The following is a 116,046-nucleotide window of genomic DNA, read 5'->3' as shown; positions in this document are numbered from 1 at the left end:
ATGCACATGCTTAATACCTATATGATTAATAAATAAGAAGCCTTTTTAAGCCAGGACACTTCAAATGTTGCTTTTGTAATCATTATTTACCATAAAGATTCATTGTCAGTTCCATGATTGATACAATTACATGACAGGACAAGCACAGGGTAAAGCCGAATGGCTTAGGGTTGCCAACCTCCCCACACAACTATGAATAACAAATCTAAGGAATAGATGTCAGTAGGAAAGTTGAAAAGAAAAGTTTGCTCTAGAAAAAATTGAGGAAAAACAACAGACTGAGGAGAGATGAGCGATAACAATTGTTTTTCTTTTTTTTTTGGCAACAAACATTTAAAGTATCTATAAAGAGAACTAAAAGAGAGACTTTAACTGCGATAAGAATTCTGAAGTACAAGGAGATGACAATAACTGATCAAAACAGTTATCATTCTATCCCACAACCATAGCAAACAGGACACACATTAAATGGTTGAAGTTCCTGGTATTGAACAGTAGGGGGAGGAGCAGGATAGCAGATATGATGGAGTGGACATCTCAGGGAAGCAGCCAAACAAACATCATAGAGGCACTTTATGTGTAAGAATTTTAACTTTACGATGAGATCAATTTATGCTTCTAAGTTTACAGGTATAAAAAACAGGTAAAAAAAACATTAACTATTTTCTTTCCCTGTAAAATGTGTACAATATAAATATAAAACGTTGAAAGAGAAATTACAATTTAAGGTGAAATTAAGGCCGAAAAACACTTCCAACTCATGCTTTATTGCCTCCTTTATAGAGGACACTTAAAACACTCAACAGCCCATTGTAAACTGTTGAAATCTGACATTTGATCCCTTAAATGCTAGGATGTCCCCTCCTATCTGTTTTAAGGCACCAAACACAAGAAATTTTGAATAAAAAAATACAAACAAAGCGTCTTGGACAAATAACATGAACTGTTAGTTTAGGCATGATTAAGCAGCTCAGGCTTTCTTCATGCTTACGGTCTGAGAAGTGTTCTTTTGACATCCACTCATCAACACAGAAGGTAGATCCTTTATGAGGGTGCAGAAAGGATTTTAGGAGGGGCTCAGTGAACACTCATCCTTACCTGCTACATACAGACACCCACCCACCCTCTTTTCTTTAAACACCTTAAAGCCCCCATACATGACAGGACTTGCCCAGGGGTCAGTCATATTTCAACGTGTAAGCTTGAGAGAGGTTGTCATCAGTTCACAAAGACCAAGATTTCACCTTTAGTTTGAATCCACATGTGGTTTTTATTAGAATGGGCCGGACTGCCTCAGTATTGCAAGCTTCTCCGCTGACTCAAATCCCAGTTTGTTTTATCATGTGACTAATTGACCAGAAATGAGCCATAAGTGGTTTTAATCAGCACTGATCACAGCAACATCACAAGCTAGCTGATGGTTAAAAATAAATAAAGGAAAGCATAATCAGAAATTGCATGTCGGATCCAGTAAAAATGATGTAAAAGGGCAAAGTAAATATAATTCAGTAAAAGAGTGAGACTGTGGTGTCAACCTGACACAGGCATCCTCAGGAGAAATCTTTTTGTACCTCCACATTAGGATTACAGTGATTGGAAGAGTTCAGTTCATGGCAGTCTTTCTGAGAAACATGAGAATGCAGATTTTTCTAAAGTTACTTTAAAGCTTTTGATTGTCTTAAAGCTTTAGTAAAACAAATAGTCAAAAATTTAAGAAGGTTACTCCTGGAACATTGATTATAAAGGATTTACAAGTGTGGGAGAGTCATTTATGATAATGGTGATGTAAGAAACCTGATGAGCTGCAGAGGAGAAGATTTGACAACCCTGCAGGTGTGCAAAGAGGAGCAATGATCTCCAGTTTGTGCAATATGTGTCCTAATGTTCAGGGTCTCAGGTGCCTACTGCTATCAAGATGTAAGGGAATAGTCTAACACTAGGCAGATGTAAAAGACTGTTTTGGTGCAAGCAGCCAATCAACAAAAGAGATACAACTCAGGGCAATAAAAAGCAAATATTAAAAAATCACTATTCTTGCTTTCAGTACGTCTTCTTATAGTGGGTTAGATGTGCTGCACAGATGAACATACTGACATTAGCAAATCAAAGAGCTGCAATCAGACCAAAGCAATGCTTGGGGACATTAGTTTCATACACATGCTCTGCAGTGTATTATTCACAAACCCATACCTTCATTCCAGCGCTGCAGCCATGGTGAGAGATCCAGGATTTGCTGATTTTAGGTAAGCTTTTCTGCAGGACATAGAACCTGTAAACAATTATTCAGCTGTACCGTAGCGGCATGAGGCCATCACTGCTCAATTACTGTCTGGGACATCTATGTAAACAGAATTTGACCACAATGCAAACAGCTCTACAAACAGCTGTATTTTTTCAATGTGCATCAAGTAGGAAGACCTGGAGGGAGCAAAAAATGTCTTGATGGAGACACTGGTGCAGTTGGTGTCTCCTTGTTTTGGGGCAACAAGTCTCATTAGATCTAAAATTTTGAATTTTGAATTTTTATATATTGTAAAGTATATTTAAGTAATTTAAAAGAATGGCCTCATGTGTTGCTGTCTTTTTTTATCTACTCTGGAGAGCATTAAATGCACTTGACTGCTGGGTTATCCGAACAGGTTATTTTTAAACTAATAAATAGAGATTAAAACTGCAGAAATTCACAAAATTAGAAGTTGCAGGGAAAAACTTACCTTTATTCAATAACTTAATTGCTTCTTTTTCATTATTTGTTTTCATATAACAATTATGGCTATCTAAGAATCACTAATTGTAATTTACAGTGCTTAAATGGAAAACATTGACAATCATTTTACTGTTTGAGTGTCTGGGAAAACCCAGAGATAATCCATATCTTCTGCTTCTAACAGCAACACCAATTTTTGACTTGGGTAAGAAAGTTAAACTGCCTTTTTTGATAAGAAAAAGAAATTAAAGATTGATAAAAGTCTCACGGTGTCGGAGATTACTCACCACTAAAAAAAGCAAACATTCATTCATTGTGTTGTTCATTACACAGATGAAGAGCTTAAACCAGATGTAGTCATTATTTTTGCTTTGCTGTGACTCATGAGCTCTGGTCATGGTTTTCCACTCCGGGAGTTTTGCATGAAACAATGCACAAGCTGGGAAAAAAAGAGAGGCAAAATGGTAGATAACATACACAAGCCACTAGGAAGTAAAGGTGAGTTATGAAATATAACAAGCACAATATTTGTGTGGTTCCTGTCTCCCATGTCTGCCTCTCACCTTGATGGACATGGGACCTGGAAACTATGGAAGAAACTTTTCCATTAGAGTTTTTTTTTTTTTCTTCTCATGAACGAGGAATGATGGCTGCAGCTGTGTGAGACTTTACAGCAAAAGTCTCAGTCCAAGGTGAGGGAATGTAAGAATTTTCAAGTCCAAAGTTCTCATAGGCATTATGTCAGTATCTTCTGGAGAAATTCACATTTATAGTTGTGCAGAAGTGAAGAAACTGCAAATTACTCTTGTTTTGTTCTTGTTTAAACATTTAGGCCATAAAGAGGCACTAAAACTAAATTCAGCTCATTTCACTACATTCTCCTCACACAAACTTTAGATATATAACTGGTACTGGTACTGTAACTTTCTTAAAATCAGATTACTAAATAGAAAAACAAAGATGCCCCTAATGTAAATTGTAATAGTATTTTGGCTTTCTGTGAAAGAGTAATATAAATAAAAAAAATCTTGAGAACAGATTACTGTTGGTAGAACTGACTAACTATTCATATCTGGCAGTTCCCCAAGCATCAAGCCTTTATTCATTGTGTGTCAACCATTAGGTCTATGTATAATCATATCAAATTCTCAAACTGACAAAGGCTTGGTTAAAAGAACTAAGCATTTCATTCGCATTACGCATGTGGGAAAAGCACACCACTTTGTGTAGCTGAGAGCTGCTGCTGACTAGTTTTATAGGGTCCAGTTGTGCTCCTGAGGGGATCATGGCTGCACATTTAGACTCTGCAAACTCTGAGCTGTGACTTACTGTTACTCCAAACAATGAGCTGCTCTGTTGTTTTGTATTGGGATTACAGCGCAGAAGAAAAATCTCATGATTTCACGTGAGAGAGGAGTAGAAGACCAACAGAGAGTTGGCCGGTAGCTGCTGTATGACAAATGGCTTTCGCTTCATGTTGATGAAACCTGCATTTAATCATTTGCTAATGCTTAGAAAACTAAAACAGAACTTTTTTTTGTTTTCACTGTGTTTCTTCCTCTGAAATGCAGTATTTAAATATGTTTTAAATTTTGCCTTCAGGCTGAGTTGTTGAGTTGTTTTAAGGTAAGATAATAATGAAGCACATGATAACACAATGTACAGCTGATCTGCAGCTCAAAGCCCTCAGAGACAATCTTCAAACACACATAGAAATGAATTTAGTTATCATGTTGTTCTTCCCCAGCAGCAGTGGCATTTCTGTCTGTGAAAATGACCTCATCCATCCCTCACAGGAGACTGTGAAGACATAAAGACACAAGTTCAGAGAGAGAAATTATCTGCCAATTTGCTCAAGTTTAGTCCAGCACTTCCCAAAAGGCTCATGAGTATATAAAGTGGCTCCTATTCCTTTGTTTGCTCAAGCCAGGGTACAATTTGGAGATGTTGGAGGAGACACCTGGTTGCAGTCAGTTTTACTCCTGCTGAGATCACAGTTGGACCTGTGTGAACTGAATTTCCCATGTCTTTAACCCTTAACACGAGTAAAAAGCTAATGTGAACTCGACATCATCACGTATCACAACTATGTCCTGTGACACTATTACACTTTATTTCTCACTTACACTGATCCAACAAGTGACAAACTTCTACAACCACTTATGTGCTTACTTTGTTAATTGAACATAAATGGGAAAGTTTCGTGCTATCTTAAATAGTTTTGAACTCACTCATCGCAAAGTTTTGGAAATGTGGTGTAACAAGGGAAAATGCCCAAAAAAATGTATTTGACATATCATAAGTGTGTACAAAAGTTGGAATTAATGATTTCAAACATTTAAAATGCTAAAAGTAACTGCCTGTTTTCCAAATGACAATGTAAATGTTTACAGGTATCTTACACGTTTCAACTAACAATCAAAATCACTTGTGAGTACCTTCTAGTTTCTGTCATTTTTCATTCCATTGGACATAGTGGTATTAAGTTACTATCCTATCCTTTTTTTCTGTATATATATATATATATATATATATATATATATATATATATATATATATATATATATATATATATATATGTGGATATATTTTTAAAAAGTATATCATTAATTAACCTTTTCTGTGGAAGTTAACAGGTTGTTTTTGTATGGAGTCAGATCAGTTTCAAAATGTACAAATGTCAAAATTTGCGTGTGTGTAAATGCATCCACAAATGCCTGAACGGATCTACAAATGTATGAGTCAATCCAAAAATGTGTGAGTCAATCTACAAATGTGAGTCAACTCACAAATGCGTAAACAGATAACCTTGGAGAGCAGATGGACCTGCCTGATTCAGTTTCTGAAATCCTGCAGATCCATCTTGTCAGGCTGCAATGACCAACGATTTCACTCGGCTAAATTCTGAGCGGCCCAATCAGGGAAGAGAGGCAGGAGCTGTGGGAGAAGACTTGACGTCAGCAGACTTGCGTACTTGCCAGTGTTCTATTGATTCTTAAGTTGACTTTACAAAAACAGCAGCAGTCGTCTCACGCCATTATCACAACTGTTTCTCATGTTTCTGTAGTTGTTCGTCTATTGTTGCTCAGCAGCTGCAAACATAAGCTACATCATACCGTGGCTTGATGCAGATTGGTCTGTGGTGAGTATGTCAATCAGAACAACTGTCCAATCACCAGCTGCTGTTTTTTTTTTGAAGGTCTCGCCTTTAAAAACAAATCTGAAGAGCTGCTACCCAGATGGACGAGTGAAATATTTCCGTGGTGGATATATGAAACTGTCTGTATGGCGTGTCAGGTTAGTAAACAGATTCACAAATGTTGAAACAGATTTGCAAATGTGTAAAATATTTACAAAAGTGTGCCCAAATCCATAAATGCACACAGGAGGATTTACAAATGTGTAAATGTATGTATGAATCATTTGTCATTTGTAAACCTCATATGAGACTGTGATTGGCTGAGAGAAGAGAGACATCTGGTTGACTACATATCATATTTTGTGGATCTAAGCATGCCAGGAGAGTCTCAAACATCCACAAATGCAACAAGTGTAACAGAGATTATATCATTTGTTATTGTACTTGCATGATACAGGATTTATTCTATTTCTGCATTTGGTTCAATGGCGCCCTCCCACAGGCAAAGTACATGTACTCCACGGGCAAGGGTGATTTTTTACCAGTCTCTAAGAAGATATGCTGTGGTGAGTTGTTGTACATGGCACTGCAGACAATATTGGTGTATTGATGTTCATATTTATTACATGCGATGTTTTCAAGGACACTGTGATTTGTGTGTGAACCCTTTCAACATTAGAGTGTCATTCATATGAGTTATCATGGCAATACTGCAAAGTATTGTGAACCAACAAGCTAGCTAATTAGCTTCCCCTGTCTGTAGTGCTTTCGAGACGAGCAAACCGTGACTGACCCGAACTTATTCTGTTCCTGTCCAGACAATAAACGGCGGCAGATAAATACAGACAGAAAAGTCGTTCATTTGTCTTTTTTTGGAAACACAACGCAGAGTTGAAGGGGCTATTGAACTGTCCAGATGCTGTGAAAGGTAACAAATACGAATAAGATCTGCTTTTTCCGCCGTTTCTAAAAAGGCTCTTTATTGTCATTTAGAAATTTGCTGCATACAGCCTGTTGTGAAAACCGTTAATGTAGTAGATCAGTTTTTTGGGGGGGCTCTGCTTTTCTCCACTTGTCATATAGAAAGAGGTTTCCTTGCGTGCCTGTATGACACATGAAGGGTGTGACTGAGTGTGGGTATTCAACAAAGTGGGATGAGAAGGATATGAAAATACTTGATTGAAAGGTTGGCTTGTCCCTGCTTCTGATCATTCAATTTTCTTGACTCATTGGTTTTGGTTGCAAGAACATAGCTGTGTGCTGTGATCTATGCCAATGTGGTGACTTCAGTGTGTTTTCTGAACCCATGGAAACACAGGCAAAAACTTCAGGTTGTAACAGAGAGTGGAATATTCTCTCATGCAGTTATGTTAATGGTATGTTTTTGTTTGGCTGTTGTACTTTTGTTTCTGTGCAGCAGGAGTTCACGACTTCCAGACTGATTTCAGGGAACGATTGGAGCACTAAGTTACAAAGAATTTAAAAGTAGTAGAAGAAGAAAACTCTTGTTTAAATGTTTGACCTTCGGCTCTGGCGGCTGCTCCTCTTGACTTCTCTCGACTTTGTAACAGACTTCATTTTAATAAGGTGACCTTCTGTTACTCTTTGGCATTCCCTGACTTTAATGCAGCTAAGTGTGCCAAAGTCCGGCTGTTTCTGTGCCAAGATGGAGCTGCGCACTGACACAGGATGGACACAAATGCTGGATGATTGAGAGCGAACGTCACTGTTGGACACTGCGCTGAAATAGAAGGAGAAATCAGGGGAGGTGCTGGGTGGGAGATGAGGGAGTACAGGGTAAGTGAGGGATGCAGTCCAAAACAACAAAAACAGTTAAATTTCACCCGGATAGAACAGTATGGTTATTAATCTTTGATGTATCCCCCCTGTGGACACATAATAAACAGCAGAATTGACTGATATACAGCCTAATGAGCTACTCTCTGGCTGAAAGAGTCAGCATTTATTTTACCCTTGTTTATTTTACTTTCTGTGCAATGAAAAGAAATACACTCTCCCCTTACAGCACCATTCATCATCCTGATGGTTTTAAATTCTTACAGAGTTTTTTGACTTCCTAATCTGTGACTAAAGAGACTCAACAGTTCAGAGTGCCAGGAGGCATTAGAAATACTAATCGTTCACACACATGGTGATGAAGAAAGAGAGAAAGAACAGGAAACATTTAGCATCAAACTTCCAACCTGGCCTCTTTCTACACTTCTACCCACACGTATGTCTTCCAGTAATTCAATTATCACATCAGCAAGCTTAAATTACTCCTTTATGGAGGCTGCTCCTCTTCTTCAGTTTGAACATGAGCCCACTGGAAGTGAGAAAACCTCCAGAGAAAACAGAGGGCCTGGAAAGAGATTTGCAGTAAACTGTCAGGAAACATTTTTCTTTTTACTTTGTTACTGCGGCTAACACAGAACTCTGGCATTAGTTATCTTCATACGTGGATATCTGAGGTTTAGTAATTTAAAGTCAACAGCTGAAAATCGTACAAGGGGTCTTGTCTGGCTTTAACAGAAAACCTGCTGTGTACATCATAGACTGTACAAAACAGGGACGTAGTCTTCCTGACATCATTGTCTGTTTCTGAAACAAAAAATGAAGCACATTGGCTATTGCCGCCATATTGGCAGTGGCAAGGGCCTTGCGTACAGCTATAGGGCGTCTGTCAGTCACGTGACCAATGCTGAAGTGCTAAAATCTGCTGTTTCTCGAGTGTTCACTTGAGGCTGGCTCCAGAAGTACCAGAAGCCACATACACACCAAGCCAAATTCAAAGCAGAAATTAACCTATGTACAGCCTGGTTCAAAAAAAACTCCTGTCTGCGTCGCTAATTTTACTATTGGCTCACTGTACTAGGGGTAAATTTTTTTCTAACTCTGCGGTTCAGAGGATATTAAGATCGCGAGCTCACCCAATCAGAGGCACAGCTCAGGGTCACGGGATGGCCCCATGTACGCGAAGCCCTTGCCACTACCAATATGGCTGCGATGGCCAAAGTACTTCATTGTCCGTCTCAGAAAAAAAATCGGGAGACATCAGGGAGACTGCGTCCATGTTTGATACAGTCTATGGAGCCGATAGTAAAATTAGCAACTCAGACAAGAGACGTTTTTTGAACCAGGCTGTAAATAGGTTATTTTCTGCTTTGAAAACAGCTTTTTTTGGCTTGGTGTGTATGTGACTTCTGGTACTCCCAGAGCCAGCCTCAAGCAAGCACTCGAGAAACAGCAGATTTTAGCACTTCTGCATTGTCTCTTATTCTCAGACCAGAGGTTGCTGCTTGTTCTACACACGCACAGAAGTGTTAATGCACAGTGGCGTTTTCTCCCGGAGGCCAAGGGAAGCCATGCTTCCTCACTTTTTTCAGACTGTAGCTGTGTTTTAATGAAAATACTCCTTTATAACAGTTTCGATGATTCTTCCGTGTTTCGTCACTGCCATCTCCTCCTTATTTCTCTCCTCTATTTATTGAGCATTTTACGATGTGTAAAACAGCGCCCTCATAAATGTTCTGTGGCGAATGCGTGGTGAAAATACGATACTGCACGCTGTTGTCCGCAAGGAAGCCAAGCTGAGTTGGCGTCCCTTGGTGAAAAAAAAAAAGAATCATTAACCAATCAGATGAGGCCGTGGTCATGACACTGCTCACCTGTGATTGGCCAAGACCGTGTCAAGGGAAGCCACCCCGTCTTTGGCCTCAAACCAATCAAATGACAGAATCATCATCATCAAGCCACTGAATGAAATCAGCGGGATTAGCACATTAGCAGTGTGCATGAAGCGGCCGGTTGTGCGTTTGAGTGGGCGGTTGAGTAAATAAATAAGACATTTAAGCTAAGTCAAGAGGACAATGTACGCGTGTGAATGAGTGACTGAGGGTGGGAGAGTGAAAGGGTGTGTGTAGGTGTTCAAAGTAAGTAAAATGAGCGCTCTCTGGGCACTCTAACAGGTCATTCCATTACATGAAAAAGCGATATACAAGCTGAGCAAAGTCTTTTATGTACCCCACTCCCTAAAAATCATACAGATTAGAGGCTTTGTCTCACTTGGCTTCCTCAAAAAAAATCCCCACGCCACGCCACTGTTAATGCAGCGTGCACATTTCTCTCCCCATGAAATTAATACACACACACACACACACACACACACACACACACAAACACACAAACACACAAACACACACACACACACACACACACACACACACACACACACACACACACACACACACACACACACACAAACAAACAGCTGGTCTGCTGTCTTGCTTAGGACAAAAATAAGCCGACCTTTTACCCCCTCCTCCTCTCAAAGCAGATTTTGTTTATAAAAGTTAAGACAACAAAGAAAAAAGGGACTTTTTGGCTTAGTTTTTGTTTTAGAGAATATTAAGTGAGAAATCAGAGTTAAGTCTGATTCTGTTATCTTTCCATTCTGAGAAAGTCCAATAACATGACTCTGTGAACATAAGTGACAACCCAACAAGCAAAACCAGATGTGCATGCAAAAAGAAACTGCTTTAACACTTTGTTTTCTCTCGGTTACCATAAAGAAATAAACACAGACGCTGATGTTTGCTTCTAATAAATCCCATGAACGAACTGAAGTATTTGCCTGAGTGTCATGGACACAAAAATAACACAGTGCATGCAATTAATTAATGGAATGGAAGTGTTGAGTCTGCAAGAGATGAGCAAAAACAATTACTCATCCTCGTATCGTTTTAGAAGGATGTTCTCATTGAAACCACTCCCTGGGGAATTACTGAAGCTATATTCACACCAACTCCTGAAAATTTCCGAAAATACTCAAGGGAGTCTTCATGAGTAAATGCAAGCAGCTACATACCTGGCAGCCTCCAGGTAAAATTTGATGATGAAGACAAAGTAACACACCGCAGTACAGAGGAACAATGTTCTGATAAAATCTCCTTAATAAATTTATCCTGGAGCCATTTATACAACAAATAACATCCATTAAAATTAGAAAGAAAGAAACAAAACTGGAAGTTCAAGTCAGGGCAAACTATGACTTTGTTTGCCTTAGGAAAGAGAAGTAATCCAGTAATCCTCAATACTTCAAACTCAGATGACTGAAAGCTTCAAACTCTATCACAGAACAAAGAGTTTGACACGGGTCTTTAAGGGTTCAGCCAGTGATAACTTGAATTATTATGATTGATTGCAGTTAAACAGGTGTGCAAGCTTTGAACCTTGAATATACATCTGGTTATACCCGACCAGGCAAGTTGTCAGTGAGTCAGGGATAACTCAGGGTTTTTTTCTTAGTTTCCCTTTAGGTCAGCGTTTGATAAAGTGCTTCATTTCCTGAATGTAAATCAGAGATCGATGTGTGATGACTTTAATTAATATTTCCCAATAAATGGCTCTATCTCTCTGTGGGTAAACCCTCTGACATTGTGTCAACATATTGCAACATTTCACACACATGCTGACGCTGGAAGCCAGCTGAGAGAGCCAGAAATAATTTCAGACAGGAATGGCCTGATGGGACAACACAGCACGAGGTCCTGGCCAAGGGAAATAGGGAGTGAGCCAATGAGTGAGCACATGTCCTCTGTTTCCCAACGCAGTGACAGGTTTACTCCATTACTACTCTGCCTGCTTCCCTGCAATGATTGTCCGAATCAATTAGCTGGATAGTCAGGAAACAACTGCAGCAGATTCATTAAATAGAAAACTTGCATGTAACTTAAATGGCAATGAGTACTAGTCAGTAAGAGTCTTGTTAAACACACATCATTGGCAGCATATTTAAAAGCATGTACAGATCCTTTTCAAAGGCACCCATAACAGCTCTGGAGTTTTATATTTCAGTTTTCATTTTAAGATATAAAAAATAATGGCTGACTCAAGCAATTTATATAGAGGGATTATTTGTTTATCAACAACGACAGATGCGTGCGCAACTTGAGTGCAGAGGCACTGGGGAGTATAATGGTTTGTCAACTGACGTGGGGGAGTTAATCTCCAAAAAAAAAACACATTTTTATATATATTTTTTTAATATTATCACTTTGACAGATGGTTAACGGTTGCCAGGTTTGTGAAATAGCAGTTAGTGGATAGTAGAGATCAGAAAGTGTACAGATGTTTTTAGTGGAGAAATTCAGTGTGCACAACTGTCACACTATGCTTATGATTGCACAAAAGGGGTTGTTCTGGGTGACATATTAGAATTTTCAACTTCTGAGATCAGAAGGAACGCACCATGATAGCAAGTAGCTTTTGTAACTGAAATATTTGTATGTATCGTTGTTGCAGGCTCTGACATATGACCTACGAGGTAAATGGAATGCACAACTAGCATGGCAACTTAGCAAGCTATTTGTAGACCAGCCTGGTCCCTTGCTTCCCCTTGCACTCTCACTATGCCACATTTCACCCAACAATAATACTGTCCTATGCCAGTTGAAAAGCAGCAGCATGTAGAGTATACTCTGTGTATCTCAAGGAAGGGTATCCGGCTCTACAGATGGAATTCATTGACAACTGGCTCGGCACGATAAACAATACAAATAAATACACACCCGGACATGATGAAATGTGCATCCAGAGAGGTCTACTTTATCATCCTTTCTGTATCACTGATTGCATGTGGTAGCCCACCTGCTCTAGTGCTCCTGATTTACATTCTGGTCCTGTCCCCACCAATTCTACACCTGACCTTATGGACCTTTAATAACCTGTTCTGAACATGCCCATGTCTATTGTTTGAACAAAAGAAGTTGACAGAGTCTTAAAGTGAATGACTCACAGTGACATCAGCTTTTTAATATCCTGTTTCAGCATGTTGGATACCAAATTGAAACATGCTTTGAACTTTCTTCTCCAGTTTTTCTACCCCACAGAATAAAGAATGGAAAAAATAACAGACAAAATTGGAGTGTATTATGTAAGCACTAAAGTTATTCTTTACAGGACTTTCCCCTACACTCCATTTATGTATCAGTTGCCTTGCAGTAATCCTCCCCTCAAAAAGGACAAAAACAAAACAAAAATAGAACTTTTGATACAGATTTCCTTTCTGTACAATGTATTATGAATATTAAACCAGTAATGGAACAGTAATACCACTTTTTCTGTGTATGACAAAACTCAGTCAAGTCTCACGATATTATTTGAGAGTAATGTGACAGCTGTTCCTTGTGTCGATTCCTATCACTGCCTGAGCAGAAATACTCAGCTCTGCAGTTCCCTGGCTTAACAGGGCTTCATAATCATAAGCCTAGTTTGAGCTCACTTTCACATCTCTCAAAGTATTTTAAGCCGCAACAACCACATTTTTCAAGAAAAAGGGCTGTAAAAAAATCACTGAAGTAGCCTCACTGCTCAGCACAACAAAAACACACTAACCAGCAAAAAGCTAGCAGCAGCTACAGAAGTAGGGCTGAGACAATTCACACAGGGGCTGACAGAAATGAAAAACAGCTCAGAGGAGGTGAATATTGAATATTACACTTATCCCAAAGTGACTATCAGCCTTCTATAATAACCCACTGACAGTGTGGCTCCTATTCTGCCCCATGTGTAAATAAGCAACTGTTAGCTACTTGTTCAGCTGTGTTGACTTTGTCTCATGATGAATTCGCAACAGCTCCAGACATCCACAGCTTGTTTCATTGAAAAATACATGCATTTAATGCTAAAAGTTATTTTTTTCCTGCCTTGGTAAGTTTCACAGACACATGCAGAAGAACCAGATACCCTCAGCTTTAGTAGATTGTGAGGATAGCAGAGATTAAGAATTCATGCATTTTTCTTCACCTACATTTTACAGAAAAATGCATGAACTAAGAATCTTTGTTCACAAGATTGTGAACCACTGTCTGTTACAAGAATCAGGACTGAACCTGGGAAAAAAAAAAATTGCTGCTCCCTCTAGCTTTAAAGACCTACAAAAAGACTTAAAAGACTGTTGGATGCTTTTGAATGGATCCTGGATGATTTAGGGATCTGTCTGCCGATGTTTTATCTGATGTATGATGTTTGGAATCCTGGAGTTAGTTTGTATACTTCTTGTTTTGAGTATGGTATTTGTTTTTGTGTTTGTTGTTATTATGTAACTTCTGCCTGTCTTGGCTCTGACAGTCCTGGAATAGAGACTCTTTATCTAAACGAGTCTCTTCCAGATTAAATATAGGTTGAATGAAAATAAAATTGGAAAAAAAGGAAGAAAAAAAGGGGATTGGAAAGCAGAAATAAGAATTGGGCATTTTCATGCCCCACAAAGGAAAGCGCCAAAAACAGTCAGCAGAAACTGCGTCTAGAAAAACTCATGTAATATCAGTTGTGCCCTTGGCTTTGTGTTTGTACCCAGGTTAAGGCTGAAGGTCAAATGAGGACAACCCCACAATCACAAAAGATGAACTTAAATTCCTGTCAAACATCCAGACGGCTAGTTTCAGTGTTTCCTCCTCTGTCTGTCAACCTCTGACACCTCCATCATATTTCATAGTAAGACTGACATACAGCTGCCTGTGGGCCCAGGTTAACCTGCCTTTACTCCCAGCCAAACTTCAGAGCTCTCCTTTCGTGTTAGATCATCGTACTGACTCAGAGCAATACCTGATGCTTTAATGTCACATCCAAAACCGCTGTCAAGCTGTTGCTTGTATCACTCTGTGATAGTGTGAGTTACAGTTATTGTGCTTTCTTGTGACCAGATATTACAGATTTGTTTAGAAGAAAATAAGCTTTAAGCTATTACAGTCAAGGCAAGTGTAATCAGCCAGTGAAGATTTACTTGTACAAAATAAAGAAGAGAGTCCTTATTTCATCTTTGTATATGCTGTTGGCTCCAACTGTCATATACAAACGCTTACCCTAACACCGCTAATCAATACTTGGCCAAAATCATGCCATAAATACCACGCAAGTTGATATCTGTAACCGAGCAGCAAACCACAACGTCAAAACCCGATGAGCCAAGCATTACGTTTCCATAAATGAATGATTCTTTCTCTTTGTCTCATAGTTTGATGTTATTTTCTTCTCTGGTAGTTTTGGCTGTGCTTTCCTCTGTGCAAGGTGATGGCAGAGTAGCAGCCAAACCACTGGAGTGGGATTTTAAAGTCCTTGGCATCAGAGTCAGATTTCTCTATGTCTCCTTTCATCACGTGTGAATTTCCCCTCAGAGAAAAGTGTTAAAAAGATTGGATAAGTTCATGCATGAAGAAGTGCCCTGGTTTAACACACTGGCAGAGTTATTGATTGTATGCCACCCTGAATGGAAAGAGTGCTCTGTTATTTGGATATTGAGGGATTTACTGAAGTAGACAATGAATTACCTTAAATCACATGTTGGAAACAGAGAAAATGACAAATGGAAAGAGCTAAGAGTTAGATCTCTTGGATTATGACTGAACTGTGATGGCAAAAGAGACAGTGACAGCATTACCTATGACAACAAGAATGATATATTGCTGTAATGACCTTAAGATATGTCTTTTTTTTCAAGAAAGCAATTTATCAAACAAAGTCAGTTTTCTGTATGATGAGAAGTTAAAAGAAAAAAGTGTCTTTTACCTTAAAAACAAATCACAAACATGTAACTGAGTAAATATGAGCAAAAGGAACCGACTTAAAAAGAGCACTGAAAAACATGGATTGGTTGCATCATCGTGATTGTGACATTGCACACAAGAGGACCAAAAAATGACTGATGGTTCTCTAATTTCAATTTCTTTCCAAGAAGTATGAGGGGGACTCAAAAAAAAAGATTATTTGGCCTCCTCTGCCCTGGCCTGGTTCTCACAGGCTGACATGTTTATATCTCTCATGAGTTGTATAATCTTGTACAGTGGGATCCAGTGGGATAAGTGCCATAGGGAGGAAACAAGAGACAGCTGGGATGCAAGAAGTCACGGTACCCTGGAGAAAGAGGGACATTAAAAAAAAAGTCTTATTTAAATTGTAAAACAGGATGCTTCAGCTCTGTTTGTTGTGTAAGCTTAGTTTTAGTTCCACTTATCAACCCTCAGAAGAGATTCATACCTTTTAGATGCTCTTACCATAGAAATCAAGACTCACTTGGGCTAAATATGGATCCAGGGAGTACCAGAAGCTCAAAACAAAAGCTGAATTGGCTGTTTAGCATTGGCAGAAGAGATTGGCAATTTTTAATAGGTGCAACTTACATATTCATCTCTGCTGTTCATTCCACTAATGTGTGTTCCTTTCAAATATGGCACCACCTGAAAGAGAAATCAACAGGCTTTCCAAAAGTACAAGAATTTTTTTTAGAGAAGCAACAAAAATTCTACCAAACATGAACTGCTTTACTCTTTGAGGTATGTTTGAATGATAGTAGGGCTGTGCCATATGAGAAAAAATATTCTCAGCTTCATTTTTTTTAGTTTGGGAATCGATATTAATCACAGTATGAATCAAATAACTGTTTTGATTGATAAGCCCAAATGATCCGTTACTCATAAGTGAGTTGTGAAGACGTCAGAGGTTAAACACGACAGATGTACTGAATAACACTATGCAATAACTTTTAGATAAATGAAACAGGTACATCTACTTATCTTTTGTTATTAGTGAGCCTGTTGCAGGTGATCTACAAAGACTGCGCACGCAACTGATGACAGGTGCAAACCGCCTTCTTTAAATGAAACTGTCACCATGGAGAGTTTGGAAGAGCAGAGTGTCTGTTAAAAAAAAAATAAAGATGGAAGCCATGGAATTGGACAACTCATGTATGGGTCACAGGCTGCTGCACAGGAGGTTAAAGCGTGCCCCTTCCACCATAACACCATTGCTGCACGAAGCAGCTCTGTGTCTGGGCTGACATTGATCATGAATGCCCTGGCAACAGCCTAGACATCATTCAGTGGCAGTAGTCCTTCAACTGAGCCGGCGGTGGATGAAGAGGGAGGTTCATCTCCTGTGCTCTCCAGTGCCTAGTCTCTCCAGAGATTTCAGGAGATTAATGTTCATTACTCACGGGTGGAGACCAGTGCAGCCAACGAAAACACGAAGCCCCAGTTAAAAAAAATCAGAACTCAGAAACGGCATTGTTGGATAGAGGATATGCCTCCGCTATTTTTTATGGAAGATTCCCTCCCTCTCCATTGTCTTTCATTGCACCTTGGCACCACAACAACCGCAGTTTGTGTCTTACACGTTATGAGCTTGCACCTGCCTTTGTAATGTGCTAAATATAGACACAAAAACAGTGACTGCTAACAGTTTCAGGTTTGATAAATCACTCTGGGAAAGCTAAATGATTATATTTGCATCTCCTCCTCCCAGATACGACAGGCTAATCTTATGTCCGTCAAAACATGTATTCTATCGACTATTGACCATGTCTCATATTTTTATGGAGGAAAACTTATCTTGCATTATATATTTATCGTTTTATCGCCCAGGCCTAAATGATAGTGATGATAATCCATCTCAAAAAAATACAGCCCATGCTGATGTCCTATTGTTTAATTTCCTCCAGAGCAGTCGGACAGCAGCTTCTAAGTCAGGGTGTTTCAGGTCACTATACTATGCACCTCACACTGTTTTCTTCACAGCTGGATGCTTTGTAGTTTGTCATCTGGGATGCCATGTATGATAGATTACACAGGGTGTGGTCAGTAAGTCATGGCTCTAAGCGTCTACCTGATGTTGATTGATGCCTGGGTGCTGAATTTAATTGAGAAGAGTGATGATGCTTCCTATAGCCCTGTTGATGGATAAAAAAAATATTGTAAGGCCTAAAAATGAGAAATGTGTGTGAAAAAGATCATATATCCCAAGCAGACACTGACACTTGCAAACACTGGGATGGGGAAAGTCCCAACAGTTCTCAGCGATGATGGAAACACTCAGGTTCCCATTACTGTCTTTCACTTCTTGCACTTTGTCATTTGAACTCTGTGACACTCCATTATCATTCCAGCTCTGTCTCTCACTCACTTCTCTGAGCATAAATCCTCCCAGCTTTGTGTTTGAGAGGTTTGCTGGCTCAGACATGAACGTATCCTGCAGGCGTCTGTGTGTTCAGGTTTATGGCACAGAGCGATCCCTGTGTTTCAAAGTCACGCTTGGATAGCTTTGGTTGGCTGGTGAAACAGCCTGGGTTAGCTTTAGACAAAGTGATCATACTGTAACCCAGTTGTTACATAACAACTTTCATAAGAGAGCAGCAGGTTTGATCCAATGAAACTGTTCATGGGCACAAAGTAGACAGGAAAAGAGTCAGCCTCAAGCGATTAACAACCAAACAGTAACAAAATAAAGTACTAAGCAAAGTGAAACAGCTCAGTGTTTGTGAAAGCAAAAACAGAAGTGTGTGTGTGTGTGTGTGTGTGTGTGTGTGTGTGTGTGTGTGTGTGTGTGTGTGTGTGTGTGTGTGTGTGTGCGTGTGTGTGTGTGTGTGTGTGTCTGACACACATGTGTTTACGTTGAGTGTGGTGTAGTGCTTGCTACATCAAACCATGCTGGAGTAATGAGAAAGCCCTGTTTACATAGTAAACAAACCCTGAACCCTTCATATTTCCTTCACCTCTGCTGTCACATGACCTCACAGGCCAAACATGCCAGGTAATAGTAGCCACACAACCTGAAACAACAACTCATGTGACATGGATGGAGTAGGACTTCAGGCATGTACTTATTGACATGTAAGGTTTATAAATGAGCTCAGTGTTTGGTGAGGGGAAATAGCGTAAACAGGGATTATATAACTTTGCATTGTTCAGGTTAAAGGTTATGAGATGTTACAGATGCAATGAGGAGGGTCTGTTTTTAATTGAACTGCCTCGCCCCCTTCTGGCCTGGAGTCGCTCACACACGCTGTCACATAGATGTGACTTTTAACAGGCCGTGTGATTGTTTTTTGAACTAATTTCCATTGTTCAAGACAATTTTTGCAAAATGCAACGCGAAAAGGAAGGGTATTAGGCAGTAAAGTTAATTAGCGCTGTTGTTTGAAACGTGACAACAAGCAAACATAAGTTTGTACAGTATGTGGCTATATGCAGCTCAACTAGCAGCCTGGTGCTGCGAGGTTTCAGTAGACTAAAGTGAGAACAAGCAAACACTCAGTTCATACAGTAGTTTAATGGCAGTCTATACATAGCGCGTCTGACAGCCAGGTGGTGTGAGATATGACAGTAATGTGTAACTTTGGTATGTCCTGCCAGTCATCTACCAAGCAGAGCTAATGTCACCTCACTCTTCATTTTATTGATAGACTCTCAAGTTTGAACAGACCACTGCAGAATAACTGCTGACTGTAAGTTGGAATGAACATTATCACTAACAGCTTAGCCTGTGTGTTAGCCTTTAGCTTAAGCTGTATCACTCTCTATCACTCGTTTAGTTTTCTTCTTCTCTTCTGTCCTTTTTCTGTCTGATTGTTAGACTCCTGTGTCCACCATCACTACAAAATTAATCACAGAAATTGTTTTCAGCAGAGAAAATCAAAGATCCCAAAGTTCGTCAGCCAGTGTGGTCTTGTCATAGAGACTTAGATGGGCCAATCAATCTGGTCCTTCAGGACTCAAGCAAGAAGCTACTCAGTAGCATTTTGAAATAACCCTCACTGGCGCTGAAGATCTCATTTTAAATTGTGGGTGACGATCAGGCATATATCTAGAAGAGAGGATTTTTCAAGACCACTTAGAAAGTCCTCACAGCCACTTTAAAGAGGGTTAACATATTGAAAGAATTGTGCTTTACCAATATTATTTATTAGTACTAGAACAGAAAAACCTCAGTCACCTCATCAACATGGGTTACACAAACTCTTACTTCTAACAATGTTTATCCTGGCCTGCTCTTTGAAGGACCGCTTGGTAAAAAACAACACCTTTCCACAAACAGTGCCGTCATTGGTTTGGACACTATCCAGGCCTTGGTACTGACAGGGGTTGAACATAGAGCTCCTGTCTCTTTCACTCTCTGTTCAAACTTTCTTTCTGGGTAAAGCTTGCAGAAAAGAATTCTCCCTGATAAAACTTTGCTTTCCCTACAGTTTGTCTCAAGTGCTTGCATATGGTGGATAAATGTTGGGACTTTTTGGAAGTCATTTGTCAGAATTGTCAGAATATCTGAGCTGGTGTTTTTGTAGAAAATGTGCCTCTGTAAGAGTTTACACTGAGAAACAGTAGCTTTCACCACATCACTCATATGGTAAAGCTTAAGATGAGGGTCATTTAAAAGCGCTTTGTCACTTTCTCCACAAAGATAATCTAACCACCATCACTCTGAGTAACCATGCTTTTAACTGCAGATTTAAATCAGTAACGTGAGCTGTGAGAATACAACATCAGATCTGACTGCAGGCTCTGGTTGTTGTCCAGATGCACTCTTATGGTTCCCTGTTCTTCTTCATCATCCAGAGTCTGAGTAATGATGCTGAGCGAGCCCAACAATTGAAGTCTGGGCCTGGCTAGTCCGACCAACCCCCCTCCTGCTTTATGTAACCACCGATAACTGCATCCAATGTGAGCTTCAGACATCAGGCTGCAGTCCTATTGTCACTGGAAACAAGAAATGATGAGAGAGGCAACACAAAGTTGCACAACAGTCTGTGAAAGAAGAAACTACTTATATGGATGGTTTTTCATTTAGAGTAAAACTTGATTCTGGACCTGCTCATGTCATGGGGTTATTTAGCAAAGAGACGCAATCAACTCTCTTACCACAGTTGAAACCACAAGTTTCATGAATTGTTGATGTATTGCTTATTGTTACTCCAATTTAAGCCTCATTTGAAAGAATGATTTATGAGCTTCACATACAAAGACTGTTCGACATTCAACAGTAGAGAGGAAAGTCTCCCTGTGTTCACCTAAAACCTCAGAGTAATGGGCCGGTCTGATATTACAAAGGATTGTCAATAAACTGCATCCAATGTCCATGAGGGCAGAGGATTTAATTCCCCCCACAAGCCTTGTCTAAACACCCTATTTTAGACAGAGTCCAGTGAGCCCAGCTGAGAAACTTTAGACCAAAAAAACATTGGTTGAGACTAAGAATGAAAACAGGTTACGTAGAATAAGGTAAGAACATGCAGATTGACAACAGCTTGAGTCCCATCCCTGGCAGCTTGATATTATTGACATCAGAACCTGAAATGTAGGAACAAACATAGTTTGGATTCAATACCAAGAACTATAAGGTCATCATATTTTATTGGTGACTTTATCAAAACCAAAGTTATTCTTTAAACAGAGTATTTAGTGCAAGCAAAACTGCTGTAAGGAAGAAATCATTTTCAATATAAGGTCAATTTATCATAAGTTCACAGACCTATATTTTTCTGTATTTGAACTGGGATGAAATGAAAGACAACCGTAATGGCTTAATGTGTTATGAGTCTTTTGAAACAGGAGCCAGTTTATATAATCTTTGAAAGAAATGTTGGAGAAAACGCATCTCACTGTATGTTTTTCTAATGGACTTGTTTTTCAGGACAGACACACAGTGGTTTATCCAGGCCTGAAAAAAAGCCTGCTGCCTGCCTGATGGAATCCATGACTCAATCCTAAACATAAGAACATTACATGCTGTTTTTATAGTTGTTTCTGGAGAGAGAAGGACTTCATCTGTCAATCATCTGTCAGCAGAAATTTTGCAACTCCTTCCATTAAAATACCTTAAGACACGCTATAAGTTTCAACTTCAACTAAGTTTCAACAATTTTAATTTTGTGGTGCATAAGTAGTATATGTTCTAACAAGAAACTGACAATTTTATAGTTTTTTTTTTAAACACATTATGTTCATATTGGTGTGAGATTGTTTTAGTATTATCTGTATTCCTAACAAATTAAACCACAGCAATGGTTAAGTTTTAAGTTGTGAGACATCTCAACATTTAAACTACAGTGAAATACATACACAAAAAGCATCAAAAACATAAAAAATATACAGTATCAGCACCAAAATTATACCTTCATTGACTGCTTAAAAAACATCACTTCTGTGATGTGAATATAAAGCAACAAGCTATGACGTGCTATACGTATAGATGGCTTTCTTTTTGTCATACTAGAAAATGAGGTAGAGCAAATGACATGGGTGGGTGGTGAGATACTGGAGTTTTAAATTACTGTTTGGAAAATTGAATAATTCTATCTTACCTTATTTGTCTTTAACAAGTCTCAATTGTTTTTGCTTATACCTGAGGTTGATCTGTAAAAATGGGATTTGTTGTAATGTTGATCTGTAATAATGTAATTTGCAGGGCACTGCCCTGTTGGCTATGGCTGCCTTTTGCAGCAGCTCTCTCTTTGTCCGTTTCTTGTAATTTTTTCATCTCTTTTTCGTAATCTTTGTATTTGGAGTGGATCATTACTTTGTATGGCTCATTTGTTGGTCATGGACACCAAACTTTTTGTGGCTTCAGTGATATTTTTACTACTTTTTCTCCTGTATTTGTCTGGAGATCCTACATGTAACCATGGCTGCATTGTTTACATGTAAAACCAGTTGTTAGCAGCCTGTAGCATGTCAATGCTAACTGGTGTAAGGCCTGATGTTTCCCACAAGATAAGGAGAAGGAGGTGAGGACAACATGCGCGTTCTTAGGGGTGAGCTGTGAGGTGACGACGTGGACCTGTCCTTCCAACCATCGTTGTTGGGAACGTGGGATCTATCTCCGGTGGGATGGACGAGCTAGCTGTGCTAGTCCAGCGGCAGAGGGGGTGCCGGAGGGCAGAGTAGCATCATGCTATTCACAGATGTGGCTGACGGAGCTGACATCGGATGCCGGCACCACATTGGAAGAGCTTCGCCTGCTGTGGGCAGACAGGATCCAGGAGACGGAGACTGCTGAAGAAGCTCAGTCCTGGACCCTGTGGAGGTGGAGACTGGCTGAACTGGACAATGATGGACAAGCTGTCATCATCTATTTTCTTATGAACCTTTTTTCACTTTCTATACACTTTCTTACTTTTGTTTTTCTTGATTGCTGCTGTGACTTCAATTTCATTGTACTTGTTACAACGGCAATAAAATTCTATTCTATTCTATTCTATTCTATTCTATTCTATTCTATTCTATTCTATTCTATTCTAAAAGAAAACCTGTGTGACTTGCATGCGTTAGATTATCGTGGTCACTGATATTACCCTGCTTTAGTAAAACAATTCATAAGTTTCTCATCCTCTAATCTGTAAAAACAGTCAGAAAAAGATAAGAAAAGATAAGAAAAACCCTGGGGACATCTGTAACTGGATGTACTACATGTCTTCAACCATTGTTTTGATTCATGCTGCATCACTGTCATCCACTTTCCAATGGACAGGTAAGAAAATAAAAAACAAAAAACATCTGTCAGGGCCTCTTCAGAAGATGTCTTTCAACACAGAAGCAGGAGCAGGGAATGAGCAGCGTGTTGGAATGCATCCAGCTGGCACCTCACCGGAGGTGGAGTGACAGTTTGAAGGTTTAGTGAAGAAAAGCTGAAGGTGTAGCGTTGTAGAGGAACATGTGCGCTGCTTTACTTATACATCCAAGCACAAGGAAAAGGCACATCTGTCAAACGGATATGGATATGTTGAGAGCGACACACGCTCTTGTTGCTTTTTGGATTATCTCAGAGGATGGCACTGAGTGTGGGTGGAGTTGGATTATGTAGACTGTATATACTCCAGATTTTTGAGCCGTTTTGGACGTTCAGCAAGTGTCAGATGTTTCAATCCAGCACTCTGGAGAAATATGAAGAGCTGTCAATTCAGCTCTTCTGAGCTGATGAGGGGGGATTAATGGTGAATTCCTTAACCTTTATACCACTCAGCAAAACTGTCAGGTACACCGGGTGCTGGAAAAACTGAGGCAGAGGATAAGTCACACAAGAGAGAACAAAAGAAGGGTTGTCTATAATCATGTGTGTGCATCTGTTCAGTGACATCACTGGCAGTGTCTACTTGAATAGAGAGTCTATGTCTGGTTGTGCTGTCTGCAGATGGAATAATAATCCAGAAACATGAGGGCAATTTCATGCAAGTTTGAGTCTTTTGGCTACAAGTTCAGTCTGATCAACCACATAAACCTGTCTTGGAAATTCCAGATCATGTCCTCTGGATGCCACAGAATTTAGACAATGGACCTGTCTACTTTCTGTTTAAAAGTAGTTAATGTAGAAGATATTACAAGTGTTTGGCATGAGTGTTCCCACTAAAAGACGTGTTAATTTGTTTGTAGGAAAGTAACGCCCATTGGAAACAAAGACAGATTAATGTTCCCTGAAGAGGAAAAATCTCCTCCTGTTCTAGTGATGTTGTTGCAAGTTGTTTTCAAGTTGAGTAAGAGAGGTTAAACTGACTGTGGATAAGATAAGTGGACAGTTCCTCTGGTCTATGTCAAGGAAAAAGTCACTTCCTAGAACAGAACTTCCACTGTGTAAACAGAGACAGCTGATGTCTCTGCAGGTAGGAGTTAGTTGTTGTACATACACATGATCTGCCATTTTATCATGAGCACTCAGGGATGAACTCTTTATAAAGGCACATGTCAGTGGATGGGATTTGTTGGGCAGCAAGACAATATTTGGACCTCAGAGCTAATGGAAGCGGGCAAAATGTCAGTCATGCAGCTTGTCGGACTGAACATGCAGCGGTGTAAGTTGACAAACGCAGTCAATACGCAGCGCGTATTGACTGCGTTGACGGAGTCACACTGCAGATGTATCCGGTGCATTTTAGGCGGAACTTTGACATAGGCCAGAATTTAGTTGAGTTAGACCTCCAAAATCCTCAGATCTCAATCCAAAAGAGCATCTGGGTGGAATGCTGGACAAAAAAAGTTCAGTCCAAGAAGACAAAGGATCTGACGTCTTGGTACCATACAACAGCACACCTTCAGAGGTCTAGAGGAGTTCATGTTTTTCAGGTCAGGACTGTTTTGTGTAAAAACAGGTGATCTAGACTTTTTTGTAGCCATGTGTCACTAACTTTCATTCTTTTTACTGTGTGTTAACTTATGAAAAGGGAAAAAAAACCTGGAAACGAAGCATCCTGATGGATATCCGAGCTCACTGTGACATACACAAAAAGAAGCCCTTCATAACTCTGAATCAGTGCAACTAGACTTAGTTTTGTACCTTTTTCTGACTCATCTCTGTCCCTGGACTTTTAGCAAAATAACAGTCACACATTAAACCATGTGTTCTTCAGAAAAACAATGTCATGAATGAATGCACCAGTGCTTGGACAAACTCACAAAGAAAGGTGGGAAGAGGCAGAAAAGTTTCACTGGCACTTCTGACCGTTCTTTTCCATTGCAAAGATCACACAACAGCAGAAACTGTCTGTGGCACAGCAGCAGCAGCTTGACCTCTCTCTGTCTTCAGGATAGAAACCACTTGTTTATATGAGAGGCAGAGCAGCAGTCACTGATGCTTTGATGTAGAAAAACTGTTTTTTAAGTGTGCCACCTGAAGTAAGAGCTGGAGAATTGACAAAGCTCTAAGCATCAGAGTAGTTTTATAAATACATGAACTAACTACAAGAGTTTTAAACCAAACATTTTTAAAGACAAAAATAAGAGCTTTTCATTTCTATGAAACAGTGAGATTACAAAAATGACCCTGTTCAGATTGACTGAATGGAAATACATGAAAAGAAACCCTCCCACTCTCACATACACATTTCTAAAAGAGGAATAGAGAGCACACTGCTTCTTTTCTGTGGATCTGTGTAGGAGGTTGTTTTTACTGTCTGGTAATTTGAGAACATCGATATCTTTTACAAAATTGTGCATGATGTATTTCTTCTGTGATTTTGTGGGTGTTATAAAGCTGTGAGGAAGGAGTTCAGATTCTGTTTGAGTGGGAGACTCACATTTGGCTCTGCTCTTCTGCTGGAAAGTTATATGATGTTTGACCGGAGTCCAGGCTGTGATACAGCAGATCAGACACTGAGGGTGGGAGGCTCAGGTCTGAGTCTGGAGAAATTCAAACGGCTCCTGAGTGGGATTTTAAGGTGGGTGTGGACAAAGCACTGATACTGTTGTGCAGGTTATGTTTCACTGACTGGTGCTGTGTTAAAGTATTCAGCAGCCTTTGTTGTGCAAATACATCACAGTATGAAGAATACTCCATCTTCGACGCATGGGGATGAAAATACACTAGAAAACTGACAAAATTTATCTCTAAGACTGATGTGAACTAAAAGCAAATGCTTGCACATAACAAAGCCTCACACTGATGGGCTGACAGATTAAAGTTTAGCAGTTAGTAACATTCACTTTTTTTTTTAGAAAAACTTTGTCATTCATCAAAGTATTGAATGAGTGAACAATTGAACATTCTGGTGCTGTATTTAAAAAAAGGGAGATGAATAGAATAGAATAGAATAGTATAGAACTTTATTGTCATTGTAACAAGTACAATGAAATTGAAGTCACAACAGCAATCAAGAAAACAAAAGTAATAAAGTGTATAGAAAGTGCAAAAAGGTTCATAAGAAAATAGATGATGACAGCTTGTCCGTCATTGTCCAGTTCAGCCAGCCTCCACCTCCACAGGGTCCAGGACTGAGCTTCTTCTTCAGTCATGCTCCATCTCTGTCTCCTGGATCCTGTCTGCTCACAGCAGGTGAAACTCTTCCAATGTGGCATTGATGTCTGATGTTAGCTTCGTTAGCCATGTCTGTGAATAGCATGATGCTACTCTGCCCTCTGGTATTCCCTCTGTTGCTGGGTTAGCACAGCTAGCTTGTCCATCTTATTGGAGATAGATCTTACGTTCCCAATAAAGATGGATGGAGACATTTCTTAGCTCACACCTGAGAACCAGCACGTCGTCCTCACTTCCTTCTCCTCACCTTGTGTGAAGACATCAGGCCTCACACCAGTTAGCATTGACATGCTACAGGCTACTAACAGCTGAGTTCACATGTAAACAATGCAGCCATGGTTACATGTAGGATCTCCGGACAAACACAGGAGAAAAAGTTGTAAAAATATCACTGAAGCCACAAAAAGTTTGGTGTCCATGACCAACAAATGAGCCATACAAAGTAATGATCCACTACAAATAGAAAGATTACGAAAAATAGACGAAAAAATTACAAGAAACGGACAAAGAAGAGAGAGCTGCTGCAAAAGGCAGCCATAGCCAATAGGACAGCGCCTGGCAACCAGGATGAAGTGGATGATTTCTGTTTATTCTGGAGAGGGCTTAAAAATGTCAGAAATCCAGATGATTATCAAGCAAATTAACCTAAAGTCTGTTGAAATTAACCTTTGAGTCAATTTTTTTGCCAATCAGTTAAAATTATAAACTGTAGCCTCTTTTCTGGTTTAGATTCTTAGTTTTGGCTAAAGTCTGTTTTCATGTTAGGGATGTCCTGAAGTGGTGAATGTTTTTCAGAATCAGAATTAAAATCAGAATCAGAATACTTTGTTGACCCTGGAGGGTAAATTACATTTCAGTTACATCTCATCCAAAACATATAGGAACACAATGAGAGGGGAAAAACATTGTTTAAATAAAACAGGTCTAATGAGTTGACAATTCTAGAGGTAAGAACAACCAAACAAACAAGCACCCAAGCAACGAAAAATGTAGCATGTCCAAACACTGGGTCACAGAGCCTGTGAGAAATCAATGTCAGTTTTTGTGATTTTTGACTAACCTGAGCAGAGCTTCTATCCTCTTTGCAGGTAATAGTCCATGTTCTTGTTACCAGTGGTCCTGGAATGGTTTTGAAGTGGGAACAATGCAGCTGGATGATGTAGTGGAGACTGAGACTTTGCCGGAACCCGGGGAGCCCGGGACTTTGACTCAGCCTGGCCCACAACAATCGGGTCACAACAATCCCCCCCCCCCCCCCCCCCCCCCCCCCCCCAGTACCGGCCATCGTCCGACTGGCAGCCGGCCATTTTGGTATTCTCCAGAACATTGAAAATTCCTGAATTTCCAGATGGCCAGTCCGCCCCTGCAGATTATGCAATCTTCAAATCCTCCAACAATGCTGTCTGGCACTGTCCCCTGTTTGGGCAGCGTTTGGGCAGGTGACTCTGCCACAGCCTGATCCATCCCGCCCCCTCTCTTTCATGCTACGGCCGCAGCCCACCAGCCCACCGGCCCATCGGCCCACTGGGGAAATCCCCAGTATCCACCAGTCTGCCCTTGGTGGATCCCTTTTATCCGCCAAGGGCATCGGGGGCGTCATTGGATAGTGCGCTTGGTCAATGATTGGAAGGTTGTAGGTTCAAGCCCAACTCTGGGCTACACATGGCGATGTGTCCTTGGGCAAGACACTTAACGCCCAGTTTCTCCCACTGCTGCATTAGTGGTGTGTAAATGGGCATGAAAAGGCCATGAATATGTTAAATATACTGGTGGATTACTAAAATAGAAACTCTGTGCCACCAGTGAGTGAATGTGAGAGGGAATGGGTGTGAATGGGTAAATGTGACCTGCAGTGTAAAGCACCTTTGATTAGTCCAAGTCTAGAAAAGCGCTATATAAGCTCAAGACCATTTACCATTTTATTCCTGCCATTAGAATGTGTTGTTTATAATCAGACTGCATTAGCACCTAACCACAGAATGTACACTTGGTATAATTGTTTCTTCTGATCACTGCCTTTTCCATTCACATCCTCTTCTTCATCTGCAAGTACTTTTTCTTAAGAGCCTCCGTTGTGTTCATGTCAAATAACTGTCATCAGAGGTGGTGATGCTAATTAATGTTTGTGAACCGGAACATTCATGATAACTGCACAAAATCAACGAGAGAAGCGTGCATTAGTAGCTGTTAAGCCAACAAAACTCAGAGCTTTCGTTGACATTTTTGCTACTTTCTTAAAAAAGACTTGGAATGCAGCCAAAATAGACAAACCAGCAGCTTAGAATAGTCCAACTTTAACAGAAAGGCAGGAACCAGTCCAAATCAAACAAACAGCAGCTTTTAGCATTTGAATGTTCCCATTCGTTCAGTAACGCCTTGACAATTAAAAATTGGGGGTATAAACTCGTCAGAGCAGAAAAAACTCCCCAGAGGACACTGAATTAAATGTCAAAATTCTTAAATTAATGTTATAAGACTGTGATGGAGCTCTGGGTTCAACGAGATGACCACTCCATGTGCTTCATGGGTAATTTTGCAAACTATCACCCATTTCTGCAGCTGTAAAATAGCCCATTACAGAGAGGAAATATGAGCAATGCTTAAATGATCGACATGCTCTGTCTTCACAACCCAGCTTGTTGCCATAGTTATCAGAACACAGGCGGCATCCACCTCTGTAATACTGAGCTCCCTGGCCTGACAAAGGGCAATGTCATCTAAAGGTAAAGGGAAATCTTACAATCTTAAAGGGAAAGATTGTATGAATTTCAGTCTCGATTGTCATTTTCTGCTCACTTTCAATACGTGTCTTTAAGTCAACTTTTTAAATCACCACAGTCAAAAAACACAGTAGTTTTGCTGTCCTAAATGAGGCAGTAGTGGTGGTTTTGTTGGTGTGTGGTGACGGTTAAGCAATCATGAGTTCATTCCTCCACTGCTTACATCAGACTGTAGTCTTAACCTTTTCACTGTTTATGGATATTTACAAAAGGCTCACCAGTATAAACGCTAAACTTTGGTCACACAGGTTTTTGAACATGCGGGGACTTTACAATTCGTTTCTCTGCACCACATTGTCATACCTAAACATGGGCCTGTTTTATGAAAAACACTTCTGTCTATAACTTTGGATTTTGTAAACGGACCTGACCCTTTGGTGATGACACACATGCTCACACAAAACATACATACTCGGTTTATGAGTTGCATATAGATTCCCATGAAACAAAGTCCATTATCGTTTGGTTTGGATCCTAAACACTCTTTTATGGGGCAGTAAATCTCTCTGTGCAACTTTCACACAGTAAATTGGATACAATCAGTCTTTCTTCAGGTCACAAGCACAAACGGATATCAGGTATCTCTGCATGAGGTACATTGAGATAAAACAGCCTGACCTCCCACACACTCTGTCGAATTCCAAACAGCCCAAAGTCTGACATGTCCACTAGGAGTGAAAAGACCACTGATGATTAATTGATGATTGAAAGATTGAGACATTAACAACTAAACAACTGGTCTTGTCCTCAAACAGTGATAAAAATTCATATACTACAACATTAACTCAACTGCATAATGCAAAATGTACAGTTTGATCAGGTGTGACAACTGGAGTGCTGCAGAGTTTCAAATGTGGGCTCTGGTACACTCCAAACGGACACAGTTAAATGATTAAAGTGTTTCAACAGAGCAGGGTTTTAACCAGTACGAGGAAAAGATATCCCCATGTGGAATGATGCATGCCAGATGTGCCCTTTCCTCTTCCCCTGTATGCTCCTTGTTAGTCAGTAAGTACTGGCTGTAGAGTTCAGTCATGTCTGTGAAGATTATGGAACAAATAAATGGCACAGCTGTGCACAATGCTTTCTTTGGTTGGAAATAACTAAAGCCTTTTGTCTGATCAGCTTTGTAGTTATAACGTTTGAGTAAGCTGGTTGATTTTCATGAAATGTTGAACAAAAACAGATTTTAATGCCAGTAATGAAGGCATGAATCCACAGCTAAATCCAAAGGAGATTTAGATCGACATTCAATTTATATAGCATATATTGAATGCCTGAGCGTAGGGGAGAAGTTTATCTCACAAGATCCGCTCTACTTTTGATTTTAACTTCAGGCTCAGCCCAACACACAAAGACATGAAATCATTGCCATTTCCACAGAGCTGTCACAGTGATGGTTTCCATGTCCTGAGTGGAAGACAGGTGTAATCACGGTGGTCAGATGTGCAAAAAAGTTTGCACCTGTACACATCGTTAAAGAGCTATTCATGATCAATGAAGATGCTAAAATAGATGCTATGAGAAGCCCTGGAATAGTCAGTCAGATAACTAAACTGACTAAAGTGCAGTTAAACTATTGCCGCTTCAGTATTTTTTTCCTGTCTGTCTTTTTTGTGACATAATTACATTTGTTAATTTACCTGACAGATTTCCTGCCCATCTATGTGAATCAAAAGCAGGACACACAGCATCAGCACTGTGTGGGGTCTTTACATAAACAGTCAAAGGCCATACCGATGTTTATATAAATGACTTTATTGGGGATTGCACCACAGGATGTTGTACTTGAATAACCATGTGAGGAGTTAACTGTGACTTGTGACCCTAGTTAAAAACTTCTGGTGAGCAAAAGAGGAAACCTGAGCTCTGCTGGCAGCACATTTGTTTGCTTCATCACTCATGCTCGGTCATGCAGTTTCACTGGTTCATTTTTATGGATCCACTTTATGACCAAATTATCAGCTATGGATAAGGAAGGATAATAAACAAGGTCTTATGTCAAGGTTTGCTGGCAGATTTTCTAGGAATATGAGAACAAATACTCACAGCCAAATATAATAATCACAAAATTGAGGCATTCTGAAGTTTTTTTAATCATCAAGACGTAATTTTCTAACATCACAGATTTATATATCAAAATGAATTTATCACAGAAACTAGCTTGAGATTTTCAAAGTTAAGTTATAGTTTTGAGACACTTGATGGGATTTCATTCTTGTGGTGAATTTTCGTGCCCCTTTTTCATTTTTTAAAAGCTATACTTATAAAATGAGTTGTTTTGAAAACAGTTGATCAAAGAAGAGGTGAAATCAAAGTGATTTGTCTAAGGAGGAGCCTGTAATCAGCTTTGTGTTATGAAACTAAGAAAATATTTATCCTGCGGATTAGACTGTGCAAAAGAAAGCTCTGAAACTTAAAGGTACAGTGCTGCATGTTTGTTAAGTGGTAAGTCTCATTAACAAACTGAAGCATTATATGTCTAAGTAACCACACCAAAGTTTACCAAGGTTAGTTTCGACTCCTGAAGGAAGTCTTATTCACCAGGAACAGAGAGTTTGGCATTTTTTCCTGACACACTATCCATCACTGAAACATGGAGGCTGTCTCAGCTCTGCCTTTCTTCTTTGAGCAGGTTGGCACATGAGAGAGAAACTCTGTCACGGTGTATCTTGGAGCAGTGTGTGTTTTCTAAAGTTTTCATCTGTCAGCTGCCGTAAGACACTGAGATCATCACCGTAAGGAAACTTGAACAGATCAGTGCATGTGCACACACACACACACACACACACACACACACACACACACACACACACACACACACACACACACACACACACACACACACACACACACACACACACACACACACACAAACACAAATGTCACTGTAATGGGAGAGTTTGGCAAGTGTCTACCTGCTCTCCATTCATCAGAAAAATGGAAAAAAAGGAAAACAGAGGAATGTGTGAGGGATCATTTGAGCGAGGTGACACTGATTGAGATTCTGCATGTCGGGTCAGATTGACGTGTCCATATTTGGTGTTTTACAGAGGAGCGAGGTGAATTCCATTTAAAATCACCCCACGTGATGATTCATCAAGTCTAACATTTCATATTGCACCCACTTTCTTCTTTTAGGACAACAGATCATTTCAGTATTGATCCAAAGACATTTTACTGTCTACAAAACAGTTCATACTGAACATACTGAAGCTGTTATCTTGTATTTGACCTGTGAAGTAGAAGGTTCTCTTTTGGCTGAATGTGTTTATCAAGCTTTTTTTTTTTAATTCTGCAGTGAGCACACTACCAGATAAAATGTGTCTTAGGCAACATATTTATGGATTAGATTTAATTTTTTTTGTGAACTGTGAAGACTTTCTGTGTTTGTTTTTGCCTTAAGCAATGCTATTTGTCAAACAGACAGTTTGAAATAATTGACGAAAATCCCGGCTTAACATTTGTTAAAGTTACACATCTTTTCCACTTGTCCATGCCAAACAGTTTCTGCCCTCCCGGGTTTTTGGAGTCAGAGAAGCAACTTGGCATTTTATTTTTTTTCAGGTGGGGTTTCTGAAAAAAAAAATCCCCCAAAAGCTGCTATTTTCTGCCAAATACAAGAAAAATTGTTGCAATGCATCAAAATGTATCCCCACAATTCATAAAACACTCACTCAAAAAAAATTAAAAAAATAAATAAAATTGACAGAGCACTTTTATATAACTTTTCAAAATAAAGGGACTATGAGGACTATCAGTTTGAAGTGAATTGCTGTGACACCTTTGGCTGGTTTGGAAAAATTTGTTTCGAAAAACAGAGATCGGATCTTCTTTTTAACTCAGCTTTTCTTTGTTCAACACAATTTTTTAACTGATACATCACAACAAGGTAAGGTGTCTATCAACAGTAGTGCTGTTGTTTGAAACATGACAACACGAAAACTTGGTAAGTTTACTGTAGTTTAGTAGCCTACTAGATTTGGCATTACTCTCGCTAAAACCGGCCAATCTCAGCGTGCAAGCTCTAGTGGAGTTTGTAGCACTTGGTTCCCGAACATTTCCAGCAGGACCTATGAAAAGATGATCATAGGTCTGGGAGCTTCGATGGACTCTGGCAGGCCAACAGTCCTTTCAGTGTTCCTTTGGCTTCATCCCTCCAAGTCTGCATTTTTAGCCTTTAGCTTAGCATAGGCCTCCGTTAGGGTGGTGCATGAAGTCTCCAGAGCCTGGATACGTTTATCAGTTGAAATGGCAACTTGTAATATGTTCTCTGAAGTCTGTCACTGTTGCCTGTACTGCATCTAGTACAGGTAACAGTACAGGCTTAAAAAAGTACTTTTTAGATAAGACTCTCAAGTTTGAACAGAATATTGCAGAATAACTGCGGCATGTAGGTTGGAATAAACATAATCTAGACAGTTTAGTCAGTGTTTTACCCTTTAGCATGCTATCACTCTCCCATTTAACGTTTTATCTGCTCTTTGGCCATTTTCATTTTTGCCAGCTCAGCTCCAGTGTCCAGCATTACTACAAACTTAATCACAGAAATCATTCAATCAAGAAAAGCACATATGACACTTCTTACAATGTAACTTTGATAGCCAGTGCACTGTTGACTTCAATGTGTCGTAATTCTACCTGGTCCTGTCTGACCCCGATTGGGAATAAGAAAGAAAGAAGAAATAGCTAAGAAATAGCAATTAGAAATAACCCTTTTTGGAGCTGATAATCTCATTTGAATTGTGGATTATGATCAGGCATCTAGAAGTGAGACTTTTTCAAGTTCACTTAGAAAGTCCTCACAGGCCCTTCAAGGTCAAACTTTATAAATCCTTCTTTGCATAACAATAAAATAATAATAATAATAATAACACACACATACACCTGCAGGCGAATTAGAGCTACCAACCAACCAACCAACCGGGCATGTCTTCAGACTGTGGGGGGATACATCCACCTATCCATCAATCCATTCATCCATAAATCCATTCCAATGCTCCCTGAAAGCGAAAAGCAAAACTACAGTTAAACAGGATGACCAAAGAATGAGAAAATAACTCAGGTGGAAACTTTGTCTGGTTCCTCACTCCATCTGCTCTCATGATCTCTGCTCCCTGTGTTTCCATGCATTGTCTCATTCTCCTCATATGGGGCTGCAGAGACCCCTCTGTGATGCATGAGACAGACATCCCGGGGTTTCCACATGGCTGTTATCCTGTCCAGAGCCCCGCTGACAAATGAGAATGGCTTGTGCAGAGTGTAACTAAAAAAATAACCCTTGATACTGCAAAGGCAACCTTTATTTATTCAGACTTCAGCTGCTACCAGAGATAGATGACATGTCAGGGTTCTGCACGGCTGAGCAGGTTTGTGCTTTCATGTCTGCTCTTATTGTATACATTGGGCTGTTAATCATTTAATGAAGCAGATATTTCGTCTACATTATTTGACAGCTGATGATGAGCACAGTGTGTGACACCTACTGTGTGACAGATTATTGTCTGCCATACTGGGTGTGTGCTTTCCTTCCTCGATATAGTTTGAGATAGACAGCCTAAATCAAGGAAACACCTGGAAAAATAACACACACACACACACACACACACACACACACACACACACACACACACACACACACACACACACACACACACACACACACACACACACACACACACACACTATAAAACTTGATGAGGAGTAGTTTCCTGTAGTGTCTGCTCAGTGCTACAGGGGAGCAAGTTAAACACCACTCTGCTCAAAGTGATTATGAGCTATAGTTAAAGTCCCATACAGCATGTCGTTTATAATAGCAGAGGTGTTGATAGCCATGCATTTAAGTGTTAAAACATCCAGCAGAAGCCAAATGTTGCATCAACCAGTTGTAGTAAAAAGTGTTTCATCGGGGTAAAAATGTTTCTTTTGCCCACTACATCTTTAACAGCCCTAGCTCTTGTTGTTTAGGGATTTTAGACCCATGTTTCCACCTTAACCAAACTAACAGATAATGGGCTTTGTCGGGGAAGGATCTGTCCCAGGATTGAAATCATCTTGTTTTGGGGAGAGGATTTTTTAGTTGGCTGTATGATGAAATGAGTTTTTGCTGGAACTTTAAAAAGCCTGATGTAACTGGAACAAAACAGTTGCATGATTGGCCGACAACTCCATGTTACAATGAGGCTCGGAAATTGGTTATTTCATATCTCACATGTGCCATCTATTTTTTTTTCTTTTTCTGTCTCTGCCTATTAGCAACTTTACTGCTGTTTTCTTGTCCATTTTGTGACTTCATGTTTTTTTACTTGTTGAGTCATGCATGTGGAAAAGTCACATTAAACTATCCCCATCCTGACACTTTGGCAGTGACCCACACTTCCCCTGCTCAAGTTTTGACTCTCATGTTTTCAGGTTGTTAAATGAAACCTGTGTGCTAGGAGAAAATGTTAATGGTTGAAAACTTTGCACATCCCCATATGGAAACCTACTCCAGCTCATACGATGATGAATTGTTAAAGTTTGCTTTCCATTGTCCAATTTACCACAGACTAAACACTGGCCCGATGTTCGGATAGTTCCATGTAGAGAATAATGGATTTTTAAAACCAGACAGTCTGTAAAGCACATAATTATTAAATTTTCCCTGCTTCAGGCTATGTTTCTTGCAAAATAACTAACGTTGCAATTTTATAAGTCTCAGTGCACCTGCTTTTTTTTCTCAACCCCTACAGAGGTTTATGCATCTCATGAAGAATGGTAACCAGAAAAGGGCATGAATTAGGACCCAGCAGAGTGTGTGCTTAGTTTTTATCCCTTTAAGGAAACAGGAGGATTGTTTCCTCCACAGACTGAGGAAACTTGTGAAAATACAGGAAGCCAAAGTTGCTTCAGGACGAGAGAGTATTGTGGAAACTAAAACAGTACAAAGCAGCATGGAACCACAACACCAATTATGAAGTATTAGTTATCTAATAATATCACAAAGCCCAATAGTAATGCGAGTCACCGTAGTGTTTCTAAAGTGACGTCCCAGGTTTTGGACAGTTTTCTTCTGTTGACACAAGATTACCTGCTTCGGATCAACTGAGTTCAATCCTCTGACCTGCACCTACGTTTATCTAGCAGCTACAGTTGACCAAACAACCTTATTGTTAGAAACCTGGAAGAAAAGCTGCATGGCAAGTTTCACGCAGTACATGTGGGGTGACATTACATAAGACCCTTAAATAACCTTATGAAAGAGGTCATAGTTTCCTCTGAGGAAGCATTGTTCTTGCCTGACAGAGAAACTCATTCAGCAAACCACACTGCACAGGTTTACTGCCTAACAGCTCGGAGCTCACGGCATTCCTAAATGCACCTGAACTACAAGAAAATCACTGTGTTTACTATTTGTATAGCATAAAGTGCAGTGTCATAGCTTATGTCACACGTGCCACATGCATGGTAACTCATTTACCCGTTAAAGCACTGACCGTCTGCCAGTGGAGTTTGACCTGGAAATGTGAGGAATCTCTGAGTCTGCCATCGGTCTGTGGAGTACACAGCTTCTGTAGCAACCCCTGATCATGGGTAAGTGAGTTTCTCTACATTTGAGGAGCAAACTTCTGCATGATGATACATCACCTTAAGTCATCTAATGCTGTCTTTTATTACTTTTTTTAATTAGGAACCATGCCATTTGGGCGCATGTGTGGAATATTTTTATTCCTCAGCACATGTCTGATATCATTCATGCCACCTTGTGATGGAGGAAACATCCTGGTGTTCCCTGTAGATGGAAGCCACTGGATCAACATGAAGATTTTGTTGGAAGAGCTCCATGCCAGGGGACACAACCTGACGGTGGTCAGAGCCTCCAATAGCTGGTACATTGATGAGAATTCTCCCCTCTACACATCCATTAGTCTGGAGATGGATGTGGGCATGGAGGATTTTTTTGATGTGTTTGTAAAGGAGAATATAAGGGTAAGTCATTTTGAATTGTTTGGTTATTCATTTTTCAGCAGGTTAACTAATAATTTAAGGCTGTTTTTCTCTTATAGGCTCAGAGGGAGGGGGCTTCATCACTTACTGTCTTCAAGCTTATCAAGGATTTTCTTGTCATGATCACAGAGGCCCATAGACTGTGGGCGGAGGCTGTCGGTCGAATCTTTGAGGATAAAAATATGGTCAAAAGCTTACTGGATTCAAAATTTGATCTCGTTCTTACTGATCCAGCTTTGGCACCAGGAGTTGTAGTTGCCAAGTATCTTAAGCTGCCCATCGTGCTTAATGTTCGCTGGATCCCTGCAGGAGAGGGCCACTATCTGATCGCCCCCACACCTTTCTCCTATGTACCAACACCAGGATCAGGCCTAACAGACAAAATGAATTTCATCCAGAGGGTCAAGAACATACTTTACCATTTAGTTATTGAGTACCAGCAAAGATTTTTGGTAGGACCAGCATATAGTGCCCTCTGTGATAAATATATAGAGGGTGGATGCACCATCTCGTCGCTTCTTCAAGAGTCAGACATCTGGCTGTACAGGTCTGATTTTGTCTTTGACTTTCCTCGACCCACGATGCCCAATGTGGTCTACATAGGAGGGTTTCAGGCCAAACCAGCACAGCCTCTGCCAGCAGACCTGGAGGAGTTTGTTCAGAGTGCCGGGGAGCATGGAGTGATAATCATGACTATGGGGACTTTGGTTAATGCTTTGCCTGAAGACCTCACGGAGGAATTTGCCAGTGTCTTTGCCAAGATGCCACAGAAGGTAAGACGTGATCTGTGATGAAACGGGGGTGGGGTATAGGTGACATGACACAGAGATTCGGAGCTGATATTAATCTTGTGAATGATCCAGAAAAACTCACAACAAAATAAGGTGATCAGTCTTATTTGGCTAGACATAAACTTGGCTAGCCAATTGTGAGACAACTGTAGACTCACACACACTGATTTAAAGTTGGGCCAAAAGTTAGCTCAATGGTGTGCCATTTGCTGTGCAGTTTGTGTGCTTTGGTTGTGCTTCATAAGTGATGTACTTTCAAAGTCTTAGCTGACAATCCACAACCACTTTAAGGCAATTGTATCATGTGTGCCAGGGCTAATGCCGCAGCCACACCAGACGCAAATTTGCGAATTTAAATGGGCGTCACGCCTGTAACGCTCCACGTGAACGTGCAAGTCTGGACAGGAGAGTGTGTGAAAACTTTTGGAGATCACAATCAAGGCCTGCTGCCTCTCCCTGGTAATCCACCTCCACTGGCCCTGCCTGGTGGTTCCCTGCGACTTCATCCTTGATCTCCCGCCCCATGGTCCCGCAGGTCTTCTTGGGGATAATGAAGGGGTCGAGGAAGAGAGGATCGCAGAGAACTTCCATCTTTTCCCTGGCTCTGCTCCTGCCCCCTCCTCCCTCCTCTTTATCAGGCTCTTACAACTTTTACGACAAAAGTCCACTGAGGAAAACACAGTTGGACTTAGTGATGACCCGTGCAGGCAAATCCAGCTGGAAACAAATATTTACAGAACTTACCTTCAAAACCTGCCTCCTCAGCGCCTTTTACCGAAGCCTGCTCCTTTTTTCCGGTCTCTGTGGAGTACACACGTCGTATGGTATAACACTGGATAATGACAGACCTCACAGATCATTTTCTCCTCCATCCTCCAGCGGGGTTGGAGTCAGAGCAGGTGGCAGTTCCCCCCCAACGCCATCAAATCAATGACGTCGTGGGGGAATGTCATCGCTGATTGGCTGCCGCTGCACAGCCTCACACGAATTTGCGCCGAAAGTTCAATATTTCCAACTCAAGCATAGAGGCGTCTGACGCCCGAAACGCGCCCAACATGCTGTCTGGGGCGAATCGGCATCCAAGTGCCTCTTTTCATTAACTTTGTATGTAATCCCAAAACAAATTTGCATCTGGTGTGGTCATACCATTAGACTATAGCAGCAGCCATATCATGATAATTTGTGTCTTAAAGACTATTGAATGTTTGATTTTATTTTCTGTTCAGGTGATATGGAAGCACAAAGGGAAGCGTCCCTCATCACTGGGCAACAACACCCTGATAGTGGATTGGATGCCACAGAAGGACCTCCTGGGCCACCCACAGACCAAAGCCTTTGTAGCTCACGGAGGCACCAATGGCGTCCAGGAGGCCATTTACCACGGCGTCCCTGTGCTTGGCATACCACTGTTCTTTGACCAGTTTGACAACCTCCTGCGTCTGCAGGAGAGAGGAGCCGGGAAGATCCTTGAGCTGGCTCATGCCAACAGCCACACTTTTGAGCAGGCCCTCAATGAAGTGCTTTATCGGGACAGCTACAGACAGAACATTCAAAGAATGTCCCGTTTACACAGGGACCAGCCCATGTCACCCATGGATCAGGCTACATTCTGGGTTGAATATGTGATACGCAATAAGGGGGCTCCTCACCTGCGCACAGAGGCCTATAAGATGCCGTGGTATTCATACCACTCATTAGATGTACTGCTTTCATTGATGACTGCAGTAACTTTTCTACTGTGCTCCACTTTTGCAGTTTTAAGGTTCCTGTGCTGCAGACATCGCAAAAAGTCTAAAACTAAACAGCACTGACTCAGAGTAAATGTATATAAAAAATGTGCTGGTCTAGCTGTTTGATTTTTTTAATGAATCTTTGACTCAATTATTGTCATACTGTTCAGATATACCAGCTTCACTGTTTACATTGCGCATGCTAAATAAAATAAGACGATCCAGATGTGTCTGCATACATTTAGCATTCAATTAGAATGAAGCCATGTTGACATGTGCAGAGTCTAACTTGTCTAATCTTACATAAAAAGCGGCAGAAGAAGATGTTCTTTCAGCATGTGTTGTACCCAAACACAGCTATTGCTGCACACCTCCAGGTTTTGCTCCTCTGCTCCCCCCCTCACTGGGCCCCAGACATTTCATCCTCCTCCCCTCCTGTGTCGTTGACTTCTGTGACTTTTTTATTTATTTTAACCAATTTTGTCCTAAATGGACCCTGATCATGTACTGCAAGAAATACTTTTGGTTCTATTATTTTTCTCCCTCAGTACTTAACAAAAGTTTATAGTGTGATGCAAGTGGTTTATTAACTTGGTGGGATGCCTGGTGATTCTAACCTAGCAGCTTTATGACAGTTGTTCTGCCTCATTTTGTCATAGCTGCCCATTTTTAGGCTCCCCCTACATGACAACGTTTCACCCCAAAGCACAAGGCAGAGAAAAAAACAGTGTTTACACACAAACACTGGGGGACAAAAAAACACTGTAGTAAGCATGCCAGGCCTGTAGTTGGTGCCATAACTGTATTGTCCAGAAGCTGCTTTTGGTAGATCTCCCCTGAAGTAGAGTTGGACCAATAACCTGGTGTATTAGTGAAAGTTAAGTGCAGAGGTTTCTACTTAACTTCACTGTTAGTGACACATTAAATTTCCTAATTACCATGAAAAACTTTGAGTTGTACAACCTTTTAAGACGTATGGCGGTTGCCACTTTTTTTGTCTGCCCAGTGTGTTCTGAGATGATTACAAACAAAGGTGCGTTAGATACAGTCAGTCTTACCAACTTAGCAACTTTGTCGCTATATGTCGAGACTTTTCAACGTCTGGTGATGTTTTTTTTTTAAAAAGTGAAGTACAACTAATTTAGCAACTTTTCTGGGGTTTAGAGACTCTGATGTGACAGCATGTATTGGTCTCCAGCAACCGCTGCTGTGGATCCATCCTCTATTCAAAACATTCACTTACAAATGAGTCCAGTTTGGAGCGCTGATGGCCTAGTGGGTAAGGTAACGCTTTACAAATATTATGGGGCGGCAGTAGCTTTTGGGCGCAGAAGCCCAGTCCGTGGGGACTTGGCTTGGAGATCAGTGGGTCGCTGGTTCAAGCCAAGGTGTTGACCAAGATTGAAATTGGGCTGATACCTGGGGAGGTGATGGCTTACATTCCTAAGCACTGTCAGGTGCTCTTGAGCAAGGCACCAAAACCCCCCAATTTCCCATGTGCACGCTCAAGGTACAGTACCATCACTCTGACCTCTAATCAGTGCATGTTTCTGTGCAGAAATGCTTTTTGTGCATGTGTGTGTATATATAGCATGTTCAGATTTTAAACAACAGAATTTTCTCCAAGGGGGTTGATAAAGTATAGCTTCTCCTATCTTCTTCTTCTTCCTCTAGCTCAATAGCACAGCCAGAACAGGCGATCTCTTCATGGCCACTTTTGCCAGTTCCAAGCCAGGAAAAAGGAGAAGAGTTCTGAGTTCACACTAGACTCAGGTAGCTGACCAACCTCCAGAATTAATTCACATACAACTTTTGGATATAACCAATGTTTACCAGCAACTGAACAGCCAAAATCACTAACACTAATCCTGTAATATGTCTCACAAGAGCAAAGCTGGAGCCATATATTTCTGTACAAAACTCCAGCCGAGTCCAAGACAATAAAAAAGGCTGGAGCCACATATTTCAGTACAAAACTCCACCTGAGTTCAAACAGTAAAAAAAGGAAACCAATGTCAGTAAGCCAAATGGAAGCCTCTGATTTATTTGATTTAGTTGGTGGAATCTTTTGGGGTTCTATATAAGAGCTCACAGTTTCATATTCTCCACAACAAAACAAAAATACAAAAACAAACAAAAAAAACACCAGCAAAAAACTCTGCATTCCCAATTAACCTTGTTTTGTTGCTCACCCATTGATGATTTTGGTCCTCTCAAGCTGATGAATCTAGTATCAACTAATGTTCACATTAGACTTTAACATTCAGCCATCATGCTTTAGACTCACCATGAAAAGAACAACGGGCCCTGTTGCTTGGTAATAGTTCAGTGATATCCTCGTTTGCTGACAGTTAAGTGCTGTCCTTTGGTTGTTAATCCCTCCACAAACTAGGGTAACATCTTCACTGCTGTGATACTGAATTGCCTTGAGCATGCTCCGCTCCTACTTTGTATTTGTCTCATGAATATTCAATTAGCCATGTGCTGCTTACGTAGATAACAACAATTACTACAATGGAAATTACAATAACGTGCACTAGTGCTGTAGTACAGAAGAGCCATGTCCTCCCGTATTGCCCTGGCATAGTTTTTAGAGACATAAAATAAAACAAAAATCCTTTCAGTTTCACTTCTTGTGGCCACTCTCATTCAAACATTTGCTAGCTACAGGGCATTTTCTACCACAGTAATGATGGCTCGTCAACTTCCAGTGTTTTTCAGGATTTGTCTGTAACTGTTTTCGTGTTATTTTACTCAAGTTTTGACTAACCCTAGTCATAATGGAAACATTGTAAAGGCACAATTATTTTTTCAAAACTTCTGAAACATTGCTTTATTTTGTGAAAAGGTGTAAGGGAAACGCAGCTTGTGAAACACATACAGCAAACCACACAGGCTTACCACCCAACAGCTTGGAGCTAACAGCATTACAAAATACACCTAAACTACAAGAAAATCACTGTTTATTGATTATAGACATAAAGTTCAGTGCCAGCTTACATCACAAGTGCCACATGCAGGGTAACTTATTTACCTGTGAAAGCACTGACCGCATGCCAGTGGAGTTTGACCCTGAATAAGTGAGGAATCTCTGAGTCTACCATCGGTCTGTGGAGTACACAACTACTGCAGCAACCCCTGATCCTGGGTGAGGAAGTTTCTCTACACTTGATGAGCAAACTTATGCATAATGATACAAAAACTTAAGTCATCTCATACCGGTTTTTCTTGCTTTTTCATTAGGAACCATGCCATTTCAGCACATGTGTGGAATATTTTTATTCCTCAGCACATGTCTGATGTCATTCATGCCACCTTGCGATGGAGGACACATTCTGGTGTTCCCTGTAGATGGAAGTCACTGGATCAACATGAAGATTTTGTTGGAAGAGCTCCATGCCAGGGGACACAACCTGACAGTGATTAGAGCCTCCACCAGCTGGTACATTGACAAGAATTCTCCCCTCTACACATCCATTAGTCTGGAGACTGATGTGGGCATGGAGGAATTTTTTGATATGTTTGTACAGGAGAATATAAGGGTAAGGCACAGAGATTTGTTTGGACAATCATTTTGAAACTTCCACAATGTTTTAATGTTGTTGTCCTCTTTTAGGCTCAGAGGGAGGGGGCTTCATCACTTACTGTCTTCAAGCTAATCGTGCATTTCCTTGCTACAGTTGGAGAAGCACATAGACTGTGGGCAGATGCTGTCAGTCAAATCTGTGAGGATAAAAATATGGTCAGAAGCTTACTGGATTCAAAATTTGATCTTGTTCTCACTGATCCAGCTGTGGCACCAGGAGTTGTACTTGCCAAGTATCTTAAGCTGCCCATCGTGCTTAATGTTCGCTGGATCCCTGCAGGAGAGGGCCACTATCTGATCGCCCCCACACCTTTCTCCTATGTACCAACACCAGGATCAGGCCTAACGGACAAAATGAATTTCATCCAGAGGGTCAAGAACATACTTTACCATTTAGTCATCGAGTACCAGCAAAGATTTCTGGCAGGGCCAGCGTATAATGCCCTCTGTGATAAATATATAGAGGGTGGATGCACCATCTCGTCGCTTCTTCAAGAGTCAGACATCTGGCTGTACAGGTCTGATTTTGTCTTTGACTTTCCACGACCCACAATGCCCAATGTGGTCTACATAGGAGGGTTTCAGTCCAAACCAGCACAGCCTCTGCCAGCAGACCTGGAGGAGTTTGTTCAGAGTGCCGGGGAGCATGGAGTGATTATCATGACTATGGGTACTTTGGTTAATGCTTTGCCTGAGGATCTTACAGATGAATTTGCCAGTGTCTTTGCCAAGATGCCACAGAAGGTAAGACACAATCTGTGATGAAATTGGGATGGGGTAAAGACCTCATGACACAGAGACTCAGAGCTGATATTAAACTGGTGAATGATCCACAAAAACTCACAACAAAATAAGATGATCATTTGGGTGAGACATAAACTGAGCTAATTAAAACCAAGTGTGAGCCAACTGTAGCCTCACACACTGATTTAAAGTTGGGCCAAAAATTAGCTCAATGGTGTGCCATTTGCTGTGCAGTTTGCCCTGAGTATATCAAGATAAAATGGTGTGCTTTTGTTGTGTTTCATAAATGATGTACTTCCATAGTCTTAGCTGATATGCCACAACCACTTTAAGGCAATTGCATCATGTATGCCAGGGCTTAGACTGCAGCAGTGGCCGTATCATGATAATTAGTGTCTTAAAGAATGTAGGTTCATGTTTGATTTCATTTTCTGTTCAGGTGATATGGAAGCACAAAGGGAAGCGTCCCTCAACACTGGGCAACAACACCCTGATAGTGGAGTGGATGCCGCAGATGGATCTCCTGGGCCACCCACAGACCAAAGCTTTTGTAGCTCACGGAGGCACCAATGGAGTCCAGGAGGCCATTTACTACGGAGTCCCTGTGCTTGGCATACCACTGTTCTTTGACCAGTTTGACAACCTTCTGCGTCTGCAGGAGAGAGGAGCCGGAAAGATCCTTGAGCTGGCTCATGCCAACAGCCACACTTTTGAGCAGGCCCTCAATGAAGTGCTTTATCGGGACAGCTACAGACAGAACATTCAAAGAATGTCCCGTTTACACAGGGACCAGCCCATGTCACCCATGGATCAGGCTACATTCTGGGTTGAATATGTGATACGCAATAAGGGGGCTCCTCACCTGCGCACAGAGGCCTATAAGATGCCGTGGTATTCATACCACTCATTAGATGTACTGCTTGCATTAATGACTGCAGTAACAATGCTGCTGTACTCCACTTTTGCAGTTTTAAGGTTCATGTGCTGCAGACATCGTAGAAAGTCTAAAACCAAACAGCACTGACTCAGAGTAAATGTATATAAAAAATGTGCTGGTCCAGCTATTTGAATGTTGAATATTTCTTTTACTCAGTCATTATCAAACTGTTCAGATATACCAGCTTCACTGTTTACATCACACATGCCAAATAAAATAAGACGATCGAGATGTGTGTGCATACTTTTAGCATTCAATCAGAATGAAGCTATGTTGACATGTGCAGAGTCTAACTTGTCTAATCTTCCATAAAAAGCGGCAGAAGAAGATGTTCTTTCAGCATGTGTTGTCCCCAAACACAGCTATTGCTGCACACCTCCAGATTTTGCTCCTCTGTTCCCCCCCTCACTGGGCCCCAGACATTTCATCCTCCTCCCCTCCTGTGTCGTTGACTTCTGTGACTTTTTTATTTATTTTAACCAATCTTGTCCTAAATGGACCCTTATCATGTATCGCAAGAAATACTTTTGGTTCTATTATTTTTCTCCCTCAGTACTTAACAAAAGTTTATAGTGTGATGCAAGTGGTTTATTAACTTGGTGGGATGCCTGGTGATTCTAACTTAGCAGCTTCATGACAATTGTTCTGCCTCATTTTGTCATAGCTGCCCATTTTTAGGCTCCCCCTACATGACAACGTTTCACCCCAAAGCACAAGGCAGAGAATAAAACAGTGTTTAAACACAAACGCTAAGGGACAAAAAAAAACACTGTAGTAAGCATGCCAGGCCTGTAGTTGGCGCCATAACTGTATTGTCCAGAAGCGGCTTTTGGTAGATCTCCCCTGAAGTAGAGTTGGACCAATAACCTGGTGTATTAGTGAAAGTTAAGTGCAGAGGTTTCTACTAAACTTCACTGTTAGTGACACATTAAATTTCCTAATTACCATGAAAAACTTTGAGTTGTACAACCTTTTAAGACGTATGGCGGTTGCCACTTTTTTTGTCTGCCCAGTGTGTTCTGAGATGATTACAAACAAAGGTGCGTTAGATACAGTCAGTTTTACCAACATAGCAACTTCGTCGCTATATGTAGAGACTTTTCAACGTCTGGTGATGTTTTTTTCAAAAAAGTGCAGTACAAATAATTTAGCAACTTTTCTGGGGTTTAGAGACTCTGATGTGACAGCATGTATTGGTCTCCAGCAACCGCTGCTGTTGATCCATCCTCTATTCAAAACATTCACTTACAAATGAGTCCAGTTTGGAGCGCTGATGGCCTAGTGGTTAAGGTAACGCTTTACAAATATGGGGCGACAGAAACTTTTGGGTGCAGAAGCTCAGTCCGTGGGGACTTGGCTTGGAGATCAGTGGGTCGCTGGTTCAAGCCAAGGTGTTGACCAAGATTGAAATTGGGCTGATACCTGGGGAGGTGATGGCTTACATTCCTAAGCACTGTCGGGTGCTCTTGAGCAAGGCACCAAAACCCCCCAATTTCCCATGTGCACGCTCAAGGTACAGTACCATCACTCTGACCTCTAATCAGTGCATGTTTCTGTGCAGAAATGCTTTTTGTGCATGTGTGTGTATATATAGCATGTTCAGATTTTAAACAACAGAATTTTCTCCAAGGGGGTTGATAAAGTATAGCTTCTCCTATCTTCTTCTTCTTCTAGCTCAATAACACAGCCAGAACCATCGATCTCTTCTGCCACTTTTGCCAGTTCCAAGCCAGGAAAAAGGAGAAGGGTTCTGAGTTCACACTAGACTCAGGTAGCTGACCAACCTCCAGAATTAATTCACATACAACTATTGGGCATAACCAGTGTTTACCAGCAACTGAACAGCCAAAATCTGTAACACTAATCCTGTAATATGTCTCACAAGAGCAAAGCTGGAGCCATATATTTCTGTACAAAACTCCAGCCGAGTCCAAGACAATAAAAAAAGCTGGAGCCACATATTTCAGTACAAAACTCCACCTGAGTTCAAAACAGTAAAAAAACAAACCCAATGTCAGTAAGCCAAATGGCAGCCTCTGATTTATTTGATTTAGATGGTGGAATGTTCTGGGGTTCTATATAAGAGCTCACAGTAATAATATATATATATATATATATATATATATATATATATATATATATATATATATATATATATATATATATATATACACACACACACACACACACACACACACACATATATATATATATATATATATATATATATATATATATATATATATATATATCATCATTATTTTTATTATTATTATTATTATTATTATTATTATTATATTCCCCACAAAAAAACAAACAAACAAACAAAAAAACACCAGCAAAAAACTCTGCATTCCCAATTAACCTTGTTTATTTGCTCACCCATTGATGTTTTTGGTCCTCTCAAGCTTATGAATCTAGTATCAACTAATGTTCACATTAGACTTTAACATTCAGCCATCATGCTTTAGCCTCACCATGAAAAGAACAATGGGGCCTGTTGCTTAGTAATAGTTCAGTGATATCCTCGTTTGCTGACAGTTAAGTGCTGGCCTTTGGTTGTTTATCCCTCCACGAACTTAAGTAACATCTTTACTGCTGTGAGAATGGATTGCCTTGAGCATGCTCAGCTCCTACTTTGTATTTGTCTCATGAATATTCAATTAGCCATGTGCTGCTTACGTAGATAACAACAATTACTACAATGGAAATTACAATAACGTGCACTAGTTCTGTAGTACAGAACTGGTATAGTTTTTAGAGACATAAAATAAAACAAAAATCCTTTCAGTTTCACTTCTTGTGGCCACTCTCATTCAAACATTTGCTAGCTACAGGGCATTTTCTATCACAGTAAGGATGGCTAGTCAACTTCCAGTGTTTTTCAGGATTTGTCTGTAACTGTTTTCCAATTTGGAGACAGCTTACATTATTTTCTTATAGTATTATTTCACCCAAGTTCTGACTTACTCTAGTCATAATGGAAACATCAATAAGGCACAATTATTTTTTATCCAAACTTTTGAAACATTGCTTTATTTTGTGAAAAGGTGTAAGGGAAACGCAGCTTGTCAAACACATTCAGCAAACCACACAGGTTTATTGCTTAACAGCTTGGAGCTAACAGCATTACTAAATGCACCTAAACTTCAAGAAAATCACTGTTTATTGATTATAGACATAAAGTTCAGTGCTATAGCATACATCACACGTGCCAGGGTAACTTATTTACCATGAAAGCACTGACTGCCTGTCAGTGGAGTTTGACCCTGAAAATGTGAGGAATCTCTGAGTCTACCATCGGTCTGTGGAGTACACAGCTACTGCAGCAACCCCTGATCCTGGGTGAGTAAGTTTCTCTACACTTGATGAGCAAACTTCTGCATGATGATACATAAACTTAAGTCATCTCATGCTCTCTTTTATCACTTTTTTAATTAGGAACCATGCCATTTCAGCACATGTGTGGAACATTTTTATTCCTCAGCACATGTCTGATGTCATTCATGCCACCTTGCGATGGAGGAAACATTCTGGTGTTCCCTGTAGATGGAAGTCACTGGATCAACATGAAGATTTTGTTGGAAGAGCTCCATGCCAGGGGACACAACCTGACAGTGATTAGAGCCTCCACCAGCTGGTACATTGACGAGGATTCTCCCCTCTACACATCCATTAGTCTGGAGACTGATGTGGGCATGGAGGAATTTTTTGATACATTTGTACAGGAGAATATAAGGGTAAGGCACTGAGAATGGTTTGGTCAATCATTTTGAAACTTCCACAATGTTTGAATGTTGTTCTTCTCTTATAGGCTCAGAGGGAGGGGGCTTCATCACTTACTGTCTTCAAGCTAATCGTGCATTTTCTGACTACAATTGGAGAAGCACATAGACTGTGGGCAGATGCTGTCAGCCGAATCTGTGAGGATAAAAATATGGTCAGAAGCTTACTGGATTCAAAATTTGATCTTGTTCTCACTGATCCAGCTTTGGGACCAGGAGTTGTACTTGCCAAGTATCTTAAGCTGCCCATTGTACTGAATGTTCGCTGGATCCCTGCAGGAGAGGGCCACTATCTGATTGCCCCCACACCTTTCTCCTATGTACCAACACCAGGATCAGGCCTAACAGACAAAATGAACTTTATCCAGAGGGTCAAGAACATACTTTACCATTTAGTTATTGAGTACCAGCAAAGATTTTTGGCAGGGCCAGCGTATAATGCCCTCTGTGATAAATATATAGAGGGTGGATGCACCATCTCGTCGCTTCTTCAAGAGTCAGACATCTGGCTGTACAGGTCTGATTTTGTCTTTGACTTTCCTCGGCCCACGATGCCCAATGTGGTCTACATAGGAGGGTTTCAGTCCAAACCAGCACAGCCTCTGCCAGCGGACCTGGAGGAGTTTGTTCAGAGTGCCGGGGAGCATGGAGTGATTATCATGACTTTTGGGACTTATGTCAATTCTTTGCCTGCAGATCTCACAGAGGAATTTGCCAGTGTCTTTGCCAAGATGCCACAGAAGGTAAGACGTGATCTGTGATAAAACGGGGATGAGGTAGGGACTTCAACATGAAACAGAGGCTAAGAGGGAAAAAATTGTGTGGTGACTGATCCACATAAACTCAATAAAAACTCATAAACAACAAAATAAGCCCTGTGATCATCGCAATTTCAATCCTCTGTTTGTGTTACATTATATATATATATATATAATACTGCAGAATTGATAAAAAAAATTACCTTGAACCTTGAAGATGATCAGTCCTGTTTGGGCCAGACTATGCTTAAAAAGGCCAAGTGTGGGGCTATTTGAGAGTCACAGTCAGGGCTTGACATTAACACAGGCCAACTGACCTAATGCGGGTGGATTTCAGCAGTGGCTGGTAACACCACCGCTCCCACTGGCCACTTTGGTGGGTTGAATTTTATCTCAAACATGGAGCAGAGATGTCTTAATAGACTGCATATTTTCATATGAAAGGAGCACAATGTTACACACAATTTTATCAGAGCTGAATATCTGATTAAGGACCTGTGGATTTTAACATTGATGTAGTCTTGTTTTGAGTGTGCATAGAGGTCATTTACATTTAAAGAGGTTGTACATCTTTTTTAAGTAAACTTTAGCATGTCATAATCAGCTTTAATCATATCGAACATAATTATCCAACAACAAATTGTGGCCAGTGAAAATACTGAGTGGCCAGTAACTCAGGGATACCACTCGCCACAGTGGCTGGTGAGCAAAAAAGTTAATGTCAAGCCCTGGTCACAATGATATTAAGTCAGGCCAAAAATTGGTTCAATGGTGTGCCATGTATTGTGCATTTAATTGCACAATATTGACTACAGCTTGATCACCTGCTCCTCTGTTAAATGTCTGGCCTGTATTCACTTGTTCTCACAAAAGGAGTGTGGATTCAAACCTTAATATCCAAGCTTCAGATCCTTTGTTTCCTGATTATGCCCAGGCAAAATGGTGTGCTTTGGTTGTGCTTCATAAATGATGTACTTTCATAGTCTTATCTGACACTCCACAACCACTTTAAGGCAATTGCATCATGTATGCCAGGGCTTAGACTGCAGCAGTAGCCGTATCATGATAATTAGTGTCTTATAGAATGTAGGTTCATGTTTGATTTCATTTTCTGTTCAGGTGATATGGAAGCACAAAGGGAAGCGTCCCTCAACACTGGGCAACAACACCCTGATAGTGGAGTGGATGCCGCAGAAGGACATCCTTGGACACCCACAGACCAAAGCTTTTGTAGCTCACGGAGGAACCAATGGAGTCCAGGAGGCCATTTACTACGGCGTCCCTGTGCTTGGCATACCACTGTTCTTTGATCAGTTTGACAACCTTATGCGTCTGCAGGAGAGAGGAGCCGGGAAGATCCTTGAGCTGGCTCATGCCAACAGCCACACTTTTGAGCAGGCCCTCAATGAAGTGCTTTATCGGGACAGCTACAGACAGAACATTCAAAGAATGTCCCGTTTACACAGGGACCAGCCCATGTCACCCATGGATCAGGCTACATTCTGGGTGGAATACGTGATGCGCAATAAGGGGGCTCCTCACCTGCGCACAGAGGCGTATAAGATGCCGTGGTATTCATACCACTCATTAGATGTACTGCTTGCATTGATGACTGCAGTAACTTTTCTACTGTGCTCCACTTTTGCAGTTTTAAGGTTCCTGTGCTGCAGACATTATAGAAAGTCTAAAACCAAACAACACTGACTCAGAGTTAAAAGTACTTGCTTGTTTTCTGTTTGACTAGCTGATAACAACTGTTTGTTTATTCTATAGTCTTGTTCTGCCCTGGCTGGTGTTCTGATTTATAATAATCTATATCAAGTCAATACAAATCTTAAAAGGCAATTCTTTCTTGTGTCTTCATTTGAAAATGAAATAAATGCATAAAATATATTTTATGATCTTAACTCTTTAGTTTAGTCATTCGATGAAATGCAGCTGTTGGACCAGTGTGGTCTGAAACCATTACTCTGAGATAGGAGACAGCTTGTTATTACCCTGTTACATAAGGAGGTACATTAATTCATCTCCTAGCTCTGTTGGCTTGTGAGATGCAGTGTGCTGCTGACATCAGTCTGATTATGCCTTCTTGTATACTTAGCTCATCATTGGTTGCTCAAACACAAAGCACTGCAGTAAAATTTTATGTTTACTTAAGAGTATTCTAAAATGAGATGGGACACTTAAAAGTGCAGAAGTGTCATTGTTTTCTGTCAAGATGGCAGCATGCTGTGGTGGCTTTAATGCCATAGGTTGAGAGCATAGACTTAAAAAATAATGGCAACGTCTTGCTCGGCTGGAAGTGAGGTCCCACAAAAACTGCTCCCCCTGGTGTCTGTCTGCAGTATAGGTAAAAAAAATCCGGCTTTCCAGTCATTCCAGATGGGCTGTGGTCAATCTTTAAAAAATTAATACACTTTGTAGAAATGTTTCTCACGTCTGTTTGTTGTGGTGATTTGAAGATGTCATTTGGCTGCCTTGTATTCAAGTTCTCTTTTTTCTGAAAATTTTAGTTTTCATTAGTTACACGAGGTTAAAAACAAGGTTTTACGTCACGTTTAATGATGATTGACAGCTGTGTATTTTTTTCGGGGATTGTAAAACATGTAAGGAGGTAGAGTCAAGAAGTGATGAGATTCTCGAAAGAAAAAGATATATATTATTTTTGTCACCTGGCCCCACTCAGATTCTCCCAGAGTCCCTCACAGTCTCCTTGCGCAGACTCTGGCTGCACAACTGCTTCAATGGCTGTTCCTGTGACAGGGGTATTTTGGCTTCAAAACTGGTATTTGCTCTGAGGACCAATCAGGTCAGAATTGCTCCTGATCAAAAAAGGGAATCGCTGCCGTCGGCAAACCCCCCAAATCCAAACAGCTCGTCTTCGGTCAGGATTTTACATTCACAAGCACTAAATACAGGTTTTGCCATTAAATATCACATTTTGTGGACTGAGAGGAAAGTAAAAGACCCACAAATTTCACTAAAAGACTTAATAAAGCGATTTTTACATAATATTGGCCTTTTATAATTAATGTCTATTTTGTGTCTATTAATGTCTTTTTATTGTATTTGTTGTTGTGTTTATGGACTTCAAGTCTGGCAATAAAGTATCTATCTATCTATCTATCTATCTATCTATCTATCTATCTATCTATCTATCTATCTATCTATCTATCTATCTATCTATCTATCTATCTATCTATCTTTAAATTGTACCTCACAGCCTGTGAATAACTAACACACACCAGTCAGGTTCCCAATCACTTTTTATACATGGTGAATATTTTTGAGCCTTTCATCATCATAAAGTTTTTGCCTAGAAACAGTTTAGATGTGACAAACCAAGATTGCTTCTGTGTTATAATAATAATAATAATAATAATAATAATAATAACAATAATAATAATAATAATAATTATTATTATTACTATTATAGCACTCATGTCTTGATAACAAATCTTTCTAATTTTATTAACTGACTTGGAATACACATTAATATTTGAAACCTCCAACATTATTGTCCCTCTGCAGCTCTCTGCTGACTTTAATTTGGGACATAACCATCACAGATGTCTTGGATGCATACAAGCACATTCCAGCAGAAGCCCCTCACCATATCCAAGACATTTGATAATATGCTCCCACTGTATGCTAGACATTACAGCTGCCATCTGAGTTGAGGCTAAGGCCAAGTTTCCGCTGAACCTTGGGGCAAAACTAACTTCTGTTTCTCTGTCCTTGTTTGTACTCAGTGAATAAGCTGTGTCCATTTCTGGGTTCATGAAGATTAATAGTATTAATACACTTGTGGTGGTAAAAGAATCAAAACCCTCAGAGAAACAGATGTAGCTGCAAAAAAAAAAAAGCCGCTTGTTGGTGTAAGTGTTGCAAAAGACAATGCAGTGTTTTCTGTGACTTGCCCATGGCAGAAGATAGGATAGAAAACAGAAAAGATAATCTGAATATCAAAACCACATGTTGCATGTGTAGGATCTACAACTCCAGAGCATCTGCTTCATGTAAAACTTTAAGATGAATGTGTCTCTGTCACTAGTCTTTGTCTTTATGCCAATCAGAGTAACTTACATCACCTTTTAGATTTAATGCCAACAAGAAGATAAAAATCTTTTCTGTAAAATCCAGGACTAGATCTCAGTGATTCCCCTTCCCTGGAAGCAATCGTTGACTGGAAAGGAGACACTCACTGATAAAGCTTCACCTTGTACTGTTTTGATTTGTAAGATGAGTGTTGCTGTCTAAAGGATCCTCCTGTGCGGTGAATTACATTTCTCTTATCACACATGCAGAGCATTGTGTAAACCCCCACAGTTAACTGATGTGGGAAGCCAATGTGTGAAAGTGTTCTGGGGTAGGAAGTATGCACGAGGCCAGGAACCACAAAGTTAGACATTTAAAGAAACACACATGAAGAACGCTCCTGTTGCCCTGCTATAAAGACTGATAAAAGAGGACTGTGGACAGAAAACAGTGCTCTGAATGAAGCAATAAAACAGAAGAATGGATGTGATTGTTTCCTAAGTGTTAATCACTTTTTAATGACGGGTTGGAACAAACAACACAAGTGAATGGAAATCCGGCTGTTTTATTCAAAGCCCCAAAGTGCCCTCCTGGAGCTTGAAACAAATATGGATTTGATTGTTTGAGCGGATTTGTCTGAGTTTCTTGACAAGAACAAACTCTACAGCCAACATTTCGAGCTTTGTTATCTTCTCCACTGAGGAATTTCTCAAAGCTTCTGTAAGTATTTCTACATGATGTTATACTCTGAGGGATGGCTCCATAGGCCCAGATGTAGGGTCAGACACTTTTACATCTGCTGTTGAGAATGTGTGTACGTAAAACAGGTGCTGTGCATGTCTCTGACAAGTCATTCCTATCAGTAACTGTGGCAGTAAGCACTTGGCCTTCCTCCCTCCTGTGTCTACATATCCCTCCCTGAATGTGTTCCCAGCTCTGGCTCTTTTCCCCTCTCTCCCTGCCTGCTTTCTTCTTTGATTTTGCCGCACCAGTTTCCTCTGAAAATCCATCCTGTGGTCGTGGTTTATTGGATGATGTCACTGTGCATGTTTGGTGTTAAAGACTTGTCAAGGCCAGGCTGTGAGTGCGGGAAAAGCAGATCCCCTCATATGATTAATTGCTAAATTTAAAAAAGAAAGTATGGCTGACTCCTGACCAGATATTACACAATGATGTCAAAATGTGAGCTGGACAACTACTTAACGATAAAGCAGTGACCAAAAACCAATCAACAGCCAAAATGAAGGCATCAACGTGGGTCAAAGTCGTCAAAAAGTCAGCTTTTTGACAATGAGGAACAATTTAAAACAAAGCGAGGACTAAAACCAAAGCAATGGCTGAAAAGATGATGAAGACCAGTGCAATGAAAAAAAATCAAAGTAACAGCCAAAATCAAAGTAGTGAAAGTTGGAGCAGTAAGAACATCTGTCTGGATTTATTAAATTGTCTTTTCTGTGACTGTGTTTTTTGGATTTTTTTCTGGATAGCAGCTCTGTAACTAAATAAGATCTTTTGTTCTTCTTATCAAGGCCGCCTTTAACTCAGGTGGGTACAACCCACAGCCTAACAACTTCACTGGATGATGGGTGTGTACACTTAACATGTGTAGCTATGGAAAGTTCAACAACTTTAGTATTAGTGTTAGTGTTTCTACCCTAATCCACAATTACAGGAAAGAACGCTGCAGGGACCTCAGGGCTTAAGTTTTGAGTTTGTTCGTGCACTCGATGGTTGTACTTGACACAAAGCCAAACAGTGCTTGAGATGACTAAAAGAGGTTATTAGACATCCCTCTTTTCTGATACTTTATTGATCCCCAAGGGGAAGTCACATTTCAGTTACATCCCTTCCAAAACATATAAGAACACACAGTGACATGGGAATACAGGAATGGGAGAACCTTGGAGCTGCTAGCATGCCCAGCACCCTGTTATGATAGAGATGACACAAAAACACTAGGGGGGGGGGGGGGGGGGGGGGGTTGTTCCTAAAAAAACACCTCAGCAAGCTCATGATAACAACAAACAAAAACTCAAAGACTTGCCCAAATGTCACTACACAGACACCGAGGGGCATGCATGCAGCCTCACTAGGGCACGTGCACATCAACCCTCCAACACTTAACTGTAATTTTTTGTATTTTTTTCGGAGATTGTAAAATATGTCGGGAGGTAGAGTCAGGAAGTGATTAGACTCTCGAATGAAAAAAAAAAATATAAATATTTTTGTCACCCAGCTCCACTCAGATTCTCCCAGAATCCCTCATCGTTTCTACTGCGCAGAATCTGGCTCCAAACTGCTATAATGGTGGTGCCTGAGACGGCGGTATTTTGGCTTCAAAACCGTACAATGATAAATGGCGGAGCCACGCTGTCCACTCTATATACAGTCTGTGGGTTGGACTCTCTTCAGCGCCCCCTGGTTGCCGTAGCTGTAACGCTCCTCTCTGAAGTCAAACTTTGCTACTATCATACAAGTCTGATCTCTTTCTGTCCTGTCAATCATAAAGGTGTTTCACATCGTGGTATTACAAGCCTTGAGCCCTTTCTTGCGTCTAGATTTACAGCATTTAACTTTTGCATTTGTTTTAAACTTTGCATGCCCTTCTAACTTTGGATTATTTTTTTATATGCCACACTTTTATATACTTCTTCCCTTAAAGCAATAGGTGCTACTTGTTTCACTTATACTTCATTTTCAGACATACATATATCAGACAACAAATACAAACTGTCACTAATCACACACACACACACACACACACAGACACACACACACACACACAGACACACACACACACACACACACACACACACACACACACACACACACACACACACACACACACACACACACACACACACACACACACACACACACACACACACACAATCTAACCATATCAGGCGGCTGCTTTCACAGGGGATTGGAATGACATCATTCTCTCCGCAGACACATATTTCACATATATTCGTCTCTCTAAGGAGTTACTTCTGGCTCGGAGCATAAATATGTCCTGGTATCTGAACAAAAAAATCTGCTCTGCTCTGGGTGGGCGTTTGCACGTGTTGTGTCTGTTGTGTTTCAGAAATCATAGTTATACTTCAGCAATGTGACAACCTTCCAATATTATCACCCTCTACGGGATACAGATCTTTTTTTATTTCTTGCCAGGTTTAACAGTGAAACAGTGAAATATTGCTGTGGAGAAATTAAAAATACAAAAATAATTGCATGGGACTGACAGGTGCTGCACTGAGAAGACATGCAGCATTTGCTTTTTTGTATTGTTGACATATAATGTCCGAAGGCCCGTCTGACATTGTGAACATACATTGATATAAGTTTAAAGGGGTAAATAAGATAGAAGGCATTAATTTACAAGCTGCAGTCACACATATTGCAGCTGATAGCTTGGATAAGAATTCCCAGAGACTGTTTAAGATATGGACATAGTCTCTGCAACGTCACCAATCTGTTCCTGGTACTGTAAAATGAAGCCAATCCATGGACGCAGACACATTGGTTATGATGTCAGCTTTAAGCTCCAAACAGGGCGCCCGTAAGTCACATGAGCTGAGATGTGTCTCTGAATGGACAATCAGACAATCCTAATATCTTCTAAACTGCAGTTAGAGAAAAAAAAAAAAAAAAACCTCTCGTAAAGTGTGTGCCGATAGCAAAATTAAAATTTCAGACCTGAGCTGCTTTTTGAACCAGGCTGTAAATGTGATTTTTAATGCTGTAAACATCTGTTTTTTGGCTACAGCCAGCCTCATAAGGATTCTTGATGAACAGGCTTCATTTTTCTGAACCGAATGTTGCCCCATGAGAACTTTTTAAAAAACTGAAAAAAAAAAAAACGTTTTTAATGTTTTGCATCCTCTTCTCTATAACTTCTCTGCACATTCTCCTAACTCAACCAGTCACTTCCAAAGCTTATTTCAAAATGATGTTTGTGGTGTGTGTGTCTGGCAGGTCTTCCTCTGTCTTGAGAAGCTAGAAGTTAATGCTGAGCGAACCTGTGTGTCTTCGCTAGCCCCTTAGGGCCATGAACCCCTGTTGAAGACCTCTGTTTTAAAATATCCTCCTCCACTGTCATGCCTCTCTCATATTTTTTGAAAGTTCAGGTAGTTCAGGTGTAGCCTCAGACACAGTCTGGCATCAGCAGAAGTGGCTCATTTGAAGCAGCTTTGACCACTGCCACAGTCTATCGATCATGAAGTGAATCCTGGATGCCACTTTACTCTTGTCTCTGCAGACGACACCCTTGAGCTCCATAAAATTCAGGACCATAGCTACGGTCAGCTGCTGTTAATTTAGGATTGGAGGATAGACAACAGGGCTGTCTGGATGGGAGCCTGAAGCAGAAGATTGTGGTAAGCCTCTGGGTCAAACCCAGAAAGGAATCCAGTGAAACTTGGTAAAATCGGTCCAGATGTGTTTTTTTGATCAGTATTAAAAGTCCAGGAACAAGTTGTTCATTGCTGTCATACAACCAAAGTAGATCAAGAGTAATGGTTAAAGGCCTTTTAGTTTGTTATAAATGCAAGCAAGACCAACGAGACAATATTCTCATAAAGTAGTTTGTAACACCTGTGACTGATGGCACAGGTATGAGTCAGGTGAGCTGATTAGCAGCACTACAAAGTAAAAAAGCCAGTTTTTACATTTTCCTCAGCAAATTTTAACAATTAATGACCCATTTGACTGCAGAACTATGAGGAAACATTACCCATGTGGATACATAAAAAGGATTTAAAGATGCTATGAGGAGGATCTGTCTTAATTGCACTTGCTCGCCACCTTGTAGCCTGTGGTCTCAGCACATTGTCGTAAATTACTTTTAGTTAAATGGAGATGGGATTGAAACAAATTGTCTTTGTTCAAGACAACTTTTTACTGGACACAACGTGCCGAGGTAAGGGACTTATTAGCAAAGTTATGTAACGCTACAGTTTGAAACGTGACATTAGGCAAATGTTGTAGAAGCCAGCTATATGTTGGCGACATCAGCAGCTCAGTGCTTTGACGTATCTGTAGGCTAACGTGACAACAAGTAAACACTTTCAGTTTGTAAGTAGTTCAGTAGCCGTCTATAATTGGCGTAGCTGACAGCCCAGTGCTCTAAGACATGTTCGTAATGTGTAACGTAAGTGGATCCTGGTTATGTCCTGCCAGTCATCTACCAAGCAGAGCTAACATAACCTCACTCTTCATTTTATTGATAGACTCTCAAGTTTGAACAGACCACTGCAGAATAACTGCTACAGCCTGAGCTAAAGGCTAATTAGCCTTTAGCTTGGGCTGTATCACCCTCCTGTTTATTTTTCTTTTGCTCTTCTGTACTTTTTCTGTCTGACAGTTTGGCTCCTGTGTCCACCATCACTACAAAATTAGTTACAGAAATCGTTTTCAGCAGAGAAAAACATAAATGTCTGTGTTTTATCTCGTCTCACTGCTAAACTTCATCAGCTGGCGTGGTGTTGTCATAGAGACTTAGACGTGTGGTAAATCAATCTGGTCCTTGTTGACCCGTCCTGGAAGCTAAGAAGTAGCAATTTAAAATAACCTATTACCAGCAATATTGGCGCTGATAATTTCATTCAAAGTGTGGATTGCGATCAGGCATATACCCAGAAGGGAGCCTTTTTTAACATCACTTTCAAAGTCCTCACAGCTCTTTAAATAAGAGGTACTGCAAATATCAACACAAGCACAAACAGCCTTAATTACATTGTCATAATTTTCCAAACTGTGTTTCTGTATGAAAAAAAAATGGACAGTTAAAGTTGCTTCTACACAAAAAGAAAAAAAAAACTAATGAGCATTTTTAATTTCATTGATTCTCATTATTTTAACACAAAAACACCTTGGTTATTGAGATAAAGAATTAATTAACTGTTAGATGACATCATTACATTAGAACAATTTACAAGCCCAGCTGTTCCAAAATTTAATATGCTGCTCTGAAGGCAATTCAACAAAACATTTTATTGGGTGGTGAACTGATAAAACTTTGGTTAAACCGTCACAAAAACTAACACTTGACATCACGGCGGATATTGGTTTGATTTCCTCACACATACGGATTAAATTAGGTCTGGCAGGAAAAAAGAACAAGCTAGAAATGACATATTTCAACAAGCTTTCAAAGTGAATTTATAATCAGACTATTATCAGATTATTACATGAATCTGTGCTATGATCCAAGTCATACCATTTTTGTGTTGATTGCGTTGATTGAATGTGTCTTTAAGGGATTGAGGGTCATGTGAAAACATAAAGCGTATCTATGTTGAGTCACTGATTTCAACACCTTACCTTCTGCAGGAAGAATGTAAACACTTCTCATGTGATGTTGGTGTTGTTTCAAGTTTTGGATAAGCCTGAGACAAGAACCAGCCTTCACTTTGTTCAATCTCTAACTAAAAAAAACAATGAACAAAAGATTGTCAAATACAAAAGTAGAAGTAGAGAGTAATGCACAGTAATTTGAACAAGATACATGTAAACAAAATGACAAAGAGCCAAATCTGACAATAATATGAATATAAATGGCTAGAATAATATAAAATGAGAAAGTTATTTTACAGACAAATCTGAGAGCTGACTTTTTGCTTTGCTTTTTGTCTGAACACATGTTTGCCTTGTGTTGATAGACTGCAAACAATAAAGCCTACCAAAAAATGAAATCTTGCTGGCAGGTGTTTACTTCTAACTGCCGGCACACCCAGAGATCAAAATGTCATGGGATTGTAGCTGATAGGCTCTGAGATGGTCTCTAAATGTCTCTTCTGTGGTAAAACCTTTTTCCTGTTAGTTCAGCTAAAAGTAAATCATAAACTTCTGAAGAAATCAAGTTCGGATTGTCACTTTCAGCTCATGCCAAGAGTTCTGCAGATGATATAAAACAAAAACAAATGATTATCTGATCATGTTAGGTCATGATCATATTATATAATATAATAATCAGATGTTGGATCCAAGAGAGAAACACATTAGTATCTCACAATACAGCTGTTTCTTTGTTAAAACTAATGATCAGTCTTATCCTCTATCCTTTCTTTTTCACTGTTGAAAAAACCCAAAGGCTCATACTTCAGCAAGCTTGCATTCAAGCACAACCTCTTTTCATCACCTTGTTATCAGTACTCTGTAACAGCAGTCAGCTGTAGTGATGGAGAGTTTGACCCTCCCTCCTGCTGCTGCTGCTGCTGCCACTGCCATGGCTGAGCTGTCCTGGGTTTCTTTTATAATGTTGCGAAAGAGCCGCACTTCACATAGAATACTGTTTCATAATCTTACATTTGTTTTCCTTCATTTCAATGGTAAAATTTGATGTACTGGAGGAAAATATGACTCCTATATATTGGCTCTTGTGTGATTCAATGACAGGCCAGCATGTTCTTCTGTAGAGAGCATTGTGTAACTATTGCACAATCTCTCATATAGGGTATGTATGGGATTTGTATGTAATCTGTATCCATATTTTCACTATGCAGACACCTGTTTGAGCCACTACATCTGTAAAACAGTAAAATTATTTGACTGCTCCTACAGAAAAGATTATTATCTGATGCATCCTCATAGTGAAAATAAATATATTATTTTGCAATATATAGAGCTATAACTGAAATAACTCCTCTCTCTGGCTCTGTGTTTCAGCTCCAGCTTCCCATCAGTCTTTTTGTTTGGGAGTTTGGGGCCATGTGGTAAGTTATAGCATTAGTCAGTAGAGCATAAATAATGGAGGGAGGGTGAAACGGGATGGTTTTCTTCCCTGAGTTAGTGCTTATACTTAGTGTTTATTTGAAATAAATACAGTTTTCCTATGTAGAAGCTAAGCTGTGCAGAGCAGAGTATGAGAAAGTATGAAGGACTGAGCTCAAATAAGAGGTGCTTTTCTAAAAGCTGTAGACATGTTTTGAGTGTTTCTGCATTACTTCAGTGCAATTCAGACAATTTGTAATGAATTTTACATATGCTTTGGTATCTGGTGAAGTAAGAGCCCAGAGGACGGGTAGTATACACTTGAGTTAATGAAATGCTTACACCTAAATATCAGACAAGGCAGCTTTAAAAATAATTTAAAGAAATGACTAGTAATATTGTACTACTATGTTGCATTAAGCAATCAAAGATTAGGAATTAGGTGATACTCTGAAAATAGAGGTGCACAGCATTCATCTTGGCTGTAACAATATCAATGCCACCTGTAAAGACCTTATCAAAGCAATGAAGTTTTACATCTATAGGCTAGCTCTAAAAAAGCCTGCAGCTGGAGCTGATCATCCCTGGTTGGGTTTGAATGGTGAGAATGTTTTGTAACTTAATACCTGAAATACCCTTTTTGGTGCAAATACTAGCTTGGAAAATATTTAAACCAGACAAGTTTCAAGTCTCAATTTTCGCTCCGATCTACCTACATAGAACATCTGTTTTTGGAGCTTAATGAGTCACAGAAGCAGTAAAAACTCCATAAAAAAACTTCATAAAAATTCACTGTCTCTTTAATTACCATGACATTATTTACAGAGGTTCAGTACAGCATCTAATGGTAGCAAAACAATGACACTGTAGTATTTGTCAAAACCACAAAAATGCATCCATCACATAGAATGTGAGCACCACAAAAAGCATACAAAAGCTCTCCCAAGCCATCTATAAACAAAGAAAAGCACACATTCTAGAAAAAAAGGTGGTAAAATATACCTCACGCCATCTGCCCAATGAAGAAATTCACAATTTCCTAGCAGACCTACTTATGTTACTTACATACAATGTTTTTCTAATGTCATTGTATTACTTTAACACACCATGCCTATCACAAACAAAATATTCCAAATGGAACAGTAAACAATTGTATTGGTTGGTTTAGAAAAAAAGGAGCTAGACTGATCTGATTTTCTGCTATTAGTCCAAAGTTTTTTAATCCTCCAGCATTCAACCAGGAACGCTGAACCTGCATTCAGTCTCTGCGGTGAGCCCTAAGATGTTTCCCCTTTGTTGGATTCACTGCTTTGGCTTGTGGTGGCGCCTGACCAGCCTTTGTCTCCTCCTCATCCCAGCTGTAAAAGAAGGAAGCAGAGTCAATGAAGAATTTCAGATATACGACTAAATATTCAGCTGTATTTTCAGCTTCAAGTCCATGGTTAAAAAAAAACTCTGAAAAAAACCCAGAAAACATTTGAGCAAATGAATTGAGCATAGCGTTTCTTCAAGCTGGTCATGAATAAAGTTTAGCCTACAGAACATCAGCTGCTCTTAACTCCAGCCCCCTCAGCTGGCAGCTCAGCTGTTTCGATCTTTGCATCACAATGAAGCAAAATGGATGTTCCATTCACACTGCATAGTCTGCCTGCAGGCTGCTTTGCAATCCATCTTCACCCTAGCACCTCTTTTTTGGCAGTGTCTGATTTTACCAGTGTCATATCTAATGTCACTAATTCTGGACTCTGTACCTGTGGGATTCTTTGCTGCTGCTCTCCCTGCTTTGGCTTTTCATGTACGCACATAAAAGAAAAGGGAGGTGTGCATTCCACATAAGCAAAAGGAAATGCAGGGCCAAAGCACCAAGTATAACTTGTTGCATGCAAATGATTAATTCTTTGATGAGAGGAGTCTTGACTGAATCTAGTGATCAGCAACTGTGCTCTTACCTGGAGCTTTCCTGGCAGCAGCATATTTGCCTCCTTCTGCAAAATGACATGATGGAAAATTGAATTGCAGTGTTTACACAGAAGTTAGCAGTGGATGAAATCTGTGCAGGTCTGCAGCTGAGTGTTTACCTTTAATGATTTTGGTAATTCTCTCCGATTCCTCCTCGATCAGGCTTGGATCGCCATGGATGGTGGTGATCCTTGAGAGGTCTGGGACTGAATATTTAAGACAAACGTCAGATCCAGAAAGTGGGAATGTCTACCTCTTTTCATACAAAACACATGACTTCTCTGTTTGACAACCTGTTTGTAATAAAGAGTTTGTGTGAAAGGACCCTACCCTGAATGATATGAGGCTCAAATCCTTCGGTGAATCTGGTTCCACCTTCAGACGGGCAGCGGAGAAAGGTGTTGAAAGTCACATAACGACTTAGCAACAGTACTGACTGACAGACAGACAGACTGACAGGTGTTTAAACCCAATGAAACACCTCCTCCGCCACCGCCAACACTGAATTAAGCACAGATGTGCAGTATTTTTGAACACACTTATGCGTAGGATGTGAAGAATAGGTGAGCAGGTGCCACTTGGAGTCAGAAAACAGAGGAAAATTTGTCTTCTTGGCTGCAAGACTCCAGTGAAGTAGTTTAAGGTGGCAACAGTACAGGGCTAATATAGATAATGCTCTGCCCAATGCTCACACGTATGCTTCACAGCTGCATAAGTCAGAGGGTAAGTATGTGAGCAAGGATGAGAGTTTTGTTTGAAAGACAAGAAACCTGATGTAGAAATAAAGACGAGGTAAGGGGACAGACATCCAAATCATGGTGCACCATCTGTAGTAGCCTTGTATATGTGATAAAGAGTTAAAATAAACCTTCTTCCACCATAGCATCATTGCTAAACCCATGCACCCATTATGAATCAGAATGAGCTGTGGCTGTTTGTAATGGTGGCAGGCCAGAGCTTGTCATAATATGCTAAACAATTCTGAGGACCAGAGTCTTTGAGAAGTGTTTAACAGTGAGCTAGAACACATCTGGCTGTGTGTATCGCATTTTTTTTTTTTTTTTGCATGTAAATTGTTATTTCTATACAAATTTACAGCAGAGAGAAAACTGAGTGATTGCTCCAAATATTTAACATTCAGTGGCAATGTTTTTTCCCCCCTTAACTAGCCTTCTAATGGGCCTAACAGCAAATAATCATAATATTTAGTTAATGTAGGCCTGTTAAGGGCAAGAAAACAGAGCACTAAGCATCTTAATGAGGTGCTTTTCTTCGCTGTGTTTTACAGTTTGTTCAACAGGTCACAGAACTCTATGAGAAACAACTAACAAATGAGCTGATGTTAAGTGCTGATCAAGAAGCTGTGTTATTGAAAGGAAAGGCTTAGGCAGCACCCCAAAAAATCAGTCCAACACCCAGCCAAAGCAGCGCAGGATACAACCCATCACAGTTTCAAATAGTCTGAAGTCAGGAATGGTTGCAAAACAGCAGCTTCCAGAACAAGGAAGTCACCAAAAAGGACTTTCCAAAACATGGATGGTAAACAGGGACTATATAGCTTTGGGCTCCACATACATTTTACAATCTACCTCAAAATGGGACAATTAAACTCAAACACTAAATTTAAGCACACCATGAGAATGACATGTCTGTTGTTTTAGTTTGAGATTAACAAACAAACATGAAATTCGTTGTCACTGTCAGTTAACAGGACACTGGATGCATTTGTTAAACAAGCTGTTAAAGATGCATGATACATTTTAAATCTAAATCTATCATGCTCTTAAAGGAAGAAGTGAATGAAGCAGGAGAAACTGACCTGAGATTCTTTGTCCATCCACATTAAGTTTTCCACCTGAAAAACATGTTGTTTCAAATCAATCCACACGTTGCCACAATTACATAATTTCTACATAAGTTGTGAAATATTTACTGTAACTGACCTTGAATGACTCTTGTAACTTTGGAAATTGAGGGATTTTCACCAGTGACTCTGGTAAGCGTAGTTTGTGAAGATTCTCCCTTCACGACCCTGGTTACCGTTGTGACCACTGGCTCCTCCTCCACGACCACCTTGGTCACCGTTGGCTCCGTCTTGATCACTCTTGTAACCTTTGTGACCACCGGTTTGTCATCTACAACTGTCTCGGTCACTGTTGGTTCGGTATCTATCACCCTTGTCACCTTTGTGACCACTGGCTCCTCCTCTATAACCTGGGTCACTGTGGGTTCAGCCTCAATGACTCGTGTGACCTTTGTGATGGTTGGCTCTTTCTGGACTCCTTCGATGACTCTGACCACGGTTCTTGAATCAGGAACTAAGGAAAGGTAGAGAGTCAGGAAGAAAGAAATTAAGTTATGTATTTTACACAACATCCAAAATTTGGTTTGTATATGAATACAAAGATGGATGACATGGCATTTCTCCAAAAGTGAAACCAAATGTTTAGAGTTTGTTTACTGCCTGGCTTCAGCCACCTTTTTTCATGTAAACAGAAAGGACGTGAGTGAAATTTTAAAATCAAAACATACTATTTTTCCATTAATATGAATTCAGTTATCATAAATTTTCTTTATTGTGCACATTTTGGTCAGATTTCTTTTTTACAACTTGAGACATATCTAGTTACTTGATGATTAAAAAAACATATTACAATATGACTGACATTTTTGCTAACAATGCGTCTTCCGTGGTGCTCATTATTCTAGAGGAGGTAAAATGGTGGAAGGAAACACAACAATCAATAACACAAGAATCATTGAACTCATGACTCTAAGAGTTATCTTTAATTTGACACAAAACGCTTTTAATTTACAAACACTACCAATCTGAGGAAGCCTAGCTGTTCTGTTAGTAAGCTAAATGTGTGTTATGGTTAAGGGAAACTGTTGGATATGAATAAAAACCCAACATGTCAGCAGAGGGTATTTTGGTTTCACTCATATGCAATAGGATGAAATGGAAGTGTCATCCATGTTTATGTACAGTAACTGTTAAAGTGCCAAAAGCATGTTGTGAGAGGAAAATTTCATGCATCACATAAGACCTGAAAACATTTTCTTCAGCCTGTGAATTTCCACCAGGGGCCACATATCTGTGAAACTTTACAGCTGCTACAGAAACCTCAGTGAGCATATTTCACCTCTTTATTTTTTCTGAACCCCGGTGATGAATTTTTAATGTGACAGTATTATTATGAGCTACAAAGAGATGAAAGCAGACATGTGTTTGTATGAAAGAACTTCACGGGCCTGAGGTCCCCTGATACATGTCCTAGATCTGTTACAAGAGCCAGATTCACGTCTGGTTTCAAACAAAGTCAGTTGAGTTTTTTAATGTTAAAATTATCATGTGAGCATTTGCACTTATTTGCAGTCTATAATCCACTCACAGGTTTTATCCTTGAGATCGTAACTAAGACTTTTAGTATGTTCTCACAGCTTTAACAGCATGAAAGTTTTAAACTATGCTGTACATTAAAAAAAGACGATTATCATTTCCAAAACAAGGATGATCCACACACATGCAACTCATCAACCCCCCAATTTGGATGTTTAATATTGTGAAAATACTATTCTCAGTTTCTATACCTTCTTTTTCTTTATCCCTCTGTCATGAAAGATGTAGATGATCCCTCATGTGTGGTTAGTCTTCAACTTATCACTCAAAGTAAAGCCTACTTCAAGTCAATTTTGTATGCATAAAACTACTACCACAATGCCAAAAACTGCAGTTATAAAACAAAATCTTTGTCACATTAAATTTTTACATTACTGTATTCTCAAACCACAGTTTTTTAATCTTGATGCTGCATTCCAGTAGGGTTTTGGACCTTTGTGTAATGTGGCTCATTACTTGAAAGAATCTGAGTTCAGTGCTCATATGTTACCCGATACTTGAAGGCATACTTCCCTCTGTGTGGAAGTGCACTGGACTGAGACCAAATCATTGAATAAATCTGAAAGTCCTCATCTCTGAGCCTTTCATGCTCTGGAAGCCTGATTACCTTATCCCTTAAAGAGCTGATTAAACATCCCTGCAGGTCCAAGTGGACTTAAGGAAAAGCAGAATTAATCCGGAGGATAAAGAAAAGAACAATGACAGTGGTCTGAATGAAATAATAAGGTGCATGAAACATGTATGTGGCTGCAGGTTGGATTTCATATTAGGAACAGATGCTCATTTTTAATACAAAGAGTATGAACAAGTTTCAAATGCAGCCAGTTTTTATAATTCCCTTAAAAACATTGTTTCAAATCTTAGCCATAGTGGTCTTACCGGTTTCAACATAGGTTGTTGTGATGGTCCTTTCTGTGAAGAAGAGCAGGTAGTGTTAAGTTGTTGCAGATATCATATAGAAGTCATTCATTCACTCAGATGAAGAGGAAACTTACTGATGAAGGTGATTGGGATCTCAGTATAAGTGAACCCGGATATAAACTGAAAACAAAAACAACAAAAAAATGGCTGAAAAAAATGTAAATCATACGAAATGTTTCTGTTTTCTTTTATATTTGTGTGTGTGTGTGAGCATGTGTGTGTGCACGTGTGTGTGTTTCTGTTTGTCCACCTTAATCTGGATGTACTTAATCAGCTTCTTCAGGAGAACCAGGAGGTCCTGGCGGCCCACAGGAAGGTCTGTAAGTAATATGCATCATCCAAAAAAGAAAAGAGACGGATGACTTAATGCATCCCAGCACAGAGCTCAGATCACTTGCATGTATAATAATGAGTGCTGTTCTCACCCGCAGGATAGAGAACATTCTTCACCACATGGATCACACCATTTGTAGCCATCAGGTCGCTGTCTGGAACACCAACTGAGTTGACATGAATAGAGTTGTTTACCTAAAAAGAGAGAAAAATAATGTGTGTGTATTTTTCCTATAAAATATTATATATATATATATATATTATATTCCAAAACATTTATCACAAGCTTTATTAGAAAAACAGATCATCTCTTTTTGTGTCACTTTTTTTTTTTGCTTCAGATGAGATTTAATAGAAAGCTCAGGCAATGTTCTCTGCGTGAGATCTGGGAAATCAATTCATGATTAAAACCCTGTAATTTGATTTCTCTGTGGAGGAGTAACTGAAGGTGGACATACTGAATAATAAGGGATAGTTTCCCTCTCAACCTCTGGATTAAAGCTTATAACCTTCATCATTCTGTCTTTGAAAGCAAGGAAGAACACGTTTTCCTTTCCTCTTCTTCTTTGCTCGAGGCTTGAGCCGCCCACCTTCCTGACAGTACATTATCCCAAACAAGCGCTTCTGTGTCCTTAAAGGAAGTCCAGCAGACCTGATACTGGACCTTGTCAGATAACCTGATATTGGACACAGCGCTTGATAAGAGTGAGGGTTGGAGGGCAAAATGTACAGTATGTAATGGGTGAACGATGATAAAGGTGACTCGAGAACTGATAAAAAAAGGAGTCAGGCAGACAGAGACAAATTGCAGGCTGAAGACGTCAGAAGAGGAGGTGGAGACAGGCGGGTGAATAGGCTGGTGGGCGTTGATGGAAATGACAGGAAGCCAGCTCTTATTACCTTTGGACTTTCTCCAGAAATAACCGGCTTTGATGTCACGGATAAGCGTTGGCTCTTTGATGCCATTGTTTGAATGAGAATGTGGGGAAAGACTGAGTTCATGGGCTGACATTAAAATGGTTATATAATGCTAATATACTTTTAGAAGAAGGGTCATCCTTGTACAATGGTACCTCTGCTTTTCTTTTATATATAAATTCCTGAACATCCTAAGAGGCAGACTCAATTTATGTCTCTGTGCACTAACTGAACTTGTTTTTCCATGATAAAGCCAAATGCTTCAACACAATTTCTCTCATTTTTAAATCCTTTTCTGTGTAATATCATCACCTAACTGCAGAAGTCTGTGTGACAACAGTGAAATTTGAAATTAACTTAATACTCATTTTTAAACAAAGCAGAAGTGCTGGGGAATTACCTTTTGTAATATTACAACAATTAGTGCTGGTGAGCAGTGCCCTGGACTTGAGGTGCTGACAGCACGTAAAAAAATATATTTATATATAAATTAATTAAAAAAACATTCAGTCGACTCAGGCCCTCAGTTCCTTCAACTCAATAACTGCTGTTGTACTTACTGACATAACTTGCAGATTGTTGCCCTGAAGGGTTTTCAGCAGATTGGTGACTCCTCCCTCTAATCCTCCATTGATTAGGATGCCATTACTGAAGTGGTACAACAGAATGACCCTCAGAGCATTCAGATCACCTGTCAGGGACAACACAAGGCAAACATCAGTACACACTGAACACAAGGGTTAGCATTCTTGTTGTGATTTATATTTATTCCTTCAGCTTCTAACAGTCTAATTTCATAAAGTGATCCTTACTTTTGAGCAGGGTTATGTCTTCTTGGGTGAGGCCCTCGAAGGCATCGTCAGTAGGTGCAAAGGCGGTGTAGGAGCCCTCCTGTTTGAGCAGATCAGTCAGACCTGCCGTCTCCATCAGTGACAGGAAAATCCTTCAATTATTCAAATTTAACAAAAGATAAGACAGCAGAGAGTTTAGTTTGACTTAATTAATACTCAGTGCTTTCTGACAGAGTGATCAAGTTGAGATCTGAAACACGTTGTCTACAAATTTCATCAGTGACACAAGTCAGCAGCCAGTGCAGAAGCATTCTGGCCACATTTACTTAGTCATTAGTTTAGACTCTGCCTATTTTGAAGTGTATGCAGGCTTGAAAATGGTAATCAACAACTTGTTCAACCCAATTCTCTTTTTCACTTCAAATGACGAGCAAAAACTTTGCTATTCAGGACTAAAGCTCTTATTTCCTCTTACTGGGAAAAGCAGAACTCATTTATCAGAAGCTCTCTTTTGAAAATTTCTTTCTTTTTTTGTTTTCTGGCATTTATGAGACCAGATTGCACTTTACGTCACAGTTGGACAGCAGAAGCAGCGACGTGCTGCTCATTAGAGACGAGAGGATTATGGTTATGGCAAAGAGGAATGATGGGGCTCAGGATGGGATTTTGTGTGAGATTTATGGGCTTGTGTGGTCTTATTAAACAAACATCTGCCTCCTTAGATATTAATCATATGCATCTCTAGTGCCAGGACTGTCATAGTGTCAGAAGTATTACCCTTTTGTGGTCAGGTATGCTGTTTGAAAAATAAATTCCTTACTTTTCCCTGTGTTTTATACACTCACCACTAACGTCTCCATTTTATTAGACGAATAGTAGACTCATTATTATCTCTGTGGTTTGTGTGATTTGATGTTAAATAGTGAGGCAAGTTAAATCACTTTATTTATTGGTTGTACTCAAGCTAATGATGACAGATGAAGTAAATACAAAGCTAAAAACTTCAGTAAAAGTTCAGTTTACTTTGGATTAAGTTATTACGCATTTCAGTACTTATGAGTTATAAGAGGTCAAACAATGTTAGAAACATGGAAGAGAAAACATATCCAGAACATCAAAGATCAGTGATTATATTTGACTTGAAAAAAGTCAATTAGAGTTGAATATAATGAACTTAAATCAATGTACATAAAAAAATAAGATGCAGTAAAGAAGAAGTCGATCTTACTTGAAACGTCCATCTGCGATTAGAAGCTCATAGATGTTTTTCTCAGGAGGTTTGATGATGGATCTCATCACATGTAGAGCGCCATTACTTCCCTCTTTTGCGCCTCGTGTCATACATGAGTTCTCTATACACACAGCCTGTCAGTGAAAGTCAGAAAGTGAGAAATTCAGGGATATGAGAAAGTGTTGTTGATAACATCGGTTCAGCTAAAACCAGTCAAAGAGAATAACAAATAAGCTTCTGTGTTGGAATGAAAGCAGCTGGTTCTGATATCTGAGCCACCATAAGAAAAACACGTCATCTGCCAAGAGCTCAACTAATAACTTGTTTTATCTCTTTTGTTTGCAGTCAAAAGAGTGGTAAATCATGTTAACACAAGGGGCCTCAAAATGGAAGTCAGATCCTAGAATGGGAGCCAACATTACTCATTGTCTAACTTCGACTCCTCGTTTATCTTTCTTTCCTGTTCCTGTCTGAATTTCTGAAGCTAAATACATTAAAAAAGAAACATAAAATTCTCACTGTGCGGTAAATGAAGACTCTGAGAAGTTTGCCAGCCAGTGTTTTCAGCGTCTGTCCATTGTAGAGCTCACTTAGTGTGACTTTAAACTTCAGGATGTGGTTTTCCAAAATATATCTCAGCAGGCTTTGGTCTGTTGTCATCACCTCCTCTGACAAACAGAGAAAATAACAGATTTAATAAGAAAGATTTAGAGTAGAAAACATTCAACACAGCAGGAATAATCATTTTCTTCTGTCTTTGCCTTAAATGAATTACATATAACGGCAACATAAAGAATGAACTCTCCCTGACTTAAACATTCCCCTTCCCATTGGGCCTTCCTCTGAGTTAAACACTACAACCACATTTTTTTTACTGTCCTTTTTAATACACGTCAAGAGGAATACATAAAAAAAACAAAACTGAATTCTTTGTGTCTTAACTCACTTGGGAAGGCACTGTTGATAGGAGCAAGGAGTGTGTACTGAGTCTTTGGACCCAAGGCAGCAGCTAAGCCCAGCTCTGACACCATTTCACCAAAGGTGCTCTGCGTTTCCCCCAACAGCTCCTTCACTTCCTTGGCTGATACAGATCACAAAATCCAGGGGAAAAAAAATAAAGAAAAAGATGTGAACAGGAAAAACTTTTGTGTGAGAGGTTTTGGATTTGAAATCAAGCTGTGTTTTACCTGAGTCAGGGATGAGAACACTATCGATGAGGTGGATGACACCGTTGGTGGTGACGATGTCCTTCTTCAGCACCATCTTGATGCCATTGACTGTCAGGCCGTCACCATCACAGCCGATCTGGATGGTGCTGCCTTCTGCTGTCTCATATGTTGTCCCGCTCATGATTGCTTCAGAACACTGGGCCGTGTTGAGCAAGTGGTAGTTTACCAGGGCTGAAATAATGTAACAGTAGTTTAGAGTGATGGGGGAAGAAAAACAGGCTGATTTTTACAGACTCAGGGGGTTGATTTCGGTAATTCAATCTGGATGCTTAAGCCAAGAATTGAACTCTTCACTTTAGTTGGAAGCAGTGAGTCTCTCCTGCCAGCAGAAGCGAATCAGTGACAAACTGAAAAAAACTCTACAAACCCAAACAAACTCAAACACAGTGTTTGACTGAGAGCAAAAGTTCTCTTTTTTCCCAAACATGGCCTTATTTAAAAGCACGTGGCTTCATATCAAATGTTCTTTGGAGGCTTTTCTAACATGGTTTGCTAAGAGTCTGAGAATTTATTTGAAGTTATACTGAGAAACTTACTCAGGGCATCAAAAAGTCATGCTAACAGATGTGTGTCTGGTGCTGTGGTTGTGGGTTTTCTTAAGTGGGTGATTTCTTCCTGTAGGATACGTGCATTTGCTGACATTTTATCTGATCATCAATTGAGCACTGTACCTGCAATAACAGCCTTGTCCCCCATGATTCTCTCCAGGTGGCCGGGAGCCAGCTTGTTAAAGGCTGCGTTAGTCGGGGCAAACAGAGTGTAATGTCCTGGCTTGTCCAGCTTTTCCATCATACCAGATGCCAACGCTGCAGCCTGGTTGAAAAGATAGTTTACCCCACATTTAAGTGATACTTAAGATCCCAAACTGGATTTACAAGAAGCATGCGTTTCCTATAACCTACCACTACAGAAGACGTTATGTGTTTTCAGTTTTAGGGCATCAGCTCAATTTGAACTTTTTTTTACTCACACTGAACGAGGAGAGATCCTCATTAGCATCCAGGGCACCCTTGATGGTATTGCTCACAAAGCCAATAACCCGATCAATGACGTGCACCACACCATTGCTTGCAATCTGGTTAGCATGGATGATCCTGGCACAGTTAACAGTCACAACCTTCAGAGAAAAAAAAGAGTCACATTAACTCAGGATCATCATTTGATGTATGTTTACATCTGCATGTGAACACGCTGCACAAACTCACTCCATTTGGGTAGTGGTTGATGTAGAGCCCCAGGTCGTTGTACAAGGAGGTGAGTGTCAAGTCGTTCTTCAGGTCTTTGGTTAAAAATCGGCGGTTCACCATGTGGAAGTGCAGTGCGTTGTACAGCTCGATGTTGACGTTACTCTCAAGTGCTGAGCGCACTTCCTGGAAGATGAAAACACAACATAAAACAAAGGCAGTGATTGTTTGGATGTTGGAGGTAGTCATTCAGAAGCTGCAAACCAAGACCACTTACAGAGTCCAGCTCATTCCAGGCTTCATTGCTGGGTGCAAACATGGTGATGGATCCTTTGGCTTCAAGTTCATCTCTGAGCTTGGACATTTCAGCGTACTGCTGAGTGGTCGTAGCTTGTACAAGCCCCAGAGTACCGTACACGTTGTCAATGGGAGCCACTGCAGGGATGGAAGGAGGAATAATTATGTTCAAAACATGTATATTAAAATTAAGAATACACTTTGAATCAGTGTAAGATATTACTATTATCATAAGACTAGATGGGTGCAGTTGGAAGATCCACTTACCTCCGGTGCATCCTTTCATGCCTTCCATCTTCACGTACCCAGGACAGCACTCGTACAGAACCTTGCTGTAAATAACACAGAAGCAAATCAGATATGTGAATGACAAAGTAGATTCTCTAGAAAAAAATCCTCTTTTAACCTGAGGTTTACAATCTTAAATATAATAATTTGTATCCACTTACAGCCAGTGGTAAACAAAGTGATGGCTTGCTGTTTTTACAACTGCAAACCATTTGCATAACCATTAAACCAGAAGCTGACATCTAAGAGGAAGAAAAGCTACATCTGTAATAGTAAGGGGCTAAACTGACAAGCACTTGAATAGAGAAGAATAAAGATATCCTATCTATAGTTTGGAGCATTTTTAGGGCCAAGGCAAAGAAGTTTTGTGAGAAAACATTCACGAAAAACAAGCGTCAAGACTGATTAAAAAGACGAGGAAACAGCATCAACACGAAAGCAGTTTCTCTAACACTTCCCTAAGTACACTGGCTGAAATTCAAAAACTCTCAGCCAATCACAGAGAAAACCTGGACCAGACTCAGATAGAAGACAATCCTGAGACACGGGCTTTAAGAAAGTCTGCCAACATCAATTTAGATGTCTCACACAACAGAAAAAAATGACGTCTTCAGCCCAGCAGTGGAGCTCTTTGTTCTCTGCCTTTAAAAGTATTGTTGAATAAAACATGCACAGGAGGTGATTAATTCAAATCAAACCACGAAACATTATAGAAACTCATGGCTCACATACTCTGAAGGAAACCAGAGCCATGTAGTTTATGAATTCATCTGAACCATACAGTTATGGGAACATGAATACACAGATTTGCATAACTTCCACCTTCCTGGACCTTCATTTTAGTCATTAATCATCCCAACAAACTCTCAGGAAATAAATCTTAATATAGGAAGAAATAGGTTGGGGAAAAGCGAAAAGTGGTAATAACATCTCGATGAAGAGTTGACAGGACTTGACATAGTGGCACAGTGGCAGAGTTGAACCATTTTTCAAAAAATGTTGTACAGTTTACAATGGATTCAGTTATATTTCATTGCAGTTTAACAAATGACAGACAGAGCTGTGACAGACAGGAGGCAACGTTCTGTAAAATTAATGTTTGATGGAGGAATCATTTATGTTTTTCAAGTGCACTTTAACCGAAAATGGACTGAATGGTAATCAAAGCAGACTTTTTAATGGCTAGTATAAATCTCCCGGGATGTAAACAAACCAGCAGTGAGTCAACATTGGACGCTCCATCAGAGGAACAGCCACACAGCTTTTGGATACTGAGAGAAGTTTAATTGGGATTTAACCCAGAGCTTTTTATGGTTACCAGTTGGACTTATGTGTGTTTCTGCAGAGAGGAAGGCAACTAAAGCAAATAGGGCCAAGTTTTCAGATTTCCTGTGCTATGTTTTCTCATGAAATTATTGCAGTTCTTTATGAGCCCTGTGCTTCCTCTACATGCTGTAAATCTAAAACAGCATGTGCTTTCCTTTAAGAATTAAAAGTCATGATATATTATGTAAGAAGTCACTTCATTCAGAGTCCACTTCAAACAACACACACAAACACACACAAAACCCTCACTTTCTCCCTGCTACTCCCTTTAATGACTCACATGTTTTGGCAAACATCTCCAAACCACCCTAATCTGCATCTCTGTGTTAATGGAAATGTGTGCGTTGTTTCTGGCTATTTTTGTGCACATGGTCATGTCATTTATACATCATGTCTTTAATTTGACAGTAATTGTTGTAATGTAAAATACATAAATATCCATACACAGCTGCTGTCAGGAGGGTATGAAGTCATTGCTCTCCGGCTGAGCTCTGACAGGATAATGGATGCAGAATGGACCAGAGTCAGAGCTAACCCATGCAAACTGCAGCCAGACCTCTGGAAGTGTCACTGCATGTACTAGAGCAATGTGGCATCCAGATGAGAACATGTGCAAACACTGCACACATATGCACACAAACAGTGAGGTGTTCTGGCATCACGTAGAAACATCTGTTTTGTATCTTTATAACAAAAGTTTTCATGTTTTTTTTCATCATGCATGAGTTTGGAGTGTAAATCAAGATGCTGTAGCTTTGGTTCAATGATTTTTAACACCTGTCCTCATCTGCATGATACGCCTGTCACAGATAGCACACCACATTGAGGATAATCACTTCCATCTGAACCTCCAGCAACTAAACTCAAGTCATCTTTGAACGAACAGAGGCATTAATGGAAAGAAAATTCCCCTCAGTTACCTCCAGAGTAGATAATTAAAAGAACACAATTCAGATTGGATTCATACCAGTGTCATTTGTTCCGATTTGTAACTTCTAAGAGGCTGAGTCCAGGTATGACTTCAGCTGCTGCACTCTAAGCATGTTTAAACACCCTGGTGTTTGCAGACCAGCCTATGGTGAAATCTGAAGTCAGAATGTAAATACTGTAGACTCAAACAGCCTTTTCTAATCTCTCATCAACACCTAATCCCACCGAGACATAACCACAGCTGGCTGGATTTCCTTCACTGCTGCTGAACAATGTCCTGACTGTGACCGCAGAGACTCCAGGAGATCAGGGCATCTCATGGCCTCGCTCAGTTTCCTTCAGTGTGTTTTACATGAATTGTCATTGTATGACTTGTGATTTTATTAGCATAGTGGAGAATTTGAACACGCCAACAGGAATTTTTCTGTATATTTGAGTTTTGGTGTTATCCATCGTTATCGTTTATCTTGTTGCATTATCTGTTTTCTTTGGAAATAACAGAAAGCAGCATAGAAACTTGTGATCTGTAAGGTGATTTATTTTGTTAGTGTGTTGTTTTCTGAAGCCACTAAACAAAACACATCAGGGAAAATATCCAAATCCTGAATGTGTCCACACATTTTTTATTACCACAGAGCATCTTATATTCAAAGGACAATTTCAGTTGTTTTTGTGCCTGTATGTGCTTTTGCATTTATGTGTGCGATGGATGATGAACTGAGACATTTTTTTTCATTCTACCACAGCACTTCACACACACACACACACACACACACACACACACACACACACACACACACACACACACACACACACACACACACACACACACACACACACACACACACACAGTAGCAGCAGCAGCAGCAGCAGCTCCAGCAGAGCCTTACACTCCATCAATGTATACGCAGCTGTTTGTTACAAACTGCATGTTATGTCACGAGAAAAAGTCACTCACATCTATCAGTAGCAAACCTCAGAGACTTTAATCAGAAAGTTGAAAATAACTTGTTCACTCACAGTTTAGGTGAAGTTTCTATCATGAAAAACTTACTCTTGTTTCTATAGTCTCTCCATCTCTGCAACATAAACATCTGCTTCACCCTGCACAAGATGAGAATCATGAAGTTTTACTGCCCACAAGAGGGATAGCTCGCCTTAACATAAAGAATAACTAATTTAACACAGTCACACAAATTTAGTCACAACTCCCTGCCAAGAACTTAAATCTGGAGACACAAAGGATGCATCATACTCTCTTTTTTGAATAAATGCAAAGACTAAATGCATGACTGAATTGTTCCTGAGCACCTGAAACCCTTTGGAAGGGAAGCAGAGCATCAATCAGTGCTGAGAGGAGTTTACAACTTGAACAGGTCTACAGTGGTGTGAACCTCTGGCCCCGCAGGCTGCACAGCATGCCCAGACAGGAGAGGAGGAGGAGGCATGGGGGATGGGGGTGATGAGGACAAAGAGTGGGAGTTATTCTTTATTATTCCCTGTGTCAGAAACTGTTGGTGAACTCTGGGACCACTATAATCTGAGGTAAGACAAAAACGACCAAAGGCATCTCAAACTGTGGTTATACACTGCTGCAGTGTGAAACGTGACAAAAATGGACAGAGGAGGTTTAAGTTCAAGTGCTTCAACCAGTTTATTCTGCAGGATGTGTTTATAGATATGAGCTGTATGCACTTTTTCTCCTATGTAAAACACAACAGAAAACAAATCAATGCTTTTCAGTGGAGACTTACGCCTTCTTGCCACAGATGGAGCCTCTGTACCAGTTCTGACACGTGCTGAAGTACTTCTTGTTGGTCCCTGGGACCTGCTGCAGTGAGCACATATTGGGCCTGTGAAGAGGAGGGGGGAGGATGGACAGGTAGGGCATGTGGGGGTGAGTGATTGAGTGATAGAAAAGATGGGATGTTGAGGGATTCAGGGAGTGGTACATACATGTTAAGAAAGACATCAGTGACACGCAGCTAGGCACATTTCTTAACAATGTCCACTTTGACAGGACGACAGCAATTTGAAACTTATCAATTGATTCCTAAACTTTCAACGTTATGTAGACAAAAATATAAAAAAAAAAACTTAAACAAAACTTTGAATTTTTAATCATTTCACACTTTAAATGTGGCACATTGATTAAAGCAGAAAAGGGGGAGAATGTGGCAGACATATTGAATTTTCCATTTTGGATAAGATCAATATTTTCATCAGTGTGGCTGACCTGTTTTCTCAAATCACGACACAAAGCTCTTTGATTAGAATCAGGATCAAACAGATCTGATGTGATAAAACCTTTAAAAAATTATCAGCTTCTTAATCATAATGAAACCGGTATCAGAAATCAACAAGAAAATATTTTCATCGTTATCGCACAAAAATTATCACTAGAATCAAGAATTATTTTTTTCGAAAATATGAGTCAGTACTCCAGTTTTACTTGTGCCACCTTTCCTCACATATCCCTTTATTCCTCCACCCCCCTGACCTCTGAGCCCCCCTCCTTACCCTTGACTCCGGGCTCGTACGCGGCTGTGGTAGACAATCTTGTCGTATGCTGAAGAATCCACATCCCCCACAGAGCAGAGAGCCACCAGCACCAAGGTCACCAATGTAAGCTGATGCATCCTTAGAAATTTATCAGTCCACTGTTCTGCAAGGCCACAAGCACACACTCCTCTTGGTCTTTTAAACACACACACAGTCACACACCCATACACACACTAGCACCCCCCTTACACACAAAAAAATGACACGGGAGATATGGGAGTGTGAGTGAGAGAGGGAGCTTTTATACCAACACACACCCGTACCCACCCACTCTGTCTCACTGTCTTTTCCATACCATTACGTCCTGCTCTGACACCGACACACACACACACAAACACAAAAACACAGACACACACACTCTCCTCTCTTTTGCCAAAATCCTCCCTCCAGCTCTGGCTTCTCCCTTTCCTCTCACGTTTTTTCACATGAGTTTCTTTACCACCATCCCATCCCAGAGCACCGAGGACACCCAGTAACTCAAGTTTGACTGAGTTTGACTTTTTATGAACAGATTCACACCCGACCATGGACTGGCAATAAACAAAGTATCATTTGAAATTGAAAAAAATAAATCTATTTTAGATATTTGGCCTGATTTTTAGTACTCTCTGTCCATGAGTGCATTGATTAAGGAAAGGCAACAAGTAACAAGTTATATCAAGACTTATTCCAACAAATAAAGCTGGGGGCACACCAAACAAACATATAAAGGGAAAGAAACTGAAGCATTTCAAACAAAGGAACAAAAAACCTTCAACAATGTGGCAACAAAGTGAAAAATAACTTTAAAAGGCTCAAAAAATCAGCCTGTAAATCAAACCCAAAGAGACAAATGGTGATGAATGGGTGCGGATGATTGGTTTACACTCTCCCTGACAGAATCCTGACTGTATTTTTATCCCCACTTTCCTCCTCATTACTTTTACGACAGGGATTCATCATCCCCTCCAGCCTTTCCTCCCCTGAATCCCTGTTGTTACTCCAGCTCCTCCTTCCCTCTTTCATCATCCCTGCTGTCGTGTTCATCGTTCATCACTTTGACTCTTCAACGGTCCCGACTTCTTCTTCTTGTGTTTTTTTCTCTCGCTGTCTTCCTTATAGAAGTCTGATCTGATAGGGCTTCAAAAGTTAGAATCTGTCATGAAAACATGCTCTTTAGATACTATCATGAATGACTCGTGAGTAGGTATGTTTCCAAGCTTGAGACATGAGAGTCTTATCTGACTCGTAATGAGTCCCTGAGTTAGTCCGATGAATCTCATGACTTCAGATTGGCCTAGGCTACAGTTAAAGGTTTAATCCCCTAAAAAATGCACTGGATCCAGCAATGAAGAGATAAAGGGATAATTCTTGCTTAAATTGTGTTTTAAAATTACAGCATGAGCAGTTTAAAGAAAACTTGCTTAACGACATGCACATGTACAAACAGACCTCTTGGATTATCTCACTGCGTATGAACTCACATGACCTCTCTGATACTGGCAGAGACAGCAGCATGCAGCAGTCTGGTTCTTCTCCAACAGGCCTCCTCCCTTCAGAGACCACCTCCTGTCTCTGATGCTCTCTGAGTATTTAAGAAGAAAATAAAACATTTTTACAGACTGAGGACACAGTTCTGCAGAACAGTCGTTTACTGTAATCTAAACCTTACCAGCTAACGAGATCCTTCTCATTCACTTTCCCCTTTGAAGCTCACAGAGGATCCCACCGCACACACATAGATACACACACACAGATACACACACACACACACACACACACACACCTGGTGAGCTGTTTGTTCCTGTCCACAGGAAGGCAGCACAGCCCTCTTCAGGTAACAGGTGGATGTTTTGAATCAGAGATGTGAAGAGGGATTTCATATAATTTTAAAATGATGTCTCCCTCTTGTGGAGAAGACGGATTAGTGCACTCATATTTTAGCCCTGATGGTTTGAAGTTTTCTGTGATCACTTTTCTGTCCTTTACTTTCCTAAATAATGACTCTTTTCTCAGTTTGAATTAAAATGCCTCTGATACAACTTCTACTCAATGAGCTGTCCTATTTTCACATTTACTTCAATATGGAATCACTCGGGTCAAGTGTTGCAGGACTCCAGCTGACAAGATAGAAATGCTTGATATCAAATGTTTTTTTGCCCTGCACCGGTGCTGTGTTCCACCACCTTAACATTGTATTATTGTAACTGCCTCAAATATTTAGATCAGTCTGCTTCTTCGTAAATCTCTTTGAGATAACGCCTGTTGGAAACTGGTAAAACCAACTCAACATTAGGGTTTAAGATATTATGCATCACTCTTTATTTTCTGCATGTAAAGTTAATCCAACAGGATGAGATTTGGAACCAAGATTGCTGCTAAAGTAAAGTTTTTGATAAAGTCAGTGTTGGTTTACTGACAGAAATTTGATGGTATTATATAAATTTTAACCATTTTGAACTTGATATATATATAACTGTCAAAATAAATTCCACAGGATAAGACAAAATATAAAACGCAGACATAAGAGTGTATAATAAAAGTGCTATATGTTATAGGTTGTGCTCTGCAGCTTTGATGGTCTGGTTGAGCACAACTGCAAAATCCCAGCAGAATCCAACACCGGCCTTTTGATCACACTCAGAGGACAGTTTCATCATCTGTTGAATATTTCAGCTCTCTGATCACTGGCTTTGTCGCTCCTTCACTGGTAGAAACTACAGACCATCAAGCTGTGCGAAGAGAAAAATGGAAAGAAAAAAAAAAGCAGCAACAGGAATCAATTCAATGAATAAGGTGAAGTGAAGTCAGCGGGGGGTAGATGATGCAACGTCTGTTTCATACAGTATGGCTGACTCCTGCTGTGAACAATAAAGCGGTGTGATGAGGTTGCCTTTTTTCTTGTATGTGCCACAAGCCTTTGAAAAAGATAAAGATCAACTCTCTCTGCTCACAGTGAGACATGGTGTATCTACGTACCTGAACAGCTCAAACACAGTTCAAATTAACCATGACTTATCTTCAAAGTGGAAACAAAGGGGGTTACATGAAACAGATTTTATGTAAATGTGAGCTTCATCAGTAGTCTCATAAACACAGTGTTTACCAGAGAGCAGCTACTGACATTAGGTCAGATCCACAGACCTCTATCTAAATCCTTTGCCTCGATATATTTAAACAAACCTTATTCCTGTAGGTATAAGAGAGGTTTAAAATCTATTCTACTTTCTCAACCTTCATGCTACCTACTGCCCAAATAACCCACTGAAAACTTTTAAATGGGGGTATTATGCTTTCCCATAATTTGAATTAGCATAAAGTATAAGTGCTGGATTTTCATAATAAATGTGCAAAATTTTAAAGCACTACTTGTTCATATTGTTATTGTAGAAATTCCTGAATCTGTTAGTGAACTGCTCAGAAACAGCCTGTTCTAAAAATAGCATGACATCTTCATGAGACCTTACGAGACTTACTGAAATGGTGAGGTCATCTGTTAAGCATCTCCTAACTACAGTGTTATGAACTATATTTTATAACTGATTGTAGGGGCTGGCCTCAAACACCAAGGTCTGCCCATACCTCTCTGCCTGACAGGCCTCCAGAGGGCTGGCCAGTCAGAGGGATGGGGGTTTGAGAAGCAAAGGAGCCTTAAAGAGACAGCAGCTAAAATGAAGCGTTTCAGACAGAGGTGAAATTAGGGTTTTCTGCAACACCACAGGGAAAGGAAAAATGATCTTCAAAATGTTGCTAGAGGCAGATTTTCATTAATCACAACTGTCTGTGAACTGGTGTCCATAAACAGCTTGACTGAAGCACTGTCACAACCCATTAATAAAAATTGTTGGGGATTATATGATCTGCTCCCTTTAAAAACATGACAACAACAAAAAATCTATCATTTTTCAAAACCTTAAGTGAATGGTAGTATGTTTTCAATAAGGAGCCTCTTTGGTGGAAATAACTTGTCGATCCATTCCAAAGTCAAAAAAAAGTTAGCTACTTCTTGGTTAAAACAAAGCTATGATCATTTCAGCCTTGGTCTAATGACCTTGTTGAGGTGCTATTTAAAATAGTATAACGAACAGAAAAGTACAGTATTAAGTCTATAAATATGGCTTTCATTTGAAAAAAAAAAAAAAAAAGATTAAAAAATAAAAAATAAAAAAATAAAAATCACAAAGATCAATTTCTTTTGAATGCCTCTTGCTTTTTGTCTGTAATCAGTAAACTTTCATAAGGTGAACCAAAAATGTGACTGTCCTTAAAACTTTATCAATCCACTGTGACAGCAACAATACTCTCCAACAATCTGCAATAAACAAAAGACATAAAAGGCAGTGTGTTTGATTTCTTTTATTTTGGGTCTACCTGTAATCTCTATAACATTTTTCATTCAAACTAACACTACGTCTAAAGATACCAGTTAAAAACAGCAAATTTGTTCAAAATAAAAGTTCATCTTTGCAGGATTGATAAAACATGAATAATATGTTGCTTTTAAAGGTTGTCTGGTTGCATTTCACATTTCATCCCACATAATCCTTTGACTGACAGTTGGCTCGCTGTTCCTTCACAACAAGAATGTTTATTATGAATTAGTTGCCTGTTAAAAGTACCGCAGTCCTCTTCAAAACAATGTGAATCACAATCCTGTTCTCCTTTCTTTTTTTTTCTTTTTCTTTTTTTTTGCATAGAAAAATATAGACAGAGTTGGAGCTGAAGGATCAGAGCTCAACACATCTTTGAGACACTGTATGCTAAAGTGTATAAAGTGCAGAAAAAGACCAAGTAAGGCAGAGAGTTGGGTCTAAAACTAAATACAACTATTGCTCTAGAGAGATAAGGATGCAGAGAGATAAGCAGTGAAGGGGAAGAGGTAGAGATAGAGAGGCTGATACAGGAGAGGGAACGATGGAAAAGAAGGGCTTGCGTAAGAAAAAGGATTGCACGTTGGCTGACAGGAACAAGAACACTGCAACAACCCAAGACATTTTGGTTTTGGTCAAACTGGATGAAATTTAATGGAGTCAAAGCTGCTGATTGGCTGGTGGCTTGGCCAACTAAATCTTGTTTCTGGTTATAAATTATATAAACATTTGTAGCATACTTCTATGTCCATATTTCAGGATCAGTTTTTTTTTTGTACCAATAATTTTAAAAGAACTTGGGGTGGTTTCTGACACCATGAAAGTTCTTCAAATGGATCCCCACAGCGTTTGCTATTGTCAGCCACAGTAGAAATAGGACAAACAAGAGATTTAACAGACAAAACCATCAGATCAAATTAGTTTCAGGAAATAATTACTTTCCAACAATCTGTAAAGGAAAGGATAACATGACATTATTATACAATCAATGCTCACACAGAGCTTTGTTTACCTTCGCTGCATTTCCGACTGCATCCAAGATACTGAAAGTCCTCCCTGAGTCTCCAAAAATCAAAGTTTTGATAAACAGGAGAAGTCAGACTCTGTTTAACAACCCATTACACCTGCACTTTGAGCTCACACTGATTGTCAGTCTCTCAGTCTTCAGTCCAACACTATGGCCTGTAGTTACGTTTTTGTTTAATGTAATTTCATGCTTCTTTGCTAGGTGACTTTGATAAACATCCAGCAGCTACTGAGTCACTGTTGGGTGAGGTTTCTTTTGCCTCGGTCTTCGTTTCTTTTTTCTCACCTGTATCTGAGCCATTGGTGGTGTTTGCAACATCACTGTTTTCATTCTTGGTCTCCTTTGCTGCATCTTCCCCCTCCGTTTCTGTCTTCAAGAGTCCTTTCTCATCCTTAACTATTTCTTTTACATCTGTGTCCGAGTCCCCAGAATCCCCTGCTTCCTCTGACAAAGAGTACATGTTTCTCGAAACATCTCCTGCACTGGATGTGCCCTCAATGACTCCTCGATGTCGTTTTTGGAACAATCCAAAGTCTGCAATATCTTTGGGAAAAGTTTTCCTCTGACTGGACTTTTCACCAGACCTCTCATCAGAGGTCCCGGGAAGGAGTCCATTGGGCAGGCCGTTGGAGGCTTCAGGCGGCCTTGGTGATGCTATAGAGCTGCAGTGTTTGAGGATGGATGCGGCCATCTTGAAACGGTTGAGTTTGCTTTTGCCCTGGCTGCTTTGCGGACTAACGGGCACCTTGAGGGAGGAGTTGGGGTAAGTGAGGCTTGAATCTGTTGAGCTGCCACTGGCCTTTGCCCCCTGTAGAGCTGGCTTCCCAGTTTTCATCATACCCATCACTTCATAACGGAAACTGGAGATGTCCTGTTTCAGCTCCTGGGGAAGAAACAAAGGAAGTATATTTTAGAAAAATGACTTTTATCAGTGCCTGCACGGCACTTGGGAAAGAAGCAATTCAATGTCAAGTTAGCCAAGGCTAGGTGGATATAAAGTAGGTCATAATTATACAAATGTAATGTCATCTTCCTTTCACAGGATATAAAAGAGCTCCCCTGTAGATCTAAATGTTAACCCCTTACTGCCTGAATTAATCAAGAATTATAAAAACAGATTGTCTTTATGTGTTTTGCATTCTTGCAGATGTTAAATTGAGTTAAGATTGTAAATTTGAGTATAGTACACACAAGAGTTATAACTAAGTTATATTATATATAGACATGAGAAGTTTATCCCCTGACCAAAATACTGTGACATAGTGAATCTGATACGATCTTTGGTATGCGTATAATATGAATCAGTAGATAAAAGGTCATTTTATCTGCATCAAGACCTAACAGGGTATGTCCCAAATTTGCAACAACAGACATCAAGGGGTTAAAGAGCAAGAACAACATTGGCTAACATTTTGGTTAAAATAAAAACCAAAAACAAAAATCCCCACAAAAAACAAATGAAACAATGGCTAATTTAATTGTTTGCCTTTTGGAGCACCTGGAGGTTCTGGACAGCTGATCAGTACAATGCAAACATCTTAATGCAATTTTTTAAACTAAGCTTTTAAATGAGCAACAGCTTTGTTCCCGAGACAAATGAAACACATAACTTGACCAAAGGTGAGCCCATATAGTTGTTGGCTGAAAGATCGAAACCTTGACTAAGTGAAATTCTTTGTAGCTTCTTTACTCGCTGCAAACATTGTTACATACAAGAATCAATGCAACTTAATGTAAAATATAAAGACATCATTATGCATGCTCTGAAACATCTATACGGCTATATGTTAACAACATCGGCAGCCCGGTGCTCCAACCTATCTGTAGGCTTATGTGACAAGTAAACACTGTCAGCTTGTAAGTAGTTTAGCGCAGCTGGCAGCCTGTGCTCTGAGACATGTCTGTAATGTGTAATGTTAGTGAATCCTGGTTATGTCCTGCCAGTCATCTACCAAGCAGAGCTAACGTAACCTCGCTCTTCATTTTATTGATAGACTCTCAACTTTGAACAGACCACTGCAGAATAACTGCTGACTGTGGGTTAGACCAGACATCATCATTAACAGTTTAGCCCCTGTATTATAGAGTGATACAGCCCAAGCTAAAGGCTAATTAGTCTTAAGCTCTGGCTGTATCACTCTCCCGTTCAGCTTTCTTCTGCTCACCTGTCCTTTTTCTGTCTGACAGTTAGACTCCTGTGTCCACTGTCACTACAAAATTAATTGTATAAATTGTTTTTAGCAGAGAAATACACAGATCTTTGTGTTTTATCTCTTCTCTTTACTAAATTTTGTCAGCCGGCGTGGTGTTGTCAGAGAGACCTAGACATGCTGAAAATAAATCCGGTCAACTCAACCTGGAAGCTAAGAAGTAGCAGTTTATAATAACCTGTAACCAGCGGAATTGGCGCTGATAATCTCATTTTAGAGTGCGGATTACGATCAGGCTTAAATCTGATCACTGATCTGATCAAAGATCACTTTCAAACTCCTCACAGCCCCTTTAAAGTATATTATTTCCTACCTTGAAATTCTCTTCAGTCAGACCTCCTTCTGTTTTGGCGTCTCTGATCATGGCAGCCACATAACGTTTCACCAGGTTGCGCAGTACTTCCTACATCAGTGAAAATGGACACAACACCATGGTCTAACTCTGACTGAAAGCTCAACTTTTATAAGCATCATAATCAGACTGTCAGTAAAACATGAAAAATGTGTGCTTACAGAAGAAAAGTCATTTTAAACTACATCCATTATAAAAATAAAACAACCACCACCTGTGGGTTTCAGTAAGTGAAATTCCTCTACAGAGAAAAATGATGAACATCCCACTGGGCTTAATAGCTAGAGCTAGTGTGGGAGACAAAGTAAAAAGCTTTCTGTTGACAGATTGAAATGAAAAGTGTAGACGGGCAGTGAAAGAGCAGAAAGTATGATGTGTCACTCTCTACAGCACAGAAATCAATTTCAGCTTCCTTTAGATAAAAGGCTACGTTTACCTGATACTGATGGTTTACCCTCAGGTTCTCTGCTGCTCGCCTCTGCACACACATCCAATGTCACAGAAGAGTGGGAGAAAGCAGACAAAAAAAATAATAGTTTTTCCTTCACAGTGTATGCTTTGATAATGCTTTAATAAAGGCTAAATTCATCAGTCAATAACCCATCTGACTTTAATGTTTCTGTAATCTCTCAAGTTCTGCTCTTATGAATTGACTGACAGCCAGTAAAATCAAATAACATGCTGTTTAGAGAAGTAGAAAATTGTGTCTCTACTGTGTGACATTGAAGCACAAGTCTTCCTGGTTTGCTATTTTGAAAGGATGCCATTCAAACCTACCAGAGCTTTTCATTAGAATTTCTCTAAAAGCCATTTTTGAGTTTTTGACTCACTCCAAGAGTTCCAAAGGTTTCAGGCCGCTTGGATCTTGTCCTCTTGCACACCTGTCTCTTGATCCAGCAGATGAGGTACCAGAATGACTTAGGGCTGGGAACGATGTTAAAAGGAGCCGGCAGAGTGGCCCCTTCCTCAAAGTAACTCATCCAGAGCTTTGTTCGGGCAAACTTCCACTCGATGTCTGCATGATCCTGGAGCAGAGAGAGGAGAGCATGGAAGGCATTGCAAACACAAACACTGGTTAATGCTGCGTCACATCCTTTTTTGATGGGTACTCACAGCAATGTGCTGGTAGGAGTTGTTCATCATGGCTATGAGCATGTTGAGAAGCACCACCAGGGAGATGATGTTGTAAGTGCCGAACATGGTGGCTCCGACGAATTCGGTAAACTGATGGTCTGCATCCACGTTGGTGACATAAAGACTGATCAGACCAAAGATTGACCAGAAGAGTGACTGTAAAGTCTCAAACAACCTGCAGGAAGAGATTAATAGTTATTGTTGTCTCTGTTGGGTGGGTACGATTATTTCACACTTTTTCCTTGAGAATTTTAATAAACGTATGTCAGTTGTTCATGGTTTTGAAGTTCATTCAGTGAAAATTTAACATAAAACTTTTATGGGAAAGAAAGTGTCAAAGAAAATGTCCATAAAAAGGTTAAGAGTACTGGCAATTCAGCTAACACAGCAGTTTCTCTGAGCAACAGAGCTTTCACACTTCTCGAAGCCAGTGACAGCTACATCAGAGAAATCCTCTCTCTTTGCCAACCACTTTAACAACAACAACAACACATCTTCAACATACACACAGGTGAGGACTCACGTGGAGAAAGCATTATTCTGTTCAACACAGCGGATGCCTTTGCATTTTCCTTTCTCGTCTGAAGCCTTGGTCTCATAATAAAAGTAGAGCTGGTTCAGCCCATTAGCAAAAGCGAGAAGGACCTGGGGTAGAGAAAGATTGTGTCAGGGAACTTGTGTTTTTCTTTCTCTAATTGCATTGTGGCTAACTTTGAAGTGTTTGCATGTTTATACCCTGTAGGCAGAGTGTTATGTGTTTACCAGGCAGTAGATGAAGAGGAACTTCAGGATGTCCAGCAGCATTCTCCCCAGAGAGATCTGCAGCGGCCCCAGATGAGAGTTGGCTGTGAAGAGCGAGATGAGGCGCAGGGAACTGAAAATGTTGGCTATGGCAAACACGGCCTCGGCTACTAGTGTCGGATGCCACATCTCCCACTGGTTCCTCGGTTTACTTCCACTGTACTGAACAGGATGAAAGAAGATGAGATATATTGAGCACATGTTGACACCACCTCTGTTAATTATCTAGATGTTCATGGATCACTGGTTACCTTTGTGTAAGCAACAATCTTCAGGGAGATGGTTGCCAGGTATAGTGAGTTCATGACAAAGTCCATCAGGTTCCACCAATCATGGACATAGTCTTGAAATCCCCCATCCCACATTTGTTTGATCTCTGCCCAGATGAAACCTAAAATTTAAAGCAATGAACTGATCAGTTGAACCAGGGGTGGCCAACCTGCAGCTTGTGTGCCATAATTGGCTCTTTTACTTTTGGTGTGTGGCTCTTTGATCCATTCACAAAAATATGTATCAATCTAAAATATCGATATACTGATGCCAACAAGATCAGTATTGATCAATGTTTGGGTGTACAGATTGATACTTAGGTTTCAGTTTCTCTTCTCTAGTACGAATTTAAACACACAAACACAGTAAATCTTGCTTGGAAAATTGGAAATATATTGATTTTCATGTTATGTCATTTCATTTATGTGTGAGAGGAAGTGTGTTTGTAAGACCCTGTGTGTGATGTGGCTCTCTGTAGTACCACAGTCATTTTTGTGGCTCTTGGTCTCTGACTGGTTGGCCACCCCTGAGCTGAACTATTATTTAGCACCTGTTCACTTAAAAATCACTAGAGAATAAAATTGAGAGACAGAGAACAAGACACATTTCAAGGTAAAAACAACATATTTGACAGCCTGCTAGCTATTTTCTGACAACACTAAAGTTAGCATCTAACTTATGAGACAAGAATTTTAGAGGTGTTAAATGATAGGTTGAGTCCTTTTCATCATTAAGCCACTTATAAAACAGTACATACTGCAATTTTATAAGGACAGGGTAAAAAGGGTAGAAAAATATGTTAGAACCTACTAGCTACTTTAGAACAAGTAAGTCAACAGCTTAAGTTAGAGTCCAAGCAATAAGAAAAGTATCAAAGTTAATTTGTTTATCTATAAACTGATTGTTGATTATCAACTTAAAAAAATAATTGGAAAGAGCAATTCTAGAGAGAAAATAAAACAAAATTCAACGTAAAACAACATATTTGATAGCAATTTTAAGATAATAGCTTAAGTTAGCCACCATGTTCTTTTTAGCCAGTGCTATAGCTAGTTATCTTTATCATATAATGTTAAATGGAAAATGCTAGCTTCCTGTCATTTTTTTCCCTAACAACAATTCAGGTGTAAATAAACACTACAGCTGTTTTCTAAGTCACTACCTGTGTTTAACCATTGGTCTTTTTACACTGCAGTATGGCACAGTTTTCCTCGATATCGACAGTCACATGAAGAAAACACTGTAAAACCCCATAAAACACGACTCATCTTGCTCGCTAATAATCAAGTTACCAGAGTCAGTACACAGTTTATAAAAATCTAAGTAGTAGATTAACTGAATAACTGATTTCCAACTGATAACACTATCCCATTAGCCACATCAGCAGTGTGAACAAACATGAGAAAAGATGCCAACAATGACCCGAGTTCTTTTGTAGACGTCATCATGGTGGCACAAAATTATCTTTCAAGATCTCTCCCTCTTTACTCACCCAGCACCCAAGGCAGGATCATCCACTCCACAGTAGTAGGTGCTGGGCCCTGTCTGTCCTGCCGATCCTGCTCTGTGGTGACGATGTGCTGCGAGGCGAGGAGCAGCAGGAACAGAAAGGTCAGGTAGGACGCTGTGTGGCAGATAAACTTGATGAAAGGTTTGCGGATAAAGAGGCCATAGCGACTCTTGGGGGCGATGAGGTAGCAGAGAGCAAACAGAGGGTAGAGGAGGCCAATGAAGACACATGTGATGAACTTTCCTGCCCAGTGGCGGCGTCTCCAGCCAGGGAACTCATCGTACCACCGGGATGCCAAAAGCTGCTGGCAGTTTGGCTGGGCTACAAACTTTAGGAGAAACAAAAGGAGAGAGTTACTCTTTTTGTCTGTTAAAGCACCTTTTCCATTGAGCCAGACTTGTGAACCCTGAAAGAGATGGGTCAACCTCTAATACTTTTGGAGACTTCTGTGACAACAAAACAAATGTGGGGAGGAACTTTTTAAAACATGATAGGGCTTGACCTTTGGGAGCTTTGCAGCTAACATGAAAGTGTTCAAGGATTTAGAAGGTTTGACAGGCTGCTCGTAATATATTGTGGCAGCGATGAAATTCATGTTGTTACAGGCATAGTTTTAAATTGACTTAAGTATTTTTTTTTTTTTAAATAAGAACCAAAGTCTCCTTCCTAAAATGTCAGAACTGATTGAACAGCTATGAAAACCAGACCACATTTCATGTTTCTACCACCAACAGGAATGAATGAAAATCGTTTGAACACAAATCAACATGAGGAAAGTATTGTTTTCTTTTCTTCTATGGTTGGTTTGATGTTTTGTGTTTTAGTGATATCAAAACCTCATGTGACTAAAAAAAAGTGCAAAGAAAAAAAGGGGACATTTTGACTCAGATGATGTCTGTCTCAAATGTCATTGGATCAAAACTGCAGATGTGCTTGAGTCTGCCTCAGCTGAATGGACTGAAGCATCATCAGGGTCTGGGATGATCTAAAGACATTTGGGAAATATTTCTGATATGAAAAAACAAACAAACTAATGTTGTATCATCCTGTCAATTAGTTAAGCAGAAAACACATTAATATGCAAACACACAAACACACACACACACACACACACACACACACACACACACACACACACACACACACACACACACACACACACACACACACACACACACACACACACACACACACACACAATGCAGGGAAATATCATGCTGAGCCTCTAACAGTCAAATTGTCAACCAGCACCGTTAGGTGCCAATTTACCGACACTGCAGCCGTGTTTCCATGGGAACCAGAGATCCCTATCTGTGACGGGTCTGGAGTTGAATGGCTCGTATTTCCATACTTTAACTACAGCATCACCACAAAACTTCAGAGCATATACAGAGAGGGAATCAGTGAGGAAATGAGTTTCTCAGATGATTTGCAAAAAAAAAAAAGAAAAAAAAAATCTCTTTTCAAATGAGGAATAAAGAGATGGGGACGAACAGAGAAGGAGAAAAAAAAACAGGGAGAGAGACAGTGAGAAAAAAAAGGAAAAGCAAAATGAAATAGAAATAGTAAGAGAAAGACAGAGAGCAGCATTAGGACGGTGACTGATCAATGATAAAGCATATTCTAATGATGGCAGGATGTAAAAAGCAAAAAGTTGCTTTTCTCCCTTTTTTTTTTTTAATAAACTTGGTCATACAAAAACTATTGTCTGAGATTTGTGCCATTGAAAAGTAATTTTTAATTATCTATAATAATTTCAATTATCATATTGGATTAGAAAAATGTGATCTGAAATTAAAATTAATGTTTTAAAATACATGTATTTGCTCAGAGATTGTTTTTCAATTTCTGGAAAATTCAACTCTTTATCATATTCTTTAAGTTGAAAATACAGAATTATGTTTCAAACAGTTCAGAGTCTGTTTTACTATTCAATTTGATCAGTGTGCCCATTGTGTCCATTATCTCATCTACACCCACAAGGAAGAGTAACAGAGTTACTGATTCACAGAAATCCTCTTCACATCTGTGACAACCACCCTATGATCTGCGGCTGTTCACCTCACCTAAAAAACACGAGCTTAAAAAGCACCATCTCCATGATGTGTGAAGACCAGGGAGTGAATAATCTGATTGAAATTTAAAATGATTCATATGTATCCTTAATTTAGGAAGAAGTTTTTTTTTCACTGATGCAGAATTCACTTTCTTGTGGCATGAATCTCAGCCCATATAAAAAAGCTTACCGTGTTGAGGTCTAACTAAAATGTAGAGAAGACCCATAGGTGCAGGCTATGTGTTTTAAATACATAAGTAATAATATGTTAAAATTGAGTCCTTACATGAAATCAAGGCACATAAATACACTATATTCAGGTATTTTGACATGAAGGCATTGTTCCATTCATAAAAGTAGCACATTTGAGCTAACTGTTACTTTCTTTTTGTTTATTTTTTTAAAAGTAACCAGATATTTTGTTCCCATTGTTTTAGTTTGGAGTATAAGAGTCTTCCCCAGAACAAAGCCATGGTAAGGCGTCATATTTCTTGCTCACATCAGCTCAAAAAGATTTCTCCAGGTCTACAGTATAGTTGTGAAAGTTTCTCCCCCGTCCCCCAGAGTAAACTGTCAAAAGTACCAACAAAGGGCTTCTCCTCAGTGTGTGTGTCTGTGTGTGTGGGGGGACAAGTGAGGGGGCTCCCCAGCTCTGTGAAAACAGGTTCACCTGCAGCATTAACAGCATGAAAGCACCGCTGAAACTCTCACAGGCTCAATTTGACAAGCACAAAACTTGTAGCTGGCTTTTTTCCTAGCTGCTTTTTATGTTAAAAAATGAAATCAAAGAAGACTTGAGACCCATTGTTTTATAAAAGCTTATACTGATCTTATACTGAACCAGCATATACATTTTCACAGGTACTCCAAGTTTGCCTACATTTAAACTGAACATAAACTAAACGCAATAACTATGTAATAGCATGCAAAGAACATATTTTTCTAAGAACACTGCACCAGACTAAACTCAATCATACTACAGGTGAAACATTTGATATTATTTGCACTTTCTGAATAACAACATGATCAACACATGACATTATGAAAGAGGGTATTTGTGTCAGTGGATAGCTGCAACAAAAAAGCCTAAATGGAGCTTCACTATGAAACAGTTATTCCTGTTGTAAATTTATTATCATTTAATGGAGACATTATAAAACCTCTTTGAGACACTGAATTGCAGTTTTTATGGGACATCACCAGGGGGCAACGTCTAACTACAGCAGGTAAAATTGATTGCTTCACTCCGGTGCCAGTGAGAATTTGCAGCATTTTAGAGCCTGTTTCAGTTCACACTGTGAATCTTCAATGAACCCACCTATACTCTCACAAGTATATCCGTACAAATGAGAGTAATCGAGTGAGAAAACCCTCAGGGAGTTAAGTGTATAATCGTCTCTTTAATGCCTATGTGAAACTGATCATATTTATCTGATTTGGCCCCCTGCTGCATCAAAGCGCAGCCTTTTCTGTTTGCTCCGCTCTCCAGACGGAAGGCCTGTGGAGAATTCTCTTCAGACCATTATAAATTGGCTTTCCAAACCCTGGGAGCACAGCAGCAGCAAAACTGAAAAACACACACACAGTAGCAATAGCTACAAAAATATACAAAAAAAGTACACACAGTGGGTTAAGAGGAGAAACCTTCTGTTTGCTGAGTTGAAGGTCAAGAACTTGCTCGTCATGATTTATTGAATTCTCTAATCAACAACCTGAGCTGTAGAATGAAAGAATAAAAAAATAAAATCACACTTTCAGGTTTGAATGTCATGCCAATTATAAGAGCTGAAGTGTTTGTCAGCAAATTTTCTGAAAGATGAGTGGTGATCACACTGCAGACAAACACTCTGAAACAACAACTCTGGGCAAAGTGTGGGCCTTTTCAGCCCAACTGAGGGTCCACTTAACCCACGATGCCACACAGGGGCTACAACCCTGTCTGGCTTTCAGATCTTCTGTCACAGACACACAAAGCAATTAGAGTTAACCTATTTGAGTGTGAGGCAGTCTATGTGTGTGTTTCTGTTGGTACATTTACTTTGTACAAATATCACCCTCCTCAGGAGACAGCAGGAATCATTGTTGTCAGTTCTCCAGTTAGCTCAGCAATTTCTATGTCTACTCGCATTTAAGAAGGGATTCTGAGTTAAAACAAACAAATGCTTCAGTGTTTTAATGCTTCAAACACACTCGGGGGGGTCCTCTCTACAAGTCAATGGACATTTCACTGAAAAATGTCTGTTATGTTACAGACTGAGTAAGTTGGTGGCAAGTTGCATGTCAAACACACATAGTGTAAAAAAATGAGTACTCATTTAAAATGTTAAACTTATATACAACACATTAAAACAAGTGCTTCTTTTAGATTACTTTTTAATTTACATGCTTTGAAGATGCATTATATACTAAGACTGAGGCAGATTGCCTCAGAGAGCTGAGAGAGATTTCACTTGATATTAGAAAAACTAATTTGCAAACACATTATAATACACCAGAAGCGTATTGCATTCATTTGAGAATAAATTAAATCCTCTGTTTTTTCTAAATAAACAAAATAATTATCTCTGAGTTATGGGATAAAGTTGTTAATGAAATTAAAACCTGCTCTGTTTGCCCAAATGAATAAGATACAGAATTCTAACACACTCCTGGGTCATTCAGTATTTTCAGCAATCATGTAATTAACTCTGTAGTCACCATGTGACTACACCTCAATTATCTTCTTATGCATCATCTTATGTCTGTGGAGCATGTTTTATCAGCTCAACTGATCCTGTAGTAGCAGAGCTAAGTCCTGCAGATCACAAAGGCTTTGTGTCTGTAAAACTCCAAAGCCCTAACGACAAAACCTTATTTGTTACTGACAGATACGAGTGTCTCAACAACAATACTAGATTAGTTGGGGCATGTTTGCCTTCTTAAGAGGCCAAAAAAGGCTTCTACTGAGGTGCCACTAGCTCATTAGTTAAGAATAACAAAAAAAAATCCTGTTCATTTTCTCAGACAAAAATTCTTTTATATTATTCTAAGAAAATCATCATGTTTATTCATATTAATGTTTTTCCCAATAGCATGTTTTAGGCTTCCAGATAATACTGGTTAATGATGCTGCAAAGTAGATAATATGCATTTTAATGAGAAAATCAGACAGTACCAACTAAACTTCAAAGAGTTATTGTCCATTATAAGTTTTTTCTTTAATGAAAAAGAAAGAGGATTTTTAAAGTCTTTTGCCACAACATTGAAGGGCACATGCATTGATGCACACGTCCACTGACTGAGCATTTCTAGCTGGTTAATTTTACACTGAAATGATGACAAACCATTCAAGATAGCCTGGGCGTTTATCATTTGAAAAGGGCAGCTGGGTGGATTGTTACCCACATCATGAGCCCATGTCCTCCATCAAACCTGCTGTGTAATCGAAATCTGTCATTGATAATATGCAGGAGAGGGACATCTCCAGGTAATTAAAACACTCGTGGGAGAGAAGATGCATAGAAGAGCTGTCAGGTCACACAGAAGGAGGGGATGTTTGTTTACAGTGTGCGTGATGACAGATTTACTGTCAGGGACAGAGACAACAGGGGACCGTCCATCATCGTGTCTGACGGTACACTTGCACGACTCCCAATTGACCTTTTGTGGCCCAACATGTTCATCTGCCAAGCTGCATCTTGACTGATAAACAGATGGAAAGGAGAAGGAGGTAACAAAAGCTCTGGAAGTGTACCTGCTGAGACAGCCTTGTGGTGCTCACTGCTCACTGAGAAGAACAACTCTGCAGAGCAACATCTATAAAACCTTGATGATGCAGGGAAAGCCTTTTGGCATCCTGAATCTCTGAACCAAAATCTAAACTGAGTCACTTTTAAAACCCGGCAAACAGCTCATACAGTTACAGTACAGTAATTTAGTTAGTTATAGTCATAGTAATACAGTTTTTTACTATTGAGCTTTTAACATGGTGATTAACATTCAACAAATACCAATAATTGTTAAGTCATCACAGTCACTGTAAATGTGAGGCGATTATAGTCAAATTTATATAACAGAGCTGATATGTGGATGACTTATCTCAAACACCACTTGTATTTCTCAGCTTATACATAAAACATGACGGCCAGTCTAAGCTGTGTGTACTACATAGATTTAAAAGAAGACTGGCAAAATGTTTTTAGCAGTACAGACCTTCTTTAAACCAATGACAAAAAAAATGAACCACACCGCAGAAAATAAAGCATTAAACCACCTAATGGTTTAAGTAAAAAAGCAATGAAGTTAAAAGGTTTGAATCATTTTCCCTTCAATTATTCATGCATGTCTTTAAAATGCAAATCGTCTCCTTTAAGTATCTGTAAAAAAAACACTAACCAATTAATGTTCCGCTTGCAAGACACTGAAACAAGACCCTGAAACAAATCAGTGCTTCATTATCAACTATTTACCAATTACAAACACAAACTCTGCTTAAAATACAGAGACAACAGCACAAAGTGTTGGCATGTTTGGACTGTGAGCTCTAAAAATGGGTTTGTTGAACCTCTCAGTGGCAAATGTACATGCTTTTTATAAGAAGTCAACCTGCCTACAGATCTGCAGATACAGTTATATTTCCCATTAAATCATGTTGAAGCTGGCTTCAGTTCCAGAGTTTAAGCTTTACCTATCCGTCATCTCTGAGAGATGCCAAAGGGAAAACAGATGAAACTGTGCCCACACTAGCATCTGGAGCCATCAAAAACAACCTCGGGCTAATCTTACACGATAACATCAGTTTATTCTGAATGGCAGCAACACCTGTGAGAAGACTTTGGCTGAGTGCAACTAAAACTCAGGGACTAGCAGCATCTCCAAAGTAACAGACACAGTGAATGTTGCCTGGGGCATTTAGCATTGAAACCTACCACAGTACAGAAGAGGAGAGAGGGAAATAAAAAGAAAAAGGAGAAGCAAAGGAAAACCAGGAGGTAGGAGATGTGATTTCTGACATTATGAAAGGCTTTCTCTGTCTCCATATGAACCCCTCACAAAGCTTTGAATGACTGACTTATGCCTCATAGCTTACCTCTTTCTGATGATACTTGATAGCCAATTTGAGTCTTGCCAGGTCATTGTTGCCCTCCTCCTCTAGTAGGTTGATGTCATCTCTATAATTGAGGATCATCTCTAGCTCTCTGGAGCTCCTGGTTTGGTCCAGGAGGTCCTTGGCGAACTGTTTACACTGCTGGGACAGCTCCTCATACTCAGATTTGAATTCGTTCTCCACCTTAAAAAATTTAGACAAGATACGGGTTAACAGAAGGACTCCTCACAGCTGAGTGCTAAGTCAGTCCCAAATTTGTCTACAAAGCAGTATTTCCAAATCAGACTTTGCTTGTAAGCAACTGTTTTGAATGTGTTTCCTAGATGTTCTCTCTTTTTAAGGTATTAAGTCATTTTATTTCAAACTCTGAGGTTGTTTTTTCCAATTACTTGAACTATTGAGTTTACACATGTTAAATTAGAGTCAAAAAGGTTGAAAGCTGCAATCATTTTCTCTAAATCTACATCAAAAGAAATGATATGTGTGCTGAGGGATTTGAGAACATGAGGAGTGAAATATTTTGGTTCCAGATCAAAGCCAATCCTGTGTTTTTCATTTTAATGTGCTTCGAAGCTTTACTAAAGATTTATCACATTAGACTTCTGGTTAATCTGAAAATAACATGAATATGTTAAGCTTATCGCTCACCCCGGTGTATTTCTTTTTTTTTCATCAAATGTCATTCACCAAGACCAATTGTTGTTTCACTTAGAGTAATAAAACGATAGCAAATCCATTGTAACACAATGGTATCATGAAAAGGCACATGTAAGGTTAATCAGTGCAACACTAAGCCGACATTGTAGTTTTTAAAAATCCTATAAACATGATGTTTCTGCTCCACTGGCCCCTCGCTCCCTCTCCTAACCTTGCTGAGCTCCTGCAGCTCCCAGCTGAGTCTGAACGCGGTGAGGAAGGGATCCTCGCTGGAGAGCGCGATCAGCGAGGGGCTCGACAGCGCTTTGTAAATGTTGAGGCGTGAGCGGGAGTGCCGCAGGCTGTCCACGTCTGAACTGGACACGCACTCCACACAGTTACAGCGCACCTGTGGCACCAAACAAAACGAGGACACGTTTCCAAGAACTGATTAGTACAGATCATGTTCCTGACAGGCAACACAAACAGTATCTCTTATATCACTGATGCAATGTTTCTCTGTCCTTGGAGGCAAAATGAGTGAGTTTTCTAAGCAGTCATTTTTTTTACTGTACTCTCAGAAAAACATTTCATCTAAAAATACTTATTTTAACAAACTTATAACAGCACCAGAGAACAGAAATCAATAATAAGGTTAAACTGTGGTCTGTTCTTTGATTATATCATAAATTAAGTCAAAAAGACTTGATTCAACCGGCAAAAAAGACTATATTCTCTCACTGAACAGTTGTTGACATTTCAGAGAAATGGGCTTTCCTGCTTCTGGTAACAACCAAAATCCAGGGCACACAGCAAATTAAATACGTGTGGTTTACGAACCTCATGAGGCTGAGGCATGGACACGCCTTTCTGCACCAGGAGCTTGATAATTTCATAGTTGTTGGTGTGAGCAGCCAGGATGATGGGAGTGATGTCAGGGGTGAAGTCAGAGAACTGCTTGTCCAGTAGGATAGGAGGAACCTTTTGAAAGAAAAAGAGAGGAAAGACACTTTTGTGTTTAGTTTCAGGAAGCTGTCAAATATTAGATATCTGCCAATTATTGGGCCTCAGCATCTGTAATAATCTATCATGTTTAACAGAAAGGCTCTATATTTAAGAGAGGTTACTGGATTGATTAAACACGGAGCTTGAAAGGTGTTTGACCTCAGGTTCAGTTTTTTTATTCTTTGTACCAAGGCAAAACTGAATAAGCAGAAACATAAATTGTACCCTTATGTCTTTTGGCAGCTGCAGAGAAAACCCTTCAAACACCAGTGAAGAATTTTGCCCTTGGTCAAAATTGCAGACAGCATCCCATCCATTTCAAGCTCTCAGTGCAAGGTTAGGCAACAGCATGGTTGAAAAAAAAATCAGTATTTCAAACATGTCAGAAGGAATTATTACGCTGAGAACAAATCTCATTCCACCTGTCCCTCTTATCACCCACTGCAGCTAAAACCCTTGTGCTATTCCCAGTCCATTCAGTGGAAATACTTAGCTGCAGGCTGCACAGGAGTTAGCCAGGCCTCTTTGCTTCTTTCAGCTCAAGAGCCGTAATCTGATTCTGTTGTGAAATGAGTAGAGATAGTCAGAAAATCTCCAGAGGAAAACACAAGCTCAGCCAGGAGCTATTTAAAAACTTGCAGAAAATGCAGGTAGAGAGAAGAGGCTGCTTCAGAGCTAGCAATGGAGCTTTATGATGATTGGAAAGAGATTAGACACAAACTAAATATGACTGTAAGTACAAAAATGTATCAATAATCTAAACACATTTGGATGTTTGATGTCTAAAAATCACATTATGAAAATAAAACCCTGCAAACTGAGGCTAGCTTGTCAGACATGCTCAACCAGCAAATACAAGGATTAAAATCTGTTTTTGTTTGGTCTTTGTGGTATATTGAGTTCAACCAAGATTTTAGAGCATCAAAATAAATGTTTTAAGAATATAATTCATAACAGTGGCTTGCTTACAGTTTTATTTAGGGCTGTCTGAAACCATTGCATAATAACTACATTCTAAACTAACTATCAGAAAAAAGGCTGACAATAAGTTTTAAATTTTAACTCTTTGCACTCCAAGACGCTGCTAGATAGTTTCACAACAGTTAGCTTAGCCCACTAACCGTGTGTCAGTATGGTGAAATTTGTATTACTCCAAAGGATTTGGATCTGGCACCAACTTTTTTAGAGCCATCACTTCAACTCACTAGTAACACAGTATAAACTGTGTCGCATCAGAGGGAAAGTCAGGGTGTTAGCAGATACAATGACAAAAGCAAGCTTTAACCAGAGCTTCATTTTCTAAATATTGTGAAATTTTTTCATCAACTTTCAAGGTAATCCACCTAAAAAAAAGAGATTGACAAAATGACCAACCAATCAGTGTAGATTACATTGCGATTCAAACAGATTTTAATGATAATTACGTATCAGCAATGATTATATATCATTATATGTGAATATATCCCTCCAAGCTCAAAATTTAGATTTAGATGGACCACAAAAGTGACAAGTGACAGATACAACTGTACAGGTCTTGTCTGAGAGGTGTTCTGTGCTGTAAATCTATAATGGAAACAGAACTAGTATTAGTGAAACTTCGATATATCATCATCTTCCTCGTATAAAAAAAAGCAGAATGAATTGTTGATCATCTTCTAAAGTGTTTCACCATTCATATTTGCTGTAAAAAGCTGTGATATTGTATAAGTGCATGTGTAGTTTACTATTAGAGTAGAGTGCAGCACTGAGTCCAAAGATCGGCACATAGCCAAATCTGTTGTTGTATTTTATGGAGCAGGGACATCTAATAAGCTCTATACTCTGTTCTCAACGTGGGAGGAGGAGGAGGGTCATCAAATAATCAGTACCAAACAAGCTTGGCCTTGCCCCAGCTTAGTGCAGGAGGATATCAGACAGGTAGATGTGAAGTATGTAAAAAGTGGATTCAAATTACAGCCCACTTGTCTGTGTAATACATAATTACCTCCGCCAAGGAGGTAATGTTTTTGGGAGAGTTTGTTTGTGAACAACATAACTGAAAAACTAACAAACCGATCTTGGTGAAATTTTTAGGAAATGTTCAAAACGGGATAAAGAAGAAGTGATTAAATTTTGGAGGTGATCCGGATCACCGTCAGGATCAAGGATTTATCTAAAGGATTCTTTATCATTGTGAGATGGGGCCATTTTCACTATATGTGTATATGACTCCACGATAAATGGTCAGATTGCTTTGCAAAACAACACAAGAAACAAAGTCACCATAATTTCTGACAGATGTAAAAGTATGATCCATATCCTGGCAATATTCTGGATACTAAGATCCAGAATATGAAATATGTACTGGGTCATCATAATTTTCAACACTGTTAGGAAACAAATTATTGTACAAACCTGCAACTAACACCAAATTTTAGCAGACAGTCTGCCGAAAGGGAGTGTAACATAAAAGCAAGACTAAAGTGTTGCATGACAATCACAATATGCTTGGGGGAGGTCTGTGCTCTCTGAGTGCTTTTCTAGTTGTTTCTAAAATAAGACAGAATCGCCTACCACCAGAACATATGTTAAAGGTGCGACAGAATCAGTGTACTTTGACTTGCCCTAGCTCCTTTCTCCCAGGTTTTGATTCATCATCTAAATCACAACAAACACTTCTGACAAAGCTGCTATAAATGGGACACGGAGCAGCTTGGTTTCTGAGTGACACTGCAGAAAAAAAGCTCACATCTCTCGAGGTTTCACTCACTGTACAACATGCTCTGTGTTATATTTAGGAGGAAGAGGGATTCCCGTATGTTGAAACTTTGTGTTCAAATAAGCAAATGAGCCTCAGAGCAGGATGCAGCGAGGCAAACAATGACTCAAATGTTGATAATGAACAGGCTAAAACAAAAAATGATCAAACAAAAGATAACAAAGCCTGAAGGCCTTTTTAATTAAAAAACACTGTGAGCTTTAGTTTTTTTGTGTCTGCCACAGAGGCATCTGCAATCAGACGATAATACATCACACAGTTTAAAACCCTGATATCAGATGTGCTCCTCCACAGGAAAACAAATGTGCCACAACGCTTCAGAGATTATTACAAGCACATCATTGAGACAGCATATGAAATAGGAAGAGAAATGCAGCCAATTAAAAAGCATTAAAATCAAACTCCTTATCAATCAATCCAAGAGATAGAGATGAGAAATGGGATGCTCTCTTCCCAGACTCTCTTTCAGTATAACCTGTGAGCTTCTCTGGGGGGACTTTAGAGGTGCTGTAGTGACCTGTTTCCTCAATCTATTCATGTGATGTAAGGATACATTCCAATGCAGAGGCAGCTGATAGGTGTCACAGATGAGGGATTATGGGACCAGAAATCTCTGCCCTCTTTATCGCAGTGGCACCGCACCCACTTAACATGCCAAAGCAATCTCTGGAGGCTTGTCTTCGTTTTTCTTTGATGTGTTTTCCTTTTGCCTCTCCTATTTTTCCACCCTCTATTTTACACTTGTTACAAAACTCAAATGAACAGCAGTATCATTTCCCATAAAAGGGAAAGAAAGCCAGTGATGAATGTTTGTGTTTGTTCCAGTGTCGTCCATGTGTGTCAGGAACAAGAGAAAGAAAATGTTCCCTTAAGTGGAGAGCAATCAGTGCACAGGCCCACCAGTCTGACATAATTAGACAGGATTTGTTGTTTGATTACAGTGATTAAACCTCTAAACTGGCAGCTCCTTTTGCCTCAAAGAAGTTTGTTTAACAGCATTTAGCAGTCCAGGGTTCTTAATCTACCAGAAACCATGAGTCGTAAGGCAAAAAAAAAAAAAAAAAAAAACATGCATAATCTACTTTTAAACAAAATGCACAACATATTCTCCCTCAAAAAGCTTACTCTGTGAACCTCCTTCTGTGATTTCCTTTTCTTTTGATAAAAACAGAGAAAAGGCTCATGACGGCAGCTTTTTGAAGCGTCAGCTTTTGTAGTTGCCAACAATACATGGTCAATTATTTTAGCTGCAACTGCATACAGCTTAGAGGCTACACCATGAATAACAGTGTTAAATAGCTGACAGTGCAATGTAGCTCCCCATAAGACCTGAAATCCCCCTGTAGTTCGGCAGTGGACCACTCTGCTGCATACCTCTTTTTTAGGGGGACATTTTGTTCTAATTGATTTGCTCTCAAGGGTTTATTATATGGGTTATGTCAAGCAGTACATGTGGATCTGGTCTGAGCATCAGTGACCTCTGCACAAAAATGTTGGCGCAAGTAAAAGTGGATTTAACAAAATAACAATTATTAACTTATTAAAAGGAATTGCTGAAAATAATCAAAAACACTCAGACACAAACACAGAATTAAGTAGCAGATGCATTTCATTTCACCAAAGATCATAGTTCCTGCCCTGTCTGTTCACAGACCGTGTCTCCCCCCTGAATAAAGCACTCTTGATTTGAAACTCCCTCCATTCAACTCAGCTTCCTCCTCACCTGCATGCCTCCACTGGGCTTCTTGTGGTTTAGCAGCAGCTCCACGGCTCCCACCACCTCCTTGCGGATTGCGTGCAGAAGGGCATCGCCGACGTACACGTTGAAGCTCAGCAAGAGCTCAATGATTTCCAGGTTCTCGTTCTCGATGGCAATCAGCAGAGCTGTGCGGCCGAGGGGGTCGATGCAGTTGATGTTGATCTTGAAGTAGATCTCTGCCTCCTGATGAGAGGTTGGGACTAAAAGTCAGGGGGTTGTCTCAAGTGCATTCAAAGAAAACAGAGAGGAAAGTAAAGATTGAAATAGAAAAAATAATAAGATTTTTCAAGGAAAAAGCTTTCAACACTTTAATAACCTGACAGAGCTGCTGATATTAAAGGAGAACTCAAAGTATGCATGAATGTCTTTCTGCAGTTCAGTGGAGCTTCAGCAACTTTATATGTGACAACATAATCACTGCAGAGTGGACCATCAACACTCAAAACTGTTCAGGTGTCAGGTTGGGTCTAAGAATGTAAAAAATAAACAATAAAAGGGTGTAAAACTGAGATTAAATCCCTGTGAAATAATTGATCTAAAGCCTGTTTAAAGGTTTTCGCTTTATTTTGTTTTTGCTCTGTATTATTTGCACAGTGATAAGCCACCTGGGTTATTTAAACTTGGCATCCAGGTACTGTGAGACTATTGAGCAGCTGGTCTGTAGCAATTTTTTGTGTGTACTCAAGGTCTGACTCTTGTCAGGGTGAATAAAGGCTGCAGATGTTACTGGAAATGAGGAGAGGGTAATCATAGCTGCAGATGTTACCCATAGATCTTCTAATCTTTCCAAATCAGCCCAATTAGATTGAGCTTTTACCTCCCATAATTACTTATTCAAAAATTTAGCAGCTGTATGCACACATCAATTTACCTGTCTAATTAAACATCCTGACATGCATTTTAACCAGAGGGGGAGAAAGTACTAAAAATCTGTACTCCAGTGCAAGCACTGCTTGCTTCAATTGTACTCAAATACAAGTAAAAATACTGGTATTTAAAAAATACTTAAGTAAAAGTACAAAGTACTTTTCTCAAAATCTGCTCAGAGTAGCCATTATTTTTTAAATGAGGGATGTTTACAGCGTTGTCAGTAGCAGGCATTCAAATTGTTTTGATGTGATGTTGCTGCCAGAGTGCTGTCATGGTACTGATCAATCTTTGATGGATGTTTCCTCTGTAAGGATAAACTACTTTTTGATTGTTTAGCACACAATGAATGAGTGGTATATCTGTTTAAACTTAGCAGATGTATTGCTATATTTAGTTACAAGTGTAAACAAATTTGAATCATTAAACAATTAATTTCTGTAAACATTCTAAATGCTGTAATCTGTTAATCAATGTTTTATATATATATATATATATATATATATATATATATATATATATATATATATATATATATATATATATATATATATATATATATATATATATATATATATACATTTATAAAAGGACAGAGAGAGAGAGAGAGAGAGAGAGAGAGAGAGAGAGAGAGAGAGAGAGAGAGAGAGAGAAGAAAAACCTGCAACCGGTCATAATTTCTAACCCCATCAATGTTTGCATGATGCTCCAGTGGTGTGCATTTCAGAGTTTGACAGCAAGGTACAAGAATACTCACATTTACATTGTAAACCATCAAAGATATTAATGTCTGATGGTAAACTGACTAATTGATACATTGATACAAGGTGAGACATCCATTTCCACATGTTACTTATTTCAACATGCAGGCAATAACTCATTCAACATCTCAAAAAATGATGAAAAGCACCCAGGTTAACTGATGCATTGCATCTGGAGGCTGTCTCCTTTTCTCCCTTTGCACATAAAAAATTCCTCCAGGTTTAACCACGGGAACTTGTCAAGTATCAACTTGGGTATTAAGTCTGTTGGGTTGGTATATTACCCCAAGCCACCTGTGCTTGGGGTGGCTGAGTTTTCCTTTCATTACATTGTGGCATGGTCCTAATCGGCCTTATTGGCTACAATATACAGATGGAAGGTTTGACTATTGACTAAAATGGTGGGTGTACTCAGTGGCAATTTGTGATTTTAATAGTAGTGAAGTAGATTACATGGTGTAAATTGTACTGAAATATGAGTAAAATTACACACCTAAAAAAAAAAAAAAACTCATGGAAGTACAAGTGACAACAAAACCTACTTAATTCAAGTAACTTGAGTATTTGTAAATCATTGCTTCAACCCCTGATTTTAACACAAACTCACACACCTCCAGGGCCTGTTTGACACTGGCATAGTCCCCCTTCTCCACTGCTCCAAGGTAAGCTTTCTCCAAAGGTGACAGCTCCGATTCGGCCCGCACAATTCTCAGCGGGATGCGATCCCGGTAAGAGGAGCTGTCAGTCCGACGGTAGTACAGTTGTGACATCTCCCCTGGCCTCAGCTTACCAGCACCCTGCTGACACTACTACAGCTGCTGCAAGGCTGGGGGACTTCACACTAGAGGGGACAGGGACAGAGGTGTGATGGGAAGAAGACACTTGTCATTGAATTTTCACAAGTTACATCAGATGATAAGAGGGGAAGAGGAGTCAGGGATGGAGGTTAGCAGAAACAGGTCAACACTTGCTGTCCATCTAAAAATGTTTTTATCCAGCCACAACTTCATGAGAAGTCTTTACTTACAGTTTCAAAATAAAAAGAAGTGTGTACTCTGTATAAAACTACATTCATTTATTCAAATTAATGCAGAATAAAACATAAGCCAACATATTTAGTTTTAATTTGTACTCAATTTGATAATATGACCAAAAACTCTTTGGTGTCCCAGCTAAAGTCACCTGGACTCTTGGCTTTAGGTATCCCGTTCGGCGAGGGGCCACCCAGTGTTAAAGATGTCAGGATTTTTTTATACACATAACACTGTGGTACCTTATCTTATTCAACCATTAAATAAAAGTGATGATGAAAAACTCATTGGCTCCGACAGTGATGTATCAAGTAATTTAAGAAATGAAGGGCACTACTTTTGGATGCCAGCTGTCTCACATTTCTCACACACAGTGACTGCTTTTTCATAAACAGGGGAACATTTCATTTCACTGCGTTATGGCAAACCAGAAATGAGAAGGGAAAGGAGAAAGGAACAAAAAGCCTGCAGTGGTTGCTTTACTAGTGTTTAGTGTCATGGCTCAGTGAGATAAGGTGATGTTTGAATCTTGAGTTACTTTAAGCTTGAGATAATGGCATTAGAAACATCTGCTAATGACAGACAGCAGCTGACTAAGTGGTTGCCTGGTGACTGCAAATCGACACTTCAAGCAACTTTGGATGCGCCGCTTCACAGAAACAAGACTTCACAGTGACACAGTGACATTGTAGTGTAATTTTCTGCCAACAGGGTGACAGTCAAGATGTCTTGTTCCTCCGGGACCTACTAGTAGTAAGATCTACAAATATCCAGTGATAATTTTTAACCAGAAATAAGCAGAGGATGTAAGAACAGATGTAAAAAAAAATAAGAAGTAGCTCAAGTAAACCTTTGAGACAAGGATTTGTGAAGTCTGTTTAATCATAATATGACTGCATTCCAGAACTGGCATTCATGGTATATTGGACAGATGCCCAAACAGTGAGTATAAACACAAGGGACTGGCTGTTTACTAATTCTCTAGGGGTTCATTGAAGACTAAGAAAGGGTGATAAAAGATGCTGCACATCATGAGACACATTTCACAGAGTGGAAAAGGTAGAATGTTACTAAATATAGACCAGCATAGGTTCAGGTAGCTTGTGTTTTCTTTCTCTCTCTCAGGATATTCAGGTGTATCTACTCAGTGATTACTGAAAGGGATTCAAAGCAAGCTTCTTGCTTTTATTTATTTTGTCAAAATAAAAACACTGAGATCAGAAACGCCAGTCAGATTTATAGCAAAAATATCAGAAAGCGAGTAAAAGCACAAGAATCCTTGAACTTTCAATGGTCACAGGTTTCTGCTTCAAATCAACACAAGAGTCGGTTTTACTGTGGACTCTACCCACCTGAGGAATCTTCATTTTCTCTGTATGGTATCTGTGTTTTCGTTAACTAAGGGTGTGAGGTCAGTCCTCTCTACCTGTGAGGTCGTTTCTGTGCATGCTTTCTCCAATTTGTCAGATCCTGCTGCAGGGGCTGTACATCTCACGATGGGCAGAAGTGAATGCATGTTATTCTATATCAGGCAATACACTCAATAAGCAAACCAATCTGGCATGTTTACCCCATACTTAGCTGTATAAGGTTCTTTTTCTTAGTCTTTTCTCACATTTAAACTAGTCAGAGGACTAAAACATCATGTTTAACCTGATATGTAAATGAATCGCTGTCTGAACAACCCTTGTACTAATCATTCACAACATGTTGGACTTCCTTTGCTTTGTCCATACACCAGCTTTAGGAACGTCATGTTGTGATTACATGGCACGTCTGTGCTTTGTTATTTCTTGGCATGAGCAGTGACATCCCAGAGTCACATCTGGTTGCCTGGTAACCTCACAGCGGCTGCAGGTGGAAATCAATACATTCAGGTTTTAAACTAGTAACTCCTTATGTTCCCACAGCCCAAGGTCCTACAGGAGCAGGGATTTAAGATGACTGAACTGCAAGTTAAGCACTCAGTAGAGGGAAATTGAGGCGATACAGTTGGCTGCTGTTGCATTGTGTCACCTGTCATTTTCGCTTACAGCCAAGTTGCCACTTGCTGCTCCCAAACGCTGTCTCATTTCTTCCTCTATAAAAGAGAAGAACTTGGCGAGAAGTTTTCCCACTCGAAGGCTTCTTTGAAAGCACATTTTCACACCTCATTTGAGACCTGGGCATTAGTTTGATATTGATATTGGCCTTTGTGGAACAGTTTCACTTTGAGACAAAATGCTTGTGAAGTTGCCACATGGGGACCCTGCAGTCACTGCGGCTGCATTACTCAAGTTCAGTGAGGGCAGGGTGAAATGCAGGCACTATGCAGAGAAATATCTACAGAAAGATGGAAACAGACAGCAGACTGTAGTGCCAATGCGGGAGCTGTTTACAATCTGTCTTCCACAGCTTTTAACGGTCTTTATGCTTTGTTTTTAATGAAGCTTTTTCTCAGGGCTTGTGTACCAGCTCTAGTCTACAGTATCGGAGAGCACAGCATAGACTGACACTAAACAGTGGATCACTTTAAATATGAAGAGTTTTATCTGTACTATTTCCTTTTAGTGGTGTCACTATAACTGAAATTTTCCACATGGTGCTGATTTTTGAGAATCAACAACAGCTGCAGCAGTAATAATAATAATAATAATAATAATAATAATAATAATAGTACAGCTAACTATAATCAGAAAGAGTAGCATCATATGGTTTGTTAATGCTATGTGAGCAAATTTAATGTAATTTTCCAACGTCGCGGCCGAGTAGTTAGTTTTTCCTCAGAGAAGTGATTAACATGATTAAGTAATTTCAGATCCCAGCTGCCTCAGTGCACAAAAAGTGCACCACGTTTTAGAGATAGAAAATATTTCAATCACATCTTAGCTTTTTCCTCAAACTTACATTGATTAAACGACACATACAGCATCGCTGCGCTCTCCAGCAGACAGTGAAGCCAATTTGGAGAGCCCCGCCATGTGTTTACAAATATGGAAACACAATCATAAAATCGTCAGCACAAACTAATTAACGACTGCATGTGGCATTTGTCTTAAACAGCGCCTGTAAATACTCAGAGGTGAGGTTTTGAAATTTTTACGTCCGTGTTTCTGTGCAGGAAACGTTCCAAGAAACAGAATAAATCTGAATGGTTAGGAAAACGAGAAAGGAGCTCTCTGTCGGGGCTTCCTGCAGGGGTCCCCCAGTTACAAGCTGAGGTACTCCACAGGCGCCAAGTTACATTATTCATCTTTACAGTCTGCCTCTGCTCAGTGTTAATGTTCTTTTTTAATTCAGTCGGAATAATTCAGGAATCAATAGATTCAAAATGAATACAGAGAACAAAAACTAACCTTTGGGATGTTGGACATTGGAACATCGCTCCTGGAGATTGGTCTCCCTTCTTTGGAAGATATCCCGAGGGCACATGAGGACCGATAAAACAGATGTTCGTAACTTGAATTAAGCATCCTCCAAAATGTGGAACTGCAATGTGGGTCCGCATGAAGACCCCGGCTGTTGATGTGTTAGTTCCTTGCAAAGCCAGTCCGTCTTTTTCTTGCTTTTCAGTCTAGTCTGAATTCCCTCTCAATTATGCAGACTTTGCAGCCAACCGACTGTACATCCATATTCGGTGCGTCTTGATCACGACTTCCCGTTGGAAAAATTGGGAAGGCAAACATGTTCAGTGGCACACACCGCACTTTAATTCCCGTAGACAAAAATAACCGAGAACGAAGTTTCCTCCGAGGACTGCAGTTGGTTCAGAAACGCGTCCAGCTTTGCTGCGGGGTGTTTTTTCTCCGATGTTTTTACCCGCTCGACTTATCCACCTGTTGGGGGGTGATTGTGCAAAAAGCAGCGCCTCCAGAAATAAACGCAGAGCAGCCAGATGCCTGGCAGGCGGTCTGCGGCGCGCTGCTGCTGCAGATTGGTCGTGCGCACTTGGAGACGCATCGAACACTGGCAAAGGAAGAGGGGGGAAACCCAAACTGAACACAGTGACTTAAGAAGACAACTTACCAAGTAGATATGAAAATCAAACTTATCTTTTTTCATAGTTCAAGTTTCAAAGCCTTGTCTCTAAGAAATGGCATTGATATGAGGAAAAATCAGCCAGTAACACTCCAAATGAACGCACTGAATCATAAACGACGTGAATTATCTATTTACCCTGTGAACCTTTGATATCGTATTCAGTTTCATTTTTTGGTGAAGACTCATAAAGCAATATTCAGTGATTACAGAATAGCCTGCAATAGGATTATAACGGGTATTTGCGGCTCTTTTGATGTGCTAGGAATTGAGGAAGCAGACTATCTTCTGCAGAAACGAATGGTCATACAGTAAAAATAATCTTTCCTCTATTCTCAAATAAAAGCATGCATTCTAAACGTGCATGCTTATTGCGCATGAAAGTGCTTATTATGCAAAAGGGCTAATTTCACAATGAATTGTTTCACAAAAAAGCGATGTAAAACAAATGTTAGAGCTGTTTAAGGATGGCTTATATGCCCCTTACTCCAAAATTATAAATCATCATAGTTTAGTTAATTTGTGTTGTTTTTAATCATTTTGCTGTACTGACATTACCAAATCATATGGGGGCTGAAATAAATTATTTCACCACTTCTAAATTTATCTGTGGCCAACTAAGGACAGAGATAACTTAGGTCATAACCAGTTCTATAAAAATAAGTCAAAACAGCTAGCTATTGGCTAATATTATCATAGCTTGAAATTAATGTCTTCTGTAATGTCAAATGACCTATACACTCTGATAAGCTTCCCTAACACTAAACCTAAACACTTACCCTGACCTAATCCAGCATAACCATAACCATAACTCTAACTCGAACCCTGACTGTTGTGTACTTGTTTTACTCAGTATATCAAGAAGGAAACAGGAGGCTAGAGCTAGAACTAGAACATGTGTTGTCTTGAGGCACTATTAGAACACTGCTCAGCGTGATGCACAACATTAACACGCAGCAGGACCGTATCCCAGGAGGGACAAACATAATGTGTCGGTACACAACACTAACCCTCACCCTGACATAACCCTTAACTCTAACCTACCCCTCACCCTTACCCTGTTGATCCGTGTGAGGTTTATGACCTACAATGCAGCTAGTCTGAAGGAGGAGCTCTAAATCTTGTGGTTTTATGGTCAGTAAACACTCATTTTAATCAAGCAGCAACATTTGACCCCAAGAAAATAAACTTTTCTACAGTTAAATTTAGCGGACGCTTCTGTCCAAAGCAACATACAACACAAGAAAGAATTAAGACTGGAGGGAAACCTTAGAGCGATGAAGTGCTTCAAGTTATTTGGCCACAGGTGCAGCCATCCAAGCTGCTGCAGAAGTGCTGAACACTGCATTTTGTTGAGTGTCCACTTGAAGCTGGCTCTGGAAGAACCAGAAACCATGAAGACAAATTGAAAAATAACAATGTTTAAAGCCTGTTACAAAAAAAAATAAATTAAAAAAAGACTGAAGCTTAAAGCTATGGTCTACGATCTGAAACCCAGTTTGACTGATGAGACACATTTGAAAAACGCAGCCTCACTCACCCCTCCCCTCCGTGTTCCAAGATCCCGCCCCCAAGCTCGCATCGCCCTTCTTCGCCTCCTAACAACATGCCCCCTCCAACAGAGCAAGAAGCCGGCCAGCAGAAAATGTAACAAACAAGACAGTCATCCTCCTTGTAATACACAGTGGTAGCTTTTTCAATTGGACCGGCACGATCGAAACCATGAATTAGCCAGCGAAGCAGGTTTGGCGTTGCCACTGCCAGCTGATCAGAGTTGCTAAAAATGCGTGGCTAACTTATGCTAAATTCTATTGACAGAGGCGACCCATTCCGACCAGCAGCGTTCAGTCATTAGCCAGTATAGGCACAGACTAACCAGAGTTATTCAGCTGACATCTCCCACTGTGGTAAACAAAGTCATTACCTGTTCAACAGAAACCCAGCTGTCTCGGCGCCAGTCTTCAGTCCCAAATCCCTCTGCAGCTTTTTCCACCAGTCGTACGTTTCTCCAACATTCAGTCTCTGTTGGCACCTGTATCACTCATAATTCTTCCTTGCTTCAGCTTTTTCCTTGAAACTTTTTTGTTTTCTTTCCTTCCCTGTGGAGGGTAACAGTAACAGCTTCCTGGTTTTGGTCTTCTCTGGCTCCATGACGCTTCGGTAGCTGAGCAGCTAGCTGCTGTGAGAGGGGTAGTGGGGAAGGACGAGGTGGGACCATGGGCATGACTGTGTGAAGTGAGGGAGACGGGATTGGATGGACTCACCAACCAATCTGAACCGTGCATGCCATGCGCGGTTCAGATTGGTCAACTAGTATGCAGCTTTGCAGCGATAAACTGAATGGATTTTTTTCATTCTTTTTGGTCTTTATTTTGTGTAGATTGGACCATAGGACCATAACAGCCCTATAAACAGTGTTATTAATATGTACAAAGCTTCCAAATTGTACACCATAGCTTTAAATGTGCTATCTTCTCCATCCATGTCAGTGTGTGCGAAACAGGGGGCAGCATCCTGCACTAAAAAATAAAGCCTATGTGTAAATGCTAAAAGTTGCAGTTTGTTGGAGCACAGAAGGCGTAGTGGTTTTGGTTGAGCTCCATGAGGTTCGCCCTTGTACAGGTGGCCATGGGTTAAAATCCAACCTGTGTCCCCCCCACCAAAAAAAAAAAAAAAAAAGACTTGCAATTGTTGACACCGGCTACAGAAAAACTGTGAACCACATACACACCAGGCCAAAGAAACAGACTTTTAAGGCATGGGATGGGTGGTGTTATAACTCAGCAGTTTAAAAGATATTGAGATCGACGCTCAGTTCACATGACTGACAGGTCTGGCACCTTATAGCAGTTAGTAAAAAGGCTCAAAGCCCACCTCTTGAGTCAGCATTTTCAGTATAGACTCCCCTTCGCTTACGATTCATTACTCTATACTGGGAACAGATGGGTGACGTCGCAGAGACGATGTCCATATATTATTCAGTCTATGATACCATGGCAGCCATATTTTTATTCAGTTATCACTTAAGCACCAAGTTCCATTGAAAGGAACTGTTTGTGTGAATCTGATTCACGCTGCAGGACAGCTTTATATTTATTTGAACTGTTCTCATTAACTGTACTAGCATAAAAAGTAACTTTAATCACAGGAACTGTTTGATTGGTAATTGAAGTTAATGGAAAGACAGCTTGGTTACAACAACTAATGTAATCATTTAAGCAATTCCTATCTGGCTTACATCACTGAAGCTGTTAGCTGAAACACAATGCCATCTCTTCCCACTCCCTCTATTTTGCTATCTGAGTAAGAGACCTGTTGTTGATGAAGATTCTGTCTTGTAGTGAGCACTGCTGTTGAATGTAACCTGACATGCTTAGAGTCCCTATGGTCAGACTCATTTCTTGTGTGTTTCCCATGAACATTTTTTGTGTGAGTTCATTTAGTCAGAATTTGCACAGGTCCTGTTCTGGTGAAGTGTCACACTGAGACAGATTTTTGGACATGGCGAGCCTTTGATTACACACAGCTTGCTTCTGTCAGGTTGGATTTATACAGGAGTTTGTTGGTGTGGACAGACATCTGGGATTTGTGGGTTTGTACAACTCAACACTGTTCTTTCTCATTTCCCAAGACACATAATCAGAGAGGCGTAAGCTTTACTCCCATGAGCATTTGTAAGTGCTTTGATCTTTTATACAGTAAGTAGGTCTGATGACTTTTCTTTAGCTCAGAAGAGATTTAAAACACAAACCAATGTAGTCATTTTATGAAATAAATAACTTTTACTCTTCCCAAATATTTGGCCGGCTTTTGGGTATTTTCTAATTTAAAAAAAAGGTTGTCAAGCCTCTGGTGCTGTTAATTTCTTTGATGTACTCTATGGGGTTGGATCAAATAGCTGTACCCAGGGACTAACAGGGTTCTCCATAACTCAGCTTAAGTTCCACATAGAAGCTCCTTTGGGTGCAGCATCTCCCCTTGTCTTCATTCTTCTTTTTATCCGGATCATTCAGTCATTACCATATATCATTATACCAAAGAACCCTCCCTTTTAGGGTCAGTAACCGCATTAGTTAATCCAATCAATGCGACACACATGCTCCCAGACAGGCAGTGCAGAAATGAATCGATGGTGGCAGGAATAAAGGAGATTAGATTGAAATAAATGTGCCATATTAGTTACGTTCTCTCCCCTTTAACTGTTCTGCAATAAATCAAAGACATTATAGTCAATAGCCAATTAAGGTTAGCTACAATATCCGCAACTACTCCCTACTGGCTCTATTCCTAGTGAAGTAGACTTGGGAGAATTTGGAGCAGGTTGAAAAAAATCCCCTTTGTGCTGCAGAATAGACTCTCTTTGGCTGACAGGTCAGAAGTGACAACATATTGTTGATGCTGGAAAAAGGTCTTAAATTAATTCTTCTCCCATAAAAGGACCTTGAATGGTGATTGATTGTAGCACACATTGCACAGCATCTGATGCAATGTGAGGAGAGGGAAGTAAAACAGAAGACTCATGTTACATCACATTCACTGATCTATTCACTTTTGGATGGTTGCCTTGTGACAGGAAAACTTGCTGTGAGGATATATCTAGAATAGAAAAGAACTTTATTGTCATTATTACAAGTACAACAAGCACAGCAGCAATCAAGAAAACAAAAGTAATTAAGTGTATAGAAAGTGAAAAAAGGTCCATAAGAAAATAGATGACGACAGCCCATCCACCACTCTCCAGCCCAGCCAGCCTCCACCTCCACAGGGTCCAGGACTCAGCTTCTCCAGCAGTCTGTTCAGTCTCTGTCTCCTGGATCCTGTCTGCTCACAGCAGGCGAAGCTCCTCCAATGTGGCGCCGGTGTCCAATGTCAGCTCCGTCAGCCACGTTCATGAACAGCACGATGCCACTCTGCCCTCCAGCACCCCCTCTGCCGCTGGGCCAGCACGGCTAGCTCGTCCACCCCACCGGAGATAGATCCCACGTTCCCAACAACGATGGATGGAAGGACTGGTCCATGTCGTCACCTCCCAGCTCATACCTGAGAACCAGCACGTCGTCCTCACCTCCTCCTCCTCACCTTGAGGGAAATCATCAAGCCTTCCACCAGTTAGCATTGACATGTTACAGGCTGCTAACAGCTAATTTCACATGCAGCCAGGCTGCTTATAAACTTAATTCAACAATGCAGCCATGGTTACATCTGGGATCTCAAGACAAACAGAGGAGAAAAAGTAGTAAAAAATATCGCTGAAGCCACAAAAAGTTTGGTGTCCATGACCAACAATGAGCCATGCAAAGAAATGATCCACTCCAAATACAAAGATGACGAAAAAGATTGTTTTTTGTTTTGTTTTGTTTTTTTAGCAATGCCTCATTTCCACTGAGGAATGTGTATAAGTGGACAAGTTAAACAAAGTCTAGCTTAGCTAGCCTTTTTAACAAGCTAATCGAGTGTTTCCTTCAAACCTGTTCATGTTTGTTGTCAGGTGGGTTTGCATGTTAAAAATCAAAACTTTTTTTAGTTTTAACACATTGTGAATGTGAGTGATATGTTAATTAGCTTGAATGTTACAGTCACATAATTTTTGTGGGTTTGATATGAAATAGATGTATCAGTAATCAGACAAGGTTAGCCTCTCGTGCATGGCTGTCGGGTTTCAATCAGTCCATAAAGAAACCTGGACGTTAGAAGTAGTATCCCTATAAGTACAGACCTACAGGTCCCAGTCACATACTTCATTGGAAATGAGCCATGAGAGTTCATTTCCCAAACCAGTCTGCTGC

General features: G+C 39.9%; 5 protein-coding genes across 7 annotated transcripts; 3 read left to right on the top strand and 2 right to left on the bottom strand.

Moving 5' to 3' along the window:
- Positions 1 to 36,865: 36,865 nt before the first annotated feature.
- LOC141791631 (UDP-glucuronosyltransferase 2C1-like) lies at positions 36,866 to 39,782 on the top strand. The gene is made up of 3 exons (XM_074672223.1): positions 36,866 to 37,162; positions 37,240 to 37,953; positions 39,198 to 39,782. The coding sequence occupies exons 1-3, from the start codon at positions 36,869 to 36,871 to the stop codon at positions 39,780 to 39,782; spliced, it is 1,593 nt and encodes a 530-aa protein (XP_074528324.1). The 5' UTR covers positions 36,866 to 36,868.
- Positions 39,783 to 42,946: 3,164 nt separating this feature from the next.
- LOC141791645 (UDP-glucuronosyltransferase 1-2-like) lies at positions 42,947 to 45,055 on the top strand. The gene is made up of 3 exons (XM_074672247.1): positions 42,947 to 43,243; positions 43,318 to 44,031; positions 44,471 to 45,055. Exons 1-3 carry the CDS (start codon positions 42,950 to 42,952, stop codon positions 45,053 to 45,055), a joined length of 1,593 nt encoding a protein of 530 aa, XP_074528348.1. The 5' UTR covers positions 42,947 to 42,949.
- A 3,356-nt stretch (positions 45,056 to 48,411) lies between these two features.
- On the top strand, positions 48,412 to 51,215 carry LOC141791630 (UDP-glucuronosyltransferase 2C1-like). Its single transcript, XM_074672222.1, has 3 exons — positions 48,412 to 48,708; positions 48,783 to 49,496; positions 50,631 to 51,215. Exons 1-3 carry the CDS (start codon positions 48,415 to 48,417, stop codon positions 51,213 to 51,215), a joined length of 1,593 nt encoding a protein of 530 aa, XP_074528323.1. The 5' UTR covers positions 48,412 to 48,414.
- Positions 51,216 to 62,062: 10,847 nt separating this feature from the next.
- Positions 62,063 to 78,863, bottom strand: LOC141791345 (periostin-like). Of its 2 annotated transcripts, XM_074671715.1 has the most exons (23): positions 78,590 to 78,863; positions 77,824 to 77,922; positions 73,793 to 73,857; positions 73,506 to 73,663; positions 73,250 to 73,414; positions 73,015 to 73,161; positions 72,716 to 72,857; positions 72,003 to 72,215; positions 71,762 to 71,896; positions 71,335 to 71,483; positions 70,813 to 70,949; positions 69,606 to 69,736; positions 69,354 to 69,484; positions 67,968 to 68,070; positions 67,793 to 67,860; positions 67,617 to 67,662; positions 67,501 to 67,533; positions 65,165 to 65,539; positions 65,041 to 65,076; positions 63,552 to 63,596; positions 63,341 to 63,427; positions 63,212 to 63,247; positions 62,063 to 62,620 (listed from the first exon to the last, which is right to left on the bottom strand). In XM_074671715.1, the coding sequence occupies exons 1-23, from the start codon at positions 78,706 to 78,708 to the stop codon at positions 62,565 to 62,567; spliced, it is 2,676 nt and encodes an 891-aa protein (XP_074527816.1). In that variant the 5' UTR covers positions 78,709 to 78,863; the 3' UTR covers positions 62,063 to 62,564. The 2 variants fall into 2 exon arrangements, with proteins under 2 accessions (XP_074527816.1, XP_074527817.1); XM_074671716.1 differs by lacking the exon at positions 63,552 to 63,596.
- A 4,116-nt stretch (positions 78,864 to 82,979) lies between these two features.
- On the bottom strand, positions 82,980 to 110,215 carry trpc4a (transient receptor potential cation channel, subfamily C, member 4a). 2 transcript variants are annotated; one of them, XM_074671713.1, is made up of 15 exons: positions 109,579 to 110,215; positions 105,824 to 106,053; positions 103,549 to 103,767; positions 98,903 to 99,043; positions 98,295 to 98,471; positions 97,409 to 97,609; positions 90,267 to 90,612; positions 88,756 to 88,895; positions 88,466 to 88,666; positions 88,227 to 88,348; positions 87,683 to 87,878; positions 87,400 to 87,594; positions 87,006 to 87,047; positions 86,531 to 86,620; positions 82,980 to 84,890 (listed from the first exon to the last, which is right to left on the bottom strand). In XM_074671713.1, the coding sequence occupies exons 2-15, from the start codon at positions 105,980 to 105,982 to the stop codon at positions 84,192 to 84,194; spliced, it is 2,928 nt and encodes a 975-aa protein (XP_074527814.1). In that variant the 5' UTR covers positions 105,983 to 106,053; positions 109,579 to 110,215; the 3' UTR covers positions 82,980 to 84,191. The 2 variants fall into 2 exon arrangements, with proteins under 2 accessions (XP_074527814.1, XP_074527815.1); XM_074671714.1 differs by lacking the exons at positions 103,549 to 103,767; positions 105,824 to 106,053; positions 109,579 to 110,215 and adding an exon at positions 99,293 to 99,546.
- Between the last annotated feature and the right edge of the window lie 5,831 nt (positions 110,216 to 116,046).

The sequence above is a fragment of the Halichoeres trimaculatus genome, unplaced genomic scaffold, assembly GCF_033239565.1.
Source record: "Halichoeres trimaculatus isolate MK-OKI-2021-1 unplaced genomic scaffold, fHalTri1.1 fHalTri1_scaffold_6, whole genome shotgun sequence".
Lineage (NCBI taxonomy): Eukaryota > Metazoa > Chordata > Actinopteri > Labriformes > Labridae > Halichoeres > Halichoeres trimaculatus.
The sequence above is the reverse complement of the archived record's forward strand: the minus strand, read 5'-3'. Positions and strand labels throughout refer to the sequence as shown.

What these genes read in the sequence shown, in the direction of transcription:
- LOC141791645 (XM_074672247.1), top strand. Translation starts at nt 42,950, where the DNA reads ATGCCATTTCAGCACATGTGTGGAATATTTTTATTCCTCAGCACATGT. An exon ending in TTGTACAGGAGAATATAAGG is followed by an intron (nt 43,244 to 43,317) that starts GTAAGGCACAGA and finishes GTCCTCTTTTAG; the next exon opens with GCTCAGAGGGAGGGGGCTTC. An exon ending in TTGCCAAGATGCCACAGAAG is followed by an intron (nt 44,032 to 44,470) that starts GTAAGACACAAT and finishes TTTTCTGTTCAG; the next exon opens with GTGATATGGAAGCACAAAGG.
- LOC141791630 (XM_074672222.1), top strand. Translation starts at nt 48,415, where the DNA reads ATGCCATTTCAGCACATGTGTGGAACATTTTTATTCCTCAGCACATGT. An exon ending in TTGTACAGGAGAATATAAGG is followed by an intron (nt 48,709 to 48,782) that starts GTAAGGCACTGA and finishes CTTCTCTTATAG; the next exon opens with GCTCAGAGGGAGGGGGCTTC. An exon ending in TTGCCAAGATGCCACAGAAG is followed by an intron (nt 49,497 to 50,630) that starts GTAAGACGTGAT and finishes TTTTCTGTTCAG; the next exon opens with GTGATATGGAAGCACAAAGG.
- LOC141791345 (XM_074671715.1), bottom strand. Translation starts at nt 78,708, where the DNA reads ATGCATCAGCTTACATTGGTGACCTTGGTGCTGGTGGCTCTCTGCTCT. An exon ending in GTACGAGCCCGGAGTCAAGG is followed by an intron (nt 77,923 to 78,589) that starts GTAAGGAGGGGG and finishes TCCTCTTCACAG; the next exon opens with GCCCAATATGTGCTCACTGC. An exon ending in GATCCCAATCACCTTCATCA is followed by an intron (nt 67,534 to 67,616) that starts GTAAGTTTCCTC and finishes TCTTCTTCACAG; the next exon opens with AAAGGACCATCACAACAACC.
- LOC141791631 (XM_074672223.1), top strand. Translation starts at nt 36,869, where the DNA reads ATGCCATTTGGGCGCATGTGTGGAATATTTTTATTCCTCAGCACATGT. An exon ending in TTGTAAAGGAGAATATAAGG is followed by an intron (nt 37,163 to 37,239) that starts GTAAGTCATTTT and finishes TTTCTCTTATAG; the next exon opens with GCTCAGAGGGAGGGGGCTTC. An exon ending in TTGCCAAGATGCCACAGAAG is followed by an intron (nt 37,954 to 39,197) that starts GTAAGACGTGAT and finishes TTTTCTGTTCAG; the next exon opens with GTGATATGGAAGCACAAAGG.
- trpc4a (XM_074671713.1), bottom strand. Translation starts at nt 105,982, where the DNA reads ATGTCACAACTGTACTACCGTCGGACTGACAGCTCCTCTTACCGGGAT. An exon ending in CCATGCCTCAGCCTCATGAG is followed by an intron (nt 98,472 to 98,902) that starts GTTCGTAAACCA and finishes TTGGTGCCACAG; the next exon opens with GTGCGCTGTAACTGTGTGGA. An exon ending in TCCTCTTCATCTACTGCCTG is followed by an intron (nt 88,349 to 88,465) that starts GTAAACACATAA and finishes TCTCTACCCCAG; the next exon opens with GTCCTTCTCGCTTTTGCTAA.